The 144,179-nt window shown below is 38.5% G+C and overlaps 3 protein-coding genes across 8 annotated transcripts; 1 reads left to right on the top strand and 2 right to left on the bottom strand.

Moving 5' to 3' along the window:
• Positions 1-34,822: 34,822 nt before the first annotated feature.
• Positions 34,823-104,965, bottom strand: IFTAP (intraflagellar transport associated protein). Of its 6 annotated transcripts, none has more exons than XM_057507563.1 (7): positions 104,831-104,965; positions 88,398-88,553; positions 61,518-61,675; positions 53,995-54,066; positions 52,556-52,622; positions 43,128-43,270; positions 34,823-35,066 (listed from the first exon to the last, which is right to left on the bottom strand). In XM_057507563.1, the coding sequence occupies exons 2-7, from the start codon at positions 88,528-88,530 to the stop codon at positions 34,902-34,904; spliced, it is 738 nt and encodes a 245-aa protein (XP_057363546.1). In that variant the 5' UTR covers positions 88,531-88,553; positions 104,831-104,965; the 3' UTR covers positions 34,823-34,901. The 6 variants fall into 6 exon arrangements, with proteins under 6 accessions (XP_057363546.1, XP_057363547.1, XP_036747736.2 ...); XM_057507564.1 differs by having other exon boundaries at positions 43,128-43,267; XM_036891841.2 differs by lacking the exon at positions 53,995-54,066 and adding an exon at positions 39,489-39,544.
• Positions 104,966-105,287: 322 nt separating this feature from the next.
• RAG2 (recombination activating 2) lies at positions 105,288-106,871 on the top strand. Its single transcript, XM_036891590.2, has one exon. The coding sequence runs from the start codon at positions 105,288-105,290 to the stop codon at positions 106,869-106,871; it is 1,584 nt and encodes a 527-aa protein (XP_036747485.2).
• Positions 106,872-120,740: 13,869 nt separating this feature from the next.
• Positions 120,741-123,872, bottom strand: RAG1 (recombination activating 1). Its single transcript, XM_036891919.2, has one exon. It carries the CDS (start codon positions 123,870-123,872, stop codon positions 120,741-120,743), a length of 3,132 nt encoding a protein of 1,043 aa, XP_036747814.2.
• Between the last annotated feature and the right edge of the window lie 20,307 nt (positions 123,873-144,179).

Here is a 144,179-nt window from a genome sequence, read left to right as displayed (position 1 = left end):
CAGCCCCATGCCAAATGTTTCTAACATTTGCTTTTAGAAGAACTAGAAGTCTGACTTTCAAACTGGCCCTGGGCCACTTTATCATTATTCAATTCAAGTGTGAAACAAGTACTCTTCTATCAGTTGTAAGTAAAAATGGGTATTTAAGTGGCAGGAAAAGTTCAGGATTCATAGCATATAGTGAAAGAAGAAATTAAAAATCCAGTATCACCCAAAGAAAAGCAGAATAATTTCTCTCCACTATTTGTCCCTTACAGAAACATGTCCCTAGATATGCTTTGGGCAGGGAACTAGAGTGATTTGTTTTCCTATGAAGATTGATTGCTAAGGAAGAAGGGAGGTGACAGGCTACGCAGGGCATGTAAAGAGCAAGTGTCAAGCCTTTGTGAGGAGGCAAGAGTGTGAAACGGAATGTGGGGCTGGTGTCTTGAGAACGGCGGGAAGCCTCTGGACTATTGGGAGCAGGAAGGAAACATGATCAGCCTTGGGGTTTAGAAAGACTGAGCAGGGCAAGAGGACTGTTGGAGGCCTTTACCATGGCTGTGGCAAAAAGCAATGAAAGTGAGGATTCTGGGCAGTAGAACCAACGAGAAGGGGGCAGAATCAACAGACATTTAGGGGCAAAATTACCAGGGCTTGATAAAAATTGGACAAGGAGTGAGTAAGTAGGAGGCAGAGAATGAGCAAGAATTTCCTGGTTTTCATAGCTGAATGGTGGGAAGTGCTGTTCTCTGAGACAGACACCAGGAAGGACTGGATTTAGTGGGAGGAGGAGGAGGAAATAAGTTTCATTTTGGACCCTTGTGTTTGAAATATCTTTGACACAGTGAGGATGGCAAGTAGATGGTAGGATATGTGACTCTGGAGTTAAGAAGAGTGGTTTAGTCAATAAAACTGATCCCATTAAAAGAAAGTAAGATACACCAGTAGTGTGATAAAACGTCTCATTTTTCAACACATAAGAAGCAATGCCCAGAAGTACTATGTGCGCATAAGTAGAGCGAGGAGGACTTCTCCAGAACTCAGCTTCTACAAGTCACAGCGTTATCCTCACAGAACTTCAGGCTGCCAAACCTTCCAGAAAAGGCTGCGTTCACCGCTTGCTTTGGAAATGCTGTGGAACGTGATCTTGTCCTCACAGACTCTGCCAAATGACCTTTGTCTTTACCACTCTCACCTGCCCTTTTTCCTGCTGCTTAGACTGGGATGATCTTAGTGATAGTCCTTTCTGGCTTGTAACGCCATCTACTGGCCACTTCCTCAGTCTGCAGCCACATGATCCTTGAACCCAGAGTAGGCCTATTAGCTGGGGTTACACACTCCAAAGTCCCCAAGGGCCAGGCTTAAACTGAGCCACTATCCATTGCTATCCTGTTGCCCTCTGGGAATAACCAGTATTGCTGGAATATACCATTTGTTTAAGAGAAGCTGAACATGTGACTTTTTTTTATTTTTAGTGAAATCTCTCTACTTTTAAATATTTGGTTCAGTTGTTTTTAGAAGACCATCTGTGCCAAACAAAACCTCTCACAGACCCCATTTGTCCTGTGGGCCATCAGTTATGACTTCTGGACTCACGGGGGAAACATACAGCATTTATGTATTCGTTCATTAACTATTCCTATCATACCCTTTCCCTCTGAATCTGACTGTATCCTCAGAATCTATCTCAACACAATTATCCAAGGAGATAATGTTCAAGTATTCAGAACTGCATACGAGTTGAAAGTCATCTGCCACATGCATTCTGCTGGTAATGCTGGTAACCAGTGCTACTGCACGGTACATCACAAAATGTCCCCGGGGGGTCCCTATCCTCTCTTCCAAGAGAAACTACTTTCAGGCACACACACAAATGCCAGAATTCTCTCAGTGCCTGTTTCTATTAGCATGTGTTGTGTTACCTGATTCTACAAACTATTCCCACTTCCTTTGCACCCTGTCTCTATTCGGTGACCTTTTAAATGCTGCTGTAGCTCAGTTAAATCAACATCTTTTCTTTTTCCATTCACTTTCGGCCCTCACCTCTCCTTGAAACTTTTTTTTTTTTAATCTCTGCAGCATTTCCCTAAACACCTCATCCTGATTAAAAGTACAACCTGGACACTTGCCTCTACAAAATTCTCCCATGTGATGATAACGGATGGAAAAGGCTTTTCATACGCTGACCTCAGAACTGACCTCAGAACTCAAGTGCAATGGGAAGAATGCACACACTCTCATACTTCCTGCAAAGTGACTCGCTTTGTTTTCATTGTTTTCACCCGTGTGTAAATGGATTGAACAAAGAGTTCCCATTCATTCCAATTAGTAAAATGCAGTCATTTTCCTGTGTAAAATTAAAGCTTAGCAGACACCTTTCTGTAGAAGACATGAAGCTGAACACTTTTAATTTAAGCCAAACAAGCGCATTAAGAAGATGTATTCCTCTAGAGCCATACTCCTTCAGGGTCCTTGCATGCCAGTTATTGGCGTACCTTTTAGACAAAGTAAAAGATCTTTTTGCCCCTGTCTTTAAGGGTCACCATTAAGAAAAGCAGCAGCAGTTACTCCATTACTGAGTTTTCTTTGTTGGGGCAGAGGGGGAAGGAATTAGAGTTTCATACCTTGGAAAGCAGTTGCATGAGTTTGCTAAAGCTGCCATAGCCAACTGCCACAGACTGAGCAGCTTATTTTCTCACAGTTCTGGAGGTTAGACGTTCAAGAGCAAAGTATCCGATGGTTTGGTTTCTCCTGAGGACCTTCCTCTTTGGCTTGATGGGTGTTTTCTCCCTGTATCTTTACATGGTCTTCCCTCTGGGTGTATCTGTGCCCTAATCTCCTCTTCTCATAAGTATTGGGGAGCCTATATTAGAACAGAATAAAGAGTCAGTAATAAGTAATAAGAACTAATTCCTGCCAGGCAGAACCGATCATCATTATCATCATAACATTTCAAAAAAAAGAAAGAAAGAAACTTAAGGCAGGAATAAAATCGTGCTTCAGGAAGGTACAGGAACCAGGAACTGAAAAACTCCAGACACACTCCCTCTGAAAATAGGCTTCTTCTCACCACATACCTCCTTTCTCTTCTCCTCATTCCACAAGAAAGAAAACAGTCCCTTAAAGCCTACAGAGGATGGGTCCTGCCATTTATCTAGGTAGACCGGCTAGAAAAACTTCAGTCCAACTGTCTAGGGGAGAGAATCAAATGGTCCCAGCACGGGGGTGTTCACCACGGTCCAGTTACTTGTAGACACAGTGCTGTGGCCCCCTATGGCAAACATGACTGCTCTAAGCTCACCCCTATGAACCGGAGCTATTCCTGCAAAAAACAGGGGCAGACACACATGATGCACAGAGGCCTGTGAATAAGGCAGAGACTCTAACATTGTCTTTGTGTGGATAAAGATATTTTACTGCATGTCCCACCCTTTTTTGTCAGACCTCAGCACATATTTCTCTCCTACTAAACCAGCCTAGCCAGGTTTTTCTCCTCTTGAAGCATAGACAGTAGGTAACTATAGCAACTGGTTGTTCAGATAATTGGTATAAAATACTGCCCAGGGGTTAGAAAGCCAGGGAGACACTGATCCCTACATTCAACTGGGGCATTAGTTCATAACTAAGGTGAGTTTCTTGTCTCCAGAACAATCAATGTTTTACCTTTCAAAAATAAAATGTGTGTACCACAATTTTGTCTGAGAGCTCAGGCACTGAAGCGGGCCCAGGAGATGCAGTTTCTAACAAGATTCACCTCTTCATCTGCAACGTCTGTGACCTGGTTAGGTCTCAGTTGCTGCAGTCTTCTCCTTTGTCATCTCGGGTCCAGCCGCCCACCATTTCCAGGAGTGGGCTGCTGCGGAAAGACCCTGGTTCAATAAACATCACCTTTAGAGCTGGTAAGACAGCATTCCCTGAAATGTGGTCAGTTCACCCTCCAGGCCAGCACCTGAGGCATCCCGGAGCCCCTCAGCACCTGAAGACCACCTTCCTCATTCAGTCTCTCTCACCTGGGATTCACAGACAGAAGAGCAATATCTTTCCCTCTATTTCTCTGTTTTAAACTGAGCAGAGAATTGGAGTGAGTCACTTTATAAATGCTGGGATAAAGAAACAGACATAATCTAGGTTTGAGGGAATCGTGTCCTCAGTTACCAACAGTTTGGGATCCTGGAACAAGGCTGCCTAGCTCGAAGCCCAGCTCTACCACTTATCAGCTCTACTTCAGATAAGTTATTAACCTCTCTGAGGTTCAGTTTCCTCATAAAGTTATTATGATCATTAAATGAGCTAATACCCCTAAAGTGTTTGGAGCTATGTAATGTATTGCTATTATTTTTACTACTATTATAAGATCCGGCCTGAAGAGGGCTACCCAGGAGACCTTCCTCTCCATTCCACAGTCAGAACACTTGGTTCTCTTACTTCCTTTTCTTGCATCCTCCCCAGCACCCAGGCATCTGGAAGCCTCACGCAAACTTCCCCTTGAGCACCCAAGCAGGACCCCCTCTCAGGATAGCAACACTCTCTGAGAGAGCTGGCTCTGAGAAAGATGTAGTTCCTCTCAGGGAAAAAACTCTCAATACCTTCTGTTTGTTATTTAGAAATTCTTTTCTTTTACTCTCATAATATCTGCACATCTATAGCCAACTGAGTTATGCCCATTGTACTAAGTATCTCCTGAAGCTGCCCCTGCCATCCATGCTCACTGTATCTGTCTGAGTCTGGACCCCCCCATCTCTCACTGGGACCATGACATCAGCCTCCCTATTTGGCACACTATCAGTATTTCCTCCAGTCCCCTGTCCATAGTTCTGACCTAATGCTCTTTCTAAACATTTAACTTGATCACAAATTAAATATTTTTCCAGATAAAAAGTATTTAAAGGATCTCTACTGCCTAAAAGTTATACTCCAAAGTCCTTTGCATGGCCCAGAAACACCTACCTAGTTTTTCAGTCTAATCTCTTACCATTCCACTTACCCCATTACCCTACACTCTGGCCACAGAAAACCATGAGACGTTGCCATTCTTCCCCAAATGTTTCTATGTATTCTATGTTTCTTCCAGTAGGAATATCCCAGACTTTAATCCTTCCTCCTAACTAACCCTTACCAATTTTTCAAGATCCAACTCAGTGAATATCTCCTTTAAAACTGTCTATGGTTCCCCCCAGAAATAATCAATGACACCCTCCTCCCTAGTCACTTAAGATAATATATATGATGAAGTACTCTAAATATTAGTTTTCTAGACTATCCTCCCCTTTTCTTTAAACCACTGTATCAAGATATGATTTACATGTAAAAAGTATAAGGAATTCTCACGATTCAATAGCAAAAACAAATAACCCTACTAAAAAGTGGTCAAAGGACCTGAATAGACATTTCTTCTTTTATATCTTTCAAAGAAGACATAAAAATGCCCAAAAAACATGAAAAGATGCTCAACGTCACTAGCCATCAGAGAAATGCAAATCAAAACCACAATGAGATGTCACTTCACACCTGTTAAAATGGCCATCATCAAAAACAGCAGAAGATAACAAGTGTTGGCAAGGATGTGGGGAAAGCGAACTCCAGAGTCCTGTTGGTGCAGCTACTGTGGAAAGCACTGTGGAAGCTTCTCCCCGACTTCTAGGTTCTGTGAGGCCAGGAATCATGTTTTATCAATTGTACTACTTCCCCCAGCACCAAACCCAGAAAAAGAGTATGAGTCCTAATAAACATTTGACAAGGGAGGAAGGATGAAGGTGCTATTCTTTATATACAAAGATGATAGCACTACAACCCTTTTGCTTTTGTATATGTTTCCCAATATTGGGATGGATTATATGTATGCATCCATATTCTCCCATCCTACTTACCCTGGGACAGGTGATTACAGTATGGCTGAGTGGCAACATTCAGCAGCCTCTGACTAGGGAGAAAGCCAACTGGCTTTCTGTCCTTAAGGAAATTCCGATCTTGGCTTCCTCATCAGCATCACTCCTTCCTCACCCAGGTCAGACCCTTGCATGAAGTCAGCTTGCAGCATTGTCTGGTAGAGGGACTGAGAAATGTAAGAATAAGTCGTCTCCAACCTGCAATGAAATTGAAAAAGCATAAGAGCTACATGTCAATGAATGGAAGCCTCCCTCCCTTCCTTCTGTCCTTCCTCCGTCCCTTCCTCCCTTCCTTCCCTCCTTCTTCCCTCCCTCCCTCCTTCCTATAATACAGCATAGCAAATATGCTGGTGTAAACTTGAACCTTAACAACTTTGGGGGTTGATTAAACTCTTCAGTTCCACTCCCCTGCTAATCAACTACAAAAGACTCCAATACACACACGGACCTCAGAAAGGTTTTATCACTTAATTACTATAAAACAACCCCACAGGTTAATGCATGCTTGATCCCAAAGGAGTGGCAGTAACCATGTTATTTATATCAATTGCACAGTTACAAATAAGTACAGAGAATTTAAGCCCAGAAATACGATACAAAATCTGACTTAATGGGATGTGCTTTCTTGGGGGAAACATGTCCCTGGTCCCCACTACCACTCTCCAAAGCTAGACCTACCATTTTGCCATGCTCTGAAATTCTAGAATCAGAAATGTATTTCTTTGGGGTTTTTTTCTACTAAAATGCAAATACCAAATAGGATAGATAACATATCAAACCATGGTCAACCATTTATGCCTAAGTTAAATAAATTTAGCCACTTTTCTAGGACACTGGTGTTTAAAGGGAATTGAGAAAGAGTACCTGGAAGCAATGACCTGAATAGTTGGGGCAGGCCAACCATCTGGGGTGGGAAACAAGGCAAAAGAAGAGTAAGGGTCTGAAAAAGCTAGCCTCACCTGCTCCATGCCTTTACTTCCTGCTTGGCATTGATAAAACTGTGGATAATTGCATGGAAATAAGAGGTTAGGAGTCTGACTATAACTGGCATCCTATTCTGCAGTAATGAGCTACTGAAATTTTCTGCCTCTAATTTTGCATCACTAATGTCCCAAGAATGTGTGAATTCCAACTCAGCATTTCACTTTATACAGTGTATAAGTTCCTGACAAGCTCTGGCTAAATTTTTCATAAGTCAAATCATTATATAGGTATTCCAGGAAAAATTCGGTGAAGAGATCATCTTGAACAGTGAAAATGACCTGATTACCTTGTACAAATGCATGCTTTTTACATCCAGCTTGCCGAGGCACACTTACAGGGGGTGGTGCAGCTCCAGGAGGCAGGATGTTTAGGACTCTGTGACAACTAATTTAATTTACAAAATGACTGCTCAGGTGGGCAAGATTCTGCAGGAGCACCTGAAGATCTCAGTATGCCTATCTGGGACTCAGAGGGTAAATATCATCATCCTCCAGTTGGTAAGGGATTTGCTTATCAGACAACTTAACAGAAGAAAGAGCAGTCAGTCTCCTTCCTTTCTTAGGAAATATAGGGGACACAAGAAACTAGATAGGAGACTTCTTAACAGCTACAGGCTCTTGTAGTAAGAACAACTGATAGAAAGTGTAACTGAACAAATCCTCACTTTCATTTAAAGTAGTTAATAAAACTCCAGAATAATGGTGTGCCTCATTGTTTTATATGAGGTTAGACACTCAAGTTGCTTCGAGCTTGGGTCAACAATCTAAGGAATGCTGTAAATAGAAAAGCAGGCCCCATAGCTCATCAACTTAACTGATGAGATGTTGATCCTTAACAATGGTCACACAATTCTTAACCATATTTTCAATAGCCAAAATAACTGGCATTTTTAGGCAGTCCCCTGGGAGCAGGAGGTAAACAGAAGCATTCCCCCAAGGGGAACTTGGAAAGAAGGGTACCCACTGACAGGCAAACCAAACACCAAATAAGGGAAAGCAAAATGTCTACAGGCTTCTTTTCTGAAACATGATCAATGATGTTGGCACATTGTGACCTCACCTCACCAAAACCTACTGGCCTATTCTTTCAGAAAAATAGATCTTGAGAAAGGGTTATCAAAGGGTGGTCCTTGGACCAGCAGCATTCTTTATACCTGGGAACATGTCAGAAATACAAGTCCCCAGGCCCCACCCCAGTCCAACCCACTGGATCAGAAACAGGGTGGAACCCAGCACTTTGTTTTAACAAGTCTGCCAGGTGATTTTGAGAATGAGGAATCTGGCATGCTTTTCCTTAAACCCCGCCTCTCCCCTCCGCCCCATAAAAGCAACTCATTTATACCCAAATCTTTTCTAGATAAAACAGTTCTAACCCCTGTAACTTGTCCTTAAAAATCACTGAAAGGTAAAAAAAAAAAAAAAATCACTGAAAGGTATTCAGTATTTGATCTAAGCCCACCCTACTTTGCAAGGTACCAAATGCTGTGGCATTTGATTGCCCCAAATAATTTCATTTCAGTCTTTTTTCCCCAAACACACTCAGAAATCAGAGGAGTCAAGAATTTGCTCAAAGAATTCAATGCTGAACGTGTCCTCAGAGATGATTTTCTAATGAAAAGGAAAGAGATTCCCAACAATGTCATTTGCTTAGGAACATTTCACGACTCCTAATTTTTTTATGGAGACACTTACCTTAGAAAAAAAAAAAAAAATAGAGTTTCCTCCAAGAGATCCCACTAGGCTAGGTTGTAAGGTTTTGTTTTAGACCTGAGCTTGGCAACATGATGTTGGTGTGTGAGCCTTTCACAGTTTCCTTATTTCTTGGTGGGTGGTTTGTTTTATGACCCCAAATGTTCTTCTCAAGCAGGTGTTGCCTGGATGGAATGAAACTAATTAATTTTATCCTGGGGAAAACCAAGCCTGTAAGCATGGAATTCAGGTTGTACCGGCATTTTTTATTTGCTTGAATTACATGAATGTTCTAACAAGGGGTGATAATGTATTACTTCCTGTAGTATGCTATATTTTATCATGGAAAACACCATCAGTGGTACCAAATACAAGTATAATGTTTGCTGGTTAAACCAACACCATTCTGCATCTCCCAATTTATTGCTTAGCAATTGAATTTACCTGGAGTTGGGCTGTGGGTTAAGGTTTCACAGGAATGATGCAATGCTGCCACCATGTGGTTCCTGACTGAAAATGTCTAAGGCAGAAATAGTTCCACCCCCACTGAAATAGATGTACTGCTTCCCGGGCCTCCCTACATGCTGCAACTTGGCGTTTCCAGATTAGAAGCCAGCAGGACGAGGAGAGATGAGGCCCATTTCCAGATGGACTGTGAATTAAATGAAAGTTCCTGTGGCCAGGATTCTCACCTGGCCCTGGTTGGCTGGCTCACTACACACCTGTGGGTAATACGTTGCTATTGACTCTGTGTAAAGAGCTCCACCCAGTGCTCTGGGCGGCACAGTGGTATGGCTGCAAGGCTTCAGGAAAGCAGAGCAGAGGACAAAGGCTCAGAGGACGGCTGTGCGGGCAGAGAGGCCCAGAGGCAGAGACCGGCTTGCTGCGTGCAGACTTGCTCTGAGTGGATGGGATTTTAGTGGTTGACCTGCCACCATGGAAATAAAGTTGGGTATAACCCTTTCACCCCAAGAACATTTTACTGTCATTTTCTTTGGTCACATTGAATCCATAGCTAACTTGCCCGGGGCTGAAACCCATTGGCAAGACACGGACACACAGCATTAATCATCTCAATAGCAACTGGGCAATCGGGTCACCCTTATGAACTCCCCTCTCTACCCCTTGCTAAGTATACCCTGTTCCTTTCTAGTTAGTAGCTATTATATAACATACAATATTATATGACTCCAGAGTAGTCAACCCCGTGTCATTCCTGAATCTCGGCTGCTGGCCATTTAAGGGTGTCTCCAGCTCAATTCCTAGGCCCAACCCCCATTCTGATCCTCCAGGCTTCACAAAACCCACTTCCGACAATTAGTAACCAAATTGTACCCTGTAAGAGGGAAAAGAGGAATTCAGAAAACTTTAACAGTGATCACTTCTTTAACATTTCTTCCCTCTTTATTATATTGTAGGAATTTTGACTTAGTATGACTGTCAAAGAATTTCACAAATGATCTAAAATTTTGGGAATAAAGAATTATATTTCCAAATAAATCAGAGACATAAATCAGTAAGCTTATTTATCTGCGAAGAACAATCCCCACACTCTTGTTAGTGGACCTTCAGTCTTCCAAATCAAGGTTACCATCAGCCAGTGAAAGACCTGAACGTGTACCTTGTGTGAAGCATGTGTCATGTGTTATAGACAATAAAACAGACATGGTCTCAGCTCACCACCCAGGAGGGAAAACATATTTAATTTTTAAACATTATAGACCAGTTCCACAAAGGAATACAAGTGTGAAGGTTGCATCCCTCTGGGAAATTTTCTCACCTCTCCCAACAGGAGGCAGTATAGAGTAGCAGAGAGAGCATAGGTCTTGAATCAGAGCTAGGAATTCAAACCTTCCTACCCCTTCAGCTGGGAACCTGGGCCCGTCATTTAAACTCTTGAGGCTGTTTTGCCTATCAGTAGAATCAATACGTAAATCTCTATTTCATGGAGATATGAAGAGGATTAAATGTGATATTGCTGAAAACATGTTCAAATTCTTGGCGCAAAATAATAAATGGTGGCTCCCAGTCACCCCCACTTTAACCCACATACTCCTAGTGACAGGAGTCGCTCGTTAGCTCTTCTCACCCAGCTGCACCTTGTAGCTGGTGTGCTTAGAGCCTGAAGACTGGATTTAATAACCACCAAGGAAAAATCTGGTCCCATACTTTTACAGGTGTCCCCATATTAATAATCCTGCTGCATGCCAGGTCCTGGCTAGGTCCTCCATGTCTGTGTTATTTCTAATTCTCAAAAAGCTTGGCTTTTCTTAAAATGCTGCTTTCAAAGCTCAACACATACACACATGCACAATTAGAATTTCATAAAGCTTACTATGTACAGAGGAAGATGGAAAATCTCTTTCACCCCCAGAGTATGGCTGATAGCTTTGGCATTTCCTAATTTTAAAAGTTAATTGAGGATAAAAAGTGGCTTTTATCCTCACCCCTGGAGATGAATTGGCATTTAATGTAGAGTGAGACATTTGGGCTGACCATGTGAAGGCAGAGTCGGGCTTTTTTCTATGAGAACAGGCACATCGGTTTGCTCAAATCCGCTTGCTAGCAGCTCTGGTCAGACCATCAAGCTGGTTCTCCCAGGCTCACTCTCAGCTCATCGGCCGCAGCTGGGAAGCTTTCACCCACATTCCCTCCACCCTGGGAGGCACTGCCTCCTGCTGATGCCTTTATGAACCGAGGTCTCACTTTGGAGATTACAGGAAAAGCTGAGAAATGTTCATTCCTATGGAATTTTTAAAAAACATCAAACACACACACTGTAGCAGGATCAATATTCACTTACACTCTACTCAGATGTACAAAAACAAATAGGCTTTTTATTCCTCTGTAATTGATCTGGTTTCCCTCACAGGCCTTCACCCAGTTGACGGCAGAAGAGAAAAATGAAACGTTTGCCCAGCTAGTAATTTAGTCTTTGTTAGTATCACAGCTCTTCTTGGATGGCTTGGATTAAATTCTCTAAGTCTGATGCCCTGCTCCTCCTAAAATGGCACCTTAGAGGATGGGAACAAGGATGTGGCTTATGTGGCCTCATGTAGGCAGCAGGGGAGATGGCTGGAGTCCTTGAGATTTGGGCTGGCATCTGTGGCAGAGGGCACAGGCTGGGCTGACCGCTGGACTGGAGGCTGCTGAGGTCTGCCTGTGCGCCTGGACATTCTGCTGGTGCCTCTGAAGCCTGCGGCTGGCAAAACTCCGGACCTGGCACCTCTCTTCTTGCTGACACGGTGCACACACCCCTAAGGCCTGGCCAGGAATCCCTAACCTGTTGTCCTCACAACTCTGGATCCTTGGCCCACTAAAGCAAGCCCTCTCTGCCAAGCCCCCCAGTTAGGCTCTGTAAAATGCTGTGTCTGGGCCAGGGGACACTCTTAAGTTCCTTTTAGTCACTTGAGAATTCAGGCTGGTCCAATAAAGCCAGGCCTACCTTGAACTAACCAGGCTGTGCTGACCAGTGTCCTCTGAGGAAGCTGTCATCAGGCTGCTGCAAGAGCAACCCATGAAACAAGTATACATCAGCATCCCAAACTTACCGTGGGCGTTATACATACACCCTTCCTGTCTCCAGGACTCAGGCCCAGAAAAAAAAGATAAAACTGTGAGTCCCTTCCTCCCTTCCCTTCTCCCCCTCCTCCCATGCATGAGGATTTCCCATTTCCTCTACAAATCCTCCTCCTTCAGGACATCAAGTCTTGTGCCCTACCTGTCCTTCTGCAGAGGGAGAGGCCTCTATACACTGGGAAAATCTTTATGTTTTAATCCATGGAGGCCTGCTCTTAATGTGCTGGGAGTCCCGCAGTAAACAGTTCAGGAAATCTCCTCTCTTGACAAAGGTCTTATCTTACTGCAGAATCCAAAATACTACTTTGAATATCAAAGCTGGAATATCAACTCTTTCTCTTCGCATCCCTCTTGAATCACTCCAATGGGTGGGAAGATGCCTCATTTTAACTAGGGAGAAGAATAGGTGTAGAGAAATGCAAAATAAAAAGAAGCATTTCAAAATATCACCCTATTGGGCTACCCTAGCTCTTCAGTTTGGTTGTCCAAATCCTTACTGAGTCCGTTGTCCAAATCCTTACTGAGTCCGTTGTCCAAATCCTTACTGAGTCCCTGCTGCAACCTCAACTTTAGAGAAAGTTCTACAGGAAATACAGCAGGACAAAGACATAGTCACAATTCAGGGAACCTTCAGTCTAAAGGTTGGTGGTAAAGACTCTTGAATAATAATAAGAGGTAAGACCTGACTTGCACAAATTAGTAGTGAAGGCAATAAATGAGCTAGATGGCGGTTCTAAAGTCACTCTCTTGACCCCTGATTTTTCCTCGTCTGCTATTGTGAGGTTTTTAATTTTTTTTAATCTCTCTGCTGCTTGAAAGAAGAGCAGTAGAGCAAAGAGAAAGCAAGCAACCGTGGCACTCTCTTGTCTGCAGACAACCCCATTGTCAGGAACCAGCAATTCCCTGGGGTACAAGCAGAGAGGATGAGGACACCTACTGGGTCTCAATTTTGCATATGCAATTTGTGCCCATAATTATTTTGATTACTTCATGGGTCACATAAGGCTTTACCAAGCAAACAGCCACTAATTAAGTATTATGCAAAATGTCTCGTTCCTGTGCAGTCTTCATGTGCAGTATCATTGACTGAGAAATGAACCTTCCATCAAGTGATTTTTTAGCTGTCTGCTTTCATTTCATTAAGACCTCTTAAGAGAATGGTAGTGTTGATTTTTTTTAAAGTCAACTTTCCTTCAAGATTTAAAACTAAATATTGCCAGTAGTTACTCTGGATTGCGTGTGGTGTTTTTCTTCATGCCTTTAAGAGGAGTATCAACATTTAATAAGTCAAATACAGCATGAAAAGTGTGACATTCAGAAATTAAAATATCTTATGTTTAATTTTCTATGTTTTTTTTTTCTTTTTTGAGAATCACTTAGATTTCCACTAAAAGAAAAGAATAAAATACAAGAGACCTGCTTATAGACAAGGTCATATGAACAGATGGACAAAGGTGGAGAGAAGGTTGCTGGGCAGTGACTTCTACATCACGTTTTCCACCTCAGAAATCAGGTTGTCACAGAGTCTTGGAGTTTTCTTTAGTCTCCTGCTTGAGGACCTTCTCCAGCAAGTGGATCCTGTTATGAACTGAATGTCTCTGTCCCCCTCCAAAGTTATATGCTAAAACCTTCATCCACAATGTGATGTCATTAGGAGATGGGGAGTCTGGGAGGGAATTGGAATGAGATGAGGTCATGAGGGTGGAGACCTCATGAATGGAGATAGTGCCCTTATAGGAGTCATGGGAGAGCTTGTTTCCCCTCCCCCTCAATGAGGATACAATGAGAGGTCAGCAGTCTGCCACCAAAAAGCGGGCTCTCACCAGACCAAATATGCTGGCACCCTGATCTTATTTCCAGTCTCCAGAAGTGTGAGACGTAAGTTTCTGTTGTTTATAAGCTACCCAGTCTATGTGCTTCATCACAGTGAGACATAGACAGTGCGTTCAGGCAGAGTAAGGTGAGGGCCTCCAGAAAAAAAAGCAACCCAAGATAATTACAGTCAGAACAATGTAACAATGTGCAAAGAAGTCCCTATCAAAACTCTGTGTTAAGCATTACACAAAGTCAGAGTCACATTAATTCTCTAGGGTAAAGATACCAGACTAGGAATATTAGACATTCTTCAGTGAAATCAGTTAAAGCTCAAAAGGCCAGGAGCAACTTGGCCTGGAATGTATGAGTTTTCCCCAAAGAAAAGTATTTCAGTATAACTCATGACTTCACTGTATCAATTAGATCATGACACTGTAAAATTCACCTTAGCCTGCTAAAAAGCCCAGCTTATTTTTAACTGTACCTATAGGCTGTGTTTCCTTCTCTAATCCTAATCAAGTAATCTGCAATCTGGGAAAAAGATTAATTTGGTAAGTAAGGCCAACTATAAACAGCCCAAAGAGTCAAGAAGTAAGATTCTTAACACACCCTAGCAAACAGGCAACAGCCAAGCCCACCTTGGGGTCAGGGCAGGCAGTCTTAACTGATATGCTGCCAGAGGGTAGCTGCTATCCTAGAATCAGAGCAGCAGATTTCTTCTGTTACTCATCAAAAATGAGCATTCTAGGACCACTCAACAAGTCTGCACCCCTAGCCCTTTACCCCCATTCCTGAAAATCCTCGAGAGTGCATAAAACCCCCTAGACAACACACCACCATGACTCTCTTGTCCCCTCTTGGCGTGAGCCAGGAGCTCTGTCCTTTCACTTTATCTCTAAATAAAAGCCTCTACCTTGCTTTCCTACCTTGAGTGTTTGTGAAGTTCATTCTTCAGCTCCATGAACAAGAACCCCGGTATCAACAGCAGCCTGAACTAAGGTCCACACCACAACTTTATCAGGCCCACCTGGGAGGCCACCACTTCCACTTGGGCCCATCTGCAGATGCGTGATTTCCTCACATGCCAAATTGGGCTTCTCTTCTATGCAACCTCAGCACTTGGGATTTCTGGCCCTCCTTTTTCAGTTCTTAACATAATAATCCTCAACACACTGCTTTGGGGATTCTTCACTCACAGGACAGCCTTCCATCACCTCCTTCTGTTGCCAAATTCCCTTAAAAGATCAGCCAAATTATCCTCGAGATATAAATCCATCTCTTTCTTTCACAGCCTCTGAATTTTGACTTTGTCAAGCTCTTTCTTTCACAGCCTCTGTATTTTGACTTTGTTAAGCTCCTTCTGTTTCTGTGCCTCCATCAACTGGGTTATGACCCCTTCAACCCGGCCATGATCTTCCCACCAGGAGGCCTTTCTCCCTGAACTGCTCGGACTTGCTTTTCCATTCCAGGTTCTCCTTTTGTGGGACTTTCACCAGCACATCCAGGTGCCCTGGCTGTACTGCAGCTCATCCTGTGGTGGGCCCGAGGGGCAGTGCTGGGCCTCAGGACCCTCGGGGAGGATCTGCCAGGAACAATTAAAGCTCCTGAGAAATCAAATCCCACCAGCTTCACCTCAGGCCGAATTCAGCACAGCCTAGTTTGCATGACTGCTGTTGGTCTCAGCAGCCACAGAAGCCAATTTGTCAGGACTGTGTATCAGGAATGAGTCAAACTAGAGGTATCAAAACTGTCTGCTCAGGGAAGACTCCTTAAATGAGAAAGTTCCAAAGTGCTCCAAATAACCCACCTCAGTCCCTTTGCCGAGGAGGTCAGCGAGGTCCCTGACGCTCTCCTCTTTGAGGTCCATGCCAAGCTCAGGGTCCTGCTGAGAAGGGGGTGGCCAGCTCACTGGCCAGGCTGCTTGCATGAACTCATGAACATCAGGAGTTCAGTGGTCCTACTTCACTGGCTGCTCTCAGTCTCTGCTGATAGTTTGGCTTTAAATATATCCTAAGGTGATTCCAATTTGCATCCAAAATTGAGAAGCACTGATAAAGAATAGATTTGGTCCCCAGCAGAGAGCCAGATAAATTTAAGAAGAAGTGCACATGAGAAAATTACACAACTGTCACATTTCTCTTGAATAGGGCTTTTATGGCTTCACTTAATTTAGGTGTTTTATGATTTGCCAGAAAATCAGGCAACTCTTCATATATTAGGGAATATGCACAAGAGACAGAAGAACATAAACGTTAGTTTCGGGTTTTTATTTTTTTAATAATCTTTTACTTTTGTTTCTCTCTATCATGCAAGTTGTTAAGGTTTGACTATCTTGGCTAAACTAAAATTCATCTCTTTATGTCAGATAACATAATTTCTTGCCAATTAACTGAGAGTAACACTTGCTAGCAGACCAGGAGACTATCTAATGCAAATTGCAGATCATTATTAATTCAAATAAAATAAAACAATTTGCCTTCCCCCAGATCCTTTCCACATGGCCTGCTGTCAACAGTTGTTCACAAAGTTTCTCCAGCTTAGAAAACATCAGTGACACCCAAGGAACTTACCAAACACAGAGTGCTGGGCCCATCCAGGGTTTCTGGTTCAGTAGATCTGCACTGGGATCTGGTAATTTGCATCTCTACATAAAGTTCCTAAATAAGTTACCTTATACCCTTGTGTCTTGCCAATGGGTTTCAGCCCTGGGCAAGTTCACTACGGATTCAGTGTGAACAAAGAAAATGACAGCAAAACGTTCTTGGGGTGAAAGGGTTATACCCAACTTTATTTCCAGGTGGCAGGTCAGTCACTAAAATCCTGTTCACTCAGAGCGAGTCTGCATGCAGCAAGGCGGTCTCTGCCTCTGGGCCCCTCTGTCTGCACAGTCGTCCCACACAGCCGTCCTCCGGGCCTCTCTGCACAGTTGTCCCACACCGCCATCCTCTGGGCCTCTGTCTTTGGTGCTGCCACCATTCCAGCCTCTGGTCTGCTCTCCTGCAGCCCTGCAGCTGTGCCACCATGTTGTGCCCAGAGTACTAGGCGGAGCTCTTTTTATAGTCAACAGCCACGTATTGCCCACAGGTGTGCAGTGAGCTAGTCAACCAGGGCCAGGTGAGAATCCTGACCACAGGAACTCTCATTTTATCCACACCTTGGCATAAGGATAAACATAAAGACAAATAGGGAGAAAAATTAATTATTTTCTGGAGTCAAGAAAATATAAAAAGACCTGCTCCCCACTCCCTTGTTCCTTGAGGATTTAACAAAGCAATCATTGTATGTTCTTTCTTTGCCTCTTTGAAACATAAGTACATGTTGCCAATGGGTTTCAGCCCCATACAAGTTCCATACAAGCCCCATACAAGTTTAAACATCTTTTCAATATATCACTATGTATTCAATGTCACCAAAGAAATGACAGTAGAATGTTCTTGGGGTGAAAGGGTTATACCCAACTTTATTTCCATGGTGGCAGGTCAACCACTAGAATCCCGTTCACTCAGAGCAAGTCTGCATGCAGCAAACAGGTCTCTGCCTCTGGGCCTCTCTGCCTGCACTGCCATCCTCTGGGCCTCTGTCCTCAGCACTGCCACCACTCCAGCCTCTGCTCTGCTCTCCTGCAGCCTTGCATCCATGCCACTGTGTTGACCAGAGCACTGGGCAGAGCTCTTTATATAGAGTCAATAGTAACATATTGCCCACACCTGTGTAGTGAGCTAGCCAACCAGAGCCAGATGAGAATCCTGGCCACAGGAACCTTCATTTTATCCACAGTGTAGATCTCTTTTTAAAGCTAAATAAGCCTCTTGCCAATTTCATAATGCAGGAATGTTTCCTTCAAGGGCCAGGGAGTCTTTTCTTTGAAATGTTATCATCAAGAAAGATAGGGCTCCATCTCAGTTTCCTGTGAGGGTAGAAGTCTAACTTCGTGAATCCACATTGCAAACCTACGTCCTGTCATGAAGATATTAGAAATTTACTTTTCCTTTGGATAAAGACAACTAGCAAATACAGATGGTCAGCCCAATTACCAGGTTAATTTAGGATTAAGAATGTGTAGCAAATAGTGCTGTCAGGTCCTCTTGAGAACTAGTTATCTTTTTCTTGAGAATATGTATGAAATGGTTGAACCTGCTTGGCTATATAAAAGGGTGAAATTTCTTTCTCTCTTTGTAATCTCTTAGCAGATTGCCTATGATGTGTATCTATACTGTTTGAATACTTATTTAATAACAGGCTGTTTTCTTTCTCTTCTGAGTTTGTGGAGAGATTTTCTGGGTTGGCTTTTTATGCTCCAAACTTTCTGTATTGAATACTTAATTCTGTTTGTGATTTTAAAAATACTTCAATATTAGGCCATGGAATTAACAGAAGAATTAAATCCATCTGAATGCTATTTAGTAGTCTTGTATTTAAAAAACAAACAGGAATTACATTATCAGGAAGGAGGGATAATTCTGGAATATTCTGAATTATCTTTAACTATTCATTAGCTATTATAGGCCTTGATTTCTCCATGTGAAAAATGAGAATTATGTAACTTATACATTAATCAGTTACAGGTTTTGGAAGATGTTTAAACATCTTTTCAATATGTCCCAAAGTACAGTAAACACCTGGCTTGATCACACCTGTAACTCCAGGCCCTCCTGTCATCTCTAAAGCTTTTTTGAGAGAGTAAGTCTTCTTTTAAAACTATGGCTCTTCTGTAAAGGAAAATATTCAGACATTTGCTCATTAGGAGTATTCACTTTATTTTTTTATTACAGAAACTGTTTTAAATCCTAGAAATACTTCTTATACTTTTATTTACATATAAAGAAATGCCACAACAATGAGCAATGGCCTCATAACAAAGATCAGTAAACCTTTCTATTGCATTAAATCTTTTATCAACCCTAAATTCAAATACAGTCATGCTAAGATAACTATGAGCAAAAGAAGCAAGCCATCTGGTGTCTGGAAGTACACGAAAATACACAGGTAGGCCTATTAGACTAAACATCACATAGACCTTGCAAGGTATATTTTGTTATTTACACCACTTAAATTGAAATTAATTTTAATAATTTAGTATCTACCTCTAGTCACACAGGAAACCTTCAAATTCTTAAAATCCTAAAACCTGAACAACGAATAGCATAGATTTGAAATCAAACAGATTTGGCTTTAAAACCAGACTGAGCTATTAACTAACAGTATGGCTGTGGTCAGGTTACTTAACCTGGCTGTAAAGTTTCCTCGGCCGAAAGTGAATTAAAATTAAATAAGATAAGATTTTTAACAAAGAGTAGCTAGGAAATATTGTTTTATAATTGTTCTATCCAGCTCTGTCATTCAAAGGTATCGGAGCTCTTAGCTTTGTAGTTGTCACTGTTCCAGTTTATGACCTTGGTAATTTGTTTCTGTTTCTGTTTGAGGTTTTTGTTTTAAGGGAGAAAATAGGAGAAACTGGCAAAATTCTCTCACACATTATCATGCAACCAAAAGCCAATATAACTCAGCCTGGCTGCCAAATAAGGGACAGATTCTCCAGTTTGTCCCCTTAAGAAAGCAGAGTTCTGAGTCCAACCTGTAGACAAAAACAAAATAAAAACACAAAACTGTAGCTCACTCCTATCAGAGAGACTTATTGCTTTCAAACCCATTTATCATTCTATGGTACAAATCATCACCACTATAGCATGTTTCAAACTAATTAAAATACATTCCTTTCCATCCAAGGTATAATCAAGGCAATTTACTTCCAAACATAATCAAGAAATTATGTAAAGGAAGATTAACCTCATGAAGAACTTTTCCATGTGTAAAGTTAATTGATTTTCATATATTTTTGTAATAAGGATTTTATTTTCAAATAAGGATTCTAAAAGACTAAGGTTTTCCAAAATATCTTAAGTCAGCAGAGTGTTGAAATGGTTCTTGAAAGATCACACTTTCCACCAAAAGGAGCTCCCAGAATATGGGGGATGTTGGGGGTACTTAGTGAATTTATTTTGAGCAGAAGCTATACTCAGAGTTCCTGGAACTCTTGGCCAGAATCCATGCTGAAATACCCAGAACAGGGCAAAAAAGAATGATGAAAACATGTTCTTTCAGTAAAGCTTGGAGCTGTGTATTTCAACAGTCCAGGTGGAGATGAAATCCTTAGCAGTAATTAGGATGAGAGAGCAGTGGGAAGGAAGCACTGCTAGCCATGCTTGTGCATCTCTGATTCTCTGGGGAAAACTACTCACCTGCAATATTCCCTTCATAAATAGGATTGGTACCCTCTACTGAGATCCAGATAAAAGCCTTATTTAGACAGTAGACACAGCTGCCTCCACTGCAGATGGGGATTCTAAAAGGTTTCCCTGGTCCCCAAATCTCTACACTAGCATTGCCATAGCCCATTGAATTTACTCCTGAGTTACTCCAATGAACCCCCCTGACACAGAAATATTGCAAGAGGGCAAATTATGGGACCATGAGAAGTCATCACCCACATTTGCCCAATATCTTTACAATTAAGGATCTTTTTTTTTATCATACCCTTCCCACACCTCTATGGAGGCCATCTATTGAACTATCTTTCCAATCAAACTATAAATATTAACAGTACTTTATTCCCCATTTTTTTTTAATTAATGAAGTACATAGAAAATGATAATTTGAGTTCTGGTCAGTATAGGTTTACTAACATTGCCACAGTTAGTTGACATAATCCCAACCCAAATCCAGTAAGAGTAGTTTCAGAGCCCAAACTGGAGCCAGAGCCCCTGGGTTAAAATCCTAGCTCTGAAACTTACCACCTGTGTGACTTTGGGCAAGTTACACAACCTCTCTGTGCCTCAATTTTCTCAACTGTAAGTAGTTAGTAATAATATTTCCTACCTATTGGGTTGTTGGTGAAACTAAATTAATATATTTGAAGAATTTAAAGCAGTGGCTGAAATATAGCAAATGCTAATTTATGCTAGCTCTGATTGTTTTAACAGCTTTATTTCTAGAACTATCTCCAGGAAATATTCCCAGAAACTCATACCTGTGGATGTTTGGACCTAAATGAAGGGCTTTATATTAGGGTCTTCTAAACTTTCATCCCATTTTCATGCGGCTCACAATTCAGCTCTCACCATATAATTACTCATAGCTTTAACACCACCATTCTGCACCAGGTGAGGTAAAAATAAATAAAAATTATCTGTAATAGACTAAGTGTGTCAGTAGTACTAATGTTAGCCATTTAAACTCTAGATCTTTTAAAATAACTTTTTTCATAAAGTGTCACTAGGATGATGTCTAGCCTGAAGGTTTCAGCCCCAGGCAAGTTCACTATGGATTCAGTGAGAGCGTGAAATGATAATAGAACATTCTTGGGGTAAGAGGGTTTATACCTGGCTTTATACCTGTCTTTATTCTCACAGCAGTAGGTTGAACACTAGAATCCATCTTCATCCAGCAGTCTGCAGTTCCATAATCCGCCTCCATCTCTGCCTCCGCCCAGAGCACTGGGCAGAGCTTTTTATATACTCAGTCCATAAAAGCTCATTGCCTACAGGTAGGAAAGCTATAGCCTAGCAGCAGGCCAGTTACATCATCAAGTAGTTTAGGGTCAGGTGAGGATACTGGCCATAGGAACTTCCATTTTCCCCACAGATGTTTCCATTTCCCCCATTTTTTTAGAAACTGAAGATACGGTCTTTTGTCTGGTAGAAGCCAAGCACTTTGAGGAGGGTGTGGAACAGTAATAGAAGTCCACTGGTTCTACCATATTTCTGAAAGAAATAGGTCAAAATGCCCTAAATATCAAACTTTATTACTATGTCCAAGAGAAAAGCAGAATGCTGTAATCTTGGCATAAGGAAACAATTCTGAAAATGGCAGTGGCCCAATCTTTCCAAGCGCAGAAATGGATAAACTATCAAGAAGGTGATAGAGTGGGTTATATAATCCCCATCCCTGCCATCCTCAGGGCCACAGCTCTTCTTGGACACTGTTCCCAAGTTCTGACTTTGATAACAGACACACCCCCACCCTCATCAGTTTCCATCACTGGCTCTGGAATCTTAAGAAATTATTCTGTGGCTTGATGACCTCATTTGTAAAATAAAGATAATACCTGTACTTACCTTACATGATTTCATAAGGATTAAATGAGTTAATGTATGTAAAACAGTGCCTAAACACTGCCTAAAAAACAATGCTTAAAACAGTGCCTGACACAGAGTGTTACATAAGTCTAAACTCTTGCCTTCACTTAAAAAGAAATACAGATCCTAAGCTTCTCCCCAACCCTACTGAGTCAGAATCTGCAAATCTCCTCCAGGTGATTCTTATGTGCAGCAGCTTTGGGAACCACAGCTGGGCAACTTTATTATTTTAAATTAGATTATCCTTTGGTTATCTAATTTAAAATATCTCCAAATGGGTCACAAGGTGAAAACTTCCAGCTATAAAATAAATAAGCCCTGGGTAGACAATGTACAGCTTGGTGACTAGAGTTAATAATACTGTATTGCATATTTGAAAGTTGCTGAGATCTTAAAAGTTTGCAAAACCAGAAAAAAATTTTCTATGATGGATGTTAATTAGACTTACTGTGGTGATTTCTCAATATATAAATATCAAACTATTATGCTGTACATCTCAAACTAATGCTTATATGTTATATGTTAATGTTATATGTCAATTATAACTCAAGAAATGAAACAAGGCACTTAACAGGAAGAAGAAAAATATGTATCTCCAAATGGCCCAAGAACAAGAATGTGAGATAGATTGAGGGATCTAAACCAGCAGTTCTCAACCTGGGTCAGTGTTGTCCCCCACCGCACACTTGTCGATTTCTGGAGAAATTTTGCTTGTTACAATTAGAAGCAGAATACCCCTGGCATCTAATGAGTAGAAGCCAGGGATGCTGCTAAACATCCCGCAATCCCACAACAAAGAATTATCAAGCCCAAAATGTCAATATAGCTGAGAAACGCTGATGTGGACCAGGGCTTCTCAAACTTTTATGTGCATAGGAATCACCTGGGGATCTTGTTAAAGTGCCTATTTTAACTCAATAGATCTAGGATGAGGCTTGAGAATCTACTTTTCTAACACACTTCACCAGGGAGCTTGTTAGAATAATCTCAGTCCCCACCCCAATCCTGTTGGATCGGAATCTGTATTTTAACAAGTTCCGTGGGGGATTTACATGCACATTAGAGTTTGAGAAAGGTAGCTCTAGAAAATCCACCAGATTCACACTAATCCACAAAAGAGACAGATATTTTTCATGTATTCACAGACTACGACTGGGCACTATTCTCTAGGCATCTTTTTTTTTTCACTTAAAAATGATGGAGAACTGCAGGGATTTCATTTAGATGAGTCCCTATGTTGGATCATTCAGACATTTAAAGTAGGTAAATGTCTACTACATAGTGTTCCTTAGTCAAAGCTCTCCAAATCTGAGAGGTGTTCTGGGAAATGAGGAGAGAGGGAGGAAGGAGGAAATGAAGGAAAGAAGGAGAGGGAAGGGAGGAGGGAAAGAAATACCACAGGACTTCTCAGAGCCTTTAATGTTCTGATGTGCAATTTGAAATTCCAAAAGGAGATATTTTAAACATTTGACCATGAAAGCTTTTTATTATAGAGCATCTTAAAACCTTGATGTTCTAAAGAACCCACCTTTGGAAATGTTGGTCTAGGTAAACCACTCTGTTTGTTGGAGACTGGAGCTCTGAAAGAACTGTCTTGCATACATCTTTCCAGACACTTAATCTCTAGGAACTTTGTATCCCTTGGGAAAGAGACGAGGCACTAATAAATAAAAATAGCAGCTATTATTTTTACCATGAGCACATACCAGACACCATGTTAGGCACTTGATATGCACTTCCGCTGGTCCTCACAAGGTAAGAATTAACTCATGTTACATTTTAGGAAAATGAGACGTGGTGAAGTTGAGGAACTTGCCCCAAACCAAGCATCTTAGAGAAGCCTGAGGTGCTCATCCAGCATCTGCTGGGACATTGTATTCCTCGGCACCAGCGTAGGACACTAAGAGCCTCCCACCTGATTCAAATCCTGGCTATAGACATCTGTGCTCCTTGAAGCCCTGACTTCCTCTTTGCTAGTAAATGGCCTGGCCTCTTTCTTGTTTTCTAAGCCACACCTCCACCTCCATCACCCTTACTTGCTTGCCTTTAACATTTCCACCTTGTCCAGCATTGTCTGCTGCAAAAAGCTTTCACCAGTGAGCTCACCTCCCTCTTTCCCACAAATAAATCCTGGAATGAAGACCCACAGCCTTGGAACTCAGGCTCAGATTTCCCCAATGCATCACGTCACCACTTTGAATTCCCTGCTTGGGAGACAGCTCACCCAGCAGATAGAGGCGCTGGAAGATCCCTTGTCCCATTCGGTACCTACTAAACTCTAGGGATTTGGCTTCTGTGGTCATGTCCAAGTAACAGGCAGTCCTCACACTGGCCTTGACTGGGCAGCCTGCTTGTCACATCATTACCCTCATCAGATAAACATGTGCACACAGCAATCACCACTGAGTACTCTGTGCCAGGCACCATGCTAAGTGCTTAAAAATATCATCCCTTCTGTCTTGCCAATGGGTTTCAGCCCCAGCAAGTTTGCTATGTACCGCGCTCACCCCTTGTGGCGGTGATGACAGCGATACGTACACAGACCTGGTTCACTTCAGTTGTTTATTGTTGCTGGGAAGGCCGGGAGAAGGTGAGTGAGAAGAAGCAACAGCCGGAGAGAGCGAGTGAGAGGAAGAATGAGAGGAGAGAAAGAGAGAGAGTGAGAATGCTTCTCTTTCCTGCTTATGCCTTATATAAAGGAAGCTGGCCTATGGTGATCAAGATCATGTGTGACCTTTAAGCTGATTGGTAGCATGCCCTCTGCACGAGCTGAGCACGAGCACAGAAGCATGGGGCAAGCCTATAGGAGCAACTTCCTTATGCTAATGCCACCAAACCAGGAAGGGTGGTGCCCAGGAAGCGGGCGCCATCTTAGGGCGTTGGTCAGCCAGTGTGGAAGGGCGGTGTTCAGCCATAGTGGGACTCAGCCTCGGCCATAGGCCGGCCCCTACACTATGGATTCAGGGTGACCAAAGAAATGACAGTAGAATATTTCTTTGGGGTGAAAGGGTTCATTACCTGACTTGTTCTCCCGGCGGTAGGTCGAGCACTAGTGTCTCTGTCTCTGCCCAGAGCACTGGGCTGAGCTCTCTATATAGCACAATAATAGCTTATTGCCTAAAGGTGTGGAAGCAGTAGCCCAGCAACAGGCTAGTTACATCATCAGATGGTTTAAGTTCAGTGAGGATCCTGGCCATAGGAACCCCAACTTACCTACACCTTCCCATTCCACAAAACTGTAAATTAAGGAATACTATTCCCACTTGAAGGCAAGTAAAGGGTATATTATTTACACAATAACCCAACTAATATGTGCAGAACTCAAACCCTGCTCTTCCTGACCCTTAACCTCAGCTTTACCCACTGTCTTGCCAATGGGTGTCAGCCCCAGACAAGTTCACTATGGATGCAATGAGACCAAAGAAATGACAGTAGAACGTTCTTGGGGTGAAAGGGTTATACCCAACTTTATTCCCGCAGTGGCAGGTCAATCACTAGAATCCCATCCACTTAGAGCGAGTCTGCGTGCAACAAGACAGTCTCTGCCTCTGGGCCTCTCTGCCCGCACAGCCATCCCAGTCTCTGTCCTCAGCGCTGCCACCATTCCAGTCTCTGTTCTCCTGCAGCTGTGCAGCCTTGCAACTGTGCCACAGTGTCACCTTGAGCACTGGGTGGAGCTCTTTATATAGAGTCAATAGCAATGTATTGCCCACACATGTGTAGTGAGCTAGACGAAAATGGTCAGGTGAGAATCCTGGCCATAGGAACCCACTTTATCCACACCCACTAAGCCCAAAGACTCTTAATTAAACAATTAAATGCTCATAAAGCCCTATTGAAAGTGGATAATGAGGGGGTGCAGACAAATTGTGCGTGTTGCTTGGTTTCCTCATGAAAGGCACCTCATGAAGTTTTCTTGGCAAATATTTCCAATGACAGATGTGCAAACTGAGGAAAGATGTTATAGCCTCAATTCTAGCCCAAATTTACAATGAAACAGAACTTCGATTTCTGTCAAAACAAAAGGCTAAAAATGGGTTCACAAGCTCCAATTTCAAAGAGATGTGAATTTGTGAAGAAGGTTCATCAACATCACAACACTGAAAAATGAGCATTGTGAAAAACCACCCACAACCTCGGCTTGCTTTGTGGTGAAAAAGATCAGCAAGTGTCCTTTATCTTGGCTTCTGGAACCTATAGGACTTTCTACTCTCAAAAGATACCCTTGGGATATCAGTTACATCATCTGTAAAATGAGGGAATGGAACTAAACAGTCTCGGAAGTGCCTTCCACCTCCAAATTTTATGGCTTTCTGAAATGGCAAAAGCAATTTCAAATCACCCATTGGGATTGGCTTATAGAACATTCTTTGGAAAGAGACACAAATGAAATTGGTCCTCTTACACATAGGTTTTCAATCATCTATTCAAGCACCATTTCATGCTTCCCGGTAACTCAGACTCTCGAAATTCCTCCAGCGGCTATTTGTTTCTGCTTTTCAGATACCACCCCCACAAGGTCCCGTGGGTCAGGAGAGTCCTGGACTCCCCATAGCCCACATGTGATTGGAAGAAGCCAAAGAAGGAAGGAACAGAAGCAGCTGTCCCTGCCCTGTGCCTTTGACCTGTTGTGTGATGTCGCCACATACACATCTTTCACTTGGAAAGGCAGTGACATTGTCTATGTTCTCCACTAGTGCTTCTCAAAAGTTTGGTGTGAAAGAACAGGTTTTTTTCTTTTCTTGTTTTAATTTCCAATCCATCTCAGATGGATATGTTATAAAATAGAATAAAAGTGATTTACTGGAATGAAACTCTGCTAGGATATCCCAGCAACTTCAAATTGCTATAAAAGTTTCTAAATGTTTACTCTTCATTTCCAAACTCACCTTGCCACAGACCTGCAACAGAGAGCTCATGACCAACAGTTCACAGAACCACACAGGGCAGCAGCTGGCACCGAGTGCTGTTGCCCTAAGTCCCTTTCAGTTCAATTCCAGTCATTTATTAGGCAATTTCTCTCTTATTCTCGGTGGGCACCGAGGATACTTAGGTGACTGTCTTAAAACCTCTTTCAGATGCTGAGATGAATGAGAATGGGGCTAAGTTATTGCAAAGTAATAGTCTTATTTAATAATCCATAGGTTTTCATTTGAAAAGAGGGTAGATAGCATGTGGCTCGACAAATACATTATCCAAGTTGGAGATGATGACGTGCAATAGAGAATGAACCTCTTACAACACACAGAGGATTATTGGGAAGTTCCATACAAACCTCACCCTCCTGTCAACTTGATTCTCTTTATCCTGGCTTTAACATTCAGAGGTTGAAACAGAAACCTGTAAAGCAAAAACCTAAGATTCCGCCTCAACTCCTCTCATCCACCCACCTTCCCCATCTCTAACCCCTCACTAAGTCCCATCAACTCTATTTCCAGAACATGTTCTGAACGTACCCACTTCTCTCCACCTCCACCATGAACACCCAAACAACCATCACTTCCCACCCAAATTACCAAGGTATTAGCCACCTCACTGGACTCCCTGCTTCTTCTCCACCCCATCAAGCAGGGTAGATCTCTTAAAACATAAAGCACATGAAAGGCTTAAAAAACAACCCAATGGTTTCCGCATTGAGATGAGAATCCAAGGTCCTGCCATGACCTACAATGTCATTCAGTCTCTGGATCTCCCTACCTGTCTGACCTCATCTGCAACAGCATTTGCTTTCTCCCATGACACACCAGCCACACAGGCTTTCTTTCTCACATTCCTTGTCACCAAGTTTGTTTATATTTTAGGGTTTTAACCCAGCAGTTGGCCCAACCAGGAACACATTTTCTCCAAGTCACTGTGAGCTTCATTTTTCCCTTCCTGTCTCAGCTTACCTGTAACTTCCATGAGGTTAACCACCTAAATGCTTTCTTTCACTCTGCCCAGATTGGTGTGCACCACAGCATTTGTCAGTAATACGTGTTCTGTCTTGTTCACTGCTGTAACTCCAGGGTGCCAGTGCCCTGCATATCACAAACACTCAGTAAATATTTATTGTTGTAGGAAAACTTGTGGCACCATCCAGGAGTTTGTACTTAGTTGCTACTTAGTATGAAAACAACAAATTCACTTCCAAAAAAAAAAGTGCAATAAAAGAAGCCACTTTGCTGACTTACTTGGGATTTAATTACATGGAGGATTTTGATGAAAAGAAAGAAAAATATTATAGTACATAATAGTGCTAATGTGTGGGAGTTTCCATTGTTTACCCTGTCTCCTTCCTAGGATTTTATTAATGAGCTGACTATCTTGTGTGTGATAATGTATTACAATGAGTTCCATTTGGTTGTGGGTCAAGATAAAATAGCACAGTGTAATTTAAACAAAATGATGTTTGGTTGGTGAATGGCAGACTCATTTAACACTTGCTTCTTCTTGTATGCACGTTAGCTGCACACACAAGTTGAGTAGGCCCCGCCTCCCTCCCATCTAGCTTATGGGAGGAGGTAGATGAGCCAGCTGCTCAGCAATGTAATTTGACCTTTGAAAAAAATGACAATCAAGGTGGCCCCTCAAACGGCCACTCATCACAGAGACTCACCACTTGCCTGACAGCCTTTGAGTGATAGTGGGTCTTTTCACAGCCACCTGTGATTTCTGAAAAGCTGGGTTGGTATTCACCATCTGGTTACTTCTCAGCAGCAGCTCCATGGGCCAAAGCAGGGCACTGATCTCAGAGAGGCAGAAACCCCCTTCAACAGGCAACCTTCAAAAGGCCGGCAGCACCTTACGCCCACCTGTGTTAACTGTCAGCTGCCCACAAGAGAGAGCACAGTGGTGGGAATGCCCCTGTGATCTCCAGTTTTCATCACTGGGTAGACAGAAGCTGCTCTTGTGGGCTCAGAGGGATGAATTTCAAGGGTTCTTTGCCTTTGATGTCAACCCTTCACTACCACAAAATGAACAAATGCCATCTGTGGTGCAGCAAAGTGTCTAACAGGGGGGCAGGACAGGCTAAAGAAATACACACATAATACATATACATTACAGAATCCAAATGATATTTGCCATTGACACAACGTAATCTAGATGAGCCATCTCTCCACAAATGATCATTGAGCTCAACTTCTAGAAAATTATAAAGGCTCTTTATTTCTCTTCTTAGCTATAAAAAGTCAGTATTTGAAGGAACAAGCCTAGCTAGTATAGTAGAAGTTTACCACTGGATTCCCTGGGGTAGTGCACTGACTTCTTTCCTGTGTCAAAATTTTTCTCTGATTTATAAAATATTTATTCATTCTTTTTTTTCTTCTCTCACATCTCACCTTAAAAGATGCTGAACATGTGGTAGACACTCAATTGTTACTTAGTATTTTCTTAATACTTGCTATTTTGATCAATTGCTGCTTAAAATGTAATGACTGTCAGATTTGGGGGAAATGAACACATGAACACACTTTTTGAAAAATGTATCTCATTTCTCATTCTAAACTATTGTGATGGCATTAGACTGGTTATTTATTTGCTACATAGCATATTAGAGCTTAATTTCAGCACAATGAGAAGTAATCACTTTGGACCATCTGTGTAAAACTCTTCATGATCCTTGCAAATGAAGGACAATAACTAAATAAGATACAATAGACTTGTTCAGGCTGACAAATACAGACACCATTACATAAATGAAGAAACTTTCCAGAAATACTTTGACAAGAGTTTCATGCAGTCCCTGACATGTAAGGGACTCACACGTCCTTACTGCTCTTAAACACAGAAGCGTCTCAAGTCCAACACCCAGGCCGTCGTCTATAACTTGCATATATTCTTCTATTGTGTTTGTCTTAAATTAAAACCCCTTCTCCGCAGTTCTGTGCACCTGCACACGAACAGCCAGGTGTTCTGTGTTTAAACAACAACCGACTCGTTTGTCTCTGTGTTATACTCACACTCTGTGGATTGGGGGAAGCAGATACACATGCCGTAGGCAAAGCCCACAGCCCAGAACAATAAAAAAGAATAGCGATGAATAAAGACAAATGCTGCAAGTTCTTTTTCCCTGAAAAGGTTAGCAAACTCCATTTCAGCAAACAAAAAGGCAACAGGGGCTGACTGATCTGTGGATTTTATTGACATTTGAAAATAAATTGGATTCACTGCAAAATGATGTAAATATTTAGACACATATATATGAAATATATATCATGCATATATATAAACATTGAGTCATCAGAAGTCCTTAGAGTCAATGCATCAATAATAAGATGAAACTATAATCAAAACATTTCGAGAAAGGCATAAACTATTCTTCAGGAACTAAAGCCAATTCAGGAATAAATTGGCCTTTACTCTCCAAAGCTATGTCCTCTACAAGTTGAAGACACTGACCTTCTCAAACCCAAAGAACTTAGGAAATCATTTTTGTGAAGACATCTGATACTGTGGTCAAAAAAAAATATCTAATCTGTATATGATTCAAATACTCCTCCGGTTTTACCATTCGTGTGTGTTTGTGTGTGTGTGTGTCTGTGTGCACGTGCGCGTGCACACATGTGTGTGTATGGCACGGGAGGGGAAGGAGAAGATGAGGATAATTAGTGGCTTTTTCTGCCTGATTGTTAAACACCCTAATTACTTCAAGCACCATTACCACCACTTGCACATAAGCCATCCTTTGAAAACACTTTTCAATATAAACTAAAACTGATGCTAATTTTTTCTGAGAATATAGCCAATATTAACACAATTTGGAGAGTTATTGGATTTACCTTTTAATCTTAACAGGGATGTCAGTATTCTAAGTGCACAAAATAGAGATAATCTACTAACCATCTGAAGTGGAACCAACAACTGAAGAATCTCCTTAGAAAGATAGTGTATTTTTATATAAATGAAAAGTATTATAATTATATATCCTTTACCATAGCTTTTATAATTGACTTGCCATTATTTTGATACTAAAATGTCTTCCCATATTCCTTCATGCAAAATTACTTACATTGGAATTATATTGTGAGGTCTTTTTTCCCTCCAGCTTTTGTGCTGGATAGAATCTTTTCCAATTGTTAACTCACCACATCAACATTCTGGCGCAGCTTGTGCACACAGTTTGCATTAGTTTCTTTACCATAAATTGACATAATCATGACATTAATGATTTGTTTCTATAACAAAATGTAACGTGAAAACCAGGCACTAGATAAATACTAGTTGAATGAATACATCTTAACATAAACCATTTTGGTGGCATTTAACCAGGATTTTATAAAAAAGCCATTCATAAGAACCATAATATGCAAGAGACAGTGCTTACTGAAGATGCAAGAATGAATGAGATTTGGTGTTTGCTCTCAAACTGGGGCGGGAGGGGAGCGGGAAATGGATACACAATACAAGGCAGAATGTGACAAGTACCTACTGTGTTTCAAAATGATATCAAGGTTCTGGGGAAGATGTATTATCCCTGGTTAGGAGAATCAGAAAGACAAGGTGACCTCTGGAGTACATCTTAAAGGATGAGTAGAAATTCACCAGGCAGAATTGAAGCGTGACCAAGCCAGAAAGGAAGAATAAGAAAAGTGTGAAGGTAGAGGGAAACGTTCTGGGCCATGTGTAGTCAGTTTTGTCATACAGTCACATTTGTCATATAATACATGGGAATAGGGCCTTGAATGCTAAACTGAGAAGTTTTTAATAAATCAGTAGACAATAAGCAGCTAGTGGCAGTTTTGAAACAAGATAGTAACATGAAGATTAGTATGAAAGCAATGTGTAAAAGAAGCTAAAGTTGCATACAGGCATTTAGACACTAATTGGAAAGGAACAAGGCTTCCAGGAGGAAATAAGCAAAAATGAAGGCCTGAATAATGACAAAGGGGATACAGATGAGGCTTTACAATCAGAAGGTAGTGCAGAGGCCAAAATAAGACTCTGGCAACCAACGTGGTACCATTAACAGAAGCAAGAACATCAGGAGAGGGAAAGGAGCTGCTTGAGAGGATGGAGAGTCTGACACAGGGGTGCCCTGTACATACCAAGGGCAGCCCAGCCAGAAGCCCCACACCCTAAAACATCTCATCCCTCTCCCTGTCAGGGGTCCTAGAAGCAAGATTTTCTCCAGTCAAGCTAGTTTGTGCTGCAACTGGCATATTATTTCAAGATACTTTAAAATGTTTCATGTTCTTCCCTCCCATTTTGGTGTACACATGCAAGTGCTCCTCCTTATCTTTTACTCTGTTAGTCTTACCTCTGGTGCCACCTCCTACTCCAGGGCAGCATTAGCCACCCATGTAAGCACAGGCTTTTCTAAAGGCAGTTGGTTAGGGTTTGCCAACTGACATAAAACAAACCATTTACATGGGAGTCAAGGGATCCATTAAGTGGAAACTTGTGGAGTAGTATGTGCTAGTTAGGGCAAGACAAACAGTATGATTGATGCGAAAGTACTTTATTCAAAGGCTTTAAGGGGCCCATTTTCCAGGGTCACTTTTGCTGTAATACACAATTGCCCCACATAATGCAGGAATCAAAAATTGCCAAAAGGAATGCAGCCAAAACATAGTACAACCACCTCTAGAGATAGAATGTTCTGCAGTGACGTTCACCTGCCATCTACCTGCCTACTTAATAGTCCACTAAAATGTACTTATTATGGTTTTGTTTCTTCTATTATAAAACTCCAGTTCATAAATTTGAGATGTCTTTAAAATACCAAAATACTGTTTACATGTAGAGTAAAAATAGTCTATGGTCTTCTGAATAATGACACCACAATGTGGTTGTCTTCTCAAGTCTACCTGGGTATGGATTGCATGCTAAAACTTTGTCTTGACCTAGCAATTGCTCTCTCATTCCTATACTGCATCCATCAATAATCTTTGCTTGTTCTACCTCCCAATCTCCAATCAAATCCAGGCCCTCCACTTCCAACACTGCCTTAATTCAGGCTCTTATCTCCCAAACTATTCTAGCAGCCTCCAGTCAAAAACTCCTAGACTCTTCCTGACCAAGCTCAGATGTCACCTCCACTGGGACTGCTCCCCAGCTCTCCAAGGCATGATTAAAGAATCCCACCTTGCTTTGCCACAGTAGCTATTTGTACACACACCTCTTAAGACGCAGGTTACCTTCTCCTGCAGTGCTGTTAAATAAAAATATGCAAGCCACATGAGTCATCTTTAATGTTCTAGTAGACTCATTAAAAAGGTAAAAAGAAATTGGAGAATTTTAATAATATTTTATTTAACCAGATATAGCCAAAGTAGCTTAAATCATTTCAACATGTAATCAACACAAAAAATATAGCAAGATGTTCTAGTTTCATATTCTTTGAGATTCAATGTGTATTTTATATTTATAGCATGTTTTAATTTTAGACACTAAGTTGTCATCAAAAATAATTGATCTGTATCTAGATGTCAGAAAATTTACAGAAAAAGGTTTACATACCCAAGTTGTTCCAAATGTACATTAATGTTTTATAATAAATGCATCAAATATCAATTTAAAAAATTTTTTTTGCCCTTTTAATATTTATTTTTATTTACCAAGGTATAATTGACATACAATACTGTATTAGCTTCAAGTGTATGATATAGTGATTTCACACTTTTATACATTGAGAGATGGTTACCACAATAAGCCTAGTTACCATTTATCGCCTTACGAAGTTAATGTTATTGACTATATTCCCCTTGCTGTATACTGCATCAATGTTATTCTAAATAAAAATAAACACTTAAGAATCCATTCCTCAGTCACACTAGTGACATTTCAAGTGCTCAATAGACGCATGAAACTAGTGTCTATTATATTAGACAGTGTGGCTCTCAGGCGGTTATTTCTGTTTCATGTTTTCCCCACTAAATTTACTTGTATCTTCCCCTTGACTAGCATAAGAGTTGGCACATAAATGCTGTTTTATGGAAGTTTGTTGACTAGATAAAGAAAAATGGGTGTGGAAATCCCTTGACTCTCAAGCACATCTTTTATAAGGAATATAAATGGTAATTTTTATGAATACACGTGATCATGTGCATGGGCCTGTATGAAAACTAATTAAGACTAAATACATTTTTTACTGATTCCTTCAATCATAAACATTACTTTATACACAATATTCTCCCTACTTCTGTGCCCTCACCCCTCTCTTCTGCTCTCCTTAACTTATGTGTGGGTATTCTACACAATTAGCACTTCATAATGTGTTTTTATATTCTCTAGTTGTTTTCTCTCTGACTCTCTCACATTATATTCTAAGCTTCTGGCAATAGAGATCATTCCTTATCCTTTGTAACTATCATTACACATGACTTAATGGCAATAACAAAATACAATAATTTACTATGTGACACATAATCAATCCTCAGGTGCCTTCTTTTGCAGAGATGCCTTCCCCTACTGATCTTAGAGGCCAGACTCTCAGCATGCACATTCATACCATACTACTCTGATGGGGACCTGCCCCCACATGTGTTTCGCATGTGCAATTGTCCCTCACACCCAAGGGGAGAATGATGTTCCCAATAGTTGTTATAACACCCCACATTTCCTAGTTGCAGGCTCTCATCACAACGGGCCCTTGTGTAGGCACTGCTTCCTGTCCCCACTGCCCCCTACAGCAGCCCCCCGACCAGCCACGGGATGCGGAGACGATGAGAAGAGAACTCTGGAAGGACAGAGATGTCTCTAGTCTTGTGAGTTGTGTCTCTCTATTGACAAATAACTGATAAATCAGTGTGCACATCAATTTCCACAAGAGGGATCATAGCAGGTTTATCTTTCATTCGAGTGTTGCTTGAATAAAAACAAAATAAAAATAAACACAAAGATGCCTTGGAGAATCAGTCACAGGGTTCCTCTACGCCTGTGTCACTGTTCTTCCTCTTTTGTTTGGATAGCTCTTTGATGGCATCTGTCTCTGCAGGAGTGAACTTGGGTGTGAGCAGCACAGTGTCATAATCAAATTCTTCATCAAGGGAGAAGGGCTGAACTTCATCTCCAAGTATCTGTAAAAAGTAACAAAGGAGGAAAGTCATACAATCATTGTAAATAATGATAAAGTTGGAAACATAAACTCCCTATTAATATTAATTAAACTATTTTTAGACTTCACACTCAGCTGAATAAGCTGTTTTTAAGTAAAAGAATAAATTCAATTACTCAATATGACCTAATTTAAGCCTCTTAATATGCCCCATTCGTACCATCCTGCATCAGAATGAGTATCATTAACTAATTCCACCCACAGCAAGAATCAGAAAGTCTCTCTTGCACACAATCATTACATTTTTACCACTTGTAGTGTTAGAGCTAGAGGCATATGGAAAAACTAAAAGTTATACCAAAATGTGAGAAAATAAAATTCAAGATTTTTATTAACCTTAAATACATGTTCACCATTTACTAAAAAAGACTTGTATCAATAAAACATAATTTTCAAACATAAAAATACTCTGCACTTAATATACCTACTTCCTCAGATAATACATATAATTTCTGGGCCAATACCAGTAGGAATTAAAACATACAGTATCAGCTTACATTGAAAAGTCCAGATCCATTTTCTTACCAAGAATTTTTAAAATATTACAGAATGAATCTATAAGTTGGAATAACCACAAAGACATATAATAATTTTGTATCTTTTTATTCACAGTCTGTGAGTTTAAGAGACTTGCTAAAGGAAGGTAGATTTAAGAAAAGCATATTTTATAATACACAAAAACAGAATGTCTTTAATCTCATTGTACCACCCCTTCAAAAGTCTCTCCAAAAGCAAATGATGTGTGATACAAGGAAATCATCCAGCACCTCTTTGTAGCTCTACCCTATGTATATGGTGATGCTGAAATAAGGGAAAACTATGGTTTATGCAAGAATGAAAATAAAAATGCCCTGAAGCTACAATCAACTTCAAATAGTTTTGCACAGAGAGTTACTCATTGAGTGACTTTTGCAATGTTCTTGAAAATGGAGCAGCTAACACAGAAACCATGTGCTGTTATTAAAGGTGCAAAAAAAAAAAAAAAGGCAAACCACGTGAAAAGGAGGTATCTCCGATCTTTCAGTCTCTCTGGCAAGCAGCAGCTTTTTAGGTGAGCAGTGCTAATAGCAAACACACAGCCACCTAACATCCTTTCTTAGTACAACCAGGAAGAGAACACATGTCAGAGACTTGCTCTTTTCCCCTTTATTAGACAGTGTCTGTGTGCTCTCCTAATAAAGGTAACGAAGGCAGCCACTACTGAGCAAGTTTCCCACCATGCCAGCCCCAGTACTAGGAAGCATATGGGCATTAGCAAAAATTTCCAAACAACCCCTCTTCTAAGTCTCTGAAAGGTTAAGTAATTTGCCCAAAGCTACATGATTAGTAAGGGAGACAGACAAAATTTGAATACTTCAGCTAAAGCTTCACCTTCTCAAAAACACCAGCAAAAATGAACCTTGAAGTTTTCACTTAGCCAAGTCATAGCTCTTTGGGAGAAAAAATCTTTTCTAAATAAGCTAAACAATTCCAATCGCCTTTAATCATAAAATCGTACTCAAGGCTCCATGTAATATCCTGGCTATCTTTAAAAGAGCAGCTGTACAGAGGAAGACAATCAATCTGGAGAGTGAGTGATCTGTCCGTTTAGTTACTTTCTGAGATTAAATTTATCATCACCACAGTCAAAGTGAATAGTGGGGTAATCTTACGACCAGCTCAAATGAAGAGACACATTCACAATGAACCAATATGTTCATTTCCTGAATATAAGCATCCTTGTTGTCTCCAAATCCACCCCGTGGTAAGCACGGAGGCTTGCAGGCCCAGTCACAACCCCATCCTGAACTGATTCTAACACACCCTGGCAGAGACAGGGAGGAACCCACCTCTACCATGCATTCAGTGGGATGGGGTTCTTGCTGGCCTTTAACACCAGGTGAAAGGCCTGGCATGCACGTCTACCAGGTTTCAGTCAGTCTGTAGCCATCTGTGCCCGCTGCCCTAGGACTTTGAACCACACCTTGAGGCCTCTAAAACCTGCCTCAAACTGGCTGGCCACTCTCACCAGATGCAGTCACTGCCTTCACCCACCTTCCCCTAATACAGGAATGCAGTTCAAATTAGATAAATCCCATTGCTGTGCAAAACTCCCATTGATACCACACTATCCTCCTCACTCTCCCTCCACACAACACAAACAAACCCCACAGTCTCACCTCCCTACCTTTACATGTACACCCCATAAATACTTACTGAGTGTTTAATATGTGCTAGATCCTGGAAACAGATGGACAAGAAAAGCAAAATCTGTGTCCACAGGTTTCATAACTTCATGGAGAAGACAGAAGTCAATGAATGAATTCAACATCAAGTGCCATGCTCTCCCACAGAGGAGGGCAGAAGGGTTAGAGAAGCACAGAGGGGGATGTACTGAAACTTAACTCACTCGGCCAAGTACTGCCACGCTACAGAAAATCCTACTCGCCTCTCCGCTCACCATCCCACTCATCACCCACCTTGTCTTAGTGAACAGATCGAGTGAGGCTTGTACATTGGACTTCGAGGCTCTCTGATAAGGGCTTACTCCCACGGCCAACTTATTTCTTCTAGGTATGACCTAGACCATCAGCATCTTAGACCTACCCTTTCCCCAAGGTCTCAACATAACTTGCAGTCATAAAATCGAACACTGTGGTACTAGAGACATGGAAAGTTATCTTTAAGTGGAAAAATCTTATTTTCTTTAAGTTGTTTTATTCATATACTTAAATTCTGCTCTGTTATGGAGCATGACTTCCTTCATCAGTCATTTGGTGTTAACCAAAACAATAGAAAGGAATAAAGTTTTTAGCTAGTCAATAAATAGATGCCAACATGAGAATTATTCATTATAATACACTTAAAGGCATAAAAATATACTTTAAATGGAAATTTCTTCACTTATAAGCTGAGTTATTAATAGCAGCTTTTGTTAGATTAATTCCCTAGGCAGTAAGTTAAATGCTGAAACATAAAAGCAAGAACCCAAGAATAGTAATAATTTCACTTTTGCAATGCCTTAATATGATACTTAAAGACACTAAACCATTGGAGGTATCATTGCAATGTGGCCAGTACATCCGTGACTCAAAAACTCAGAGGAAAAGCCTCTTGCAATCATTCAGATATTTTCCATTCTTTCCAAAGACACTATTAACTCTGCAGTTAATTTAGGTGTGCAGGTATTGTGCTAAGTTGCCAAGGATACAAAGATTAAGACTTGTATGAAATCACAGAGAAATGAGATAGACACAAAACAAATCATTATAGCAAAATGTAGTACATACAAATAGTAAGTAGAGTTAGGGGGTGATGGTAATAGAGACGAGACATGTAACCCAGCCCAGTTTGGAAGGCATTAGGAAGGAATCAGAGAAGGCTCCTTGGAAGAGGTAGTACCTAAGCAGAATCTTAAAGGATAATATTAATTAACAAGGTTAAGGGAAGAAGAGCTTTGCAGACAAAGACAGTTCTCATGAGCAAGCCAAGGAAATAAGATACAGAATTTCATGTGTGTCGAGTTGTAAGTGGTTCAGTGCTGTCAGAGCATAAAGTATAAATGAGAGTGTCAAGAGACAGAAATGGTGGCAGATCATGACAGGTCTTATATGCTGTTTATCCTAGAGATGATGAAAAGTCACTGAAAGATTATTCAGAAGCTTGGTAGATACTTGGTTATCTGTGCATTTCAGATAAATTCCTTCAGTCTTTCAAATTGTAACTAAGCACCTACAATAAGACAGGGGCTGAAGATACAGGTGTGTACAAAACAGAAAGATGCCCTACATCTAGAGAGGTCTCTTTGAAGATTAAAAAGAGGCAGATTTGGAGTCAGGAGACTAGTCTGGAGCCTGCTGAGGCAATCCAGGAAAGAAAAAATGAGAACAGGACACTGAGCACAGAGTTTTAATTGCACTTGATGACTGCCTGGGATATGGAAAAGGAAGAAGGGCAAGAATGCAGGAAGGGAAGCAGGTAAAGATAAGCTCAGCATTTAACATGTTGATTTGAAGGTACCTAAAGGAATCCAGACAGAGATGTCAACAGGCAATTGAACACACAAACCTGAAGTTCAGAAAAAGGTCTGAAGCTAGATTTACAGATTTGGAGATAAGCTTAAAAAGGAGTAACCTATAGATGGAAACAGATCCAAGGATGAGCATGGGAAGAGCCATAGGTTTAGCATGGAACCCTAAGGGATACCAGCTCATAGGAGCAGATGGAGGGAGGCAGGCAAAGAACAATTAGAGAAATATACAAAGACTGAGGAGAGCAGCAAAGTGTGAACCAGGGGACTACAGTGTCAGGGAAGATCAGTGGTGAGAAACACAGTAGGGAGAAGCATTAAAATAAAGACTGAGAAGTATCCATTAGGATTTGGTAATCATAAAGGAATCAGTACCTTTTTTCTGAATATGTCCAAGCAGGTATCTGAAGCCAAGGACATTCTGCAGTATACTGAATGAAGAATAAGGAGAAAGGAAGCAGAGTCAACTGGTAGAGTCAAGTCTAATAGTTTCTGAAATCTAGCTGAAAAGAGAGAAAAGAACAGGCAGTAGCCAGAGAAGACCCAAGGTGAAGGAGCGGTTGTTTTCTCTTTTGTTTTATTTCTTAAGAATGGGAGAGGCTTGCGCATAAATACATGTTGAGAGGACTCAGGAAACTGCTAGTTTCCTTAAAATTGCTCATGTGACTTATTCTAAGGGAATGTTACCCTCTCATTGTTACAGGAGGAATCATTTTCATTCATAGTACCACACAGGCAAATTAAAGAAAACAGAACTAATGCTCAAATCAATAGCAGTGTTTAGCTGTAGGCTATCTTACAAAATAATATGGTAAATAAACTATCTTTATAGGTGAAAAATTTTAGAGTCCCATTATGGAAAATAGGAAAAACAGGAGATCTCCCATTAAAATACTACAGAAGTTTCTTTTATGACCTTTTCTATGGTTGGATTGGGGGAGGAACTCATAACTTTCCCATATTCCTAATATGAATTCTTTTTCCTGTAGAAAGCTGTTCAAAAGTTATAAAATTCATCAACAGAGAAGAAAAGAATGACTCTAACAATGTTATTATACCAGAAAATCACCCCCAGTATAGGGAGGTTTTTTTGTTGATTTATTTGTTAATTCAATATTTATCGCATGTCTCCTATATGCACAGCACTGAACTTGGCACTAGTGCTGACTTCTTCGCATTTTAATTATAGTAAGCTAATGAAGACACACATCAGTGAATTTAGAGTCTTCCTAGACAAGGGGCACATATGTAATAATTCAACGTGAAACTAGATGTACACTGCAGATCAGAAGACATCACTGTGAGCTTTGAAATGACAGCTTTTAAAATATAGTAAAGTTGCAATTCTATTTATGTATTTCAGCTGTTGGCTACTGTGGCACACACTGGGAATTCTCTTCCTTCAAGTAAAATTCATTTTAGGGTTCTAAGGTATAAGACTCCAAGGTTTTTAGATTACAAACTGAAATTCTGATTTATTTCAAAGAGAAGAATTTGTGCAATGAAATACCAAATCCCCTGCTACTAAACAGAAAACAACTGTGAATTAAGTTATTAACTTGTTATTTTTGCCTAAGGAGCTGAGAGAAATACGTACATTTCAGGTATCTAATTTCAAATCTAATTGAAATCTTTTTGTAGTCTCTCAGGGAATAGAATATGTATACTACTAGAAAACAGCTAGTTTCCTTAAAATTGCTCATGTGACTTATTCTAAGGGAATGTTACTCTCTCATTGTTACAGGAGGAATCATTGTCATTCATAGTACCACACAGGCAAATTAAAGAAAACAGAACTAATGCTCAAATCAATAGCAGTGTTTAGCTGTAGGCTATCTTAACAATATGGTAAATAAACTATCTTTATAGGTGAAAATTTTTAGAGTCCCATTATGGAAAATAGGAAAAACAGGAGATCTCCCATTAAAATACTACAGAAGTTTCTTTTATGACCTTTTCTATGGTTGGGTTGGGGGAGGAACTCACAACTTTCCCATATTCCTAATATGAATTCTTTTTGCTGTAGAAACCTGTTCAAAAATTCTAAAATGTGGCAAGAAATTATTCACAAATGGAAAGTAGAAGGTTTTTGGAAAACGTTTAACTCTAAGGAAGAAATGTACATGTATAAAACCATAATAAAATTAGGGGAAAAAATTTAATTGGTCCATCCATAACAGGAAGTTAAAGATTCTTATTAGGCAATTAAGAGTGAATCAGTACATCCAGGATACATTTTCATCTTTTGATATTGAAGTCACAGAAAGAAATTACCATCTCTGGCCTCAAAGAGCCCTTTAGTAGGTCCTTACAGGACATATTTCCTAGAAATGGATGATCATATTCTTTCACTGGCATTGTATACTGTAAAATGAGATTCCCAACAAAGATACTAGTATGAATATTCAGAAAACAGCAAAAGTTATTTACCTATGTCTCATGAATTTGCCAACACAAAATTTGTCATATCACTTTGATTTCAACATTTAAAAAATGTTCACATTTTCTGGGAATAAATTTATATTTATTTTAAAGATACAACCATATACAGGGTTTTAACTTGCATTTTACTGACTATATGACAGATTCCAGAAACCACTCAGTTTTTTTTCTAACCAATCAACTGAAACCATTTTATAACAATTTCTATAATGGCACTAAGTGCCATGACCACTGGTTGGTCTGGTAATGTGTATGGTGGCAACTGAAGTAAAGAACACAAACAAGTCTTTAAAAGAAACTGATTCCTCCTAGAAATAACCTTGCAATTTTAGTTTCTTACTACTCAGAGAAAGCAATCTATAATTCAAAAAGCACATGGAAAAGCAGCTGTCCCTACCAGTTTATCTAGTAACCAATTTGGTTTAAGCCTGCAGGCATCTTATATCCTTTTGTGATGTTGATAAGCAAAAGTCCTATGAGAAAGGGGCAATTTAAAACTGAAATGTGTGGATTATTTCAGATTGAACTACTGCCTCCCTAACAGAGTATCTTCAAGTGACAAGACTAGTACCTGAATGATTAAATAATCAAGAAACACCATAGGAGTTTTAATAGAAAACAGTAATAAAGTCCTCTACAACTTCTTATGTCTTCCCTTTTATGTCAGAGGAAAGAAGGCAATGAAGATCACTACCCAGCACCCTCAGCGGCCTTGGTTAGTACACAGTAGCTGATGCATGGAAGAGCTTCAAATGATGTCAAAAGAGGACTTTCAAGTTGTATATTCAGGGGTAAACATGTGGCAGAGATTCTACTCTCCCCAGCTTATGAAGCACATGTTTCCATGACATTTCCCAGCCCCCCTTATGGCTGGATAGGAGCATGTGACCGAGTGGTTGTCAGTGGAATGGGAGCAGAAATGAAGAGTCCTGAGTCCTGAGCCTGTGGAGCGTGCTGCACCCATGCTCTCATCCCGCCTCTTCAGCTAGGACTGTGGCCTCACTTGGAACATGCACATGAGGACAATGTCCTAAAGCATAGCACAGATCCAGAGAGAAGGAACCTAGGTCCCTGATAGCCCCCAAAACAGAGCCACTTGCTTTCTTTAAAGGCTCTCACAGATTCTTACCTGAGAGAAATAAACTTCTATCTCCTTTCAGCCACTGAATTATTGTTGGAATTCTCTACTATAGCAGCCTGTCCTTGCCTTAACTAATAAGATGTTTACAGGACCTTGGAAGCAATAATAAAGAGAAAAATAGCCAGTTCAAACTGAAAGAGAAGAAATTGCCTGTCCTTTCAATCGCATAGTGCCCAGGCGGTGCTGTCCTGTAGCATGGCGTGTACCATGAAACCAAAATAGCTTCCACATAAAAACAGATGTGCTCTCTGTGTTTAGATGAAATATATACAGTAGAGATAGATGGCAGTGAGAGAGACCAAATTAAACAACTTGAATTCTAAATTTTCCCAAATCTGAGAAAAACACAAAAGCACACAGGTATAGCAACATGTCTACAAAAGGACAAGTTACAAAATCAAGGCATTTCAAGACAGTTTCATGGGGAGTACCTTGTCCATTTGTTTGCCTGCTCCGTTTGCAGCATGCCTTGGCTTGACTCCAGGGGTAACAGGCTGGGCCACGGAAGGAATGTAGGAAGGCACACAGGCATTTACTTGCTGTTCCACTTCTCCCGGAAGCAGCAGCCAACCTGCTGGATACAAAATATTTCACTTGATCTTTTCACCAAGTTCACAAATGACCTACATCATCTAAAAGTCCGTAATAGTCAAAATAATGAAGCAAATATACTTGAGTAAAGTAAGTCCATTTCATAATGCTTGTCTCATTTGGGAGCTTGACTCTAGGGATTCCCCCTTCTATAAAATAGCAGCCAATTCACACATTCATTTTTATATATTACTGTTGCAAAGTTACATTCCATCCAAAGGTGTGAGAGAAGTGTTGTCTGGGGAGTGTCTTGATCACCTCTCACCCCCAGCCAAATTTCTACTTCTATAGGAAAATAAGGCAAGAAGATTCTACTTTTGACTCATTTTCTTCTATTTTCCTGAGGAGTGGAGAGAAAGGAAATGGAATGCTGATTTCATTCTGTAACAACATGGCAATATTTCAAAAAAAATTGTATTAAATAATGATGTCATAAGGAAAGCATTTTAACTTTCAGCAGAAAAATTAAATACTCTGTCATATTCAGAATGCATGGTCTAATTTTCAACACATTCAAACAACATGTTTCTGGCTTATTAAGCAAACTACAGAAATTCAACAGCTAGTCTTGGTTTTCTGATCAATCTATTATAAGTGGATATGTTTCCTTATTTATGCATGTGTGACAGAACATGGACGCATCACAGACAACCAATGATCTTCCATAGCTTTAAGGGGAACAAAAAACAAACAAACGAACAAAGAAGCACAGCAGATTTCCTCCTCAGTCTCGGTTTTCACAAGACCAGACAGGCTGCTTCAGCCAGCCAATAACCTGCAGCTGGCTCAGGATGATGCTGCCTGCTCCTCAGTGAGGATCCTAATGAAGACACTAATTAAGTTCTCAGTGGAAGTGATTAATTAACAGGCATGCCTTGGCTGTTGCTAGTGGCAGCTTATATAGGGAGATAATTAAGCAGGTATTGATATTCAAAAACTGAAACTTATTTGAAATACATCTCTCACCATTGCAAATATCACCTTCACAAAAACATAATTACGAAATTCTTAAGACTCCAGCAAAAGAGAATATACACAGCCTAGAAACTAAGTGTGGGTGATGAGGGGAGGTGAAGAAAGTAGTTCTACCTTGATTACTTATTGAAACCTTAAAATATGACCTAATTAATTAGCAGAAATAAAAACAATAATAATAGAAAACATTTACAAGTGGACAGTTTATATGCATTAATTCAGCTAATCCTCCCAACAGCTCTATTACTTCCTGTTTTATAGACGGTGAGCTCTAAGCGCTGAGAATAACCTCATTCAAGGTGCTACAGCTAGAATGTGGCACAGCTGGGCAGTCTGTCTACACAGCCCACACTCTTAGCCCATGATGTCACATTATGAACTTCTTTTAAATAAGCATTTTCATTATATATATATATTATTTAAATCTATCAGATTACACATCCAAACTCACGGCCAAGAAATGTCACTACTGCAGCACATTAGTTAAGTTAGTCATTGTCCTGTACACTAAAACATTTTATACCCAGAGAAATAATATTTTTGAACTCAGTAAGGTTGTTGGAAACACTGGCTTTCTAATTTATCTATGAATTCAAAGTCAGATTCCCTCATTGGGCTCCCTGCTGTAACTGCCTCAGACTGGTATCAGCCTGTTTAGGGGTCTGCCAATAAGAAAGACAAGAAGAGAAAAAGGCTCAGGCCTCTTAATGTGAAAACCAATATCTAGCAACCCATTGGCTGCCAGTGCAAACATCAGTTCAAATGTGAAATCAAAATCAATTCCGCTTTCAAAGCTATTTAAAATCTGATTGACAGTACTATGCACTGAGGACAACTCTGCAATTCTCTTGCTGAAATTCTTCACCTCTTTTATATATTTGCAATGAACATAGGATTTTTCAACAAAAATGGTTTCATAAAAACAAACTACTGCCATCAGAACAATTCCTTCAAAACAGTAAGACTTAGGGTAAGTCTTTAAATTCTTGTCATTTATTTCTTCAGTGTAAAAGCAAAACGCACACATGCATTATCTATTGGTCAACACAGCACCTTACACATAAATTCTCAACAAATACTTTCAGATAAGAAATGAATTTCCTACATCACAACTTTTAAACTGAATAGGAAGTATCAAGAATCTATCTCCCAACAAGACATAGTGGATGGTGTAAATGCATAGTCCTTACCCCCAAAAACTGAATTTTGTTACAGGGATAAGATTCTCACACATAAAATCAATCATAGAATGATCAAGAACAAAACTGAATAGCTTTAATTCTAAAGAGGACAGATTTATATAAAAGTGAAGCCAGTATATACAGGAATAGACTAATAAGACATGTCATGAAGAAAGTTACCTTTTCTTTCAGCCATTTTACAGTCATAGGTTAGTTTTTTATGTCCTCATATCCTCTCTGGGGAAAATTATTGTATTTATGATGGTGAGAATTGGAATTTCTGAAGTTCTCTGTAAAACTTTCTAAAACAGAAATGCTTTAAGAAACTTAATCTGATCATTAATTGTAGTTTCTGAAATGACCAAAGGCCTTGTTTTCATCTTAACTAAATACCACCATATTGGTTGTTGTGTTCTACAGAATCAAGGCAACTCTCAAAAATGAATTTTGAGGTTGAAGGGCAGGTGTGTTTTTTTTACACACAGCAGCATAACTCTTTCCAGGTTGCCAGACCTAATTCCAATGCACGTGGCAGGGAAGGGGTCTTCCCATGCACAACCAAGGAATTCTCAAACACCAGTAGGGCATCCGGAACTCAGCTCAATTCTGACGCTATCTGCCAGGAGACAGCACCAGATTCCCCAGGTTAAGGGCTCCGTCCTACAAGACTGCCCTCCACCCCCACTCTAAATGCCAGTCGCAAGCCCCAGGCAGTTACCTGGGCTTCTGACCAACAGGCTACAGATTGAAGGTTCCAGTGATCTCTCTCTTAGGTTCGATTAGTTTACTACAGTGGCTCACAGAACTCAGGAAAACACATTTACCAGTTTAGTAAGGGATCCATAAAGGACGCAAGGTAACAGCCAGATGAAAAGAAACATAGGGCAAAGTACCAAATAAAGGAGCTCGTATCTGCGAAGCTTGGGGCCTGGTTCGGTGGCATGTGGACGTGTTCTAGCTTCCCAAGCATGGAAGCTCTCTTAGAGAAGCAGAATGCAAGAGAGAAATATGCTCCTCTCATGGGTTTTTGTGAGGGCTTCATAGAGTAGTCATGATTGACTAAATCACTGGCCATTGGCTGATTCAACCCCCAGCCCCAGTGCTTGGGTGGGATCCAAAAGTCTCTCATTAACATGACAAGACGTACATTTCACCTTTAAGGCTCTTAAGTGTTTTCAGGAACTGTGGATGAAAAACAGATATACCTGGGAAATACATATTTGGTCATCTTAATGATCAAATATGTATTTCTTATAACTCATATTCCAGCAAGACCAGCTGAAAATATTTCATTCTCTTCTTTCTCAACTACATCAGAATTTCCAATATTTATAAACTATGTGTTCATGACATTTGTCTTTCTGTATTTAGTCATTTATCAGCAAATCAAAAGCTATAATCCTATACGAATGCTGCATTAAAAAGTGATCTACCTGACATTTGGTAATTTAAACAATAATAACATTTAATCTTTCTGGCATATTTATAAAACTAACCTATCTGTTCCTTGGTTGCCATGTAGAAATGGCCAAAACTTCCTGAAATTTTGGGCAACCCTCCAAGACTAAAAATATATATAGATAATAAATGCTTTAGTAATCCAGACCTCTTCTTCCTATAACTTCCAGCTGTGGTAGTCCATCTCAATGATTTTTGCTCTTAAAAATTTTTGAAGATTCCAAAGAGCTTTTGTTTATGTTGGTTATATCTATCAATATTTACCCCAGTAGAATTAAAACTGACAAATCTTCAAATAATTATTAAATCATTAAAAAGTAATACCACTATAGTAAAATAAATATTTTAATGAAAAAAATCTATTTCCAAAAACAAACAGTGAGGAGAGAAGCACTGTTTTACATTTTTTAAAAAGTTTAATGTCTGCCTTAAGAAAGCTTGATTCCATATTAGCTTCTGCATTCAATCTTTGGAATCTGTTGTTTCAATTGAAGTAAATGAAGAAAATCTAGTCTCACACAGATACGTGGTTGCAAAGCCAAGAGTACATTAACAGTCATTTTATATAATTGTAGTTGTTCTTTGATACTATGCCAGATTTGACAAAATGATAGGTTTAAAAATAGTTTCAATGTACAATCTGAAACCATTTAAGTGAATTTTTCATCCTGTTATATTAAAATTCATTGGTTTATCTTACACCCTGAATGGATCTTCCTCCTATGCATGATTTTATAACATCATAAATTGGTCATTTGGAAAATATTAGTTCACTGTTTTATGTGGATCTTCCAAATGTTGACATATTTCATTACACAGTATAAAAATCACATTAGCTAACACCACCAATTTTATCAGAAAAGCCTTTAAATATTGGGAAGCTGTCAAGCTCACAGTACTGGATACAAGTTTTCCAAAAATCCAATTTTCACATGATCCATTGCCAATTTTATCATTGGCAATGAATCAACTATCAGTTGTTTGCCTGGAAGAGACAGGCTCACTTCATGCATTTTTGAGAACTATAGTTTGTCTGTCAGTCATTCTTTCAAGTAAAACTGTTACTCCATGAGAGAAAGAAAGAAAAAAACTAGTTCAGCATACACTCAGTCACACAAATGTTTTTCTATGACACAACTACTGTATTTCAGGATGTAGCAGAAAAGCTCTATGCATACTTATTATTTCAGCACACAAAACATTTAAAAAGGTACCGTCAAGGACCAATAATTAATAACATTAATTTTTACCATCTCATCAAGGACATTTTCAATAGAAACTAGCCTTTGTTTTAACTATAAATTCATGAGAGTGAAAATGACACTGACTACTAATATGGTTCGGTGCCATTACTTTGATTCACACTAAATGACCAGTATCTTTACCTACATTGCTTTTGCTACATCAATGCAAACATCAATACATCTGACCTTCAGATCTTGGGGTTTCCCAAGGAGTTCCCAGACCACATCCTCCGGGGTCTGCTGGTCTAGCTAAAATCAGCCCAACTCTCCAACCACAAACACTAGCAAAGCTGGATAGATTACAAAAAAAAAATCAACTATTTAAAGGCATTAGTGAGCTACCAAGGCAGCCCAGGACTTGAGAGGCCAAATTCTCAGTGAGAAGAAAAAGTACTGAGGAGTGAGTCCACATTCTGCTTCACATCCTTAGGGCCCTTAGAGTAGGGTCTCAGAGAGTAATACCTCAAGACATCTGTCTAGAGATGGTTCTCAGCCTCAACTGCACATTAAAATTACCTGGAAAGCTTTAAAACAGACACACACCAGACCACTAAGAAAGAATCTCTAAAGGCAAGATCCAGGTGTTAATATTTTATTAAAGCTCTTCAAGTAATTCCAGTGTGTCTATAAGGTTGAAAACCACTCCATAAGGCAAGTCTGGGCTAAAGCGTGTCTACTATAAAAACGGTGGCACAGACACAGAAGAGAGGGCATAGACCTTCCAAACAGCAAGCATCCAAAAGAGGAGACAAAGGGGTTGATCCACATATACATAGTTTCTTTTCCCAATATCTCCAATTAGATAAAGCCTTCCTTTCCCCTTGGGCAGACATAGGTGGAGGAATTATTGAAAGGGCAGAATTATCTTCCCACCTCTGTTCTCTTCTCAGAAATAGAATGGAAGTTTCCTCGTGCAATCATGAGGACTGGGCAGCAGCTCTGCCCTTGTGGGTGACATAGCTTCCAAGATGGACTTTGATAGGTTGATAAGTCTGAACGTATAAAAATTGGAAAAACAGGCTTAGAAGAGCATTTTGAAGCAAAGGTTTTCCCCTCTCAATGTCTTTAGTCATCTTCTAGGTGATGAAACAGTAATTTTTCACAGTCTAAGTATAAAATAAATGAATTGCCTAAGCTATAAATTGGCTGAAATATGTCATCTCCTCCTGGCTCAGGACCTTTACACATGCTATTCTTTATGCTGCTCCTATACTGTCTTAATCTACCCTTCCCCTCACCCCACCTTCTCCATATAGTTAATGGTTACACATCCTCTAGACCTCAGGCTCTCAGACAGCTTTCTCTGATCCCACAAATTTAAGTTCCCCTACCATATGCTCTCATGAGACTTAGGACAATCTATAATCATACATTTGTGATTATTTGTTTAAAAGCTGATTCTTCCAATAAAACATGAATTCAGTGAGGACAGAAAACAAATGTGTTTTATTCTTCATTATATTCTAGACTTCAGTCACAGTTTTTAAATATCTGTTGAATAAGAGTCCTAGGTCATTTCTAGGCTGCATAAAGCTGCTTAAAGTTGAAAATAAGGAAAGGCTTAAAAAAAAAAAGAGGTGCTGATGCCTTCATTAGAACTGGGAGTACTGGGAGTACTGGAGAGTTTGAAAATGAAAATCAAATAAGGCTGTCTGTCCTTGAACAGGAATCAATTGCCCACTCTCACCCAACACAATCAACCACAGCATAAGTACACCCACTTGTCAAGAGACCTGGATAAGACGGTATAATTCCAAGAACTAGACCTCAGAAAAGTTTCAGCCAATTGCACTCAGCCAAAGAACAGACGGGACTAACTGATGGGTACTGGGTTGGTGGTGGGTGGGGAGGGGAATAAAGGCAACCAGAAGATTCTTCCTACTCTAATGGCCTCAGAATAATAACTAATACCTATTTCAAATAACATTTTTTCTAGGTGACAGACTGGGGCATGACAGTACCCATCAGGGTAACTATCTTATCTCAAATTCAAAGGAGGAAAAGTGGTTAAATTCGGGGTCAAATAAACAGAGGGTGCCAAATCTGTGGCAAACGTCACCCTCAGACAATCGCTCAATACTCTGCACCGAGCTGGCGCCTCTGCACAACTACCTCCGCCTGGGCTGCCAGAATGATAAGCCAAATACTGGGGAAAAAAATCATGCTTCTGAATCTTGGAGAATATTTATGAAAGCAAATAAGGTGAACAAAAAAAGTTAGTGATGGAAAAACAATACCCAACTCACTTCCTTGTTGCCCCAGGCAAATCTGTTGCTTAAACAAAAACAACAGAATCTAATCAGTAAACTTCTCAGCTGCCAAAATTATACAAGCTACTTGCCTATTTCAAATGTCACATTTCCCATCTGATATAAATATTTGCCTTCTGCTCACATTCCAGAAGTGTAATACAAATTAGACCCAAACTAAAATTCACCTTGGCACAAACTATTTGACTTTTTTTTTCCCTTTCCAATGACCCAGATTGTGCATTATGAAAATTGTGAAGCCCTGGGGGTCTTTCCTGTAATTGGAATAGATCACTGAAGCCTGGGTTGACACAGCCCAGGCTTCTCAGATTACTTTAGGCATGGGAAGATCTAGACTAGCTCATTCAAGTCCAGAGACTTGGTTCAGCCTCAGTAACCTTCTAAACACAAATGCAAGACTGCCTATTATCTGATTTCTGGGAAAATCATACAAGTGAGACTTTTTATGCAATTTTTCAAACTAAAGAAATAGATCTGCCAATAAAAAAAAACGACCTGCAAAAATGTTTAAAGAAAACAATATGAAAATAATGGAAATAGGCTAAAAAGCTAATTTAAAAGACTGGTAAAACCAAAATCAGTTTGTTGGCTTTGCAGGCTTATGTCGGGATACAGACCTACTCATTACTGGCAGGAAGCAAGAAATTTAAACCATTACAAAAATGCCCAACCCATGCACTTTTGTGTCCTTCTGTAAAATTAATTTTATATTGTTAAGTGTACTAACTACATGCAGAATAGAATCATTTGTGCCTAGTGCCATCCACAGACGAACTCTGGCAGAATCCTCTGGGGTAGTGGTTTAAAATGCAGATCACTAGATGCCACTAAAGGTCTTCTGAATTAGACCCTCTCTGTGGAAGAGGACCCAGGAATCTGCATTTTTAAAAAGCTTCCCCATCCCCAATTCACCCAAAACCCTAAAACAATGTGCTTGCTCTACAAACTCAGCTTCCTGGTAAGTCTTTAGCTATCCTTTCTAAACCAATCAGAGTCCCTAAACTGCTCTAACACAGAAATCCAGAGCTGCTTAGGGTATTAAAGTTAAGAGAACCTATCCCTGGAGTATGATTCTTTTAGACCCCTAATCTCATTTGAACCAAGTAAGGAAAAATTCTGCAAAGTCTTCTGGTTAATAGAGTGCTTGAAAAACAATCCCTTCAATGGAGTAGTGTGAAGCTTGGAAACAATATAAAAATAATTGCTTCCAATTATTCTCAAAGTCAGGTAACTAGAGAAGCCAGAGCATGCATGGGCTTATACAACTCATTTTCATCCCCAAAACAACTACAACCAGCACTGTAACTCCTCTGTGATCATAAAACCCACCCTCCCCAACAACAATAACTGTTTAGTCATGTTTATGACTACCTGAAGACTATTAACAACAATTAAACACCAACAAACAAACCCCCCCATGGAAACTGTCCCTTCCCAAACATTCAATATTGACTTTGAGATATTCTTGCATATTAAATTAGGAATAAGAGTTTTGAAAACAACTCTAATTTTGTACATATTTCTTCGTACAACAAAGGTATACCTATGCTTACACAGAAATGTTAAGCAGGAAAGGAAAAAGCTCTCATCTACATAAACATCAATGGACTATCATTAATCCTCTCCCAGCTCAGCCTATGTGGGGAAAATGACCCATAAGAAACATTTACAATATATCTCTAGTCTGAAGCATTTCATTTATATATTTAAAAAACATTTATAAAAGCAAAGATTTTGATTTTATTTTCCTTTATTTTATGATCAACTGGATATCTGATGTTTATGATCAATTGATATTTTTTGTATCACTCAAAAATAATCTCAGTTTATAACATATTGTTTCTAAGAAATAAGGGTTTGACTTAAATGGCTCTTCTTGAGACAATTATCCAAAAATCAATCATATGGTAAAAGGAAGGAGGTAGGAAACTTTATTTAAGACAAAAAGACTTTACAACCTTCAACAGGCTTTGACCTTTCTGTTGAAATCTTTGTTATTACAAAAGAAATTGCAGGACATGAGTTTTCCTATCTCTGGGAACACAGAGGTAGGGGTTGAAAAAAAAAAAAGCTGTCTAAAATCTTATTTGTAGTTTCTAGAAAGAGGTCAAGCAGTATAGAAAGGAAACAGAAAGCATACCCTCGTTCATTTGAGGCTTAATCTCTTCATCCAGGTCCAGATCTTCTAAATCTAGGAAATTGTCTGCCTAGAAAAGTATTAACATCATTTTTATGCATATTAGACCAAACGAAAAAATATAGTTAAGAATCAGTGAATCCATTCCCACAACACTCAAGTGAATAACTGAATCCACTTTTTTCACTAACTTTTGAGTCCCAGTTAGAGATCTCTGTGTTCACTGTGCTTTCCCAGAGACTTCTGAAAGAAGCAATAAATTTGAAAGTTGGCCTGATTTTGTAGGCACCATAGTAGGGTCTCTATACAGAAAGCAAAAAAAACAGTCTAGGGAGTTTTTGAAAAGGGGCTTTGTTCCAGATTCTATCCCAGAATATATGCCACCAACAATATAGTCCAAAACAGTGTCTCTTCTTTTTGGTTTTGTTTTGTTGCATTTACTTCTCAAGCAAATGATGGTGTTGGGTCTGCCTATTATCATAACAGCATACTTTTTACTCTAAAGAGTCAGAGAGAAGAAACTAAAGAAAGCAGCAGAGAAAGGTTCATTTAAAACAGAATCATCCTGCCCCAGGTAGATCAAAAGAGAGGTGAGCAGGGCAAAAAATCAAGTGTCCTCTCTTTCAAGCAAATAAAACTGAAAATCACTTCAAAGACTAAAAGCAAAACAAATAACCTTTACAGACACAATAGCAGCATTTCAATGAAAAACTATTCCACATATAATACTGCTTTCCAAAGCAAGCTGACAATGAGACATTCTAGATTAACAAAATGGTAACATTTTAGATGGAGACTAATTCATCTCCTGTGAATATCAAAAAGTGTAAATAAGAAAATGATTTCACCACTGTCATGAAGGAGAGCTAGTAAATGCATAATGTCAAAATACTTTTTATACTCATGATGAAAATATGTGCATAACAAAATGCCATAAAAATGCAATTTAGATCTCATAATTGGAATTTAAAACACACCCTGGGTCTTTCTTCCCCCAGCTCTACTTGGGAGACCAGAGCTCTGACACAGCAATTAAAAATGGTAGCTTCCATTGTAAGTACATAACTGCAGTTTCTTGGCATCCAAGTGACAGTAAAAAGTTATCTTCCATGTGATACTAGTACTAAAACTTGAGGATCTTTTGTATGGTTGTTTCTCTTAGCTGTCTATGTTTAGAGAGACTAGAGTTGTTTCTCTTTGAAAGCACCCCTTCCATTTGGTAAACTTTGAGGAGAAAAGATTCGGAACTCAACCAAATGTAACTTAAGACATTCAAATACCAATTACAAAAAAGAATAAGGACAAAAAGTATAAAGACAAATATCTCCAATATTATGTGAGAGATAGCAAGTGAGTCCTGCATTTTTTTTTTGTATGTTTCTTTTGTATGTACTTTTCTGTAGGTATTTTTTGCCATGGAGGAAAACTGAATCATGCCTTACCTTCAACTTTCCTGCCCGATTCAGATCACCTTGAAAGAAACTGCCAACTTTTTGGCCTTCATCTATCACTATCTGAAAAAAACAGTGAGGACATATTGATGGGAATATGAAACAACAGAAAATAAAGGGGCTGATCTTGTAGCCCTTCAAGCAATAAAACTCCCCTTCCAGATTTTGTTAATTAGCTATGCATGACAGATCAGATTCACTAAGTCATAGCAGTGGTCAGGGAATAGGTTTTAGGAGGTCTGACTTCTACTTCTGTCCTCTAGATTCATCCACAGTATAACCTAGAGTAAATTACTTAACTACAGTTTTCTCATGTGTAAAACAGGAACACTCCCCTCCTTATTCCCCACCTCCCAGCCCATCCCAAATGAGCCTCTGAAGGACAAACAAGAGAATGCTACTACAACATTTTCCGGTTATTAGGAAACAATACCATTGAACAATTCCTGCCTCTCACATGCTGGTTAAAGAACTAAGAGAAAACATAATTCTAATTGCTAGTGATTGCCAGTAGAAAGTGAATGCTCTAGGGGAAAAAAAGGTCTTATCCCATAATTATCTCACCAAAAGCAAGCTCTGGAATTAAAGAATTGCAGACCCACAGGAAAAAGATGGCAGCATGAGAAGTGTGGCAGAAACCTCCTCCAAAAACCACACATAACATGAAAATATAGCAAAAACAATTAATCCAGAAACAGAGACCCAAACACTGCAGAACAGACTGCCTACATCAGGGAAAAAGAGAAGACCTTACAGAAAAGGCAAAAGTAGCAAAGCTGAGATCCAGGGGAACCCAACCCTCCCCCACCCAGCTCACAGGTGGAAGGAAGAGGAAACAGAGCAGGGAGAGAGTAGAAGCCCAGGACTGCTAAATACCCACTCCTGGAGATTTGCTCCAGAAGCACAAATCCACATTACATGGTGCTCTGGAGATTAGTGGGGTTGGAAAGCAAAGACAGGGAGGATACTCAGAGAGACTGAGATTCCAGCTGCTTATGAAGAACAGGTATGCACAACTGGCCCCTCTGGGACAAAAGAAAAGTAAGCACTTTGAAAGACTTCCAAACAGCTAGGCATTAAAGGGGCAAAGATTACACAGAGCTTGTTGCTCAGGAGAAAGAGCAAGTGGACAAAATTGTCCCAACACACTCAGCCTGGAAGGTTGGGAACTCTCAGGAACTTCAAACACTCCATCACCCTGGCTGGCAAAGCAACCCCAAGGCCTGCCACAGTGATACACAGCCTGCTGCTCCTTCCTCCTGGCAGGCATTGGTCCCACACACCTGCTGCCAGTGCCATCATGCCAGGCCACCCATAGAGGGTGGCCCTGCCTATGGCAGTTAAAGGGGCATAACAAAGAGGCTCCTCCCTGGCAGTGGAGGCAGGCGTTACAGCCAAGAAGCAGGAAAGAGCTCTTTCCCTCTGGCAGGCACTGGTTCCACTTGCCTGCCCCCCGCTATAGCTACAGGTGCTCAGCAGCTACAGAAAGTAGAGCTCTGGGCATGAGAGGGCACTGCCTACACAAAGTTATTATTCCATAAGAATCACTAAAAAAATGAAAGAGCAAAGAAAAATTTGTACAAAGATACAGCAGAAGACTCCAAAAAGAAGGCTAAGTGAAACTGAAATCATCAATGTTCTTCATAAAAACTTCAAAATAAAAATCATAAACATGCTCATGGAGCTATAGAAAAATATTCAAGATCTCAGGGAGGACTTCAAGAAAGAGATAGAAACTTTGATACAGTATCTGAAATGAAACACGGTGGAGGGATTTAAAAGTAGATTAGATGAGGTAGAGGAGATGGTAAATAAAATAGAAATTAGAGAACAGGAAAACAAAGAACCTGAGGCACAGAGAGAAAAAAATGATCTCTAGGAATGAAAGAATATTAAGAGAACTGTACAAACAAAAGAAAAATATTCACACTATAGGAGTACCAGAAGAAGAGAGTGAAAAAGGGATAGAAAGTCCCATTGATGAAGTAATTGCTGAAAACTTCCCCACTCTGGGTAAGGAAATAGTCTCACAGGTCATGGAAATGCAGATATCTCCCAACACAAGGGACCCCAGGAAAACAACACCAAGACATATAATAATTAAAATGGCAAAGAACAAGGACAAGAGAGAGAGTATTGAAAGCAGCCAGAGAGAGAAAAAAGATCATGTATAAGGGAAAGCCCATCAGGCTATAGCAAACTTCTCAGCAAAAACCTTACAGGGCAGAGGGAGTGGCATGACATATTTAATGCAATGAAACATAAGGGCCTCCAACCAAGAATACTCTACCCAGAAAGATTATCATTTATATTTGAAGCAGGGATTAAACACTTCCCAGATAAGCAAAAGTTGATGGATTTTAGCCCCTACAAACCATCTCTACAGTGTATTTTAAAGAGACTGCTATAGATGGACGTGCTACTAAGGCTAAATGGCTGTCATTAGAGAAAATAAAGCAGTAAAGGAAGTAGATGAATTCATTACTAAGCGAAAGAAAAATTAAATAAACTACCCACAAAGTCAGTCAAGGAATACACAAAAGGTACAGAATATGACAACTAATATATAAAGAGTGGAGGAGGAGGAAGAAGAAGAGAGAAAAAAAACAACCTTCAGAATATGTTTGAAAGAGTATAATAAGTGAGTTAACTTAGACTCTTAGATAGTAAAGAAGCTGCCCTTGAACCTTTGGTAACCACAAATCTAAAGCATGCAATGGCAATAAGTATATATCTATCAATAATCATCCTAAATGTAGATGGACTGAATGCACCAATCAAAAGACATAGAGTTACAGAATGGATAAAAAGTAAGACCCAGCTATATGCTGACTACAAGAGACTCACTTCCAACACAAAGATATACAGAGACTTAAAAATGAAGGGATGGAAAAAGAAATTTCATGCAAATAATAGGGAGAAGAAAAGCAGAAGTAATAGTACTTATATCATACAAAATAGATTTCAAAACAAAGAAAGGAACAAGAGACAAAGAAGGACATTACATAATGACAAAGGGGTCAGTCCAATAAGAGGATATAACCATTATAAATATCTATGCATCCAATATAGGAGCACCTAAACATGTGAAACAAATACTAACAGAATTAAAGGAAGAAACAGAATGCAATGCATTCATTTTAGAAGACTTCAACACACCACTCACTCCAAAAGACAGATCAACGAGGCAGAAAATAAATAAGGAAACAGAGGCACTGAAGAACACATTAGAGCAGATGGACCTAACAGACATTTACAGAACACTTCACCCAAAGCAACAGGACACATATCTAAAGTGCACATAGAATATTTTCCAGAATAGATCACATAAGGTCATAAAAAGAGCCTCAGTAAATTCAAAAAGATTGAAAATGTGCCAACCAGCTTCTCAGAACACAAAGCAATGAAACTAGAAATAAATTATGTAAAAAAAAAAAAAAAGCCCACAAACACATGGAGGGCTAACAACATGCTCCTAAATAATCAATGGATCAATGACCAGATTAAAACAGAGATCAAGCAATATATGGAGACAAATGAAAACAACAACTCAACACTGCAAAACCTGTGGGACACAGCAAAGGCAGTTCTAAAAAGAAAGTATATTGCAATACAGGCTTACCTCAAGAAAGAAAAACAATCCCAAATGAACAGTCTAAACTCACAATTAATGAAATTAGAAAAAGAAGAACAAATGAGGCCCAAAGTCAGCAGAAGGGGGGACATAATAAAGATCAGAACAGAAATAAATAAAATAGAGAAGACTAAAACAATATTAAGAATCAATGCAACAAGGAGCTGGTTCTTTAAGAAAATAAACAAAATAGATGAACCTCTACCCAGACTTACCAAGAAAAAAAGAAATTGATTTCACATAAATAGAATCTGAAATGTGAAAGGAGAAATCACTACAGATACCACAGAAATAAAAAGAATTATTAGAGAATACCATCAAAAATTATATATTAACAAATTGGATAACCTAGAAGAAATGGACAACTTTCTAGAAAAATACAACCTTCCAAGACTAACCCAGGAAGACACAGAAAACCTGAACAAAAAACTTACCAACAATTAAATTGAATTGGTAATAAAAAAACTGCCTAAGAACAAAACTCCTGTACCAGATGGCTTCACCACTGAATTTCATCAAACATTTAGAAAAGACCTAATACCTATCCTCCTTAAAGTTTTCCAAAAAATAGAAGAGGAGGGAATACTTCCAAACTCATTCTGTGAGACCAGCATCACTCTAATACCAAAATTAGACAAAGACACTACAAAAAAAGAAAATGGCAGACCAATATCCCTGATAAACATAGATGCAAAAATACTCAACAAAATATTAGCAAACCAAATTCAAAAATACATCAAAAAGATCACCCATCATGATCAAGTAGGATTTATTCCAGGGATGCAAGGATGGTACAACATTAAAAAATCCAGCAACATCACACACCAAATCAATGAAAAGAAGAACAAAAATCACACAATCATCTCAATAGATACTAAAAAAGCATTTGACAAAATTCAACATCCATTCATGATAAAAACTCTCAACAAAATGGGTATAGAGGGCAAGTACCTCAACATAATAAAGGCCATAAACCACAAACCCACAGCCAATATCATACTTTACAGTGAAAAGCTAAAAGCTTTTCCTCTAAGATTGGGAAGAAGACAAGGATGCCCACTTCCCACTTTTATTCAACATAGAACTGTAAGTCCTAGCCACAGCAATCAGACAACACAAAGAAATAAAAGGCATCCATATTTTTGGTAAGGAAGAAGTTAAACTGTCACTGTTTGCAGACAACATGATATTGTACAGACAGAATCCTAATGAATCCACCCCAAAACTACCAGAACTAATAACTGGATTCATCAAAGTTGCAGGATACAAGATTAATACCCAGAAATCTGTTGCATTCTTATATACTTACAATAAACTAACAGAAAGAGAAACCAGGAAAACAACTCCATTTACAATTGCATCAAAAAGAATAAAATATCTAGAAATAAACCTAACCAAGGAAGTGAAAGACCTATACCCTGAAACTACAAGACACTCATGAGAGAAATTAAAGAAGACACCAATAAATGGAAATACATCCCATTCTCATCGATAGGAAGAATTAAAATTGTCAAAATGGCCATCTTCCCTAAAGCAATCTACAGATTCAATGCAATCCCTATCAAAATATCAACAGCATTCTTCAACGAACTAGGGCCAATAGTTCTAAAATTCATATGGAACCACAAAAGACCCCGAATAGCCAAAGCAATCCTGAGAAGGAAGAACAAAGGAAGATTACGCCCCTAACTTAAACTCGACTACAAAGCCACAGTAACAAAACAATTTGGTACTGGCATAGGAATAGACCCATAGATAAATGGAACAGAATAGAGAGCCCAGATATAAACCCACACATATATGGCCAATTAATATATGATAAAAGAGCTATGGATATACAATGGGGAATTGATAGCCTCTTCAACAACTGGTGTTGGCAAAACAGGCCAGCTACCTGTAATAGAACGACACTGGATTATTGTGTAACTCCATATACAAAAGTAAACCCAAAATGGATCAAAGCCCTGATTGTAAGTCATGAAATCATAACTCCTGGAAGAAAACATAGGCAGAAATCTCTTGAATATAAGCACGAGCAATTTTTTCCTGAACACATCTTCTTGGGCAAGGGAAACAAAACAAAAAATGAACAAGTGGAACTACATCAAACTAAAAAGCTTATGTACAGAAAAGGACACCATCAGCAGAACAAAAAGGCACCCTACAGTATGGGAGAATATATTCATAAATGACTTATCTAATAAGGGTTTAACATCCAAGATATATAAGGAGTTCACTTGCCTCAACACCCAAGAAACAAATAAACTGATTAAAAAATGGGTGGAGGATCTGAACAGACCCCTCTCCAAAGAAGAAATTCAGATGGCCAACAAGCACATGAAAGGATGATCCACATTGCTAATCATCAGGGAAATGCAAATTAAAACCACAATGAGATATCACTTCACACCAGTTAGGATGGCCAACATCCAAAAGACAGGAAACAACAAATGCTGGAGAGGATGCAGAGAAAGGGGAACCCTCCTACACTGTTGGTGGGAATGTAAATTAGTTAAATTAGCTAAAAATAGAAATACCATTTGACCCAGTAATTCCACTTGTAGGAATGTACCCAAAGAAAACAAGATCCCAGATTCAAAAATACATATGCACCCCTATGTTTATTGCAGCACTATTTACAATAGCCAAGATGTGGAAGCAACCTAAGTGTCCATCAGTAGATGAATGGATAAAGAAGAGGTTGTACATATACGCTATAGAATATTATTCAGCCATAAAAAGAAAACAAATCCTACCATTTGCAACAACATGGATGGAGCTAGAGGGTATTATGCTTACTAAAATAAGCCAGGCAGAGAAAGACAAGTACCAAATGATTTCACTCATCTGTAGAGTATAACAACTAAGCAAAACTGAAGGGATAAAACAGCAGCAGACTCACAGACTCCAAGAAGGGACTAGTGGTTACCAAAGGGAAGGGTTTGGGTAGTGTGGATGGGGAGGGAGAGAGAAAGGAATTAAGGGGCATTATAATTAGCACTCACAATACAGGTAGGCCACGGGGAAGGCAGTACAGCATGGAGAAGACAAGTAATGACTTTATAACGTCTGACTACACTGATAGACAGTGACTGCAATGCGTTGGGGGGGTAACTTGATAGTATGGATGAATGCTGAAACCACAATGTTGCACATGTAAAACCTTCATAAGATTGTACAGCAATGATACATTAATTAAAAAAAAGAATTGTAGGCCTCTGCTGTACATAAACACATTTCTAATGCTGAGATTTTATATACCACAATCTGATACACAGTTATCACAGGGAAGACATGATGAGGTAGAAAGCAGAAATTCAAATGGCTTAACAAGTAGAACAGTTTCCACAAGGATTGCTTGATAGTTAAAAACCAGAGGTAAGGAGAGCATGAATATACTCTATTCAGTTTTAGAGGTTTGGGAAAGTGCACCCAACATTTATTGACCAAATCTTCCAAAAACCAAGATAATAGATTCTACTTTTAAGTTGAAAGAGATGAATTCAAAACAGGTAAAAGAAACTCTCATTTTACACAGAGTAATAAAAAGGAACTCTTTTGTCCCAAATAGAAGACAAACTAAAATACATGGGCAAGTCCAAGAAGAATATGTAGATGGCAATCCCTTAAGAGGTTTTTAACAAAAACTGAGAATAACTAAATAACCATCATAAACTTGGCTGTTGGCTGTTGCAATCATGAAATGTAATGATGGTTTTCAATAAAGTATCCCAATGGCACTCTTTCTAGAATTAGGACTCAGGGTTACTGATCCAATAACTGTCTATGGTTTCTTAAGTTCTTACAATCTCTTTATTTTTAATTTATGAATATTGCTTTTTTTTCTCAGGCTGTTTCAATAAATGTGCTATGGTATTACCTGTTCCTCTTCTGACCACTGCGATGAAGTACAAAGAAAGATGTCTCTCTTTCTAAGATTTTGATCCTTTGGTTCATTTTCACAAATAGGTTTTACTGAAGTAAGTATGTTCTCAGAATAATCAGTTCCAAATGCTCTTCTGTTGGTCCCATTATCCTCTGAAATGGTAAGTTACTAATATTAGAAAATATCCACCACACCCAGTCTAGTTTGTGTTTGAGAATTTTTCTTCCAAACAAAAAGTGCTTTTGAAAGATATCTACAAACTAATTGCTTTAAGCATTAAGTTTATAAGTAAGTAACTTTACAAAGTAAAGGTCACTAAATATCCAACAAATTTATCCATTCACTAAATATTTATAAATATCCAACTAATATTTAATAAGAGCTTACTAAGCAGAAAAAAACTAAAAAAGAAAAGAAAAGAATCCCAGAAGACAAAGAAGAAAAGTTTGCAATAGTACAAGAACCAAGGGTGCATGATGCATTCCAAAACTAGAACTCATCTGCTGCAAATGCCAATAGAAATACAGGAATCAAAAAAAAAAAAACTGTTCTCATCCATAGTCAAAAAAAATCAATAAAGTACAGTATTTGTGAAACTCTTAGACATTACCCTTCTCAATTTTTTCTAAATTTGAGGGTTTTTCATACAGAAGCAGTGTGTGGATGATTTTGGAAAATAGTTAAGAGAAAAAAGTTAAAATCAGAAAATCAGCTATAATCCTAGTAAGTAGAAAGAAAAGCTGCAACAAATTTTTTCACTAGTTATTTTTCTCATCTTTTATCTATGCATCCATATACTTCTAAGAATCAAATGGAATTATACTGTACATATAATTCAACTTGACAATATCTCTTTCCATATTATGAATATTCTTCTGTATAATTTTAATGGTTCTAGAGAATTGCATTGTACATATGTAACATAGTTTATTTAACTAATTCCTATTCTTTTGTACTGAATCTGTGCTCATTCATGATTACCTCCTTATGATAGAGAGTCTAAGGTTAATCCTAAATTAAGAGACTGATAAAACTATGATAACATGATGCCATTAACAGAAATGTGGGGGATAAATCTGAATGAAGCTTTGGCCATGTTGCATTTGAGATACTCATGGAAATTGTGAGGGAAATGTCTCAGAGGCAATTGCAACTGGAGACTGAAATGCAGCTGTAGGTAAATATCTGGTAGTCAATTACACTGGGATCATGTTTTAAGCCTGAAATTATTTTTTATATTATTAGTAATATTAAAATTAATAAAAAGTGTAACATTTATTGAATGTCACTCTTCTACGAGCATCTCATAAATCTCATTTAAGCCTCACAACAACCCTGGAGGTAGGTACTGTTAGTATCCTATCTTACAGGTGAGGAAACCTAGGCCTACAGAAAGATTAAGTAATCTGTTCAAAGTTACACAGCTGGTAAGTAGCCCGGTGTGGATCTGAACCCAGGTGTTTTGACTATGAACCACACTCCTAGCCACAGTGCTAAGCCACTTATATTAATATAACAAATGAAGGGAAAAAGTCCTTAGAGAATAGAAGAATGAAGCAGAAAAAACTAAAAAAGAAAAGAAAAGAATCCCAGAAGACAAAGAAGAAAAGTTTGCAATAGTACAAGAACCAAGGGTGCATGATGCATTCCAAAACTAGAACTCATCTGCTGCAAATGCCAATAGAAATACAGGAATCTAAAAAAAAAAAAAAAAGAAATACAGGAATCTATGTCGGTGATCATTAGAAGAATGATAAAGGGATTCACAAGAGTCCAAGCAGCAGAAATCAATCTATTGTCAGGTTGGAGAATCCTGTTCCATCCCCTTCCAGTACTCTACCCAGGAGAGGTTCCAGAGACACAATGATTCATTTAGGAGCTCCTTAGGCAGACGTTTAATCCAAGTGGTTACAAGACAGCTACCCCAGCAAAGTGGCCATGTTTGTTTCTCTTCAGCTGTTATTTGCATGGCATAAAAATCAGTGAGATTCTAGTTTCTGCAGATCAAAGCCTGGTGGAAGTCCAGTCAGAATCCTTCGTTTGTTTCTGAATACTTCATCATTGGCAGGATGTCTATAGGACACTGACAGAGAAATACTGTTGGAGAGCAAAGGAAAGGTACCCTAGTCTATAATACACTATTAACTCAATAAGCCAGTGGGGAAAACACAAATACTGAAGGCATCACTTTCTCTTTAGAAGGGGTGTATCAGTAAATAACAAGCTCAGGCAACTCTCTCTACCAACTCCTTTCCCAACACCCATGTACTTCTAAATAGTTACTACTGGGAGGTGACCTGTGCCTTCTGCCTCTACAAATCCCTAGGAACTCTGATGTGAAACACCAACCTTGGTGGCAGGGGGACTGAGTAAGGTAATGGGAATGTTCCTAAGAATACTGCCAGAGTAACCAGAACTACAGAAGATGAGATAAGTGAGGAAGAAATGTCCTTAAGACTTTATCCTCTCCAACTTCTTCCTCTTTTATAACCACAGAGATGTCCAAAATCAGTCCAAGGGCAAAGATAAGCAATGGTAGCAGGGTAACAAGATAGGCATGGTAGTGCTTGGAGACAGGAGTTATCTGAGCCATGAAAGGGTTCCTCAAACTTTGGTTCCTCAACAAAATTAACCCAGGAAGACTTCCTGCAGCTACGTGCCCCCCCGTGGTACACTGTCTTATTCAGAGGTGGAATAGTTTCAGTTCTCCCTGCTTATCCTTTAAGTCTAACATGACCTAAGTCTATTATTTACTAGGAAAATACTACTATGCAGCCAGCACACCACCACTGTAATAATTTATTGACTTAATTACTTGAAGAAAAGCACAGTGATGTCTGGGAAGAATGGACATTCCATAAGTACAAGTTTTATTTGTCTTCATAATCACTCAGTGTACTCCTCTGCCATTCCCAATAAACACCCAGGTTATTTGACAGGTAACTAGATGAAACTGCTTCAAACTCACAAAATACAACGAACTCCCAGCCTTTGATGCTGACATTGAACTCTTGCTGGGGTCTCAGATCTACAAAATTCCTTGTTCACTCCTTTATATCTTCCTCCTTTCATAAACATAAATTTTTCATTTTAAAAATACTGGTATCTTCAGAAAAAGAACGTGTTCTCTCTCTGACTGAATCTACAGTTTAAGCCCCCTTCCTAAACCTTGAAAGTAGTTTCACAAAAATGCATATTATATCACACCAAAGACCCAGAAGGGCCTCTTATAAAGGTTTCCATCTTTAAAAAAAAAAAAGCAAGTAATAAGCCTCTTGGCAGAATGAGATAGGAAAAAGTTCTTTTTCAATATGATAATGTCAAAATGGCAGATGCTGGCACAGCCCAGACTCCGAAGTGGCCTAAAGCCTGACTAGAGAGCCAGATGCTACTTCCCAGAGTTACCCTGGTGGCGGTCCGTACGTGCCACCCAAGTGTTCGTCTCGTCTTCTTCTGTTTCTGTTTTTCATCAGAGTCCTTTGCTACCCTTTCATCTTATCCCTAATGTTTCTTGCTTTGAAATAAGTGTCAGACATAATACACTTTAGAAATCTAACAGCAATATTTCAGAGAACAAGTAGGTTATTGAGACCTGAAAGAGTGCTTCTTTGGGCATTTCTGAGTCAAAACTTCAATACAGATGAAACAAAGGTTTTTTTCCTAAAGGTTTTTAGAGGTTTCATTATTCTGAAGCAATGGAATTTCAATTTTCTTTTGATACCAGACAAGCTTCCAACAGATCTATCTCCCTTACAAGGCCACCAACTATACCTACAGTGTCTAATATCAGGCCAAAGAAAAGCGTTACACTCCTCAAAAAGGGTGAAACTACTGATGCCTTGATAAATTAAACACTAATTACAGTATTATGTGTCTTCCAGATGAAAGTGATCACTGTGGGAAAACTTGATTTCGAAACTTCTTAAAAATTCAAATTCATCCATACAAAAGCCAGACTAGACTAGACTCCACATGCTGAGATGCACCAGCAGACTTGTGGGAGAGTTTTCACAGATCCATACAACCAAAATCAGAATTCACCACCAAATCCTGACAGCGACCTCTGAGTGTCTGTTCTTCTACACCATGGTCAATGGCAACATAAATCAAGAGCAAGTTTCCAGTTGCAAAGAAATATTGACTATTTGCTAGAAGGAAAGAAAATTCACGGTGGGGGGTGGGGGGAATCTCGTGCAACCCTGGATAGTTGCAAAAAGCCTTCTGCAAAGAAAACAGGGGATAAGCAATCATGCTTATAACAAGGTTGGGTACTTTGAAAGTCAGGTGGTGATTTTCCCATTATACTCCTAGCCTGGAGCAATGTTTCTCTGGACAATTATATCTGCTCTTGATTTGTCCAGCCAAACTACTTCACTCCACTGCTTCTTGATCACACGCTCCTTGGTATCTGGCCTCCCCTGGAGCAATAGTCGTTAGGATTAAATAAGCAATTTAAAAACCAATCAATCATAAATCAGAATAAATCCAAAGAAGCTAAATTCAGCAGACAAATGTTTTGTCTAAATTCCCTTTGCAGTGCTCTGAATTCCAACTGTTTTATGTTCTTCTTTTGAAAGGGCACAGGGAGGAGAGGATTACCTCAGCCTCACCAGTCAGGAATAATTGTGCTTTCCCCAAGGCTGAATGATAATTGACTCATTATTCACAGTCATAGCTCTGAAGCTGCCAAGACACAAATGTACAGCCCTGGACCAGAAATATGTGTGTCAAAAGCTCAAGATGAGGGACTCAATAGCAATAAGTTGAAATTTTTGAAATGTCCAGTACTAGGCACTTACAGAGAGAAAAATATGAAGTGAGTGTAAAGTTGCTGAAGTTTATTTTCAGAAAGAAAATCTGAGAGGTGGCTGAGTTATACAACACATTCAACTCAAAAGTTATATTCTGGGTATCAACTAGTGCAAGATCACAAAGATGGGTAAAAGCCAGCCCTTACAGAGTTTCAAGACTAAGGTGTTGAGCCAGGTATGCACACCAGCAAAACAGAACACGACAGTAGACAGTAAAAGGGGGTACAAAGTTAGAGGATGTAAAATCACAATTGGTTTGAGAGGATCACTAAAGGCTTCATATAGAAATGGGGTGTCTGACCTGGGCTTGAAAGACAGTGTCAGTGGGTGGGCCTTGTGAGGAGGTTATCCCATAAAGGGAAAATGTGTGAGCTGAGGCCCCAAGGTGGGAAAGTCTGAGGCCTGAGGAAGCCTCACAAAGTGTTCCAAGAAGCACACATTTAGTGATACGTGGAAGGGTTGATGTTTGGAGGACCTGACAAAAACTATAGTTCCTCTAGGCCCTTGGAAGTCAAGAAGATGACATGGGTAGAATGGAGCAGAGTTGGGTACCAGAGGTAGAAAGTAGAGCTAGTGTAGTGATCCAAGTGAAAAGTAAAGGGAGCCTCAGCAATGAATTTAAGGAAGGCAAAAGGAGCTCAAAAACTGAGTTTTTTTTGCACATTTCTAAAACAGAAATAAAGACACTATCTCCAAGTACTGTTTCCTCCCTCTGGACATCTCAGAATATTCACCTTGTTTTTGCACTGCAATCTGTATTATTCTTTTAATTTGGCAGGCCCTAGGTAACTTTCTTTTTAACATCTCTGTGATGGTGGAAGTAGATAAAATAGGATGCTTGCAACCTGTCAAATGGATTACACTTTGGAGCAAAGAGGACACACATATCAACCCCATAAGATAAGATCACTTTCCCAACTGAATGGGCCAAGGCCACAGAAGGGAGGTGGCCCAACATGGGAGCAGTGCAGCATATTTGAGCTCAACTTCCCTTAGCTCCCAGAATCCTTAACAGGGCAACAGCTGCTGGTGACACTGTTTACGCAAGGCAGGTTCTTGTTGCATCCAAGAAGTTCCTTTCTTTTTGAATCACCATCCTTAACTACTTAAAACTTTCACGTCTATGCACAATGATGTATTTTCTTACTAGGAAACATTTACAAACAGGACTCTCCTAGTTCTTGAGCCCAATCCAGAGTCACAAGGCAATATGCTCATCCATTGTCTATCTCTTCTCACTAAAATGTAAGCCTAAGGAGGACAGGGACCTCATTATCAGGAGCTTATTCACAGTTCCTGAAAGGGAAAATATTCATTCTCCACTCCAAAGAACAGGTGACAATTAAGACTCATGCAGAACCTAGATTCCTACTCAACACTTCATCCAGCGAGCTGTGGGCTTAACCCTATGCTAGACCAGAAGACTAGAGGAGGAGTTGAGGAAGCTGTAAGACATGCCCTCTGCCTATGAGAAACATAATTTACTCCCTTAAAACTTTTACTCACCCAAAGGCATAACATTTTGCATATCTTTCAGCCAGCTTCCATGTCTAAGAATTTATCTGAAAGAAATAGTTACGTATTTGGGCAAAGATTTCACTACAAAGCCAAAAATGTCTAATCTCTTCCCTTGAAAATTTTTACTTAATCAAGGCCTTAAATTTTTGCATATCTTTGAACCAGCATCTCCGTGTGTAAAAATTTATCTAAAGATGATAAATAAGAAGGGTGCAAAGATAATAAATAAGAAGGGTGGCAACCAGAAAAAAATGTTCAAGGGCCAAAGGCCTCACAAGGACCAAGAATGCTATCTGTAGGTGGAGGTCTGTACCACCTCCATGCCCTCTGACCTCAGCTCCCACTCCCCTCACTGTTGCTCATGCCACTCCTGCCACACTGGTCTCCTCACTGTTCCTCAACCAGGCCAGGCACTGGTTGTTCTCTTCACCTCAAAAGTGTTTCTCTTGAGTATTCACAGGCCTAACTGCCTTACTTCCTTCCAACAGTCATTAAAGTTTACCTCCCCAAGAAAGCAGATCACCCACATAAAAAAAAACCAGAGCCCCATACCAACAATCATGATCCCCACGCCCTGCTCTGTTATCTTTCTTTTCCAGAGTACTTACTATCTTCTAACACAGATGTTTCTCTTATTTATTAAGTTTATTGTTTGTTGTCTATCTCCCCATTCTAGGATGCAAATTTCCTGAAGGTAATCATCTTTGTCTCTTTTGTTCCCTTATATGAGCAGAGCTTGGCACATAGTAGATGTTCAGTAAACACTTATTGAATGAACGAGGAGGTGCAATGTAGCATCATCTATAACACCAAACATTGGAACTAAGTGTCCAACAAAAAAAAAAAAGATGGTTAAATAAATTATTGCACAGTCACACAACTGAATACTATGCAGTCATCAAAAATACTGTAAAATAATCATATTTATTGATTGGGGAGACACTCATAATATAGTATGAAAAAAGAAAATTACAAAAAGTATATAGTATGATCACACTTTTCGAAGTAACTATAATAAATTTTCTGAATATATAAATGAATGAAAATACTAGGTTAGGTTGAGCCTGTACTATAATTCAGGCACTGTTAATATAAAAAATATATATTTATGTGTGTGTTTTTATATATATTATTATTTAATAATAATTCTATGAGGTAGAAGTTATTATATCCATTTTACAGATGATAAAACTGAAGCTAAGAGATTTTAAATAACTTCTCCAAGACCACCTAGTGAGAAAGTAGCAGAACTCAAGAGTCAAATCCTGGTTGTCTCCAAGTCCCATGTTCTTAACTAATAATTTTATATATATATAATTTATAAAACAGAAAAATTCAAGAAGAATGTATATATCCATGGTTTATCTCTAAGACAGGATTATGATTTTATTAGTTAGGTAATTGGATGTAGCTTTGCCTACATGAAAACAAAGTAGCCATAGCTTAAACAAGATGGAAGTTTATCTCTCATCCAATAGTACAGATGTCAATTATTCAGGACAATATTGTCGTTCTGCACCACGGAGTCATTCTGTGAATCCAGGCTCCTTCTATATTTCAGCTCTGCCATCCCTAGGCCACCACCCTTCTCCACATAGTCCAGAATGGTGCACGACTGTGACTCTTGCTTCATGCCAGAGGATAAAGAAAGAGAAGAATGGGTGTACTTTTATTCCCCTCTGCTATTAGTGAAGGCTTCAAGGAGGTACCAAAATAGAACAGCTCAAACAAGAATTTTCTTTCTCTGTCATGTAACAGTTTAGGACAAGTAGGCAGGCTCCATTCCATGAGATGACCCAGGGATTCAGGCAGGAGTGGTGTTCTGGCATCCTTAGCACATTTCCATCTCTTTGTCTAAGGATAGCACAGACTTAGTCAAATGGCTACACCAAATTGCAAGAAGACTGGGAAATGTAGTCTATTCTGAGTGGCCACGGAGTAGCTGAAAATTTACTGCTATAGAAAAAGTATGTTTTGTTTTCCTGTGTGCGTGTTGGTGCCTCTCTGTATTTTCTAGTTTTCCTACTATGAACAAAAAAATAAATTTTTATTTGAAGAGGTAAAAAGTATTTTCTCTAATTTCTAATCCTTTTTCCTCTTCTAATCCTCAATCTAGAGAGAATACCTACATGTATCTCCTTTCTTTCTTAAAAAGGTCTTTCCTGGATATAGTAGAAAGAAAAAATATGTATGCATGTATAATATTTTACATTTACATTTTTTATATTATAGACTCAAGATTCCTTCAGTGTTTAATTTTGAAGTCCCTCTTTTAAATCATAGTTACCCTAATCATAAAATTTTACTCTTGAAAAAGCCCTTAAAAGTACTTTCATGTGTAAAATATATAGCAGAAAAGGCACCAAAAGCATCAAAATTATTAGAGGACCATTTCCTAGAAATACATGCAACAAGATGTCTCCCTAGCCCAAAAGTCTCTTGTCTGTCTCATTGCCAGGTCTCCCAAGTCTCTTGCCTATAACTTGCACATAGCAAAATGCTTATAAAGAACACAGTTCTTAAAGTAACAATAGAGGTAGCCATGAGAGTTCCTTGTGATGGAATGACTGGCTATACACACAGGCACTATAATCCTTCAGACTTGCAAACAGGTCTAAACCAAAGCCCACCCTTAAATTCTGTAAGCTATTACATCCTAGCCTCTGTATCAGAGATCAGAAAGATCACAGTAAAATTAATCCTGTAACTTTACATCACACGTCTCATTGTCAAAGTGCCTTTTAAATAATATAAAATGGTGACATTAAACAGAAAGTTATGTTTTAAGTAAAAGAATTATTCTTACCCTTTGGGTAGAGGGTGTGGACAAATGCATGAAACCCTATTCCTAGAAAAATGCAGTATGTACAGAATTTGGGGGAATTCATGTATCTCACTATATCCCCTCCTTGATCTCATGTAGAGCATATTTCTCAAAACTGGTCTGAAAGTCAAAGTTTCTGGGCTGTATAATAGCACTACTGAATCATAATTTGGGGATTAATCCCCAAGAATCTGCATTTTAATAAGCATTTCCCAGGTGATCTTCATATATACTTAAAGTAAGAGTCCCAAATAAAGACTTCATGGAGTAGAATCTAAAAATTGAGAATGAAAAAAGTGGTATCTGGTATCTTATCTTTGTCAAAGCAATTAAATACCTTTGCCTAAAGGTTATGCATAAACATATTATTTAGTACATCCACCAGAGGCCAGTGTAGGATAATTCCCTGAACTGTGGCATCACATTATACAAACACACTGTACATAGACGCTATTCAATATATACTACACACAATTAGTTTTAAGTACTTTGTGGAATAGCAAGTAGACAACTAATACTGTAGAAAATATTTTAAATTTTTTATATTGTACATTCAAGATTTCTTTAATATTTAACCTTGATGTTCCTCTCTTAAATCATAAATAGTCTCCATAAACATAAAGCTTTACACTTGAATAAATCTTTAAAACTTACGTATATTTCATCTGATTCTCACCACAACCATATGGGACATACTGAGCAGGCAGAATTATCCCTGATTTACAGACTCAGAGAGTGGCAGGCCTGTAGTCTCAAAGAATTAATAAACGCTTGGACCAGGTCTTCTGAATCCTAAGCTTGAATGGAACCCGTTCCATTACCCTGGCTCTGCCACAGCAAAATGAGAAATAAAAGGGTAGTATACCAAACTCTTCATAAAATGAAATCCCACCAACCTAAAAAATTTTCCTTCATCCTCACATCTTGCCCTTCTGCCTGCCTGCACAAAGATGTATTGACTTAAGACAACCTTTTTATTCCAAAAGGTTGGAGAAAGTTAGAGGGAGTAATTTTTCCATCTCTTTTTCAAATAAGTGCTCCTTAAGAGTTTTCAAACTTTATGAGGTAGAATAACATCTTTTGCACAAATCTGTAATAATCTAGGACTCGTACATTGGCATACAACAGTATGGCAATGCAATAGCAGACTTAAGTTGTATATGTCTTCCACATTCCCTCATTTTGGCACTCCAGGACATCTTGCATAACATTTAAAAAAAAAGCAGTCTGAAAATCCACTGTTCTAATCATTCTTATCACTCTTTTCTTAACTCATGCAAAGGTGTTCATTCAATCTAAAATCAAGACCCCCAAACCAAAAGCAATATTATGAATAGTTTTACCAGCACTATGTTGGGTAGTTAACATTGCCTTACCAATCAACCTTTAACTATACTGTCTGTAAATGTATAGATTGCTACAGTGACTTCACACATCTAGAGCATTTGGAACGCCCAGAACACAGAAATAAATAAGAACGACATACCAGAGCGAGGACCCTGTCTCATTTATCTAGTATTCCCAGATTCTAGCTCAATGCTTAGAACATACCAGGAACCCAGTCAATATCGAAATGACCTCAATGTTAGCAAGAACTGGACTGACATTATAATTAGGGACTAAACCCAATACCCAAAAATTAAACGACTGGCTACAAGTCACACAAATCCTAAGTTATGGAGAAGGGTGGAAAAAAGAAAATATGGTACTTGATTCCCAGTTGCTTTTTCCTAACCAGCAATTCATACACTATAAAAACTAATGCAAAAACAGGATAAGTCCAGAAAACACATGAAAATGACATAGCGATTCTTCCCAGTGCTGCAAGAAAAGTGAGCTAAGTGGTATCACTTAAATCTATCTCATCTGGAATGAATCCAAGTAGAAATTTAAAAAACACTAAAAAAAATTTTCAAACTAGACAGACTGTGGTTTGATTTGCATATAAGAAAGATATGTTTGGGTAAGATCAAGTTTCCTGTTTGTAACCCTTTGGGTTTAGCTGACCATTTCAAAGAAAATATTATTGTTCTATGGCTGAAAGAACATTTCACTGAAACCATCCAGATTTGAATAGGTGCTCATTTAATTGAATCAAAGGATGCAAACTTATGACCACCTCAGTTTCAAGTCAAGTCATTTACTCTTTTCCTTCAAGTATAACAACACATTTAACAACGAGTAAAAAGAATGTCTCAAGTTACACAGAAGTACATATAAAACAAATGAGCATCCACTTAATACTGTTTAAATGTGCTAATTAAAGGCTGAGAGTGACTATCTTAAAAGTTGATCTGGCCACTAGCAGTTCTGTGTTTTGTACAAGTTCAAGATTCCATTTGCCAATACAAGTTCATCTCTTTAACTTAAATGTACACAAAATTATACTACATAGAATAGATACATTCTCTCTCATATATACATAAGTTCAAAAGATATAGAGAATCAAGGAAAATTATTTTCATTTGTACACAAACCAAGTTTTAACACTTCTTAATCTTACTTCACTGAGAAAGCACACTAGAAAAGATATTTATTGTGACAAAATACTATGCATTAGAAACACCACCAAAAATAAATTTAATGATTACAATCCAAAATGTTGTAAATACTTAAATACTTTGCTTTCCTGATCCAATTACACCTAAACTAAAACACAGAAAACAAATTATTTTATATATGGACCAAATATTCCTTTGGGGAATATGAATTATAACAATTGTAGCTAAGGATTTATGCTAATATATCTAAGACAAAATGGCTCAATCAACTCAAAATTTGAAGAAGGAAATTTCTGTCTGCAACTGAACCAGCAGTTTTCTGTGTTTTATTATTTGTCAATTTGTTCCCTAACTGCAATGATTTAGTCATCACAAAAGAAATAGAGGAAATAAATGAAAATTGCTTAATTACGGTTTACAGATGTTCCCCAAAGACAAAGAACAGGTTAATGCTACTGCTGGAGATTCTACCATAGGACTCCACCATATAAATTAATTTACTTCCTTCAATACTTTTTCCTCCTTCAGTATTCTATGTAATATTTTATATTGTTTTGATAAGGAAGCCACATACAGATAGCTACTGAATTTATTATGATCAACATAAAACCATAAACTTTTTTTCTTCTCTTTTTATTCTTTTCAGCAATACCAAAAAAAAAAAATCAATAAAAAGCTTTAAAATAACACTGCTTCTTTATTCTCTCCCTTGGGATGCCAGATTAATTAGGCTTTTTTAAAATTGCCAAGTTGCTTTTAGAAGCAAGTTTTCATATGATGCCTTCTACAAATTTCTCTTCAGGTTAACATCTCTAAGTCTTAAGTTAAAGTAAGATTATTGCTTTTTTGCTATGTTATTTTCAAATGTGTGCTTTGCTGTTAAACTCACACTTGCAGAAGTCCTTCCCAAGTTGCCTTTTTTTCTTACTGTGGCCAACTAAAAAAAGAAAACAGAAAGACACTGCAAATGGCCTGTGAACTAAAAACACCACGCAATATTCAGTAGGGAATTAAATGACTGATAACAGTGCAGAAAATGTGGCTTAAGTGCCACCTGGAAGCACAAAGCTGGTCAGATCGTTTTCAACTTCCTCTGTAGGGTAATCTGCCAGTTGCAAGGGTATCAAAACAATGTTAAACCCGCTGGTGTCTATCTAATACTCAACAGAAAACAACTGTAAAAGGCGACACAGCAAATATTATTTTTTCTTGTTGTGTTTTCTTTTATATGCTCTACTGAAATGTCTTTCCTGCTCTGAAATTGGTAAGAGGACCAGCTGCTTTTTATACTTTTCTGTGTGGTATTTTTCTAAAGCAGATTTTAAATTCATTCTTCAGATTGGGAAAAGACTCTTGTATGCCTATGGAAGTTTAAAGATGCATTTCTAACATTCAAATTCAAAATAGCTTTGGGGACCAAAACGATATGTCAGCTTTGGAAATGTGTTGTTTTATGTGCTGTCAGCACTTTCATTTTTAATTACATTTTTTAGAAGTTGTCAAGTGTGAGTAGTGATATTCCTTTGGCTGAACTGACAACTCAAAATTTATCACTCCAGAAGTGTAAACCAAATCCCAGCCCAAGAGTCTTAAGCTCTTGACAGAATATACCCTCAATAAGAAAAAAATAAAAGGCTCCTGAAATGAAAACTGTGTAACTCTGAACATGTCACTTGGCCCCTTGTCTCCCAGGCAAGGCAAGATACTTAAGACTCATCTTTGACTTTCTTCTCCCTAATCCCCTGTCACTGCCGGTTACCAAGTGCTGTCATCCCTCCACTTGCAGGGTCTCATCAGCCCTCGTGCCTTCCATTTTCTCCTCCACTGCCCTACATCCACATACATAAGACCCTCCTGTTTCTCTGTAGTATCTTTTATTTTCTTTTTATTTCATTTATTCAACAAGAATTTATTAAGCATCTACTCATTCTACATTCCCACTGATTGCTTTAAGCACTAGAGTAATAACAGTTAACAAAAACCAGCCGTCATGGAGCTCACACTCTGGGAAAGACAGAATAATTATGTTTTGAGGTGATGCATCCATTCTTATGGCTCCTATTACCTACATGCCAATCACTCCAAAATCGTGCAAAGAACTGCCCGATTCTGTAAGGAAGGCAGAAAAGGAAAGTGGCTCAGTGTGGCTTTGGAGCCACACTGAATAGGCCCATAACCAATTCCACCACTAATTAGCAAGTCTATTAGGGCTGCCATAACAAAACAACACAGACCAGGTGGCTTAAACAACACAAATTTATTTTCTCACAGGTCTGGAGGCTAGAAGTCCAAGATCAGGGTGTTGGCTGGGCTGGCTTCCCTGAGGCCTCTCTCCTTCCCTGAAAGATGGCCACCTTCAGGTGCATCTTCCCAATGCCTTTTCTCTGTGTGTGCACACACATGGCATTCCTCTCTCTTCTTACAAATACAGCACTCATACTGGATTAGGACCCCACCCTCATGACCTAGCTTAACCTTAATTACCTCTTTAAAGGCTCTATCTCCAAATACAGTCACTGGCGGTTAGGGCTTCCCCGGATAAATTTTGAGAAGGCACAGTTCAGTCCACAGCAGTGATACCTGACCTTAAACCTTGGTTTCCTCATCTATTTAAGTTGGGAATAATAAAAATAATAAAAACTAAAATGTAAACAAAAAAAAATATTCACTAGGTTATTATAAGAATTAATTGAGATGATCCAGGTAAAGTGTTAAGCATAATTCTTAGTCCTTAATAAATGTTAGCTGCTTATCAGTAATAATATTAGACCAGTTTTCTTACAATCCCACAGTTCCAGATATTTCTGTGGAAGAGGTCTAGTGGTACAGAGGAGGGTCAGATGTCTGGAGTTTGAATCCTTGATGAGATCTAAGGCAACTTGTTAATCTACAATGACTTTCAGTTCTCTGAGCTATAAAAAAGAATAGTTACAGCTATTTCTTTGCATCTTTGTGACATTACATAAGTTACTCAAAATAAATGCTTAGTGGGACGGCCCCTGGCTAAGCGGCATGACGGGGTTTTGGGCAAATTGGGCAAGGGCACAAAGTAACCACTTACCCCTTCTCACCGAGAAAGAACAGGAGAAAGGGTGGTTGAAGGACAAAGTGAGGATTAAAGATGGTGGCGTGAGAGGTGAGACAGAGACTTCCTCCTAAAACCAAAGTCTATTTTTGCCATTGGTTCTAAATGTTCTTCTGTGAAGCTCTTTTGCATTTGTCTTTATACCATGACTTCAGATGCTGTTTCTTAAAAGCCTTAAGTAGATAAAAACAGTCAATGAAGTTTATAAGAATAAATAATATTTACTAAGTCATGAAAAAAAACCACAGTGGTGGAAAGAGGAGCAGAGGATAAAAGATGGCAGCATGAGAGGTGAGACAGAGGCTTCCTCCTAAAACTGCTTATAATATAAAAATATAATTAATACAACTAACCCTGAGAGAGTAACAGGAAAGAGGATGGCACCAGATGGCACACACCTGGAGAAAAGAGCAGACCTCATGGAACAGGGTAATGTACCAAAGCTGTGGCCCAGTGGGACCCAAGCCCTTCCCCCACCCGAGCTCACTGGTGAGAGGAAGAGAAACTGAGCACGGAGGGAGTGGAAGCCAGGGACTGATGAATACCTAGCTCCGGAGATCTGCTCTGGGAGCACAAACCTACATTTCATGGTGCTTTCATCATATTCTTGTGATTACGGGGTTGGAAAGCTACGACAGGCAGAGTTCCTGGGGAGACTGGGATTCCGGCCACTTCTGGAAAGCAGGGATCCATATCCGGTTGCTTTGGGACAAAAGCTTATACCTGTGTGCTCAGACCACTGGTTCAGGCAGTGGAGACAGGCACAGCAGCTGGGAAGCAGGAAACAGCTTTTTCCTCTCCCCAGGCACCAATACCGCTCCCCTATGAGCCCCAACATTGTTTAAGGGGCTGAGCAGCTCCAGATAGTAGAGCTTCTGGACACAAGAGGGCTCCATTCACAAATATGAAACACCAAAGGAACCTGGTACAGAGTAAAATTAATAGAACCCCTGAGAAAGATGACATGGACCTCATAACTCTTCCTGAAAGGCAGTTCAAAATAAAAACAATTAACATGCTAATGGAGGTACAGAAAGATATTCAAGAACTCAGGAATGAATTTCGGTCGGAGATCCAATTGTTGAAGAGCACAATGGAGGGTATTAAAAGCAGACCGGACATGGTGGAGGAGACAATAAATGAAATAGAAACTAGAGAAGAGGAATACAAAGAAGCTGAGGCACAGAGAGAAAAAAGTAGCTCTAAGAACGAAAAAATATTCAGAGAACTGTGTGACCAACCCAAACAGAACAATATTCACATTATAGGGATACCAGGAGAAGAGAGAGAAAGAAAGGGATAGAAAGTGTCTTTGAGGAGGTAATTGCTGAAAAATTCCCCAATCTGGAGAAGGAGATAGTCTCTCAGGACATGGAGATCCACAGATCTCCCAAAACAAGGGAACCAAGGAAGACAACACCAAGACATATAGTAATAAAATTGGCAAAGATCAAGGATAAGGATATACTATTAAAAGGAGCCAGAGAGAGAAATAAGATCACATACAAAGGAAAGCCCATCAGGCTAACATGAGACTTCTCAGCAGAAACCATACAGGCCAGAAGGGAGTGGCATGATGTAATTACTGCAATGAGGCAGAAGGGCATGGAACCAAGATTACTTTATCTGGCAATATTATCATTTAAATTTGAAGGAGGGATTAAACAGTTTCCAGATAAGTAAAAGCTGAGAGAATTTACCTCCCACAAACCATCTCTACAGTCTATTTTGGAGGGACTGCTATAGATGGAAGTGTTCCTAAGGTTGAATAGCTGTCACCGAAGGTAATAAAACAGTAAAGAAAGTAGAACAGCTAATTACTAAGCAAATGCAAAATTAAATTAACTATCCCCAAAGTCAATCAAGAGATAGACAAAGAATACAGTATATGATACCTAATATATAAAGAATTGAGGAGGAAGAAAAAGGAGGAGAAAAAGAAAAGAACCTTTAGATTGTGTTTGTAATAGCATAGTAAGTGAGTTAAGTTAGACTCTTAGATGGTAAGGAAATTAACCTTGAACCTTTGCTAACCACAAATCTAAAGCCTGCAATGGCAATAAGTACATACCTATTGGTAATCACCCTAAATGTAAATGGACTGAATGCACCAATCAAAAGACACAGAGTCACTGAATGGATAAAAAAAAAGACCCATCTATATGCTGCCTAAAAAAGACTCACTTTAAACCCAAAGACATACACAGACTAAAAGTGAAGGGATGGAAAAAGATATTTCATGCAACTAATAGAGAGAAAAAAGCAGGTGTTGCAGTACTTGTATCAAACAAAATAGACTTCAAAACAAAGAAAGTCACAAGAGACATTATGTAATTACATAATGATAAAGGGATCAATCCAACAAGATATAACCATTATAAATATCTATGCTCCCAACACAGGAGCACCTACATATGTGAAACAAATACTAACTGAATTAAAAGGGGAAATAGAATGCAATGCATTCATTCTAGGAAACTTCTACACTCTACTCACTCTGAAGGACAGATCAACCAGACAGAAATAAGGACACTGAGGCACTGAACAACACATTAGAACAGATGGACCTAACAGACATCTACAGAACTCTACACCCAAAAGCAGAAGAATACACATTCTTCTCAAGTGCACATGGAACATTTTCAAGAATAGATCATATACTAGGCCACAAAAAGACCCTCAGTAAATTCAAAAAGATTGAAATAGTACCAACCAGTTTCTAAGATGACAAAGGTATGAAACAAGAAATAAATTACATAAAGAAAATGAAAAATCCCACAAACACATGGATGCTTCACAACATGCTCCTAAATAACTGATGGATCAATGACCAAATAAAAACAGAGATCAAGCAATATATGGAAACAAATGACAACAATAATTCAACACCACAAAAAATCTATGGGATGCAGCCAAGGCCGTGCTAAGAGGAAAGTATATTGCAATACAGGCCTACCTCAGGAAAGAAGAACAAACCCATACAAGCAGTCTAAACTCACAATTAATGAAACTAGGAAAAGAAGAACAAATGAGGCCCAAAGTCAGTAGAAGGAGGGACATAATAAAGATTAGAGCAAAAATAAATAAAATCAGGAAGAATAAAACAATAGAAAGAATCAAGGCAACAAGGAGCTGGGTTCTTCGAGAAAATAAACAAAATAGATAAACCCCTAGCCAGACTTTTCAAGAAAAAAAAGAGAGTCTACACACACAAACAGAATAAGAAATGAGAAAGGAAAAATCCCTATGGAAACCACAGAAATACAAAGAGTTATTAGAGAATACTATGAAAAAATTATATGCTAACAAAGTGGATAACCTAGAAGAAATGGACAACTTTCTAGAAAAATACAACCTTCCAAGGCTGACCAAAGAAGAAACAGAAAATCTGAACAGACCAATTACCAGCAACAAAACTGAACTGGTAACCAAAAAACTACCTAAGAACAAAACCCCTGGAAGAGATGGTGTCACCACTGAATTATATAAAACATTTAGTGAAGACCTAATACTCATCCTCCTTAAAGTTTTCCAAAGAGTAGAAGAAGAGGCAACACTTCCAAACTCATTCTATGAGGCCAGCATCACTCTAATACCAGAACCAGGCAAAGACACCACAAAAAAAGAAAATTACAGACCAATATCCCTGATGAACATAGATGCAAAAATACTCAACAAAATATTAGCAAACAGATTCAAAAATACATCAAAAAGATCATCCATCATAATCAAGTAGGATTTATTCCAGGGATTCAAGGATGGTACAACATTCGAAAATCCATCAACATCGTCCACCACAACAACAAAAAGGACAAAAACCACTTGATCATCTCCATAGATGCTGAAAAAGCATTTGACAAAATTCAACATCCATTCATGATAAAAACTCTCAACAAAATGGGTATAGAGGGAAAGTACCTCAACATAATAAAGGCCATATATCACAAACCAACAGCCAACATCATACTTAACAGTGAGAAGCTGAAAGCTTTTCCTTTAAGATTAGGAACAAGACAAGGATACCCACTCTCCCCACTTCTACTCAACATAGTACTGGAGGTCCTAGCCACAGCAATCAGACAACACAAATAAATAAAAGTCATCCAGATTGGCAAGAAAGAAGTTAAACTGTCCCTGTTTGCAAACAACATTTTTTATCATACATAAAATCCCTACAGAATCCACTCCAAAACTACTAGATCTAATATCTGAATTCAGCAACGTTCCAGGATACAAAATTAATACACAGAAATCTGTGGCATTCCTAAACACTAACAATGAACTAGTAGAGAGAGAAATCAGGAAAACAATTCCACTCACAGTTGCATCAAAAATAATAAAATACCTAGGAATAAACCTAATCAAGGAAGTGAAAGACCTGTACCCTGAAAACTACAAGACACTCTTAAGAGAAATTAAAGAAGATACCAATAAATGGAACTCATCCCATGCTCATGGATAGGAAGAATTAGTATTGTCAAAATAGCCATCCTGCCCAAAGCAAACTATAGATTCAATGCAATTCCTATCAAAATACCAACAGCATTCTTCAATGAACTAGAGAAAATTATCCTAACACTCATATTGAACCACAAAAGACCTCAAATAGCCAAAGCAATTCTGAGAAGAAAGAATAAAGATGGGAGCATTATGCTCCCCAACTTCAAGCTCTACTACAAAGCCATAGTAATTAAGACAATTTGGTACTGGCACAAGAACAGACCCATAGACCAATCGAACAGACTAGAGAGCCCTGATATAAACCCAACCATATATGATCAATTAATATATGATAAAGGTGCCATGGATATACAATGGGGAAATGACACCCTCTTCAACAACTGGTGTTGGCAAAACTGGACAGCCACATGCAAGAGAATGAAACTGGATTATTGTTTAACCCCATACACAAAAGTAAACTCAAAATGGATTAAAAACTTGAATGTAAGTCATGAAACCATAAAACTCTTAGAAGACGACATAGGCAAACATCTCCTGAATATAAACTTGAGCAACTTCTTCCTGAGCACATTACCTCGAGCAAGGGAAATAAAAGCAGAAATGAACTCATGGGACTACATCAAACTAAAAAGTTTCTGTACAGTAAAGGACACCATCAACAGAACAAACAGGCATCCTACAGTATGGGAGAATATATTTGTAAATGACATATCCGACAAGGGGTTAACATCCAAAATATATAAAGAACTTACACACCTCAACACCCAAAGAGCAAATAACCTGATTAACAAATGGGCAGAGGATATGAAGAGAAAGTTCTCCAAAGAGGAAATTCAGATGGCCAACAGACACATGAAAAGATGCTCCACATCACTAATCATCAGGGTAATGCAAACTGAAACCACAATGAGATATCACCTCACACCAGTAAGGATGGCCAGCATTGAAAAGACTAAGAACAAGAAATGCTGGCGAGGATGTGGAGAAAGGGGAACTCTCCTACACTGCTGGTGGGAATGTAAGCTAGTTCAAGCATTGTGGAAAGCAATATGGAGGTTCCTCAAAAAACTAAAAATAGAAATACCATTTGACCCAGGAATCCCACTCCTTGGAATTTACCCAAAGAATACAACTTCTCAGATTCAAAATGACATATGCACCCCTATGTTTATTTTTTACAATAGCCAAGATATGGAAGCAACCTAAGTGTTCATCAGTAGATGAATGGATAAAGAAGAGGTGGTACATATACACAATGGAATATTATTTGGCCATAGAATGAAACAAATCCTACCATTTGCAACAACATGGATGGAGCTGGAGGACATTACACTCAGTGAAATAAGTCAGGTGGATAAAGACAAATGCCAAATGATTTCCCTCATTTGTGGAGTATAACAATGAAGCAAAACTGAAGGAACAAAATGGCAGCAGACTCAGAGACTCCAAGAACGAACTAGTGGTTACCAAAGGAAAGGGGTGTGGGAGGGCGGGTCTGGAAGGAGGGAGAAGGGGATTGAGGGGTATTATGTTAGTACACATGGTGTGGGGGATCACGGGGAGAACAGTGTAGCACAGAGAAGGGACATAGTGGATCTGTGGCATCTTATGACACTGATGGACAGTGACTGCATTGGGGTATGGATGGGGATGACTTGATAATATGGGTAAATGTAGTAACCACATTATTTTTTCATGTGAAACCTTCATAAGAGTGTATATCAATCATACCTTAATATAAATAAATAAATGAATGAATGAATGCTTAGTGAATATATCAATGAATGAACTAGAATAAGAAGCACTGGACTGTCTCTTCCGACATTACAATTTAAACAGAAACATACTTTGAGTAATTATCTGATATCTTAAAGGAATATAAGTGGTCCTGCTTTTTAAGGGATTGCATTATCAGAATTTATAATCCAAACTGGTGGTTTTAATTTATAATCCAAACTAGTTCTCAAAACTAGTGGTACAGGACAATTACTCAGGGAGCCCTATGAATATAAAAATTCCTAGACCCCCTCGCGAAGGGGCTTCTCATTTAATAACCCTGTATGGAAATCTGTATTGTTATAAAAGCTTGCCATTATAAAAGTCTTTCTGATAGTCAGCCAAGTTTGAGAACTACTGGTCTGGCTGCCCATAAAAATAAAATGTAAGCCATATATGTGATTTTAAATTTTCAAGCAACCACATTTTAAAAACTTCAAAAAAAAGTGAAGCTAATTTTAATAATATATTTTATTTAAGCCAATTTTCCAAAATATTGTCATTGTAAATGTAGTCAACATAAAAATATTGAGCTATTTTATTCTATTTTTATACTGTCTTCAAAATCCCATGCATATTTTACACTTAGAGCCTATCTCAATTCAAGTACAAATTGTCATCAGAAATGCCTGATCTGTATTTACAGCAGTCCCCCCTTATCCACAGGGATATACATTCCAAGACCCCCAGTGGATGCCTGAAAACATGGTCAGTACTGGGCCCTAGATATACTCTGTTCCTATATATGCCCACTTATGATAAAGTTAAATTTACAAATTAGGCACAGTAGGAGATTAATAACAATAGCTAATAATAAAATAGGACAATTATAAAAATAATCTGCAAAAAAAGTTATGTGTATGTGGTCTTTCTCTCTCAAAGTGTAACTTAATTCACTGTACTCACCCTTCTTCTTATGATACTGTGAGATGATAAAATGCCTGAATGATACAGGAAGTGAGACGGATGACAGAGGCACTGGTAATTATTGACCTTCTGATGATACATCAGGAGGATCATCTGTTTCTGGACTATGACTGACAGTAGATAACTGAAACCTCAGAAAGTGAAACCATGGATGGTGGGTCTCTTGGGGAAGGCAGGTACTACATATTTCATAAAATTTACATTTGAAAATTTGCTTCATGCACTCAAGTTGTCACAAACACAATTAAAAGTTTTCCAATAACTGAACTGAGTATCAACATTTTTAATTTAAAGTTATATTAATTAAAATGAAAAGAAATTTCAAATTCAGTTCCTGGGTAGCATTACCACATTTCAATGTTCAAATGTTACATGTGCCTAGTGGCTCCTATATTGGAGTGCAGGCCCAGTGGTCACAAATCATATGGTAATTCTACATTCTTAAATTGTAATGATAGTAGGTCATTGGCATAGTTTCTTAAAGAACTAACTGTGAATAAATTTAAAAACATAAACTCCCTTATGATTACATAAGGTTATTAAAATCTAAGAAAAACTGAAACCTATATAGATATTTTGAAGCTCTAAGAGTTTGGAACAATTTAAGGCCAGACCACCACCAGTTTATAAAGCCACAGGCATGGCCATTTGTCCTAAACACTGAAACACCATATTCTACCTAAGAGAAAATTTAATTCAAATAGTAACAAGTATAAAAGGAAAAGGGAGATGGAGTTGATAGGATTTTTTTCAAAGATACTTTGAAAGAACAATAAACTACTAAAAGCACAAAATATTGCAAGCAAAGTTAAGAATAATTTAAAACTAGAAAAAAAATTACACATCGAAATTGGAAACAAAAATCTTTGATTTAGACATAAGAAAATACATAGATAAATATGGCACTGAATAGAAAGCTGTTATTATGTGGTAATGTAAAAACTGGGAGAATCTCTTGGCAAACTGGATCTTATGCATTTTAAGAATGAAGTGAGAGAATGAGAAGCAAACACCTGTTTAAAAAAGACAAAATACAGTGGATTCATTTCAATTTCAAATTATTTTCAGCTGAATAATTTGGTAAAATGGACAACTTTAATGGAAATAAATCATTTAGCCTGAAGCACCAAAATCAGAATCAGAACAATGTGTGTGTGTGTGTGTGTGTGTGTGTGTGTGTGTGTGTAAGGGGGAGAGAGAGGGAGAAAGACAGAAAAGAGAGATAATGAGAATTGGATGTAACTCCTGTAACCCTGCAAGGTTACTACTATATGTGACAAAATGGAGTTAAAAGACTGAATGCCAAAATTTCTAAGTCACTGGCTTCTTAAATATATAATTTCTGTGTGACAGCAAAGCAAGTGGTAACTATCACTCTAAAATATGGGAGCAAATGCTTCCCAAATAAGATTATGTGGTTATCTTAGAAATTAAAAGAACCTGCATTTTTTTACCCAGCAGTTTAGAAATAAATGTAACCTTACTAAAGCAAGGCTACATCTCCATCTCGAAAACATCATTTAAAGTTAAAAAAAAGTATACATACATACACACACACACACACACACACACACACACACGAACAAATGAAACGTGATGCAAAAGGACCATCACCAATGGAGGCGTTTTGACAGCTTTCCAATTTGGCTCTCATCTCTCAAACCTTCCTGCACTCTAATGTCAGAAGCTAAGGCAAGTTTTGGTCCAGCGGGTGTCATGACTTACCTTGGGCATCGTCTGTACTGCCCTCCCCCAGCAACAAACTGGATGGCCCTCCTATGAGCTATCACAGAACTCTGTGCTTCTTCCCATTATGGTACTTATCATATTTTGGTATAATTTTTTGTTTGCTTATTTATCTCTCTCACTGGACTGTGAGTACTGGAAAACACAAACTATATCTTATTTATTTTTGAGTCCTCAGCACCTAAGATAATACCTACCGTAAGAAGACAGAGAATTAATGAATGAATAAGTGAATGAATGCACTACCAGAAAATCACATACAAGTTTTCACACCTGTGTTTTTATACAAAAAAGTGATAGAAATATGACAGAAAGTAGGAAGAACCATTTTTTTCCTTTAAATGGATATTTTAGAAAGGCCTATAAGCTGATCATATTCACAAAGAAACTGAGATACCATAGACTGAAACTTAGACTCTTATCTACAATAGTATCAACAAAATAATAATGTCTTCAACAATAATGAATAAAACCAAACTCAGCATTCTGATTTTCTGATACAAATCTTACAACTTGGTCTTACTGTCTTGAACTAAAGACACCATTAAGAATTCAATAGTAACTTTTAAACTTATAATTAATATGTCTCTTTAAACATTTTGATAGAACATTGAATTTATTACCAACTATGTACCACAGTTTTAAAAAAACATAGCTGTTTTAAAAAAAAACCTGCAAAACATGATCAAGATAAATGTTCTATAGTGAGAATTATGCTACAATATTAACAGTTTCCAACTGTTTTCCAAGAGTCTGGAGCAGTAATGTGAATTTCTTTCAATAAGGCTATAGTTTAATTTTTTTCCAGGGAAATATATTTAATAGGATTACTGACCCTTTTAACACTCTTGGAAAGAAAATGAATCCCTTAAGCATTCTAGCATATAACTATTCTAAAAATAAATAGAACAGTCAATCATGGAACATGGTAATGGACTTGAGAAACTAAAGAAATGCATGTAAGTATGAGTGGTGATAACTACTTGTACAGAGAAAAGATTCCACTACACATCAGCAAAACAACCAAACACAGTAAGACAGGTGAAGGGCTGGAAAGAATGGGAAAACTTTGCAGAAATAACTTTCATGTCTTCCTTAAAACAGAACTAACCACATTCACTTTGATCAATTCTGCTGGCTATCACTCAACTCTCAGGCCTGTGCCTAAGTCCTGTTTGGTTTTTCAGAAGGTATTTAAATGTTTCAGGGGGCAAAAAATATATATATATGCTTGCTGGTTTAAGACACATTTTTGCATTCACAATTCTTTGTGCTTTAAGAGGAATTTTTCAGGCCATTAATTGATAATGTGAAGTGGTGCCTAGGGATGTTTTGAAAGGAAAAAAATTAGTGTGCTTGGAGATGCAGTTTACGTGACTTGTGTCATCATTTATTTCAGCTCAATTTGGGGTCCAAAACTGAACTCAAAGTGAAGTTACCACATCTGCAACACTTTCCTTCTCAGCATGAGATGAGCATATAGAAATCTGAAAACAGAGCAGAGCCTTACCCCAAAAACCAAACATCATAACCTCCTTGATTCAAGCCCTTGCAGGAAGGAAGTTCTTTCTCTTTCAGAGTATAAAAATTAAGTCAGCTTTACAAATCATTTCCAAAATAATTTGATTATCAAAACGTCATTGGCATGCCAAAATGCACTTATTCTGCTGGTTTTACCTTTATTTCCACACCCCCAACCCAGCCATTCATACTGCCATGTTTGGGTCCAGAAAACATGGAACTAAATTATTAGGTTTAGAGAAAGTTAAGATCTTCTTCCAAGTTTATAGACCAAAAGATGATTTGGCTATTATCAAGATTAACTTGATACACATATCATGTGAAGTAGATCATTACCAGCCCCAAAGTTAGCTAGACTTTCCTTAATTCTCCATTTTCCTTCAGTGTAAACAAAACCACAGTCCACAGTTTTTAAGAGTAAACAGATACTGATATTCCAACTATCTTGCACAGTAAAAGAAACAAGTTAGAATCAGTTTTCTTTGCTTCATTATAACTACTCTTCTTTTATGTTTGTTAATGACACATGCATCACAATTGAAAATCATGAAGTCAAGTATCTTGAGCATGTCATGACCTCAGAGATTACAAAACTCCCTGTTCTCAATCTTAGGATCTCCAGAGGCATTTTTACAAAATACTGATGTCTAGGCCCCAACTAAGTTTTAGAGTGGGGCCTGGTATCAATATGCTCTAAAAGCTCCTCATGTGAGTACAATGTGCAACTAGTTCGAGAATGAAAAGTCTCACAACTGTGGATCAATTGACCCAGAAAGGATCAAGGTGGAGAGCAAGTCAATGGCGATCTGAAGCTTAACCTAGAACAAAGCTTAAAGGCTGCACTGCCTCCAGGAGCCACTTAAGTGCATGAGCAGGCAAGGTATATACACATCTTTAGAATGTGTGAGTGTCGGAGAGTGTGACAAGGCAGGGAGCTCACAGGGCAGGGGCTCCTGAGGTCTAGCTGATATCAGATCTCCTCACTTCATCAGAAAAAAATACAAATGAAGATTTTTATGTAAAATTTCCAAACTTTTAAATGTTGGCTTAATTTTAAAAAACACAACAACACTATATGAGGCAAGCAAAACACATAATGAAACACACAACATAGGTTTGGCCTTTAGACTCCAACAGAGTTGTTTCCATTCTACAGAAACCACAGCACCATCATCATCATCACAACAAAAGAAGAATACCTAACATTCATTCAGTATTTATGTGTTAGCCTCCACACATGGCTTATCTCAATTAACGTTCAACAACCTTCAAGGTACTGTTATTCCCCCTTTACTCAGTAACCCTCCAAGGTCACATAGCCAGAAAGTGGGGATGCCAGGACCCAAATGTGAGCGTGGTAACAGCCTACACTATGCAGTATTTCTTAAAAGTTTTAAATATGCATTTAAAAACCTCCATTCCTTGCACTTGTGCTTCTTCAGAAATAAAATAAAAGGATTATCTGAATTGTTTTCTCAGGGACTTTTTAGTAAAAACTCTGACTCCATAATACAACTCTTGGTTGTATAAACATTTTGGTATTTACATGCAACAGTCCTGAATGCATGTTAAGAATTACCTGATTAGAGGAATGGAATGAATGAATGCTCATTAAATAGTCTTTCTGAAAAGACAGTAAAGACATAAAATTATAATAAAATTCTTGATTTTTACTGCTATAGAAAGTTTACCTCTCCATTTTACCTTTTGAGAGATGAGTAAAAGTGCTCAGAAATTCTTCATATGTTTGCTCATGACAATTAACAAATCTATCCAAGACCTCCTCAACTAATCGATCTTCATCCATGATCTCCAATTCTGATACTTGAGCAGTCATTCCTATTCACGAGGCCACGTTACCTATGAGACAAAGGAAAACAGAACTCGGGAGAGTCATGCAGCCACTCTGGAAATACTCAGTATGAGTGGGTGGAAGAGTTCCACTCAGACCAAGAAAGTTACTAGAGCAGTAAACTAATTCAAGAGACAACAGTTTATTCATATCATGGCTGCTGAACTATCAATTTTATTTTTGCTTCAGTTTCCTCATTTCCTTCTTAATTTGCAAGAATATCATTACACACTTAAACTTACACAATTAGAAATTCAAAGTCTTTTTCAAGGTGAGATAAATTTCTAAGACTATGTCAATCAACCACCCATCCAGTGAGGACAACAATAATAATAATATTTATTAGCTACTTATTTAACACTTACTATTTACCAGGGGCTAAAGTTCTAAGCACTTTAATGTTAACTTCATAACAACCCTAGCTCAGGTCACAGAGCCAGGAGGTACGAGTACTAGTTCTAGGAGTCTGATCCTAGACGCCATGCCGTTAAGCCCTCCACTGCACTTCACTCTACCCACTGCACGACACCCCTTTCCCCACCCTATGCTACTGTACTATTACTGCCAAAAACTGACTTGTCTGTACTTTTGGTAACACACCCAGGGACTGGGAACTCTGAACATTCCAGGAAGTTTCTGGACAGCTCTATTAGAGACGCCTTCTAAATCTGTCTCCCTGTATACAACCCCAACTGGTCTCTGAGCCCCTGGGGTCACAGTGGATAATTTTATTCCTTCTTGTACATCACATTCTTCCAAATTTTTGAATAAGCCTATAAAGTCCTTTTTCAAACTTTTCACTCCATTCACTTTAAAAAATTCATTTTTCAAAACCCAGCTCAGAATTCAGTTTCCCTCTGAAGGCTTTTAGCCTTCCAGCTGCCATCATCGCAGGAAGAGCTAATCATAATTTCTCAGTGCTGCCTCTGTACTGTATCTACTGTTACACTGATCACATTGCATTAAAAATAGCTGTGTACATTTCTGTGTCCTCTATTAGACTCGGAGACCATGAAAGGCAGGGTCCACGTCTTTTCATCTTTGGATCCCAAATGTTTAACAGTTCAGGATGTGGCACAGATCTGGCAGTCAATCAATATGATGCTAAAATTACTCTTTTGAGCAGGTATCATAGTCAAATATCACTAAAAGCTGGCAAAACACTCAAATAAACTTGCCCAGTTACTTCACCTGTGTCTTACATGGCCTTCTACCCTCCTGATCAGTCTGCCTGGAAAAGGTTTCACACTGCCTGTATCCCTTTAAAACACACCATCCAGAAATGAAGACAGGATTACAGATATGGTCTGTGAAATTTGACTAACCCTCACATTCTAAACATCGCACTCCTACTATATAACTGAAGATCACATTCACATTGTTAGTGGCCCCTTCACATTGTCAGTTCCTTTAACATACTGCTAACTAAATACCTGTCAGCTATGACACAAGGCCCCAATCCTTGCAGTTTGAACTTTGTTTTTATTTGTGATAGTTCATCTTGTTAAATTCCATTCACTCTGTATGAAATATTCTTACATAGCTTTGAGAAAATTTACTATCTACAAAAAGCAAAAGAATAACTACAGCCTAAGTAGCCAGTGTAATTCATGGGGGATAATAAAAAGGGTTTTCAGTATTGTATAGCAGGAAGAGAAAGCACTGAGCTTCTATTTTTCTAAAACAAGATAAAAAATCTGTTAACTGTTATTAATTTTATTTGGTATTTCCCCAAAAGCTCAGAAAAAAATAAACATATTTTCACAAGACAATGCCCAGCCTCATTTGGTAGCAAGACCTGACCTGAAGTAACATGAAAGTATTTATGGCTTTTATTTATTCTATCCAGTGTGACTATTCATGTTTTCCTGCAGAAATAGTAATGAGCTTACTTTGAGGTGTTTTCCCCGACCCCATGGAGATTTTGTGTAATATGTGGCACTTGCCTTGACTGCCTTCCTAAATTCCAAAAAATTCTGAATTCTGAAACACATCTGACCCCACAGGTTTTAAATAAGGAACTGTGAAGCTACCCATACTTCACAGGATTGCTATGAGGATTAAATGACTATACACAGCACCTTAAGAACTGCTGTCCATGAGGATCATGATGATGACAATGAATCAGCCTTAGTATTCTGCCCTCTGCCTGCACAATGACCTGCTTTGACTGTGACCCCTGACTTTGAAGACACTGATGTTAGCTAAAGATAAGTCAAGATAATTTCTTGAGCATTACAACCCTAGATAAAACACGGTGTTTAAAAGATCCAGTGAAAATAGAGAGCATAGGCTAACTCAAATTGAAAGAAACTGTTCCAGGATATTTGCACCTGAAAATTAGATATAGGAGAAAGCATCAGTTATGGCTTATGCAAATTTACCTATAACACTGCCAGGTTTCAGCAATTCAAAGTTTAATAAGTTATTCTTGCAGTTACTAGATTAAAAATAATAATGAGTAAATTGAAATGTGGCTAGTATTTCACTGTCCATAGGACATGGACTTAATTACAAGAATGTCACTGTTGATCTGCTTTTCCAGAATTGGCCCCCATCAAAATTCCAACACTGTACTGTATCAATTTCCTCCTCAAACCATCTCAGCAAAAGCAAATACCAAACAGAAGCAGACAGATTATGTTTTATATCGCTGTAAATGTCTCTTCATGGGTGCTTTAAGAGTGATAACAGAAATTCCTTTAAACTTCCTTTCCAATTCTCAATTGGTATATTTTGAGTACTTAACCTTAAAACATCTCAGCTGCACTAAAAGCAAATAACAGGATGAGCACACCACAAACTCAAAATCCTTCAAGGCCTTTAATTTCATTCATGCAGCTATCCCAATACAGAAGCGGTTGTGTTTTTATTTACTTTTTAAAAGACTTTTGGGAAATCCAGTTTCACAAACTTATTATTTGAAGAGTTTAAAATATCCACCTCCAAATTTTTTACTTTCTTTACCTATAAAAAATACAAATAACCTAATGTTAAACGTCCCCAGGGACTGACAGAGCAGATAATCATTTACCAGACAGTTAAGTGGTTTATGCAAATCCTAATGGTTTTCTAGAAGGAAGAAATGCTTTTTTTTTTCACTTACCACTCACATATGTTTGTGTTTTTACCATGAACTATTTTTCTAAAAGAAAATAAGGGAGACAGAGAGAGCGAGCGACACTAGCCTAGGTAACAGGATTCTTTGTTTTGGTTTTTTACGTTTTAAGGCTCAGAGCTCCACATGCAAGATCTGGAACACATGTGATGAAAAGTAAAAATGTATATAAATATCTACCAATAAATCATATGTAACACTTTCACAATCACAGCCTCCAGTGGGAAATTCAGGGAGGATGTAGTGCTCCTCTTGGACTCCTAAACTTCTCACAAAGACCACAGGTTTGGTTAGGAACAGGGTTTTTCTTCTTATCAAGTCACTGAGAGAGAGCAAGAAAATCCTGAACCTTCCTGGAGTTCTGTTGTCTCCTATCAAATAATGAAACTAACAACCATGCAAGCCTGTTAGTGTCGTGTGCTCTCTGAAGGGACATTACTGTGAAATACGGTATGTGGAATTATCACCGTTGATTAAACACATCTTTAATGTTTATCTTTAGATCCTTCATCAATGCAACAAACCTAAACAAAATAAAACTTTCCAAGACAAGAGTGTTAAGCCTTAAGAAGCAAGTTGCCATGAGCTAGTCTTCCCACAAAGTGCATAACCTGCTTTTTAACAGTACAGAGAGTTATATGTCCACAAAAAGATTTTTTTTTTTAACTATGAGGCTTCAAACTGATATTTAAAAATACTAAACAGTAACACACTTTTAAGGAGCTATGAAGGGGCTATCAAAGACTACTTTCTCAAATTTTCATAGTTCTCTTCAACAAGAACCTCCTGCTATGCTGAAAGGTATGATGGGATACTATCAAAATAATTCACCTTGCCTAAGGGAATGAAACCAATGAAACCATCAACCTTGGTACTTCACAGGATGGGTCTCCTTTCTTATTTTGGAAAATGGACAAATCTCAAAAAGACCAAATCACATTGTAACTGTACAGATTTACTTATATGATAGAAGAGACCCAAGATGAACAGATTTCTTCTTCCTTGACTGAATTACCTCTATTTTGCTTCCTCCAGTACTTTTTATGTCTTTTGGTTATATGAAGAAGAGAGAAAAAAATCCAGTGGCAGAAATTGCCAAAGATTTTCAGAGTTGAGAGAAACCTGAAGGTCATCTAGTCCAATCAGAGATAATAAATTAATAAATCTGGGAAAGAAATCTTAGGTGTGGTTTTTGTCAAAATGACTACTGATGAGCAGTACTGTGTGACTCCCATGTTCATAAACAATAATGACATGCTCATGATTATGAATTTCAAGCCATATATAAAGTCAGCAGAAAATTAAGCAAAAAGCTTCAATCTCTCCCTGGATGGTTATATCTATGTCTCCAACTACATTCTGTATCCCACTAACATAGAAAACATCTGAAGACAAAACAGATATATAGATATAGAGATATAGAGATATAGATATAGATATACAGATATAGATATAGATAGATATAGATAGATAGATAGATAGATAGATAGATAGATAGATAGATAGATAGATAGAGATGCCATTGTTTCAGACACCTACTGATACAAACAATAAAACAAAGGAAAAGAAAAAAGGAATAAAGAGGAAAGCATAAACACAAAATAAATCTTACTAAATAGGAAAGGACCTAAAGTTCCTTACTGTTTTTCATCAGGATGAAATAAAAACATACAACTCTAGCATCAAAGAATATACTGTACCTCAAGTTATAAGCTTCCCCCAACAAGCTTTTGGGATGGAATTCCCAAGGCATGGGATTCTTTATTATCACCAAAAAAGTTGATGGAATAAGCATCCAGACTTCTACGTAAGTTCCCCTAGGTATTTACCTCTGCAGTGAATATTAAAGGAAGCATTTAGAGGAAGGTAGCAAAGGTTTGGGGATCACTGTTAACTACAAAGCTTTAGAAGAAAGAGTTGCATTGTCGTCCCTGCAGAGGTCTTTATAGTAGGCATGTCTTAGCTATATTTATTTCCTTGACAAAATCTCACAGTAAGACAAAGAAAAAAAAGAAGATACTCATACTAAAAACTACATCTAGAAAAAAAATGTGGGCTCAGTACCTGCTTACCATGAACATATATATCACAAAGTTTGTCTTAACGGAAACAGATCTAGTTCCTTTCCTAAAGAGGATTATAATCTATGTATTCAGGACTCCATCTTTGTAACAGGGATAACTCCAATGACCCAATTCATGATTATTTTTAAGTTAGAGCAATATGGAATGGATTGAAAGTATTTTAAAATGAAGTATATAACAAGAATAAGAATAAATACGTAGCCAGGTAAAATAGTGGATTTTATAAAGGAAGCAGGGAAAATAATAGACAATCTTTAAGACATAGGAATAGGGAGAGAGTTCTTACACTTGACACCAAAAAGAATGGTCCATACAAGGAAATATTGATCAATTAAACCTCAACAAAATTAAAAACTTACTCTATGAAAGATCCTATTAAAAATATGAAAAGAAAAATTACAGGTGTTGAAAATTAAGATATAAAGAAAATATTTATAAATCACATATCCAACAAAGGACTACTAGCATATAGAATACATAAAGAACTCTCAAAACTTAACACTAAAGAAAAATCCAATTTAAAAAGGACATAAAACATGCACATACATTTCAGCAAAGAAGATATATAAATGGCAAATAAATCTCATGAAAAGATAATCAATATCATTAGCCATTAGAGAAATACAGATTAAAGCCAAAATGAGATACCACGACATATTTATCAGAAGGGCTAAAAGGAAAATTGTGGTAACACCAAATGCTGGAAAGGATGCAGAAAAACTGAATAACTCATACATTACTGGTAGCCATACAAAATGACTCAGCAACACTGGAAAATAGTTTGGTGTTTACTTTCAAAATTAAAATGATATACAAAATGAACTAGCAATTATACTCTGGGGTATTTATTCCAGAAAAATAATCCCATGCAAGAACTTATACACAGATATTCATAGCAGCTTTATCCATAATAGCCAAAAACAGGAAACTACCCAAATATCCTTTAATGAATGAATGGTTAAACAAACTGTGGTAAATCCACAGCATGGAATATTACTCAGCAGCATAAAGGAATGAACTCTTGATTCAAAAATAATTTTGATGAATCTCAGAGAAATTACGCTAAGTGAAAAAAAGCCTACATATGTACTGAATGATTGTATAAAATATTCATGAAACAAAATAGCTACAGAGATGGAAAACAGATTAATGATTGCTGGGGTTAGGGATGAGGGAGGAATGGATGTGGATAAAAACAGGGTAACATGAGTCTTGTAGTGGTGGTATAGCTGAGTATCTTGATGGCGGTGATGGTTATGCAAGGCTACACATGTGATATAGTTGAACTACACACCCATACAAATTACTGTGTATATAACTGATGCAGTCCAAATATGCTCTGTGGATTCTACCAATATCACTTTCACAATTTTTTATATTATACTATGTTTACACAAGATATTAACATTGCAAAATGCTGGATCAAGGATTCATGGAATCTCCCTGTACATTTCTTTGCAGTTTACCAAGAATACTGCAACTGAGGCTTGTTGACTATTTTCCCTCTGCTGGAAGCTGTGGGGGTTGGAAATAATACTAATCTATAAAATTACATGTTTAAGCAGAAACTTTCCTCTTGAAAAATTTGCTTCCTTTTCCTGCTTAGCCATCCAAGCTACTGTAATGAGATTTCTTGAGGCTATCATTCATTAAGCCTTGCTGCTCATCAGCAGACTGTATAAAATTAATTTTATTCTTCAAAATATACTCTTCCTCCAAGCTGTTTAAGTCAATCCAGAAATATCTGCATTGACTCAGTGAGGCAGGTCAACTGAGTATTAGACTGTTTTCAATTACACAGTTATTAATTCCTTTAAAGAAGAATGCAAACAGTTATGCATTTGAACTTCCTCTACCTGTTCACTATCTATCATTCTTTTAAAAAGCAGATTATCCGTGGACATAGAATCTGAAGGATATACCCATAAGACAAATTTCATAAAATCCACTGTTTTTGAAATTAGAAGATTACCTATTCCTACCATTTTTACTTTGTTTTGAAAAATTTAGAATTGTGGGTAATCAAAAGTACCCTACCTTCACCCTCTAATAAAACTGCTACAAGTACACTAACTAGTATACTTACCAAGAAAAAAAAATTACACATATTTCAACCACATTCAAAACTGATTTATCCTCAGAAATGTGATCAAAGGATGATACAATAAGTGTTTCAGTGGACATTTTTCAAGGCCCCTGATAAGCTGTGGATCCAAAATGCAGTAGAGTTCCTGAGACAACTTTATAGCTCTATAATCATCCAATAACATTTCAATCACAAAAGATTTATTAGCTCAATGGTAATCCCTCCTCTACAAGGGATGCAATATCCCATTAAGACTTATTTTATCTGTATTGCATAAAACTGTAACAAAGGCATTCACTCTTAATTAAAGTTATCCCCTTCTATCCAGCTTCCTGAGCCTGTCAGCAACTCACACAGTGCACAGCACTTTTACAACACTAGAAAGCCTACTTCAAAACAAAACCGGCATAGCTACTTAGGAGCAGGTGTAGAGCAACCCAAGTAAATCAACTCCATTTACAGGAATTCATGTCTAAGTGTTTCAAAATGCCAGATCTTACAAATAAAATTGACCTTTTCTTTTGACATTACCTTTTAAAAACTAAGATTTTAAAGATGTATTTCCCAACTACATTTTATTCCAAATTCATATGACTTGGAATAATAAATGGGCCTTAAGAGGTGATACAGTGGCTCCCTAGCTTCCAATCACTCTCAGCATTTTATTTGTAATTTTGCTTCAAGGTACACACACACACACACACACAAAACAATTTCTTTTTACCAACACTGTTTCTATACTAAAAATAGAAATTAATAAATACAAATTCCCTTCTTTAAAAATAAAGTTTTTAAATTTTTTTCTAGTACAACATGCAAAAACAACCTCTAAACCTTTTTTCTATTTTATTTTACAGCAAAGAGTCTAACTTAAATCAGAGGACATGGAACACCGGAAAATACCAACCATCCCGGCCAGGTGGCCATATTTAATTAATTGCTTTAAATAAAAAATGACAAGTCACTTGTCATGTTCTTCTCTTGACAATCCATCATAACTAACTGTAGATTGTTTCCTTCTATACATTTCCCCTTCCTTCCTCTTTTCTCCTTTTTGCCAGTTTGAGTTGTGGTTCCTATTGTAAGATTCATTCAACAAGCCAAACCTTTCCCTTTTCTATACTATTTAAAGTATTTCCTTAAAAATCAGCCATTTTTTTATAAAGCAAAATTGTCTATGCCTATCTGAACGCTATGAAAAGTTGCCACTGGTCTTATTTCAAACACTAATTAACTCACTGAGCAGCAGCATAACTGAGTTCTTTTTCCACTTACAACATGGGAATGGAAATGCTAGAGAGTTGGACTATACTTCTTGAAAAACACTGTCATGAGTTCGCAGATGAGTGTTTCTCTGTTGCCTCCCCTCTGCCCACCACATACACACATCCCTGCAGCTGTGTTACCCTGATCAACTTTCACAACTTGTCTGTCCTTAAGTAGTTCGAATGGAAAAATAAAGGGACTGGACTACTTTTCTCCAGTTAAGCTTCCTTTTGTTCAATTACTATGTCAGTATATCCTGTTACTTTTATCTCCCCTGTGGAATAACAAATATTTTATTCTGTAATCACACTGACTTGAATTCTTTAATAGTCCTCTGTTTTTGAATTTAAGCTAGGAGAAATCAATATATTTCACTAGGAGTTTTAATTTGATTCTGACTCAAAGTCTAAGAATGGCTAAGTGGCCTAATTGTGATTTCTTGGTGAACTTTTAAGAATTTTTAAGGGTGAGTGTGGGAAGAATGTGAAGCATGTTTACCTGCAAAGTTCCTTCATTCTACAATAATATACATACCTTAAGGGCAAGACTTGGGGCCGTGACTGTTTTTCTAATTTCCCACATGATTCTGTAGATAGCAGTTGCTCAATAAATATATTTTACTACTTCACATTTAGTTTCTATACTGAGCATGTCAGTCGATGGATCTTGACTAAGATCACTGCAAGTCAAATGCTTTCCTAATGGTATGACAAAGACTCAGAGTTTTAAAAACCATTTTTAAATGTGTTGCTAATTTCCAGTTTTTTCAGAAGACAACCCATTCAACAACAAAATTCCTGGTTTTGGTGCTGGTAAAATGCAAAGGCTAAAATACTTGCCTAAACTTACCCATGGTTTCTATTTGTGTTTCTTATTTTGTACTTACTGTGGAGATATCTAATATGTCAACTTCATGAAGCTGTCATTGATGCTGGAATTTCACATACCATGCTCATCATAAAACACAAAAAACAGGTTAGCAAAATAACCCAATACTTTCTTGCAGCCAAAGAAAAAATATCATCATGGAAATAACTAGAAGGGATGATGCTGCTTTTTTAAAGGATTGGCTAGCATTTCAAATGATGATAAACAGTCAAACAACTGAACTACTCATCAGTTCTTAAAACGTCAACTCTGAAAATACATCCTAAAATTTTGCAAAAAATGAAAACAGTCACTTATACAAATACACCTATAAGCATCATCATCATTGGGCAAGATTTATTGAGTAGACTCTTTAAACCAGATACTTTATATTCATTAATCCTCACAATAAGGCAGGTATCATCCCTGTTTTAGAGATAAGGAAACTGAAACTCAAAATGGTCATTCAGTTATTAAGTGGCAGAACTGAGACTCAATGTGTAAGTGTTTACCTCTGATCACTGCATTCTATCATCTACATCACATGGAAACTGGTTAAAAGACCAACAATAGCAGATGGTCAGATAAATTATGTTACAATTACTTAATGAAATCTATTAAAAATTGTAAAGGTGGAAATAAAATACAAATTTCTTAGTGTATATGAAATGTTGTATTAAAAAGATAAAGTTTAAACACATTCTTATAATTAGGTAAAAATATGTATATATGTTTGGATAAACATTAGAATAGAGCACAAAGAAATAAAAACCTCAGTGGTTAGGTGATGAGCTTAATAGATGGTATATATGTATTTTTATATATTTGTTTCTTGATGTACCTGTTTTTAATGAATTGGTTTAAAATTAACTGAGCTACTGTAATCAAGACAGTGTAGTATTGGTGAAATAACAAATTGATCAATAGAACAGAATAGAGATGGCAGAAATAGACCCACATAAATATAGTTAACTGAAGTTTAACAAAGAACAAAAGCAATACAATAGAGCACAGACAATGGTTTCCACCAGCAATTCTGAAACCACATGCAGAAAGTCAATCTAGACACAGACATTACTCCCTTCACAAGAATTAACTCAAAATGGACCTAAAGGTAAAATGCAAAACCATAAAGCTCCTATAGGATAACAGAAGAAAACCTAGGTAACCATGGGTATGGCAACACCTTTTAGATACAACAAAAGGCATGACCCATGAAAAAAATAATTGATAAGATGGGCCTCATTAAAATTAAAATCTTCTGCTCTGTGAAAGACCCTGACAAGAAAATAAAAAGAAAAGTCACAGACTTAGAGAAAATATTTGCAAGAGATGTATCTGATAAAGGACTGTTATCTAAAAGACATAAATTCAAAAATAACAACCCAATTTAAAAAATGGGCTAAAGGCCTTAACAGGAAACCTCACCAAAAAAGATATACAGATGGAAAAGATGCTCCATATCCTATGTCATCAGGGAAATGCAAACTAAAATGAGAAACCACTACACACCTATTAGAATGGCCAAAATCCGGAACAATGACAACACCAGTGCTGGCAAGAATGTGGAGCCATAGGAACTCTATTCAAACTCTATTCATTACTAGTGGGTATGTAAAATTGTACAGCCACTTTGGAAGACTTTGGTGGTTTCTTACAAAATGAAAAATACTCTTACCATATGATCCACTAGTCATACTCCTTGGTATCTACCCAAAGGAGTTGAAAACATGTCCACACAAAAATCTGCACATGGATGTTTACAGCAGCTCTATTTGTAAATGCCCAAAACTGGAAGCACCCAACATGTCGTTCTGGAGAACGATAAATAAACCACGGTGAAACTAAGTGAGAGAAGCCAATCTGAAAAGGCCACATCCTGTGTGATTCCAACTGTGTGACATCCTGGAAAAGGCAAAACTATGGAAACAGTAAAAAAAAAAAAAATCATTGGTTGACAGGAGTTAGTGGGGAGGAAGGGCTGAATTAGTGGAACGGAGTATTTTTAAAGCAATGAAACTATTCTGGAAGGTACTACAATTGCAGATACATGTCATAATACATTTGTCCAAACTAATAGAATATATAACACCAAGAGTGATATTATCATTGGGTGATAATGATATGTCAATTTAGGTACATTTCTGATAATTATACCTCTAGTGGGGATGTTGATTGGGGGAGGATATGAATGAGTGGATAGCCTTTCACTCTGTACCTTCCACTCAATTTTGTTGTGAACCTAAAACTTCTCTGAAAAATAGTCTATTTAAAAAATTAAGTCAACTCTTGCCAACTTCGTTTTTTTGTCTTTTGTGAAATTTTGGGGTGGGAATGGGAGAGGCTACCAACGTAGTTTTCATTATTAAGACCACTAGAAAATATCTTCCTTGGTGAGTACTTAAAAACATTACCTCACTTAATCTTTTGCAACAATCTTTTGAGATAAATATTTCTATTATTCCCATTTCAGAGATGGGGAAACAGAGGCTTAGGATTAAGATGACTCCACCTGAACAATGGCTGAGCAGGCAGAGAAAACCATGTCAGCTTGACTCCAAGGACCACTTTCTTAATCATTCCACTGTACAGTATTACACAGCAGCTCCCTGACATAAGCTGGCAGTAGGCCTCCAATAAACTAGAACTTCTGAAACTTGCATTAAAGAAAATGAGACTGTTGAAGAGCAATTCAATGTCAAAATGACATTGGTTTGCTGCACTGATGGACAGTGACTGCATTGGGGTATGGGTGGGGACTTGGTAATATGGGTAAATGTCATAACCACATTGTTTTTTCATGTGAAACCTTCCTAAGAGTGTGTATCAATCATACCTTAATAAAAAATTTTTCAAAAAATGACATTGGTGTTAGTGGTTTCTGATTTAGGAAAAATAACTTACCATTTGATTCATAGTAGTATTCATTTAAATCACAGTCATTATGTTCATTTTCATCTGTGTTTTTCTAAAATGTTTTTAATAAAAATATAAACTAGATTTCAACCAGATGTTGTCTTTACAAATAGTGAGTTGTGTTTCCACTGTCTGCCAGTAAGGAAATGGTTAAATCTTAAGGGTACACCATGGTATATATCTTCCTCAACCATCTAAAGAAAAAAAAAAAAAAAGGTCACAGTCAGTTACTCCCGTTAGATCAGTGCTCACGGGAACATCTGTAGGCACACACACACTCTTTATCGTCAGTTCTACTTGCCAGTCAGAGTGGGCAGTCAGTGAATCTTCCCAAGTGCTGACATTTAATACCTGGTTTAGCGGCAAAGATTCAGAGAGGGGTGAGCAGCCCCTCTGGCCTTCAGGTAGGTCCAATACCTTCATTTCTACCAAAGCTAAAAGATGGGTGCCTACGTTTACCAATTTTAAGTGAAAGATGATGTCCCCATTCAGCAGTGTGTTAGTTACAGGTGGATTGGTTATCCAGAAGGGGAAGGGATGATGGACAATTTGGAAAATATGGGGCTTTTGGTCTCAGGTTGCTGCAAGGATTTAATTCCTGTGGCTTCAGAGCCCATGTATTAATCTTAGTCTATAAGTGCTTCTCTGGCAAAAGGGTCAGGAAGAAGATCTAACCCTGGTTTTACTGCCAGCAAAAAAAATCAAACAATCTATTCCTCAAAACTGATTAACTGTGCAGAGAGTTAATTCATGCACTAAATGACTGCAGTTACATGAAGTTACCTGCTATTTTGGAGCAATCAAGAAAACATGGGTAACACTGATCATTAAGATTTAATGCTTCAGAGTATAGTACCTTTCTTTGGAAGGAAAAAAGAGTCAGTTCAGACATAGGAAACTACAAACCCAGACCTCATACCATTAGTCCTCTTTTGATTCTCAACTATGCCCTAGCTTCATAGCGAATAAATGAAAATCTCCCTGCTGAGGAATGTTAGCATGGGGTTGGGAAAATTGTATAAATTTATTGGTCCTATATTTCTGTCTTTTAAAAAGAAGCTTTAATGTGTTGACTTTGAAACTTCCTTCAGTTGAAGAACAGTGTCTTTTGCAAAATCTACCAGTTTTATCTAGCCTATTTAAAGAAAGTAGATTATTTTAGTTCTAGTATAACCTTTTAAAAACTCTTAAAAAGCAAGATGTGGCTAATAGAGTCATATTAAGACTATGGAAAATATACAATAGCTCCTCCAGTGAAAACACAATTAAGTTAATAAAGAAAAATTTCAAAAACTAAATAAATACGGCAAAAAAATGTAAAACTCTTTCAATGCTCGTTTATTCTTTAAATATGTAACTCAATCAGTCATGGTTTAAAATGGGTAATCTAAAAATTAAATACACAAATACTTGGCCTGTGGTATAAGAGGAGGTAACTAATCTTAACAATAACTAACTTTAACACTGTTTTTAGGCCCCTTACATTTTGAGGTGCACCAATAGCAGGGCATCAAAGGAAGCACAGCAGTAATCATAAGGGACCAAAACTAAGCTACAAAAAATGGGTAGTATTCTTCATGTTTTACCCAAGAAAATGTCTCCATTTAATCTGCAATAATCATATTTTCACTTAAGAGAAACCAAAATCCATATGACAACCTTCAAATGAAGCCTACAGGCTATAGTGAAAACATTTTTTTAAAAGCTTGCTGTTTAAAAGCGTATGTTCATGGTGTATGTTCACCCCTTGGGATCTGGAATACATTACCCCTGTATGACTTGCTTAATATCCCAATAACATTCTTCATAGGTTTAAAACTAGCAGGCATTAGCTTCAGCACTCCCTCCACCCAAACGTGGCCAACAGTCATCACACATCATGCTGAGTGCAATCACTTATGGTTTTCATTTACTGAATTGAGGGCCAACAATATCTTCTTTTAGTTCCTATGGAGAGCATAACCATAGCTGCACAGATGCCTTCTCTTTTGTATTCTTGGATAGGCCATGAATAAGGAACAGTTGCCCATGTTATTTCACAAGCAGGGCCAGTTGCTGGACCTACCACTCAACATGGTCTGAGAAACAGAGGATTGCTTTCACAACTTTTGTAAAAATCCCTCTCATTCACCATTTCCTCACTTGGTTTAGCAACCCACAAAATGCCTACTAAAATACCACACCTTGAGAATTTCCCAAGTAAACTAAAAATAAGTAGAGGAGAATATTTAACAATTTAACTACAGAAGTGTTTCAAAGCAAAAATCCCCACCAACATCTCATTAGACAAACCATAGATTCTAAGTAGTCCAAGTAATTTTTCAGAGGAAATAAATATATAGTATCAACTAACATTTGTTGAATACTTACACTGTGCTCTGTGATTTACATGTGTTATCCCATTTATTCTTCAAGACAACCCAATGAATAGGTACTAATATTATCCCTATTTTACAGATAAGAAAGAACAGAGAATGTAACTTGCCCGAGATAGTTACACAGCTCCTAAGTTTTAGAGCCCAGTATGGACCCAGACGATCCAACTTCAGAGTCTGCATATTTAATAAGTGGTTAGAGAAAGTGCAAGAATAATGAAGTATTTCCTGTTATTTAAATTGAACTCGCCACCAGCTCCTTCATTGTATATGCTTATCCAATTCTCATTAGTCTAGAAAGTTATCCGTCTATACCCACTGACCAGATATATTTCAGGTCCTAAAGCCCTTCTAACCATTTCCAACATTATAAATCATCTGACATGACTGGCTGGTAATTGTGCACTAACAACCTTACTTTTGATAAGTACAAGCATAATCGTAACTATCACAGTGTGCAAGGCCCTTTTCTAAGTGCTTATATGTATTAATTTACTAATTATAACTTAACATATGAGGTAGGCAAAATTATTACCTCATTTTATAGATGAGGAAACAGGCAGAGGGAGGTTAAATAACTTGCCCTGGTTCATGTAGTTAATAAGTAGCAAAGCCAGGATTTAAATATAACTAGTCATCCTTCAGAGTCAATACTCCTAGCTGGATATACTCCTAAACTGTTTTATACTGTTTTTAAAGCATATTACAATTCACTCTTAAAAGTCAAGGAATCTGTGCTATTGTTTCCTTTAGCACGTGGTGCCTAGAACTTCACTCTGCAAAGTGTATTTCTTATTAAGGCTGTTGACATCTCCGTAAGGTAGGTGATAATAATAAAATAAAAATTTATCAAGCTTACTTAACCTAGTAAATACATTTTTTAAAACAATATTACACTACAAATATTAAATCCTTAATAATTCTGGCACCTCTTTGCTTAATGCCTGCTTACTACAGAGTTACTTCAAATTTCTTGGGGTGCAAAGAGATATGAAATAATAACCACCAAATCTGTTTTCCTAGAGGGAGAGGGGGAGAAGGAAGAAGGGGGAGGAAGCGGGGACAGAGGTGTTTTAGGAATATTCTTTACTTCCCTAAAAGGACCCTGAAGACTGCAAGACCCGTTGAGAAAACAAAGGCCCTTTGACGTACTCGCTAAAGTCTCATTAGTGTGTTTCCATTACTAAATACAGCAGTGGGTAAAAAAATCATTATCAGGCAATTTCTACCCTGCACTCCAGGTATTCGGAGAGTGACTTTCGGTTCTGTAAAATAGTCACAGATTTTGTAATCTCGGCGCCGCCCTCAACCCCCCGCCCAAGCAACCTTAGGATGCTCAGGGGTGTAATTCTAGGTCGAGTCCCCCAGAGCGTGAAGCCGAGGTCTGCAACGACACCTGGGCAGGGTTGTGCCTTTAGGCTTCGGTTTCCACGCAACCCCACTCAAACCAGAAGCAGGTGTGCTTCCTACTGGTCACCTGTTTAATAGTCCCGGGGAGACGTACGGGGACTAAGGGCTGCCGGGCGCCCCTCTCCGAGCCGAAGCCTTCCCGGACCCCGGATGCCACTCTCACCTCCCATTCCCTAGCTTTCCGCCTGGTCTCCCATCTAGTCACTTCGCGCTTTTGGAGTCTTTATTCCGAGAGACAAACTAGAAGTCTCCGCTCCTGGAACAGACAAACTATGGTAGTCACACATCCCATAGAGAACAGATTCCTGGGAAATGTAGTTCTCCCTGCTGATAAGTGAGGGACTCCTCAAGGAAAGAGGACTACAATTCCCGGAAATCTAAGGGAGACAAGGCCATGTTTACAACATGTCCCAGCTGCTGGATCGTATTAAGAAGGTTCGGTTGCTGTTTGCTCATTTAGCTACCTGGAGTTTGCTAATTCAGTCCCACTACTTTTTATCTAAACATGCTTTTTACATGTGAGAAGATCTAAACACAGTGATTTATATAAAGAAATACAATAAATCAATTCTGGTTTTTTGAAATTTTTCAGATAAAAGAGCTGTCAACGATCAGAAAATATGTCGCTACAGATGGTAACAGTCAGTAACAACATAGCCTTAATTCAACCAGGCTTCTCACTCATGACTTTTGATGGGCAAATTTTCTTCTTTGGCCAAAAAGGCTGGCCCAAGAGGTCCTGCCCCACTGGAGTTTTCCATTTTGATATACAGCATAACCATCTCAAACTGAAGCCTACAGTTTTCTCTAATGATTCCTGCTATCTTCCTCCTCTTCGCTACCCAGCCACGTGCACATTCAAAGGCAGCTTAGAGTCGGAAAAACATCAGTACATCATCCATGGAGGGAAAACACCAAACAATGAACTTTCAGATAAGATTTATGTCATGTCTGTTGTTTGCAAGAACAACAAAAAAGTTACTTTTCGCTGCATAGAGAAAGACTTGGTAGGAGATGTTCCTGAAGCCAGATATGGTCATACCATAGATGTGGTATATAGCCGAGGGAAAAGCATGGGTGTTCTCTTTGGAGGACGGACATACATGCCTTCTGCCCAAAGAACCACAGAAAAATGGAATAGCGTAGCTGACTGCCTGCCCCATGTTTTCTTGGTAGATTTTGAATTTGGGTGCTCTGTGTCATACATTCTTCCAGAACTTCAGGATGGGCTATCTTTTCATGTCTCCATTGCCAGAAATGATACCGTTTATATTTTAGGAGGACATTCACTTGCCAATAACATCCGCCCTGCCAACCTATACAGAATAAGGGTTGATCTCCTCCTGGGTAGCCCAGCTGTGAATTGCACAGTTTTGCCAGGAGGAATCTCTGTCTCCAGTGCAATCTTGACTCAAACAAACAAGGATGAATTTGTTATTGTTGGTGGCTATCAACTTGAAAATCAAAAAAGAATGGTCTGTAATATTGTCTCTTTTGACGACAACAAGATAGAAATTCGTCAGATGGAGACCCCAGATTGGACCCCTGATATTAAGCACAGCAAGATATGGTTTGGGAACAACATGGGAAATGGAACTGTTTTCCTTGGCATACCAGGAGACAATAAACAGGCTGCTTCAGAAGCATTCTATTTCTATATGCTGAAATGTGCTGAAGATGATGTAAATGAAGATCAGAAAGCACTCACAACTAGTCAGACACCAACAGAAGACCCAGGGGACTCTACTCCCTTTGAAGACTCAGAAGAATTTTGTTTCAGTGCAGAAGCATATAGTTTCAACGGTGATGATGAATTTGACACCTATAATGAAGATGATGAGGAAGATGAGTCTGAAACAGGCTACTGGATTACATGCTGCCATACTTGTGATGTGGATATCAACACTTGGGTACCATTTTATTCAACTGAACTCAACAAACCTGCCATGATCTATTGCTCTCATGGAGATGGGCACTGGGTCCATGCCCAGTGCATGGATCTGGCAGAACGTACACTCATCCATCTGTCAGAAGGAAGCAACAAGTATTACTGCAATGAGCATGTGGAGATAGCAAGAGCACTGCAAACCCCCAAAAGAGTCCTACCCTTGAAAAAACCCCCATTGAAATCCCTCCACAAAAAAGGCTCTGGAAAAATTTTTACTCCTGCCAAAAAATCCTTTCTTAGAAGGTTGTTTGACTAGTTTCACAAAAGCTGTTCAGACACTTAATGTGTCAAATTTTAAACTTAAAGAAACAGATCAATGATAAAATTATATTCTTATTTTCATTTATCATTTTTTTATTATATGCATTAAGTGTCAGGAAAACATGCTTATAATGCAATGCTAAATACTTGAAAATAGTTTACTGAAAGATATCTTAAATGAGAATTCTGATCTGAATTTTTTTATTCAAAGAATCTTAAATACAGAAGCTGTCAGTAATAATAATCAAGATATGCTTATATCCCTTATATTATTTTTCATAGCAAATGAGCTACAGGATAATTAAGGTGAAATTAAACCAGCAAAGAAACTAATATCCAAAGTAATTAAAGAATTATTTTGTGTAATGTGAAGACTTGGTGGTTGGCCAGACATTAAAACCAAGATCACCTGTATCCCACACTATTGCTCCTTATACACCTCTAAACTGGTGCCTGGATTATGCCCTTGAAGAGAAAAAAATCCTTAAAACTTGTGCAAGCTATAGGAGATAGATAGGAAAACAAAGATGATAGGTAGACAGATAGTCTCCACTGACATGAAGGAAGAGAAAAGGAATCTGCAACAAGTTTGTTACATTTTATCAAATTATTTTTATGCATTTTCATCAAAGGGTCCCCCTATAATATGGTGCACAGGTGATGAACCAAGGCCAGTCACTTGAACTAATTATTTGACTAATTCTAAAACTAACAATGGACTTCAGTTTTCATTAAATCTGAAATTCAGAAGAATTTCATTAAATTCAGATTTAATGAAAACTGAAGTCCACTGTTTCTTAGCACTCCAGAAAAGGGAGATAAGTGAGAGTACACTAAAAAAGTACACCAAATAAACCTTATGGAGAAGAATAATATTTTATTTCCACAAATAATAAAAGTCTAAAAAATTTCCTAAAGTTAACAAGTAGAATATTTTAAATGGGGAAAAATTAATTTGGCAATGTCTCTAGTTAATATGTGGAGTTTGCTGCCAGTGAAAATTCATTGAGCTTGCTAACTCAATTAGATACTTGCTAGAATGAAAGTTAAAAGGACTGTTAATTTTGAGGCTTTGAGACCTGAGTTGATAAGATGACCTTAAAAACTCCCTCCTGGAGTATTTTTCTGGAAGAGCATTTCACCTTATCCTAAGGGTTTAAGCCATAGCCTCTTATTCATTAGTCTTCACTGAGAGTCCACAGAATGTAAAGTACAACTGCCAAATTTATGGGAAGCATGAGCCATACAGGAGATGAAACCTTGGGACACAAGGTCTTCTGCTAACACTTCTATGTATCAAATACTAAAATTGACTTGAATGAATTAAATCATGTTCACTTTGTTTCAGTAATGTTATTTGATGAATATTCCTTTTGAACAATTTGCTGTTGCTTTTGAATAATCTGTTTTGATTTTTTTGATCTCCTATATAAAACCAATATAATATTAAAATGTCTTGAATTTATATTGATTTACTCCAATTATTAACCTCCACAGTTACCCAATTAAGAGCAAAATTATACCATTTAATTTCCTCAGGATCACTCTACTGTGATTTCTTTTATATATGTTAATGGAAAGCGGAATAAGTTAGAACTAAAATATCTTTCACAGAGTTCAAAGAAGTTATTTCCTCAAGAGGTAAATAGAGAACCTTGTCTTGATTTATCTACAGTAATTGGCTAAAGAATTATCACTGTATTTATTCTGTAGCCAGTGAGATTAAGAAATGATGATCTAAGTGATTTAATTCTGAACTCAACAATGGTTTCTATAGTTAAACTCAAATCTCACCACTATAGCTACTTTGGGGATATGAAGCAAGAGATAGGAGATGTTTCAAGAACAAGTACTTTGGTTTTGTTTACCACATATTTGAGTAAAAATAGGTCTTTTTAAGTCATCTCACCAATGAGTTCCTCAGATGTGACTTTAAGATAATGAGCATACACAAACACTCAAATGAACCACATTAGAAGAGTACTCACTTATCTCGATGATAAACTGTTTTTGCCTAAGACATTTCTAGGATTCATCTTTCAGTAATCTTCAGAGCCCATGGTTCATTGCTTTGAAGATACTTAACAGTTGTCCCTCTTCCTCCATTAGCAATGGAATTGGTTTTTGGAAACAGACAAATGTCATCCAAAGCCTAGGAGGTATAACGATTATATTACCTCTTTAGGTCCAAAAGGAAGTCTTAGACAAGCTAACAAAATGGGTTTTCTGATATGGCTCATAAATAGGTTTTAAAGGTAAGTCTCAAAATTGTTTATGCAAGAATAATACCAATAAATAAGTATATGGCTTTCCAAGGTAACCATTTTAAGGGACAATGCACATCTACAAGTAAATAGGAGTTTAATGTGGTAGGAGAAGGGAAAGCATAATGAAAAAAAATAGTTCGTCTAAAAGCCCTAGGGCAAGATGAAGCTTGTAACACTTAAGGAAAAGATCAGTCTGGGTAAAACATAGTAAACAAGAGGAGTGTGGAGTGGCCTGCGCCTGGAGAGATAAGCAGGGGTCAGGGCCCCCAGTTTTTCATTAGTAAAATAAAATCACATACAACTTTATTCATATTATTTGACCTGTACCCTCCTGTTTACCTCTTTGTTTCACTACTTCCTTCATATTTTGTGGTCAATCTCCAAAAACGCTGAACTGATAACATTTCTAGTGAGCACCCTAGTTGTTTCAGTACTCAGGGTTTTGAGAAACCCATTCCTTCTGCAGGGTGTAACTCCCCTCTTGGACTTTTTAACTCCTGCTAATACGCTCATCCATCTGGCCCATTCCTATCCACTCTTCACATCCCAGTTCAGACACCTGCCCTGCTGGGAAGGCTTCTCTGGACTCCATCACCTCCTTGATAGCTGTAGTGCTTATAAATCTCCATTTATATTCTCAGTAGTACAAAAAATTAAGCTGTCTGTATTTCTCTATAACTCAAATTATATTATGCATACCTTTTCCTATATGTTGGAAATTTAATAAATCTAGGGTTTTCCCTCTTCACCCAATTTTTTATCCAAGTTCCAAGGAGAAATATACTGCTGAGTTGTTAGGAGTGGGAATGACTTAGGGGCGAAGCATCTCATCCTTAGGGTCATCATCCCTCCTCTCTAGCTTCTGCCACATCCACCCTCCCTTCTGGCCTGAGGTTATCAGCTTTGAAGATGACTCCTCAGTTGCACCTCAACCTCAACACAAGACGCCATTAGGTCCAGCTCTCTCTCAGCTGCTTTCAGGTCCCTAGTGTGCTCATATCATGAGTAAGAGATCATTCTGCCCCTTCCTCTCCCAGCATAGTCACTGTTCTCTCTGCAAGATCATCCAGGGCTTGTCTATTTCTGTACCACTCTTGGGCACATCCTGCTGCTCCTGCACCTCACTGAGTCGCAGAACCTCTTCCTGGCTGTCTGTAAATTCACCTCATCACAATTTCACTTCTGTATGTCACTGGCTTTTTCTGGCTCTATCAGGAAGTTAAGAAGTACATCCTCCTGCTCCTGACTTCCCAAAACTTATCTGGGGGAGTCGGATTCTTTTGTTCTTCCCACCTTCACAGCTCAACATGTTATAAAATACAGGACATCTTTTCTCTGGAATTCAGTCTTTTATGGCAGCTTTTTCTCTTACTCCACCCTGAGAAATCTTTATCTAGTCACAGAAACAGTTCCTGGTCATAGTAAGCACCAATAAACACTTATTGAACGAATGAATGAATGAGGGCATGATAGACTTGCTTTTACTCATCAGATAATCATCAAAGCCTAATGCTAATAATTGCAGTTCTTCCATTACCCCATGAGGCATTGATGTTTGAAGCCCAAAGTCAGAAAAAAAGGAAAACCTAGGAGGAAAACAAGTCAATACTATCTTATCACAAATCACCGTAAAAATTATTACAAAGTTTGATAATCTACTTTATCTACCAGCCCTGGTTCCACATCATTTCAGACTATTGCTAATATCCCCAAAAATTAATTTACTGCAAAACAAACAAAAATTTGCAAACATATTTTGGAAAAAATTCTACCGCTGATTTGTAGGTTGGCCAATACTTTCATACAGGGACTTTTGTTGTTGTTGTTGACAGTAAAACAGTAAAAAAATAAGAATTTTTTTTCTACATTTAAAACTTGAAAGTTGCTAATAAAGTAGATTTTAAATGTTCTCACCACACACATAAAGGAACCATGTGAAGTGATGAATGTGTTAACTAGCCTTATTGTGGTAATCATGTCCCAATATATATGTATATCAAATCATCACATTGTATACCTTAAACATAAACAATGTTGTATGTCAATTACATCTCAGTAAAACTGAAAAAATAAATATTAAAATTAAGAAAAAAATTAAATTATCATTTAATCCATTAGTTCTTTGTGGAGGAATCAAAACGTAAAATACATATCTGATAATACAGTGTTAATAGAATTAAAAACCAGCCTCATACTAAAGTCATTTTTGTTAACTGCCATAATTTAAATACAAGAAAAATAATTTTTATTGTTCCAAATTAGTGAGATCTTTAAGCAGATTGCTTCCAGAGAATGTTATTTAAGAGGACAATGTCATTTTCAGATATGTTCAGAATTATAGAATAGCATTTTAACTAAATTTGTTTCTAAAAAAAATCAAGAGTACTATCTTAAACTACTGTCACATTGTCTATCCTCCCTCCTCAGTGGTGTTTAGCACCTTCTAATGATTTCTACTTTTACAACCAAGCCAGTGAAATACTGGTGGATAAGTAAGCTAAGTGTCTGATGTGTCCAGCCAGCTATGGACTGGAAGACAAACAATGACTTTGTAATTTCTATATACCTAGAACTTAGCATAATAGATGGCATTTTTTAGGCATTTAAAGTGTTCTTGAACTGAACTGAATTAAAATCTTTGGCAAGTTGTGTCTGTATTCCAGCATGAGCAGCTAAAGTGACATATTCTTTGTCTAGCATAATAATACATGCATATCAGAGAGAGAGAAAGACAGAGGTAGAGAGAAAGACAGATAATAAATTAACTGAATAAGCAAGAGGTAGGAGAATAAGTAGAACTGGAAATGAATAAAGGAAACTTAATTTTAACTGGACTCAGGAGGCCAGAAGGTGGAGATCTCATGCTGTACCACTCATTGTAGCCCTTTGCAAACCCAACAGGAAGAAGCCTACTTTACTGTCCTGCAGAAGGATTTTCTCTTTGCCTGGAAACAGCCCAGCTAATGAGAGACTATCACAACTCAGTCAATGAAAAGTCACTATACTTTAAACTCCCAGTGTACTCCAATGGACTTTTGTTTATGAAAGCCCTTCCAACTCCCACCTTTCCCCTATAACAGAGCAGATCCTCTTGTTTGTTCTCCAGACTCATCTGTGTTTCATCATAACTTGCATGTCTCAAATTGCAATTCCTCTCCTACTCCCAAATAAACCCATTTTGCTAGTAAAATAACTGAATGTTTTACTTTTTTAAGATCTATAGAACCAACAAACCTCTATGACTATGTAGATGAGAATAATGAAATAAGTATTAGTCAGGATAATTCACATTGGCTGCTGTAACAAAAAATGACAAATACCAATAACTTACCACAATTAAAGTGTATTTCTCACTCACACAGAATCCAATGCAGGTGTTTCATTATTAGGTTATTCACCTGAGTGATTCTCCTACAAGATGCATTGCAGAGAATCAAGCTTTTTCTATTCCACAACTCCACCATTTTTATCTTTATCATGCATCTTTAAGAGTTTAGATAAAAGGAAAAGAAAGAGCACGGAGAAGGCACACCCACTTGTAAATGTTTCACCCTTCAATCAGATACATCATTTCCTGTGATATTCCACTGGCAAAAATGAGTCATATGGCCCTCACCTAGATGCAAAGGAGCTGGGAAATATAATTTAGCTGTGTGCCCAGAAAAGGAAAATGAATATGGTGAGTATCAAGCCAATATCTGCAATAGTTCATATTCAAACATCCAGATAAAATTGCCTCATCTACCTTGAAATAATAACAAAGGGTACTAACATAGTCCAATTAAACTAGAAACAAAACTACATGCTCTGTATACTCATTGTCACACTGCCTGTATTACCTTATGCTTTGACTATTTAAGCAGATAGAGTTTGCACAGATCAGAATAAATATCTTGGTTAACTTAGATGGAATAGGCAGCCATTTTAATCCACAGTAACAAGAATTTCAAATTATTATATATATGCCACCAAATTCCATACTATCATAGAATATCGCTTTTTGACTTACCATTTATGATTTCACATCTTCTCAAACCTAATTCTGTCAGGAAATATCTAATAACATAGCACATTTATTTCTAAGAGAGCTAACAATTCATTCTGTCTCCAGATATCAACTAGTAAGTGTATATTGATTTAAGTTTTAATTTCTGAGAATAGAAAGGAAAAGTTATCAGTAGCACTCCTTTTTAAAGGCTAATTAATATGTATATCTTAAGGATAAAGATCCTTTTAATCGATCGCTTACTTCCTCTTTTAGTAGGCCTCTTCTGGATATCCGTCAGTAATCATTTATCGAAAATTCAAGATCCACAGTAAATGGGACCTGAAAAAGAAACAAGATATGTGCCCCATCTTGAAGAAACTTATCTCACTGCAAAATGGGAAAAGGGGACAAGACAGGAGAGTTACAGAAAATAAAATAATACACTCAAAGCAATTGGTGACAAGTTTGAAATTGTGTTGTGCAAACTATCCCTGAAATAACAGTTCACTCTTTCTAACCTGGGATATATTGGTAAAATTAATAAATTGAGCTAAAATATCCTTGTTTCCTTTGTTATATTGCTTTTGCTAAAAAGATGTGTCCAAAGATAACTATAAAATGTAGAAAAGACTGAAGTGCCATGCAAAATGTACAGGTTTGTTAGGTAGAAAGATAGACATGAGCAGCCAGGGAATGGGAAGATAAGATTCAAGGAAAAAACCATCCAAACCCTGCCCAGGTAGGGGGTCCCACGGGAAGACAACAAAGGCTTTGCAAGAAAGTAACTTCCTTGCCTATTAGGACCAGGTCAAACCGGTCCCAGCCAGGTCCTAGTGTGGGCACAATTGAACAAACCTAAGAACTGCCCAAACCACACTTCATCATAATCTCATTAAAATAAAATTAAAGTTTTGTGCCCCACCATGGGTTTTTCTGTGTGCATTCTAGGGAAGGACATGTGCATTGAGAGGGATGGCTATATAAATGGATCTGTCGATCTAATGGCCTCACTTTGTCAATCTAAGAGGCACTTCCTAGCCAGAATGTAATATAAAGGCCTCCTGCCTAGCGGATCGACTAGCCCTTTGTCTACCTTGACTCTGGCCCACTCCTCCCTTGCAGTGTATTCAAATAAAACTTTCACTCTGCCTTGCTATTGTGTCTCTGCCTTTCAATTCTTTGTTTTGGCAGGGACAAGAACCAAGAACAACTTAGACCTGCAACAGTGATAATGCAAAAAAGGAGGATTTGTATGTATATGTAAAAAGTTACTAAATCATTAGTTTTGAGCCATGAAAATGTATGAATGTGAAAGCATAGAAAGATCTTTGGTCTTTGTCTCTGGTTGCTGGCATAGAGCTCCTAAATCTCTTGGGAATTTCCTGAGTGTCAAGGGTGATAGTGTTAGGTGGAAAGATAGATGTGAGCAACTGGGGAAGGGAATGATAAGGCTAAGGAAAAAAAAAAACACCCGAACTCTGCCCAGGTAGGGGTCCTCACATGAAGACAGCAAAAGCTTTGCAGGGAAATAATTTATTGCCTATTGGGACCAGGCCAAACCAGTCCCAACCAGGTCCCAACGTGGTTGCAATCAAACAGAACTAAGAACTGCCCAAACCACACCTCCTCATAATCTCATTAAAATAAAACTGTGGTTTTGCATCCCCCAACCCCATGGGCTTTTCTGTGTGCATTTTGAGAAAAGACAGGTGTACCAAGAGGAATGGGTGTATAACTAGAGCCGTCAATCAAATAATCTCACCCTGTCAATCAAAGTTGTCTGGTAGGCCACAATAAACAGACTCTCCCCTAAAGCTTCAGTGCCTTTGTCTACTTTGACTGGGCCCGCTCCTCCCTTGTAGTGTTTTCAAAGAAAACTTTCACTCCGCTTTGCTATTGTGTCTCTGCCTTTTCAGTTCTTTGTTGCTGGGAGGACCAGGACCAAGGCAAATGACAATCTGTAACAGCAGGAGTGTCTTTTGTTCTTAAGAGGCAACTTTGAATGGCTTCTAGGTAGCTTCAGGGTGGGGCTGGTCACCAGAAAGACTAAATTTAGATTAGAAGCTTGGAACTGTCAGCCCTACCCCCACACCCCAAGTTTACCCAATCCACCAGTCTAGCAAGATGAGACTTCTGACAGATTCTCCAGATTTATGCTGTCCCTTCTTCACCTTCACTCAGCCTGTTCCTTCCAAAGGATCCTTCCTTCTGTTTCTAAACACTACCACGTGCTCTTCCATTTCGAGTTTTCCACAGGCTGAGTCAGCTCTGCCTCCCCCAGCCCATTCATTCTACCCATCTCTGCTTAAAGGTTCCTTCTTCCCAGTCATGATTCCCCAGTTTAAATCCAATTATCCTATGGTAATCTAATTGCACCTAGTACTTTCATGTCTTACCAAAACAACAGTGTGCATTCTTATCTTAATACCTCCCTCCACCTAACTCTGTAAGCCGAAACTATTGTTGACCACTTTATCTCCAGTGCAAAGCACACTTTACCTGCTCACAGAAGGTATCCCATAAATGTTTGTTTAAAATATAGGCTGAAATAGTTAGAAAAGGTATCAGAATAATATAAAACTTAGCTGGGCCTTAAAGGATAAGGAGCTGCTTCATTCTAAAATGCAGAGGTAATAATCAAATTCTCAGTCAAAGGGTATAAACTTTCAGTTATAAGATGAGTAAGCTCTGAGGATCTGATGTACAGGATGGTGAAATGCAGTTAATAACACTGTATTTTGAAATTTTCTAGGAGTAGATCTCTTAAGCATTGAGCATTCACACCACACCAAAAAAAAAAAGAAACATAACTATGTGAAGCCATCAGTATGTCAATTAACAGTTTGTGGCAAATATTTTGCGATATGTGCATATATCAGTTTGAAGGGACCAAAAGTAGTCTGCCCCAAGATGTGCCATTATGACTTGATTATTTTGAGCTGAAAAACCTTCAAAGCCCAAAAGACTCAGGAAGACACTTTGGCCAACCTTTCCCCATCCCTCCAACAACGTAAAAAGAATTAGATAGAGGAACTGCTCCAGGAGGAGAGTTATCACCATAGAGAGCTGTATTGTAATGTGAACCAGGTATGATAAACAGGAAGGAATGTGACAAAGTTTGTTAAAATTTCTCTGTGCCCCATTGCTTCCATGTAGCCCATCAAGGATTTTGTTTACCAAACATCAACTCTTTTCATATTCTTATGATTTGCTTCCTTTTTCCTTTGAAGGCTCAAGAGTCCTACCCCTTTCTCCTTGGTTCAGGATAACACATACACCTTCTTCTCACTGACTGTCTTTGGAACCATGTCTGTGGATTCCCCACACAATTAAACTTTGGTTTTTTTCCTCCTGTTAATCTGTCTCCTGTCAATATGATTATTAGACCAGCCAGAAGAACCTCAACAGGGAGAGGAAATTTCTTTCTCCCCAACAGAATCATCATGTTATACACTTTAAATATGTACAATTTTATTTGTCAATATACCTCAGGAAGGCCAGAAAAAATAAAACAAGGCAAGACTAGCAGGAATTCAAACAAAATCTGGAGGAGAGCAGTGCAAGTGGAGGAGCAGAGAGCTTTGTGGGGGTGAAGAGAGAGGAAGCAGCAGGAGGGAAGCCACAGAGACCGAGAGTTAGGAAGGAAGAGGACTGAGCCCTGAGCTGGCAAGCAGCAGGAGGGAGCAGCCCTGGAGCCAGGAGAGACTGAGCTGTCTTTGCTGCTTGTACATAGCTGGGTGACTGCTGTGAAAATAAACGTGGTAAGAACCCTTTTTAACACACCTAGCTTGCTTTTGCCTTTATCTGGTTTATGTGAATTCAAACTGAACTTTCCCGGAGTGGGGAACCCCCTCCTCCTGGAGCAACAACCTGTTACTTGCTTGATGTTGAATTCTTGGAGGATGAGGCATGCTGCCAGAATAAAAAGGTTCTAGGACACAGGCTTACTCAACCAAAGTCTTCAGTATATGAATATGTGAATTTTCTGGGGAACAGGCCCAAATTTTGTTCAACTCTCAAAAGAATTAAAAACCACTGATTTTCAAATCTTAAAGGGTTTCAAAAAGAATATTTATCTCAAGCACCCAGAACCAAATTGTCTTATCCTATTTTAGGATAAATTATACTCATTACCACTATTCTGTTGCTCTTTATCTTAAAGATCATCACATTTATTTTGTATTTCCCTCAAGAAAAAATGTGTTACTTCATTTTGTAAATGTTGCACTCATGTTATCTGAATAAAAATCACAATAGTCACAATACCATTATTTCTAAATATTAAACTTTTATTTCAAAAATTTAAACATAAAACTGTTAACAAAACTATATTAATAAAGAGTAGAAATGTGAAAATGTGAAAATATCAAAACACAAAATTTGTTTAATTTGAAAACATTTGACGTGGAAATACAGGTCCCCTCCGTCAAATCAATCATTGCATCCTAGGACCTGAACTTTCCCTAAAACAGAAAAAAGAAGGCTCTTGGAAGCCATTCAACAAACTTTATGATTATTTGTTAAGAAAATTAAGTGAAGTGCAATTTTATAAAAAGAAAAATATCACCAAAATAATATCTGAGGTATATTTATGTAGATTACTGTAGTTTAAGGGAAGAAATAAAATATGGACAAAATGCCCACTCTTATTTGAAATATCTTAACATTGGAAGAATAGACCATCTCTCATATAATAACCGAAGACACATAGATATCTGCAATCAAAAATCACCTGCATCCAAATGATGATTCATTTCTCCTAACCACCTCTGGTGCTTATAAATCCTGCCTCCTAGCTGTGTGGAATTAGAATTCTGTTTGATGTAATGTGAAACCCACATGCTAAACTAAAAAAATCTTTATTTTCATCTATATTTTGTGAAAACAAATTGAGGCAAAACTAAATTCCAGTTCACCTGGAAGGAAAAGACATCTTTTCCTCCTGATCTTGCTTCTTGATACATGTTTATTAATCCCAAAGTGCCTTTTGACCTCACATCAACCATTCATCATCTTTCCTCAGCCATTATCACTGGTCCCTGCAGTGCACCTCTTGGGTTGCAGGAAAACTTGTAGAATCATGTTTCACTGGAGAAAAATGCATTGTGCTTCTGAAGTTCCAGTCTCTTTCAAAAAAAATGTTCCATTCAGTGTGGTGAATTTCCCTGGAGTATGTGACTGCATTTGCAATGGGCATTGTCAAAAATAAAACTTGAGTATAAAACCAGGGTCTAGATTATTGTGATCTTCACAAAGAGGGCAAAAACAACCATAGGCAGCATTTCTACATACTGAAATTCCTGCAGCCAGATTTTCCTGGGGTTTATTAAAATGTGGCCTGATTAAGGGATTATTAGGAAGGTTGTGTTATAAATCATGCTGTTAGTCACATGCATTCAAAATAGTCCCTACAATGCTAGAAAAGGGAAATTCAATATTGGAAAGTATTTACAGTGCCATCAATTGAATAACAGTGTGGAAATGGGGGGGGAATCTACAAATCAGCAACAGCATGCTTCAGGGAATAGGATGATTACAGGAATTTAGCTGTGTATTAGTGCAGAGACATGCTAAAAGGATTAAATGGGATGAAGAGAAGGGGTAATTTAGAAGCCCATTTGTTTATAAAATGCAAAACTTTGGTTTCCAAGAAAAAATAAAATCAAAATATGCATATGTTCTTGACAACTAAATTGCCTTTGTAATTTATATATATTCTATGTATAAAAAAGCAAGGAAAACTGCTGTATTTTTTAATGGAAAATACTGGATTCAATCCCTACAAAAACACCAAATGCATACCTCTTAGGATAATGTCACTGATACTTTGTTGACAACTAAATTACAAAGCTTTTTGATATACTGTGTATAAAGAGCGGCAATTATGGCCAATAAAAATCAAAGGAAGAAAAAAACTAATTAACACTAACATATCATTATGACTCACTAACATATAAAATCCCATGCCTACTCTAAATTGCCAGCAATTGGCAATTTCCAAATTCCTAAGGATGTAGACAATAGTTTCCAAATAACTAGAATCACCAGAGGTTTGGGGGGCTCTTTGGAGCCTTAGCATTTCTTTCTTCTACATCAAAAGGGCCAAAGCACACCAATGACTTAACAACCCAGCCACCCCTGCCCCCAAGAAACATAATCCCAAGATTATAACCTGCAGTGATTAGCTGTGGATCCTAAAAAATTATGATACTGCTTTATAAAAAAAAAAAAAAAACGTTCTTAATATATGTTATAGAAAGAACATGGAATTTGGAGACAAAAGGCCTGAGTTCAAATTCCAGATAAGTGTTTATTATCCCTATAACTCTGAATAAATCATTTAACCCTCCATCAAAGGAGGATAACAAGAGTGACTATCCCACAGAGCTGTTGTGAGAAAAAGTAAAACAACATCAATGTGAAAATATTTCAAAAGCGGGAAAAAAACCCACGGTAAAAATGTTAACTTTTCCATGATACTATGAGCAGGCTCCATCTAAATTTAGCAGGTGGAATAAATACAAAGATATCCTGCTACAAAAATCTGAATACACGGAGAGTAAACTGATCATAACAGAAAGAATAATAAATTGCAGAGGAAAGACTTCAGGAAATCTAGCTTTGGTAAAATTTGACCCAGATTTCAAATGGAGAAAAATCTGGCAGAAATTTTCAGCAAGACATTAAATGTTTTTACACAGTAAGCAGACTGAGAGTTTAAAAGCCTCTGTGACTCTGAGATTGAATGGAAAAGCACTTGGCGACTCAAAACTAATTGAAATTAAAAGTAGAAATAAAAATCATACTTGGTGACTAATAGCTAAGTAAACATGTGTTATCTGAAGATTATAAACTAACTGAGGCTAACAGTTTTATTATTCTAATTTCATTACTGAAAAATCCTTGGTAGCAAATGACCTCCTAAATTCTTAAGGTTACAATAGAAATATCAAATAAACCCAGAAAAGGATGATTTTCTAAAAGTTTTCTGGACATACGGTATTTCTGCATAAATGTACCAATGAGAAAACACATTGAGAGTGCTTTATGAAGTCCATCATGCCTTACAATCACAAGATACTTTATTAGAGAAATCTGAAAAGTCTTTTAGAATCTTGTAAAATAAGTCAAAATATGTGAAATTTATAAAATAAACAATTCTACAAAAATGCTATAGAAAACACTTATATCTCAATTCAATCTACAATAAATTGATGTGTATGTGGCAGGTACAGAAACCATAAGACAAATTCCTTTCCTGGCTTTACAGGCTGTTCTTCTTTGACAACCTTAGCTTTCATTTCACATCACTCAGTCACACACACATATCTTTGTTCATCTATGGTCCCCTGCAGTAACTCCTGTTCTGAGCTACTGAGCTTTCAAATAACTGATTTCTCCTGTTGCTTTTCTGAACTCCCTAAACAGCTCAAGCAATCAACTCACCAGTTATCCATCCCTGACACGGATTCAGCATCTGTGACTTCTCCAGACTACCACCGCTTGGGTGGTGAAACCCCACTGACAGGGGGAGGATGCTATGAGAAGGTCTCAATGCAACCCAAAGGAAAACTCGTTTGCAAAACCACCCCATAAGCTGCTGCCCTATTCAAAATTCCATTGAATCTTGAGTTTCCAGAGAGTCCTCTAGGCCTAATGGCTCTCCTAAACTTGCCTGCGAGTTTACATTAAGCCCAGAGTTTTTTAATGCATCATGAGCATTCATAAACTTCTGCAGGTATTTGGAGGTATATAACCAGTGATGTTTCAAGACATCTTCCATTTCATAGCACTTGGACTGCCTGGCATTCATTTTCCGGAAGCGCCTAAACAGTTTGTTGCCAGACTCATTTCCCTCACTTGCCCATGCCCCAATAGAGCCATCCCTCTCAATAAGTTCTGGGACGTGTGCCAAGGTTTTGTGAAAATAATTGGTGATTTTGCCCTCATATCTATACTTGAACTTAGTAGAAAGGAGCTCAGCAAAGCGCTGTGAATTGAAACTATACTGGCAGAGGAATTCTGGGCACTCTTTAGCAGGGCATGATGATCTCCATACGGGTTTCATCTTCAGGTAAAGGTCCATCAGCTCCCTCAGGGCTTCGTGCCTCTCCTCAGCAGGAATTAGTTCACAGACTGCTTCAACCGTCTCTTTGGTCATGAGCTTCCTGGCAAAGTTGCCATTCATCCTCATGATTGGTTTCAGGTTCATCTTCTTCCGGAGATGCTTGTCCAAGGTAGTCTGCCATCTTTTCCTTTCCTCCTTGGAGGCATTGGGATTCTTATACACCTCCCCTATCTCTAGCTGGAAAATCTTGTAGAACTCAGCGGCATTGCCGATGTCACAGTGGAGAGCGTCGATGGAAGGGACTGTCTCAATGAAGGGCTTGGCCGAGACCCCCTTCACCCTATCCCGCAGTGCTTCGGCAGACTCATGGTACGGGTTGGAACGCCAGACCTCATAACGCTCCAGGTTCTCCGCATGGCTTCTGGTGATGGAGTGGAAGACAAGATTTTGAGAGGCTTCCAGGCGGGTGGCGTCGCATAGAGTACAAATGTAGACTGAGCCAGAAGCCTCAAGGCCTTCCACTTCCCGGACCAGTTTCTCATCATATCCGGTGCCCCTGAAGATGAACTTGAAAGTCCGGAGGATGCCTCCCATCTCCAGCATTAATTCACTGCTCTTCATGGCCTCCCTCTCGGCAATGAGAGGGCTCAGGATGGCCGTCAGGGTCTCGTGGTCAGATTCATCTGCCAGCATGAGGCACAAGGGCTTGCAACACAGTTCAGAGTTAGGTTTGGCTTCTTCAAACACCTTCACATTCTGTGAGCCACGTGCTATGGTAATTTGCATGACTGTGAATGAAAACCGAACTGCCTTTTCCGGAACTACTGGTCCACTCCCGTGCTTCTCACTCACATCTCCCATTCCATCACAAGACTCCTTCACCACCACAGTGAAGGGACCATTCAGGTAGTCATCAAGATGTTGGGCTTTCATGCCTTCCAGGATGTCTTCTTCCATGTCCATCAAAGCAGACACCAAAGCTGAATCGTAGCGGAACCGCTTGGCAATGGTGTCCACTGGGTAATCGTCCACAGAGGAGGACAGTCCAGACAGTCCATCAATAATGCCGACGTCAGTGCTGGAAGACACATTCTTCAGAGCTGGCTGCCACTCAAAGGGGTGGTAGCCTGGCAGAAGGACTTTCTCGGCATTCCGTAGGGCGTGCAAAGGCTGAAAAATCTGCCTCCCGGTGATGGCTTTCACAGTCCTGTACATCTTATGGTACTGACTGCAGCTGAGGAAGGTGTTGACACGGATGGCCAAGCACACAGCTGGCTGCAGGCCAGAGCCCCGGCCCTGCATGATGGCCTCCAGCTCATCGGCTTGTCTGTGCTCATTCCTCGCCCTCAGCACCAGCAGGAACAAGGTCAGGCACACAGACTTCACATCTCCACCTTCTTCTCTGTCAGCAAAAGTCTTGACTTGCAGCTTGAGCTCCCTCAGGCGGTGCTTCTGAGCCCTCCGGGTCAGTGACAGGAGATGCTGGCGGGGCCGGCCCCCTTTATTAATATGCACAAAAGTATCTTTTGATTCCTTGTGCTGTGAGACATGGTGATTATATTTTTCCAAGCTGACCTCCTCATTGCACTCTTTAGCTGGACATTTTACCATCAGGGAATTCAAGATGCTCAGAAAGGACTTCACTGGACTCTCCAGGTCAGTAGGGAAGCAAGGATAGCGGCAAGAGGGACAATAGCTACCCATGACTTTGAGGCATCTGAGAATGCAGATCCTGCAAAATACATGCTTACAGCTGGTCTCCACAGGATCAGCCAGAATGTGTTCACAAATCTGGCAGGATATCGATTTCACAAAGTGTTTTGGGAAATCCACTGCAAGAAGCTTGGTGCTAAGATGTATCTTACTGCAGTTGGAGATCTTCTTCATCACTTCCTTGCTGCTGATCCTTTTCCGAGCTCTCTTCTTGCACTGATGAGCTCGTCTTTCTTGGTCAGCCACAGTTTTGAGTTTTTTGCTGAGCTGCGCATTTGGCTGATGACCCTTCCTCTTGAGTCCCCGAAGGGTGGTGAGGCAGACGTTACAGGATGGAGTGTGGGGGTGCCACTCCATGGCTGCGTTCCTTGGGAAGTGAACCTCATGTGGGGCACTACTAAGCTTCCTGTGCATGATGCTCCAGCAGGAATGGCAGAACTCAGTGGGGTGGATCGAGTCAATATCTGCCTTTACATCGATCTGGAAAACCTTGGCAATGAGGTCTGGCCAGGAAGGGACTCTCTTTTCCTTCTTTCGTAAAAGGACTTGAGTTTTACTATCCACAGGCCCGTGGACTGGATATCTCCTATTGCGCCCATCGGTAGTAAAAGAATTCCCACAGATGCGGCAGAGATGTCGAAGGTTGGCCTGGTGGATTGCTTTGTCTCTCGCTTTCCCATCCTCATGGAATTTCTTTGAAAACTTAGGGTGGACCTTTAGTGCTGGTTGAGTTAGGGTTGGCTTCTGACCACCAGCCTTGTCCAGCACAGCTGGAGATTGCTCTAGAGAGGGTTTCCTCTCTGAGGAATCTTTCTTTTCCATTTGAGCTTCTTTGGGTGCCTTTTCAAAGGATCTTACCCTGAATAGCTTAAATTTCCATTCTGAAAATTTAATATGTGGGTGCTGGATTTCATCTGGGGCAGAACTTAGTCTCAGGGTGGGTGGCCAAGAAACAGCCATGCTGACTGAAGTACCTGAGAACAATGAAAACAAATTAGATCATGAAAAAAATTTTAAATCCCACTGATGCAACTTGAAAGGAATACCAATTAATACATTCAATTATTCATCCACTAATTCACTCAAAAAGTTATTTATTAAATCTTTTTTTAATATACACTGCATTAGGTGCTAGTCATACAGCAGAAAACAGAGTCATCCCTTGTTCTGACAGTGCTTATGGTCTTTTACACTGTGTATCTGAGTACATGCGCCACATGGTTTGTTTTACATACATATGTACAATCTTATTTCCTTTCCACCAAAACCTTAAGGTCTTTGAGGGAAGAATCTTTGAGTGATTCATCTCTTCTCCACAAGTTTCCTCATACACATCAGATGCTCAATGGTTATCTGCTGAGTAAATGCAAGGAAAAATTGGCTGCTAAAACCAAAGAAAAGTCATATTTTCTGCATTGTATTAGCCTCATTGCAAAAGCTGGACAATATATTTCCAGCTTTTTAAAGCAGTCTCCTGGGAAGTTGGTTGTTTATTTCTTCCAAACAGGTCATAAAAGGATGATAAAGCTACAAGCCCAAAGAAACTAATTACTCACTACTTGAAAGGATGAAGTGAATTTTGAGCTTTATGAATGCAAACTAATAATAAGTATCATGGATGGTAATTATGCTTACAATTTTAATTAATGAGCACTGCTGTAAATTATAAGTCTGTTTCAAAAACAGAAATGAAAAGCACAGAACTTTCTAAACCTGCAGCAAACCATAGTGTATGCATATGAAGTTTCTGAAGGACTTTTAAGATGAAAAATTCAAGTATTTCTGAAAAAACCCACAGGCATCCTGAACATCATTACTGGGCAATGGTCATTAGCCTTATAGTTTGTAATAAGAAAAGGTAGGAGTAATATTTTTCTTCTGGTAAAAAATATTAGCCATTACATATGCCAGGAATTCCTATCAACCTAGGCTGTGGTGTGGACATCAATAGTCCTATAGAAAAAAGTATGAAATGCCATTTGAGTCCTCTCTAGGCCCAATTAGTCCAACATTATCAAAAGTCTTTGGCACACGTAACTGGAGAAACAGCAACTGTATTTTCAACCTATTGTCTATATCTTCCAACTTTGCCTGGGTTACCACTCTTGACATACCAGTTATATCAAGCAACACTTCCCACACCTCAATTAATTAACTAACCAAATTGATGGTATTTTTTCATAGTCATGTGGTCATGAAAACTAATCCCCAGATAAATACACTTTGGCCAAGGGTTGGGGAGAGGACACAAGGACTAATCCTGACTACTGTTAACAAAGTTTCTTTATAAGTCATCCCTTTAAACTACTGAAGTTTGTTCTACCTTCATTGCATTATGCTTCAGAGATCAATGCTTTTCATGAAAACTGAAAGACAATTTCTAAGACTTGATTAAAAAGGAAATCCTGTAAAGTTGTTCTGTATGCAAAACTGTGAAAACTAAACAATTCCAAACCATTTCAAAGATCTCATTAACCTCAAAATGTCTTCAGCTGCAGTCCAACAAACACCTCGCAGTTGCTTATGGCTCAGTTATGCTCATAATTCTGCCCTGTGTCAGGTGCGAGGGCTTTCCCTATCTCCTCTGCGCCTTTGGCTTGAACTCATTCCCAAATTTCTTTTTCATTCCTTAAATCTTTCCCATCGCTAGAATTCTACAATAGTATCTTGAGTTGTTATTTTTTAAAAAACTGCAAGACAAACTCTGGAGTTAATCAAGTAAAATACTGAACTACAATAAGTAAGTCAACCTCAAAGCATGTGGAAAGGATCCTTAGAACTATCTCCCCTGCCTGTTGACCTGGAATGTCCTATCAAAATCAATGTGTAATTTCCTTAGCTTATATTTATTTAACTAGAACCATGAAAAGAGTACCATGACCAACCAGTTATTAGCCATTGACATCTAAACCAAATTTATTTATTAAATTGTTTTTCACTTCAACTAAGTTTATCCAAACTAGGAAAAAGAAGGAGGTAGGAGAATGTGCTATTCTTCTTGTTCTTAAGGGAATACACACCAAGATGCAATAGTATTTGTGGAAGCTATAGATGTTTTATATTTTTTATCCTTACCTATGATTTTTACTTTTTCTTAAGTAAACATGTACTACTTTTAGAAGAAGACAGAACTTTTGATAACTAGATCTAATATTTTTTATCTATTTGATTAGCAAAGATTAAAAATATTGGTATTATTTATCTTTAATGAAGGCATAAGGAAATGAAAATATCTTCATACATTCTTGGGAGGAGTGTAAATTGGTATAATATTGCTAGTAGACAATGTAGCAATGTCTTTAAAAAGTTTAAATATATATTATCATCGGTGTAATAAATCTACTTTTAGGAGGTTATTTTATAGAAGCAGTGCCACAGGTTATTCTACAGTGATAATCACCACCAACAGGGTATTATATAAACTATGTTCCAGATACACAATGGAAAACAACAGAGAAATTTAAAATTTCTATATGCATTGATATGCAATTTTTGTATGTATCAATGATAAAGAAAGATACCCATATGACAAAGCAGATATCAGAACAATAGCAGAACAATAGTAGGACCCTATTTATGCATATTTGTTCATATTTGTGTATACCTGAAAGTGCAGAAATTCTGGAAAGATATCAACTAAAATCTTAACAATGTTGACTCTCTAGAAAATAGAATTGGCCTTGTTAAGAAGGTCTCTTTAATGTTCTCTTTACTCATTTTTATATCATTTGAATTTTTCACAACAGATATACATTGTTTTTTAAATTTTGTGGTCAATTCACTTTAGGGAAAAATGTTTTAGAGATCAGCTTTATATATATCCACAGTCACTTTTCCCATTTTCTTCCTAAATTTCCACCAGAAAACTTTAAGACTGTCATCCTTAGCCTATCTTTCTTTTCTGGTCACATGCAGAAAGGGGATTCAAATACAGTCCTTCAGACACATGAGGTGAGTATTATGAAACAGTTCATCTGTAGTCACTTTTTGACACTTAGGAATCTTGCAAATGCTTGATCTCCTTTCTTCTAACAAAAGACCTCAGCAGCAGACCAGCCTCAGAACCTAAAAAGCTGTTGCATGCACAGCCCTGTTCCCAAGGAGCACTACCATCTCAGCATTGCCGTCACCTGCTATCACAGCTACAGGGGTCCCTCTCTCCACAGGGCATGGATTCATTTTCACAAACTAGTGGGCAGGGGGTGGGCAGAGCAGAAGCTATAGTTTGTGGTGAGTACATCATTAGTTACTTCAAAGGCTGAGCACCTGTGAACAACAGCGCCACCCTCACTCCCAGCCCAGCCCCTCACCCTACACACCTACATCCTAGTACTTAGCTCTCAACCTCCCATCTTAACACCCTCAATTTGATCTATACACAAGTGACTGTGTGCCCAAGTGTGATCCCCCATTATCATACCTGTCCTACTCATTTATGCATCCATTTAGGTCTACTATTTGCCTAACACCATCATCAAAAAGCCTTTTTATGAATCTCAGACATCCACAAAACAACCTCTTGCCCTTCCTCTAGGCAACTTCTTGCATGAACTACTTTAAAAACACAAGTGCACTGACACAACTCCTAGTCAGGCATCCCAGTTAAAGAACATAACCCCTGCTGAGGGTCTCTACAGTGGTGATTCTCAAAATGATTATTCATCTGCATAACTAGGGAGCTTGTGTTTTTTGTTTTTTGTTTTTTAAATAATGCAGATCATCAGGTCCCAGAAAGTTTGATTCAGTTTTTCTGGGATGGAGTCCAAATGTATATTTTTTTAACAAGCATTCCAGTGATCCTGTCATGAGTGATCCACAGGTCACACTTTGAGAAGTACTGGTCTCCAACTTAGTCCACTTTAGTTCAGGAAATACCTGGAAATACTTGGCAAAACCTGGGAAACCACATATTCCCTCCCATGCCAGAATCTGTTTGCTCCTGATAATTTTTCTTGCCTGGACCAACACAGTGTTTCTTTCCAAGAGTCATCCCTTTTTGTCTGCGAATTTGTAGTTCATTCACTCAAGAAGCACTCCTTAGACCTTTCCTCTACCTACAACATTCATGTACAGTAATTTAGGCATTTTGCATCTTCTCTATGAATCTACAGTGTCTTCCTGAACTTGGCTTCTTATTCTTTTCTTATTTTCATACATTAGAAAGAAAAACTAAATTGATGTCAACTTCCCTCACTCCTTCGCCTCATCTCCTGCAACGAAAAAAATCCCAAGTACTTCTGATTAGAAACATAAACATATAATAAATATTGTGGCTCAAGGCATGAAAATACAAGTGTTACCTTGCTCAGCAGGCTGCCTGGCCAAAGTGTTGGGATGTCTGTAATTTGGTTGGTATTACTTGATACCAAAGAGAAGGTTAAGTGTGTTCTCCTCTCCCTCCTTGCTCTCTGGTCCCTCAGAGCAGACTGCTGCATTGTTTATCAGCCTCTGTTGTCCTTCCCAGCCTCCCCCACCATGGAGGGCTAACCACAAATGGTGGCAGCCAATCACAGTCCAGGAGCCCCCAACTCCAGCTGGCACCTGGCTCTTCGGGGAGCTTAGCCCGGGGACCTGAGTGTAGAACCATGCATGGGGTGTGTGCTGGAGCATTGCCAAAGCTCACTCCCCAACACTGTTCAGGTTGGAAGTGATCTTGTCAACATAAGCTCTGGCTTCTGCCAAGATTGTATAGGCCTGTGCCTCAGTTTCCTCATTTGTAAGATAAAAATATTAATAAAATATTCACACAATGAGAGTTATTAAAGGAAAATACTTGGAATAGTATCTGCCCTTAGATACTTACCAAATACTAATATACAATAATTTTTAATTATTATTTTGAAATGGTAACCAAACCATTCCAGAATCCTCCTACCTGATCAATTTTCAATCAGCAAAGTTCCTGCTCCTTGCAACAACACTGAGTTTAAACATAACTAGTGCTTTGAACTCAATAGACTTGAATTTAAATCTTGATAATGTCTTTAACACATTACTTAAACTTTAAGAGCCACATCATCTCATCTACAACTAGATTTGCTAACATTAGCCCTGAGCAATAGGCCAGGATTCTATGTGTTTTGCATAATTTTGAATTGTCACCACAATCCTATACATTTGATATTATTATCTCTAAAGAGAAACAACAGAAGTTTAGAGCAATGCAGAACTCGCCCATGGTCACACAGCTACTAAATAGTGAAGGGGAGGTGGTATCCAAACTGTGTCCTTAACCACTGCACTGTGCCACAAAAGGAGAATATTGAAAGCCTCTTTGTCATAGTAATGTGAGAATGACTTAAGAATAAACGTCTGTATACCTAGCACCGTCTCTTATTTCAAACCCCACTCCTAATTCTCAGGCCAGCTTTATCCCCAGAGTATCTGTGTGTTCAGCTAGTATGTGAGGGGTCGCCTTGCTATTATTTGATTCTCCGCAAAAACTGCCATAGAAGCAGGTGCAAGGATTTCTCTGTGCTGTGCTTCCCTCTTTAGACACTCTTCTTTTATCCCCACTATTTTTCAGTTGGGTCTATCCAACCACGTAACAACCTGAGGGACACAGCTTCTGCTCACTAAGCTAAAGACAGGGCAAACGCTTTTTCAATTATATTGGGAGAGATGGCCTGTAACTTCTACGGGCTTCAGTGTGCTTATGTCCAAGAGGATGGTGGCTTCACCTGAAGTTCACATGACACTGTGAGACTGAGCTGGTGGGAACTGAGGATTTCCTGAAGATGGTGCCCATGTTCAAACTGGCAGGAAGCAGGGCCTCCTGGATGTGGGCTTTATGGCCTTGATGTGCTCTTCATTCAATGGGGTCAAGTAGAGGTGTCACGTGGCTGACAAGGGGCCTTCCATCCATCCTCCCATGCTCCAAAACCCTGCACCTCCACTGGACTCACTGAAAGAGAAAGGGCCCATGTTCTTGTTTCACCCTGAAGGAAACAGGAAAACAATAACATCTCACAGAACTGGAACAAAGCAGTAAGTCCCAGCTTCCAGGGATTACACTTCAGTTCTATAGAGTCACTTAGAAGATAAGTGAAACTAGGTGACCAACTGTCTCACTTTGCCTAGAACTTTCCTGGGTTTAGTCCTGAAAGTCCAAGGAAAACAGGGTCAGCTGTCACCCTTCCACCCCACACCATAGTTGGAAAAGTTCTCTGAGTTCAAAAATTTGTAAGTGTAATCTTTTTTAGTTTTTCCTAGGGAAGTTAGATGTTCAAAGACACTCATCAAATAATATGCACCAGGACATCAGAGTTAGGGGCATGAGGGTCATACTAGATAAAGAGCTTTATGTCTCTCTCTCTCTCTCTCTCTCTCTTTTTTTTTTACCATATATATTATAGAGTTTTGTATTTTCATTTTTTATCAGTCATGTGTTACTTTTAAAATAGAAAAAAAGCCCACAAGGTTTACAAATAAAAGTATCATGAATTTAAAATGAGGCAAAATAAAATACTTTTTGAAGATACACTCTTCCATTTTTTATTTTTGTAAAAATCTGGGTTTGCATTCATCGGATTCTTCAAGGGCAGGATTTCTAATATTTCTTTGCTCTTCCCCATTACTCCTGGGTGCCTGTCTACTGTCCATGTTGAAATCATGTCAGTCTCACCAGTCTCCTGCTGAAAGATGAGAAGACCTCCATTGGATCACCAAGAAAAACCAGCTGAGCCATAAATCCTTGTCCTTTTTCCTGGTCACTAAAATTCCACCCATTATTCTTGTTTCAAACCTTTTCCATGTGACAAACCCCACCTAGAGCAAACTTTGACTTCCACTATAAAATAGCAAAGTGTCAGAGCTGCCTAGGATTCCACATTGTTCCCAGCAAATTAAAAGTAAAACACTGCTGACAGATCTTGGCCAAATTTAGCAGGAGGAAAAGAATGAAAAGGGCAAACTAGAAGGTGGACGACTGGATGCCAGTTTCCAGCCTTGAGCACAGCCTCCTGACTGAGTGATTAGCTGTGGTTAATCCTTAAAGAGCTGTCAGGCCCTGCACTGCCTGGCTCCCTCTGGGCATGTGCACCCCACTGTCCCTTCTTTCACCTGCCTCTCCATCCAAGCCTCAAACCCTCCTTAGCGGTTGCCTACATTTATTCCCCTTGGTTCCCTGCAGGCCCTTTTAAGAGAACTTTTCAAATTCAATTTCTTCCCAGACAGCCATGAGCTCCAGTTTCTGATTTCAATCAAAGTCTACTCCTGCAGCTGTGGTCTGAGCCATGTGAATGCTGCGTTTTGGGCTCTTATCATAATCCCACAGCTGCTGTTTACTGACATTGTGATTACCTATATATGCATGTATCTGTACATCTCCAGCTCACAAAACTCTTGTCTTGTGGCATCACTAAATTGAATGCCAGAGCTAGAAGTGAACTTAGAGGTTCTCTGACCCAAGAATGCATTGTATAGGTAAGAAACAGTCTCTGGAGGGCAAAGTGTCCTGTTCAATGGCACAGGAGGGAATTAGCAACAGAAATAGTTTTAGAAACTGGGTTTCTTGGGTCTAAGGACAAGATTTTTCCCATTACACTGAAAAAGGAGCATCACTCCCTATCCCACACCCATGCCATCTGGCTTCCTTAGCCTGGAAAGGAACTCTAGCTGGTGACAAGCAGAACCTAACAGGTTATTGCTAGATTAGAGTTTCAATGATAATGCAAACTTGCCACAGCACTGGTAGTAGAGAGCCAGCATCTCCACACTTGTTTCCCCCTCGCTTCCCCAATCATGAAATTGCTTCCTAATTAACTCAATGTGGATTATCCCTGTTAGTAAATTTTCTAATGCGTTATTAATTGCTCTCAATGTCAGCTGCAGCTCATTCCCCACAAATTCAGGAGTGCCGCAGCGGGCTTTCTGACGTTAGTTAGCATGAGGCTGTTTTCTAAACAACTAGTGCCATCGTGTGGCCAAAAAAATTCTATCATTGAGCTATCAGAAAAAGCTCTCCAAGTCTCAACATGTTATTGACCCTGAGAACTGGTTCAGAAGCAACCCTATGTTAGGTTCTCTTCCTCCTCCCCTTATGTCAACTTCTATCCTTCCTACCCATCCCCTCCACCATCGCCTACCTCTGTAGGAACCCCGCATAATTCCTCAAGACTAAGAAACAATGCCAAAAGCTTAGATGGTCAAGGTAACTTGCTCAAGGCCCCCGTCCAGTCTTCCACCAAAGTCAAGGATCCAGCATGGAACTCCAGTCTCACTCTTTCACTACTCTGACTGGCCCAGGAAATATTTAGTACATGCCTTCTCCTCATTCCTCAAACGAGTGACAATGTTTGGGGACCATCTCTTCATGAGGGAGTCTGAGAAACTTGAGAAGTGATGTCCAGGGCTTAGGACTCTACTGGACAGCCTTTGTAAACTGGAGACATCTGCCTCATCTCAGACTCCAAGCATAGAAAGGCATTTCTTTCCTCCTGCCCCTATTTGACTGTGGATATTAAAGCTGTTGCTATAAATGAATGTCTAAGGAGTTCAAACATCAATGTAGGATAAATTTCTCAGGGTTACAATTTAAGTTTGAGGAAAATGAACCTTCTCAAACCGAGAGTAAACATAATGGTCAGAATGACTGATTGCAAGACAGCAACAGGTATCTTTACAAGGAGCCAAACTGGGCAACTGCCCCAAGCTCTACAGCTTGGCAGCTCCCAAAAGTTCACAATTATTTCTAAAGGGTGGGAAAGAGGTACTTTAAACAAAGGAGCTTTAACTGTAATTTGATTTAATCTAACTGTGTTTCTAACTATAGTTACAATGTGGCTTAATTTTTTATATAATGAGAACAATTGCTAAGTTGTTAATAAATTTTAATTAAAAATTGTATGTCTCTGCAACTCCTTGAGAAAGATGGAAGGGTAGAATCAACCTCTAATTATTTTGTGCAAAAATCTACCATTGAATTGTCCATAACATGTTTCTCAAAAAATAGTCTGGCAATAACTGTGAAAAGTACTACGCACTGTATTAGTCTGCTAGGGCTGCCATAACTAAACACCACAGACTGGGCAGCTAGACAACAGAAATTTATTTTCTCAAAATTCTGGAGACTGGAAGTCCAGGATCAAGGTATAGCAGGGTTGGGTTTTCATGAGGCTTTTCTCTTTGGCTTGCAGATGGCTCTCTTCTCCCTGTGTCCTCACACAGTCTTTTCTCCACGTGAGTGAACTCCTGGCGTGCCTTCCTCCTCTTGTAAGGGCATCAGCTCCATTGGGCCAGGGCCTCATCCTTATGACTTCATTTAACCGTAATTGCCTCTTTAAAGGTCCTGTCTCCAAATACAGTTACACTGGGGATCAGAGCTTCAATATAATGAATTTGGGGAAACATGCCAGTGCTGAAAGAGTATATCTACAGAAATACCAAGACCACACCCAAGCCCCTGAGCAGATGTTAGCCAGCTCCTCACCCTCCATCTCTGAGCCATAATGTCAGAAGTGTAGGAGCCACCAAAAAAGAAAGAGAGAGAACAAGAGAGAAAATCCAGGGATGACTAGTTTCATCTGTAATGACAAGGAAAACTAGGCATTGTTTAGATTAATTTTCCTGCCTCTGCATTGAGTAGGGGTTACTAATGGATGGTCAACTGTCTTCTGGAAATAAATTCATTTATTTTCACAACTGAGATTTGTAACTGCTCTGAAAATGAATTTTATATACAGTTTCTATATATATCAAAGGCATATAACATATGTAGCAATAATTATTTGATTCATTAAAAGGAAAATACCCAAAATATTATTTATGGTCCCAAATTCAACAACCATTTACACCCAGCCTTACTGCTTTCACACAGCACTGCCAGCTCACATGCCCCTTTGATATGACTGAAACTCTACAGTTTCCCATGCCTTTCGATGCTGTGGAGACGACACTCCCAAATCTGGTATTTCTCTTCCTAGCACTATTCTTTCTTTGCCATCAGGTGACCAGTGGAAGAGTGGCTGGTCAGAGACCCTCTCTGTGAGTCAGGCACTGCTGTTGTGAAGGTATCCAGGTGCCAAACTCTGGTTATTTCTGAGGCGCCTCTCCTATCTCTTGGGCATTCTGATCCTACCAGATGCTACTAGTCAATCACCCTAACTATCCCAACTCAGCCTCTCAGTGAAACACCAAAAAAGAGGCCTCAGTTTCTTCATTTGTAGAAGCAAAGGAGAGGGGATGGGATGCCACTATCTTCACGATCTCCCTCTGTACCACTTTCACCATTTGTCTTACCCAAATATCACCTGCACTATTGTTTGTTTAACGTTTGTCTTTTAAAAAAAGTCACCTTGTTTACTTAATGTACTTAAAGAATTTTATATGTTATCAAACGGTCATAGCAGAAAAACAATGTAGGAGGGAAACTGTCTCTGAGTGAAAGGAAGGTTAGTGAATATAAGGTCTACCAACAGCAGCTACTTTCTCCTTCCCAATATCAAAAGGATTAAAAGAAGTTGGAAGAGCAATTCAGTGTTAATGCGTGCCCTATGTTAATACTTTCCACCTAAAATCATTTGGTGTACTACAACAGCATTTTGTAAAACACCAAAGGATGTGATATCTAAGAATCCTCCCAACTCTGAAAAGCTGCCACTTGTGTATGTTGCAAATCATTCCACACCTATCACTGACGAGCAGACTTCAGACAATCAGTTCAGGAATATGCCCAGTGGGTGGCAGGATGGAGACCACTACTGCAGATGCAAGACCTTTCTTAATATAGTTCCTGTTGTTTACAGCTCTCTGCCTGCTCAGCCTGCTCTTCCTCCTCACCTGCTGTTTGTCTACATCTACCTCCAGGTCCCTAAGGAAGACAACAGACCAGCACATCCCTTTAGGTGCAAAACAGAACTGCGGGCCCCAAAATGCTCCTGTTTGTTGGGAGAAAGCCCAGCCCTCATGCCCTCACTACTCCCAGAATGTGAATTTCACCATCTAAACCTAGGAAACAGAAAGAATTGAGAAGCTCCTTGTCCCCTGGATCGAATTTGAGGTTTTAAATCAATCAATCTACACTCTACCTTTTTAAGCAAAAGCATTGTGTTGGTCAGGGATTGCTGCTTGCAAGTGACAGGTTAATTGGGCAGATGATATTAAAGCTGTTGCTGTAAATGAATGGAACAAGACAGGACATAGCTGCTAAATCACATGCTGGGGACCATAAGAAATGTAAAGTTTCAAGAGAGATTAAAGGAAGGCCAAGTGACCCTTCTTTCCCAATGCTCATTAAATGCCTATAAAACATCCAAAATTAGAGACAATTTCAACAGTACCAGATATTAGTGATAAGAACTGGACATAGGCCAGGATCCCCAGAAGGAGTTTCTATAGATTAGCAGAGGGGTGAGTAGAAAAGGTTTGTATTATCTGCTAGGGCTGTCACAACAAAATACCACCAACTGGGGGCTTAAGTAACAAATATTTATTTCTTACACTTTTGGAGGCTAGAAGTACAAGACCAAGGGTCCAGCATGTTTGGTTTCCTCTGGAGCCATTCTCCCTGGCTTGCAAATGGCCTCCTTGCTGGGTCCCACGTGGTCTTTCCTCAGTGCTTATATGTTCCCCCCCTGCTTCTTCCTCTACATATAAAGACACCAGTCCTATCGCATTAGGGCCCGTTCATGGGACTTCATCTAACCTTAGTCACCTCTTAAAGACCCTGTCTCCAAACAGTCATATTGGGGGTTAGGGTTAGGAAGCATGGAGCAGAATAGAAAATCCATCCCAGAGCAGCAACTGTTGCAATATCTGGGAAGCCAACTCCAAAGGCAAAAACAAAAATCCATTTCATGCTGGCAGCACTGCACTAACCAGGTAATCAGGTAGAGGGGAAGGATTAAAGAGCCCCTCAAAAAGCTTCTCCCTCAAACCCCTGTTTGGTTTCTTTGCAGCTGCAGTTTTAGGTGCATGTAAAATTTATTCTCAGCTCAGTGACCATGTATTTGTTTTAACATTTGGTAAAAAAAAATGTTAATGAAACTAAAAAGAGTCTGTAAAATATACAATAAACCAGGAACCTATCCTTCCTTATTTGCCTTCTTATTCTGTCAACTAAGAACCCATTGAATCAAGTATGAACAATTTCAATGTAAGTCTCTTTGCATTTGCATTGAAGAATTAGTTGTTGTTGTTGTTTTTAATTAAGGTATAATTGATATACAATCAAATGAGCAACATTGTGGTTACTAGACTCCCCCCATTATCAAGTCACCACCATATGCCCCATTACAGTCACTGTCCATCAGCGTAGTAAGATGCTATAAAGTCACTACTTGTCTTCTCTGTGCTATACTGCCTTCCCCGTGACCCCCCCCACGTTATGTGTGCTAATCGTAATGCCCCTTATTCCCCTTCTCCCTCCTTTCACACCCACCCTCCCCAGACCCTTTCCCTTTGGCAACTGTTAGTCCATTCTTGGGTTCTGTGAGTCTGATGCTGTTTTGTTCCTTCCGTTTTTGCTTTGTTCTTAATGCTCCTCAAAAGAGTGAAATCATTTGGTGCTTGTCTTTCTCCGCCTGGCTTATTTCACTGAGCATAATACCCTCTAGCTCCATCCATGTTGTTGCAAATGGTAGGATTTGTTTTCTTCTTATGGCTGAATAATACTCCATTGTGTATATGCACCACATCTTCTTTATCCATTCATCTACTGATGGACACTTAGGTTGCTTCCACTTCTTAGCTATTGTAAATAGCACTGCAATAAACATAGGGGTGCACATGTCTTTTTGCATGTGGGATCCTGTATTCATAGGGTAAATTCTTAGAAGTGGAATTCCTGGGTCAAATGGTATTTCTGTTTTTAGTTTTTCAGGAACCTCCATACTGCTTTCCACAATGGTTGAACTAATTTACATTCCCATCCTCACCAGCATTTGTTGTTGTTTGTCTTTTCTGTGTTGGCCATCCTAACTAGTGTGAGGTGATAATGCATTCTGGTTTTAATTTGCATTTCTCTGATGATTAGCGATGTGGAGCATCTTTTCATATGCCTGTTGGCCATTTGAATTTCTTCTTTGGAGAAGTGTCTGTTCAGATCCTCTGCCCATTTTTTAATTAGGTTATTTACTTTTTGGTTGTTGAGGCACATGAGCTCTTTATATATTTTGGATGCTAACCCTTTATTGGATATGTCATTTATGAATATATGCTCCCCTACTGTAGGATGGCATTTGTTTTACTGATGGTATTCTTTGCTGTACAGAAGCTTTTTAGTTTGATATAGTCCCACTTCTTCATTTTTGCTTTTTTGTCCCTTTCTCAGGGAGATATGATCATGAAAAAGTTGCTCATGTTTATATTCAAGAGATTTTTGCATATGTTTTCTTCTAAGAGTTTTATGGTTTCATGACTTACAATTAAGTCTTTGATCCATTTCAAGTTTACTTTTGTGTATAGAGTTAGACAGTGATCCAGTTTCATTCTCTTACATGTAGCTGTCCAGGTTTCCCAACACCAGCTGTTGAAGTCTGTCATTTCCCCATTGTATATCCATTGCTCCTTTATTGTACCTTAATTGACCATATATGCTTGGGTTTATATATGGGCTCTCTAGTCTGTTCCATTGGTCTAGGGGTCTATTCTTGTGCCAGTACCAAATTGTCTTGATTACTGTAGCAGAGCTTGAAGTTGGGGAGAGTAATCCCCCATGATTTTTTCTCCTTCTCAGGATTGCCTTGGCTATTAGGGGTCTTTTCTGGTTCCATATGAATTTTAGAACTATTTGTTCCAGTTCGCTGAAGAATGCTGTTGGTATTTTGATAGGGATTGCATTGAATCTGTATATTGCTTTGGGCAGGATGGCCATTTTGACAATATTAATTCTTCCTAGCCAAGAGCACGGGATGAGTTTCCATTTATTAGTGTCCTCTTTAATTTCTCTCCAGAGTGTCTTGTAGTTTCAGGGTATAGCTCTTTCACTTCTTGGTTAGGTTTATTCCTGGGTATTTTACTCGTTTTGATGCAATTGTGAATGGAATTGTTTTCCTGATTTCTCTTTCTTCTAGCTCATTGTTAGTATATAGGAATGTAACAGATTTCTGTGTATTAATTTTGTATTCTTCAACTTGGCTGAATTCAGATATTCTAGTAGTTTTGGGGTGGAGCCTTTAGAGTTTTTTATGTACAGTATCATGTCATCTGCAAACAGGGACAGTTTAACTTTTTCCTTACCAATCTGGATGCCTTTTATTTCTTTGTGTTGTCTGATTGCCATGGCTAGGGCCTCTAGAACTATGTTGAATAGAAGTGGGAAGAGTGGACATCCTTGTCTTGTTCCAGATCTTAAAAGAAAAGTTCTCAGCTTCTCACTGTTAAATATGATGTTGACTGTGGGTTTCATAAATGGCCTTTATTATGTTGAGGTACTTGCCCTCTATACCCATTTTGTTGAGAGTTTTTATGATGAATGGGTATTGAATTTTGTCAATTGCTTTTTCAGCATCTATAGAGATGATCATGTGATTTTCGTCCTTCCTTTTATTGATATAGTGGATGATGTTGATGGATTTGCAAATTTTGTACCATCCTTGCCTCCCTGAGATGAATCCCACTTGATAATGATGTATGATCCTCTTGATGTATTTTTTTTTTGTAGATAATTATTTTTTTATTGAAGGGTAGTTGACACACAGTATTACATTACATTAGTTTCAGGTGTACAACACAGTGATTCAACATTTATATACATGATAATTCTAGGTACCAGCTATCACCATACCAAGTTGTTACAATATTTTGACTATATTCCTTATGCTATACATTATATCCCGGTTACTTATTTATTTTACAATTGGAAGTGTGTACTTTTTTTGTGTGTGTGTGAGGGCATCTCTCATACTTATTGATCAAATGGTTGTTAACAACAATAAAATTCTGTATAGGGGAGTCAATGCTCAATGCACAATCATTAATCCACCCCAAGCCTAATTTTCATCAGTCTCCAATCTTCTGAAGCATAACAAACAAGTTCTTACATGGAGAACAAATTCTTACATAGTGAATAAGTGCTTACATGGTGAACAGTACAAGGGCAGTCATCACAGAAACTTTTGGTTTTGCTCATGCATTATGAACTAAAAATGGTCAGTTCAAAGATGAATACTCATTTGATTTTTATACTTGATTTATATGTGGATACCACATTTCTCTCTTTATTATTATTATTTTTAATAAAATGCTGAAATGGTAGGTAGATACAAGATAAAGGTAGAAAACATAGTTTAGTGTTGTAAGAGAGCTAATGTAGATGATCAGGTGTGTGCCTGTAGACTATGTGTTAATCCAAGCTAGACAAGGGCAATAAAACATCCACGGATGCAGAAGATTTCTCTCAGAACAGGGGGGGTGAGGTTCTAAGCCTCACCTCTGTTGATCCCCAATTTCTCACCTGATGGCCCCCCTGCGACTGTGCCTGTCTTAGGTTGTTCCTCCCTTGAGGAATCTTACCCGTCTCTGGCTAACCAGTCATCTTCCGGGGCCATACAGGGAAATGTAAAGTTGGTAAGTGAAAGAGAAGCCTTATTGTTTGAAAAGGTTAGCTTTTTACTTCTTTGCATATTTATTCCCTGTAGCTTCTATGCCCAGCATTTGTCTTGAGGTATCTTTACCACTTGGAAGAATTATGATACTCGGTAAATTTGGTATGAGGCACGAATTCTATTTAAGGGTTGTAATTAGGAAGGAAGAAGAAAAGCTATAGAAGTAGCAGGCGGAAGAATACATGGGAAGATTGATTATTTCTTTGACATATCTTCTTGTAGAGTAACTTCAGCATGTATAGGTTTTAAACTACTACTTAAATTGCACACACACATTAACATAATAGGAGTATAGTTACATAACCAAAGCATACCTGTAATTACCAGCCATCTCCAGTGAAACCAAGAAAACCAGTTAGGCACCTTAGGCATTTGTGAAAACTTATCTATGATATGGTGGATATTGTCCAACTGAGCTTGAACAGTCTGAGAGAAATCAGACAATTTAAAACAACCCATTCCTGGGGAATGTTCACATCCCTTATGTTCTTTTAACAGTAAATAGTCTGTAGTTGTAAGATTTTGGAGTGCTACAATTTGCACTTCTCCTAATTCTTGTTTGAGTTCCAACAGTATAGATCAAGTCAAATTTGTTGTTTTACTGTATGCACAGGCCAGTTTAGATATCTCCTTCTTCATTCCCATGGCAAGTCCAGGAACTGGTGGGATGAGTGCATCTACAGCTGTAGCAGTGCGTGGATCTTTGTTGGGGTTTTTTGATGATCATCTTCTGGCATGAGTCATCCAGAGAGTGCTGATATTGGAAGTTCTTTTTCATATCGTATCTAGTTCATTTTCGGGGTAGCCAAATTAGGCTTTGATCCTCTGTATAAACACAAACAGACCCTTTGCCTACACTTTTATATGCCCTTTATACTCTTGTGTAGGACTCATTGGAGGTCTCCACACAGAAACTGCCTTTTTTTTTTTTTGGTATCATTAATCTACACTTACATGATGAATATTATGTTTACTAGGCTCTCCCCTATACCAGGTCCCCCCTATAAACCCCTTTACAGTCACTGTCCATCAGCATAGCAAATGTTGTAGAATCACTACTTGCCTTCTCTGTGTTGTACAGCCCTCCCCTTTCTCCCACTCCCCCCATGCATGCTAATCTTAATACCCTCCTTCTTCGCACCCCCCTTATCCCTCCCTACTCACCCATCCTCCCCAGTCCCTTTCCCTTTGATACCTGTTAGTCCATTCTTGAGTTCTGTGATTCTGCTGCTGTTTTGTTCCTTCAGTTTTTCCTTTGTTCTTATATTCCACAGATAAGTGAAATCATTTGGTATTTCTCTTTCTCTGCTTGGCTTGTTTCACTGAGCATAATACCCTCCAGCTCCATCCATGTTGCTGCAAATGGTAGGATTTGCCCTTTTCTTACGGCTGAGTAGTATTCCATTGTGTATATGTACCACACCTTCTTTATCCATTTATCTATTGATGGACATTTAGGTTGCTTCCAATTCTTGGCTATTGTAAATAGTGCTGCAATAAACATAGGGGTGCATTGGTCTTTCTCATACTTCATTGCTGCATTCTTAGGGTAAATTCCTAGGAGTGCAATTCCTGGGTCAAATGGTAAGTCTGTTTTGAGCATTTTGATGTACCTCCATACTGCTTTCCACAATGGTTGAACTAGTTTACATTCCCACCAGCAGTGTAGGAGGGTTCCCCTTTCTCCACAGCCTCACCAACATTTGTTGTTGTTTGTCTTTTGGATGGCAGCCATCCTTACTGGTGTGAGGTGATACCTCATTGTAGTTTTAATTTGCATTTCTCTGATAATTAGCGATATGGAGCATCTTTTCATGTGTTTGTTGGCCATCTGTATTTCTGTTTTGGAGAACTGTCTGTTCAGTTCCTCTGCCCATTTTTTAATTGGGTTATTTGTTTTTTGTTTGTTGAGGCATGTGAGCTCTTTATATATTCTGGACATCAAGCGTTTATCGGATCTGTCATTTTCAAATATATTCTCCCATACTGTAGGGTTCCTTTTTGTTCTATTGATGGTGTCTTTTGCTATACAGAAGCTTTTCAGCTTAATATAGTCCCACTTGTTCATTTTTGCTGTTGTTTTCCTTGCCCGGGGAGATATGTTCAAGAAGAGGTCACTCATGTTTATGTCTAAGAGGTTTGTGCCTATGTTTTCTTCCAAGAGTTTAATGGTTTCATGACTTACATTCAGGTCTTTGATCCATTTTGAGTTTACTTTTGTATATGGGGTTAGACAATGGTCCAGTTTCATTCTCCTACATGTAGCTGTCCAGTTTTGCCAGCAGCATCTGTTGAAGAGACTGTCATTTCGCCATTGTATGTCCATGGCTCCTTTATCAAATATTAATTGACCATATATGTCTGGGTTAATGCCTGGATTCTCTAGTCTGTTCCACTGGTCTGTGGCTCTGCTCTTGTGCCAGTACAAGTTGTCTTGATTACTATGGCTTTATAGTAGGGATTGAAGTTGGTGAGTGAGATCCCCCCTACTTTATTCTTCTTTCTCAGGATTGCTTTGGCTATTCGGGGTCTTTGGTGGTTCCATATGAATTTTTGAATTATTTGTTCCAGTTCATTGAAGGATGTTGCTGGTAGTTTCATAGGGATTGCATCAAATCTGTATATTGTTTTGGGCAGGATGGCCATTTTGACTATATTAATTCTTCCTAGCTACGAGCATGGGATGAGTTTCCATCTGTTAGTGTCCCCTTTAATTTCTCTTAAGAGTGACTTGCAGTTTTCAGAGTATAAGTCTTTCACTTCTTTGGTTAGGTTTATTCCTAGGTATTTTATTCTTTTTGCTGCAATTGTGAATGGAGTTGTTTTCCTGATTTCTCTTTCTGTTGGCTCATTGTTAGTGTATTGGAAAGCCACAGATTTCTGTGTGTTGATTTTGTATCCTGCAACTTTGCTGTATTCCGATATCAGTTCTAGTAGTTTTGGAGTGGAGTCTTTAGGGTTTTTTATGTACAGTATCATGTCATCTGCAAATAGTGACAGTTTAACTTCTCCTTTACCAATCTGGATTCCTTGTATTTTTTTGTTTTGTCTGATTGCCGTGTCTAGGACCTACAGTACTATGTTAAATAATAGTGGTGAGAGTGGGCATCCCTGTCTAGTTCCCGATCTCAGAGGAAATGCTTTCACCTTCTTGCTGTTCAATATAATGTTGGCTGTGGGTTTATCATAGATGGCCTTTATTATGTTGAGGTACTTGCCCTCTATTCCCATTTTGCTGAGAGTTTTTATCATGAAAGGATGTTGAATGTTATCAAATGCCTTTTCAGCATCTATGGAGATGATCATGTGGTTTTTGTCTTTCTTTTTGTTGATGTGGTGGATGATGTTGATGGACTTTTGAATGTTGTACCATCCTTGCATCCCTGGGATGAATCCCACTTGGTCATGGTGTATGATTCTTTTGATGTATTTTTGAATTCAGTTTGCTAATATTTTGTTGAGTATTTTTGCATCTATGTTCATCAGGGATATTGGTCTGTAGTTTTCTTTTTTGGTGGGGTCTTTGCCTGGTTTTGGTATTAGGGTGATCCCCTCCTCCTCTATTTTTTGGAAAACTTTAAGTAGAATGGGTATTATGTCTTCCCTGTATGTCTGATAATATTCCAAGGTAAATCCATCTGGCCCGGGGGTTTTGTTCTTTGGTAGTTTTTTGATTACCGCTTCAATTTCGTTGCTGGTAATTGGTTTGTTTAGATTTTCTGTTTTTTTCTGGGTCAGTCTTGGAAGGTTGTATTTTTCTAGGAAGTTGTCCATTTCTCCTAGGTTTCCCAGCTTGTTAGCATACAGGTATTCATAGTATTCTCTAATAATTCTTTGTATTTCTGTGGGGTCCGTCGTGATTTTTTCTCTCTCATTTCTGATTCTGTTGATTTGTGTTGACTCTCTTTTCCTCTTAATAAGCCTGGCTAGAGGCTTATCTATTTTGTTTATTTTCTCAAAGAACCAGCTCTTGGTTTCATTGATTTTTGCTATTGTTTTATTCTTCTCAATTTTATTTATTTCTTCTCTGATCTTTATTATGTCTCTCCTTCTGCTGACCTTAGGCCTCATCTGTTCTTCTTTTTCCAATTTCGATAATTGTGACATTAGACCATTCATTTGGGATTGTTCTTCCTTTTTTAAATATGCTTGGATTACTATATACTTTCCTCTTAAGACTGCTTTTGCTGTGTCCCACAGAAGTTGGAGTTTAGTGTTGTTGTTGTCATTTGTTTCCATATATTGCTGGATCTCCATTTTGATTTGGTCATTGATCCATTGATTATTTAGGAGCGTGTTGTTAAGCCTCCATGTGTTTGTGAGCCTCTTTGCTTTCTTTGTACAGTTTATTTCTAGGTTTATGCCTTTGTGGTCTGAAAAGTTGGTTGGTAGGATTTCAGTCTTTTGGAATTTACTGACGCTCTTTCTGTGGCCTAGTATGTGGTCTATTCTGGAGAATGTTGCATGTGCACTTGAGAAGAATGTATATTCTGTTGCTTTTGGATGTAGAGTTCTCTAGATGTCTATTAGGTCCATCTGCTCTTCTGTGTTGTTCAGTGCTTCCGTGTCCTTACTTATTTTCTGCCCAGTGGATCTATCCTTTGGGGTGAGTGGTGTGTTGAAGTCTCCTAGAATGAATGCATTGCAGTCTATTTCCCCCTTTAGTTCTGTTAGTATTGTTTCACATATGCTGGTGCTCCTGTGTTGGGTGCATATATATTTA

This window comes from Manis pentadactyla, chromosome 9, assembly GCF_030020395.1.
Source record: "Manis pentadactyla isolate mManPen7 chromosome 9, mManPen7.hap1, whole genome shotgun sequence".
Classification (NCBI taxonomy): Eukaryota; Metazoa; Chordata; class Mammalia; order Pholidota; family Manidae; genus Manis; species Manis pentadactyla.
The sequence above is the reverse complement of the archived record's forward strand: the minus strand, read 5'-3'. Positions and strand labels throughout refer to the sequence as shown.

Excerpts from the sequence above, each read along its gene's own strand:
- IFTAP (XM_057507563.1), bottom strand. The coding sequence starts at position 88,530 with ATGACTGCTCAAGTATCAGAATTGGAGATCATGGATGAAGATCGATTA. Across the intron at positions 54,067-61,517 it reads AGTGGTCAGAAGAGGAACAG|ATAGTGATAGATGAAGGCCA; the intron begins GTAATACCATAG and ends TGTTTTTTTCAG. Across the intron at positions 35,067-43,127 it reads CAGGCAAACAAATGGACAAG|ATACTTGGAGATGAAGTTCA; the intron begins GTACTCCCCATG and ends TACTTTTTACAG.
- RAG1 (XM_036891919.2), bottom strand. The coding sequence starts at position 123,872 with ATGGCTGTTTCTTGGCCACCCACCCTGAGACTAAGTTCTGCCCCAGAT.
- RAG2 (XM_036891590.2), top strand. The coding sequence starts at position 105,288 with ATGTCGCTACAGATGGTAACAGTCAGTAACAACATAGCCTTAATTCAA.